General features: G+C 38.2%; 21 protein-coding genes and 1 non-coding gene across 22 annotated transcripts; 10 read left to right on the top strand and 12 right to left on the bottom strand.

The window, feature by feature from the left end:
* Positions 1 to 1,971: 1,971 nt before the first annotated feature.
* On the bottom strand, positions 1,972 to 6,027 carry LOC101294574 (FACT complex subunit SPT16-like). Its single transcript, XM_004302293.1, has 2 exons — positions 5,855 to 6,027; positions 1,972 to 5,434 (listed from the first exon to the last, which is right to left on the bottom strand). Exon 2 carries the CDS (start codon positions 5,420 to 5,422, stop codon positions 2,225 to 2,227), a length of 3,198 nt encoding a protein of 1,065 aa, XP_004302341.1. The 5' UTR covers positions 5,423 to 5,434; positions 5,855 to 6,027; the 3' UTR covers positions 1,972 to 2,224.
* Positions 6,028 to 7,001: 974 nt separating this feature from the next.
* Positions 7,002 to 9,048, bottom strand: LOC101294863. Its single transcript, XM_004302294.1, has 4 exons — positions 8,292 to 9,048; positions 7,706 to 7,891; positions 7,349 to 7,612; positions 7,002 to 7,077 (listed from the first exon to the last, which is right to left on the bottom strand). The coding sequence occupies exons 1-3, from the start codon at positions 9,039 to 9,041 to the stop codon at positions 7,355 to 7,357; spliced, it is 1,194 nt and encodes a 397-aa protein (XP_004302342.1). The 5' UTR covers positions 9,042 to 9,048; the 3' UTR covers positions 7,002 to 7,077; positions 7,349 to 7,354.
* Positions 9,049 to 11,528: 2,480 nt separating this feature from the next.
* On the top strand, positions 11,529 to 12,609 carry LOC101299604 (peroxidase 5-like). The gene is made up of 2 exons (XM_004304884.1): positions 11,529 to 11,738; positions 11,845 to 12,609. The coding sequence occupies exons 1-2, from the start codon at positions 11,529 to 11,531 to the stop codon at positions 12,607 to 12,609; spliced, it is 975 nt and encodes a 324-aa protein (XP_004304932.1).
* Positions 12,610 to 17,738: 5,129 nt separating this feature from the next.
* On the top strand, positions 17,739 to 19,456 carry LOC101294277. The gene is made up of 5 exons (XM_004302292.1): positions 17,739 to 17,804; positions 18,186 to 18,562; positions 18,656 to 18,727; positions 18,823 to 18,939; positions 19,311 to 19,456. Exons 2-5 carry the CDS (start codon positions 18,218 to 18,220, stop codon positions 19,386 to 19,388), a joined length of 612 nt encoding a protein of 203 aa, XP_004302340.1. The 5' UTR covers positions 17,739 to 17,804; positions 18,186 to 18,217; the 3' UTR covers positions 19,389 to 19,456.
* A 3,261-nt stretch (positions 19,457 to 22,717) lies between these two features.
* Positions 22,718 to 27,159, top strand: LOC101293988. The gene is made up of 8 exons (XM_004302291.1): positions 22,718 to 22,934; positions 23,393 to 23,577; positions 23,997 to 24,299; positions 24,665 to 24,873; positions 24,956 to 25,004; positions 25,102 to 25,191; positions 25,326 to 25,388; positions 25,576 to 27,159. Exons 2-8 carry the CDS (start codon positions 23,410 to 23,412, stop codon positions 27,130 to 27,132), a joined length of 2,439 nt encoding a protein of 812 aa, XP_004302339.1. The 5' UTR covers positions 22,718 to 22,934; positions 23,393 to 23,409; the 3' UTR covers positions 27,133 to 27,159.
* Positions 27,160 to 27,742: 583 nt separating this feature from the next.
* On the top strand, positions 27,743 to 27,815 carry TRNAF-GAA. The gene has a single exon. It is a non-coding gene; the product is annotated as a tRNA-Phe (tRNA).
* Positions 27,816 to 32,272: 4,457 nt separating this feature from the next.
* Positions 32,273 to 34,065, top strand: LOC101293695 (S-adenosylmethionine synthase 1-like). Its single transcript, XM_004302290.1, has 2 exons — positions 32,273 to 32,362; positions 32,608 to 34,065. The coding sequence occupies exons 1-2, from the start codon at positions 32,303 to 32,305 to the stop codon at positions 33,775 to 33,777; spliced, it is 1,230 nt and encodes a 409-aa protein (XP_004302338.1). The 5' UTR covers positions 32,273 to 32,302; the 3' UTR covers positions 33,778 to 34,065.
* A 3,264-nt stretch (positions 34,066 to 37,329) lies between these two features.
* LOC101293405 (pleiotropic drug resistance protein 3-like) lies at positions 37,330 to 44,512 on the bottom strand. The gene is made up of 24 exons (XM_004302289.1): positions 44,137 to 44,512; positions 43,714 to 43,844; positions 43,453 to 43,538; positions 43,240 to 43,324; positions 42,978 to 43,137; positions 42,809 to 42,885; positions 42,629 to 42,682; positions 42,449 to 42,539; positions 42,036 to 42,337; positions 41,683 to 41,961; positions 41,256 to 41,569; positions 40,924 to 41,084; positions 40,734 to 40,837; positions 40,492 to 40,645; positions 40,250 to 40,372; positions 40,078 to 40,148; positions 39,644 to 39,976; positions 39,256 to 39,546; positions 39,054 to 39,137; positions 38,805 to 38,938; positions 38,475 to 38,702; positions 38,168 to 38,339; positions 37,825 to 38,079; positions 37,330 to 37,724 (listed from the first exon to the last, which is right to left on the bottom strand). The coding sequence occupies exons 1-24, from the start codon at positions 44,510 to 44,512 to the stop codon at positions 37,458 to 37,460; spliced, it is 4,332 nt and encodes a 1,443-aa protein (XP_004302337.1). The 3' UTR covers positions 37,330 to 37,457.
* Positions 44,513 to 46,251: 1,739 nt separating this feature from the next.
* Positions 46,252 to 50,973, bottom strand: LOC101293105 (probable receptor-like protein kinase At5g18500-like). The gene is made up of 9 exons (XM_004302288.1): positions 50,661 to 50,973; positions 50,433 to 50,539; positions 49,360 to 50,044; positions 49,166 to 49,270; positions 48,824 to 48,946; positions 48,585 to 48,755; positions 48,298 to 48,427; positions 47,199 to 47,411; positions 46,252 to 46,655 (listed from the first exon to the last, which is right to left on the bottom strand). Exons 3-9 carry the CDS (start codon positions 50,022 to 50,024, stop codon positions 46,530 to 46,532), a joined length of 1,533 nt encoding a protein of 510 aa, XP_004302336.1. The 5' UTR covers positions 50,025 to 50,044; positions 50,433 to 50,539; positions 50,661 to 50,973; the 3' UTR covers positions 46,252 to 46,529.
* Positions 50,974 to 61,624: 10,651 nt separating this feature from the next.
* Positions 61,625 to 65,498, top strand: LOC101298731 (serine/threonine-protein kinase haspin-like). The gene is made up of 15 exons (XM_004304883.1): positions 61,625 to 61,640; positions 61,713 to 61,800; positions 61,891 to 61,983; positions 62,257 to 62,347; positions 62,520 to 63,100; positions 63,249 to 63,372; positions 63,453 to 63,562; positions 63,680 to 63,791; positions 63,969 to 64,061; positions 64,142 to 64,203; positions 64,298 to 64,428; positions 64,525 to 64,595; positions 64,710 to 64,762; positions 64,979 to 65,045; positions 65,354 to 65,498. The coding sequence occupies exons 1-15, from the start codon at positions 61,625 to 61,627 to the stop codon at positions 65,468 to 65,470; spliced, it is 1,809 nt and encodes a 602-aa protein (XP_004304931.1). The 3' UTR covers positions 65,471 to 65,498.
* Positions 65,499 to 67,181: 1,683 nt separating this feature from the next.
* Positions 67,182 to 70,277, top strand: LOC101292515. Its single transcript, XM_004302286.1, has 4 exons — positions 67,182 to 67,474; positions 67,657 to 69,111; positions 69,473 to 69,686; positions 69,773 to 70,277. The coding sequence occupies exons 1-4, from the start codon at positions 67,408 to 67,410 to the stop codon at positions 69,960 to 69,962; spliced, it is 1,926 nt and encodes a 641-aa protein (XP_004302334.1). The 5' UTR covers positions 67,182 to 67,407; the 3' UTR covers positions 69,963 to 70,277.
* A 70-nt stretch (positions 70,278 to 70,347) lies between these two features.
* On the bottom strand, positions 70,348 to 74,528 carry LOC101292808. The gene is made up of 6 exons (XM_004302287.1): positions 74,428 to 74,528; positions 73,360 to 73,685; positions 73,139 to 73,246; positions 71,281 to 71,742; positions 71,063 to 71,164; positions 70,348 to 70,816 (listed from the first exon to the last, which is right to left on the bottom strand). The coding sequence occupies exons 2-6, from the start codon at positions 73,573 to 73,575 to the stop codon at positions 70,649 to 70,651; spliced, it is 1,056 nt and encodes a 351-aa protein (XP_004302335.1). The 5' UTR covers positions 73,576 to 73,685; positions 74,428 to 74,528; the 3' UTR covers positions 70,348 to 70,648.
* Positions 74,529 to 78,895: 4,367 nt separating this feature from the next.
* On the top strand, positions 78,896 to 80,573 carry LOC101298446 (pentatricopeptide repeat-containing protein At5g64320, mitochondrial-like). The gene is made up of 2 exons (XM_004304882.1): positions 78,896 to 80,473; positions 80,559 to 80,573. The coding sequence occupies exons 1-2, from the start codon at positions 78,896 to 78,898 to the stop codon at positions 80,571 to 80,573; spliced, it is 1,593 nt and encodes a 530-aa protein (XP_004304930.1).
* A 2,121-nt stretch (positions 80,574 to 82,694) lies between these two features.
* On the bottom strand, positions 82,695 to 83,342 carry LOC101298152. The gene has a single exon (XM_004304881.1). It carries the CDS (start codon positions 83,340 to 83,342, stop codon positions 82,695 to 82,697), a length of 648 nt encoding a protein of 215 aa, XP_004304929.1.
* Positions 83,343 to 83,877: 535 nt separating this feature from the next.
* LOC101292032 lies at positions 83,878 to 87,394 on the bottom strand. Its single transcript, XM_004302285.1, has 3 exons — positions 87,051 to 87,394; positions 84,992 to 86,957; positions 83,878 to 84,472 (listed from the first exon to the last, which is right to left on the bottom strand). Exons 1-2 carry the CDS (start codon positions 87,392 to 87,394, stop codon positions 84,995 to 84,997), a joined length of 2,307 nt encoding a protein of 768 aa, XP_004302333.1. The 3' UTR covers positions 83,878 to 84,472; positions 84,992 to 84,994.
* Positions 87,395 to 90,099: 2,705 nt separating this feature from the next.
* On the bottom strand, positions 90,100 to 91,539 carry LOC101297861 (isopenicillin N epimerase-like). The gene has a single exon (XM_004304880.1). The coding sequence runs from the start codon at positions 91,537 to 91,539 to the stop codon at positions 90,100 to 90,102; it is 1,440 nt and encodes a 479-aa protein (XP_004304928.1).
* A 4,266-nt stretch (positions 91,540 to 95,805) lies between these two features.
* Positions 95,806 to 99,441, bottom strand: LOC101297568 (isopenicillin N epimerase-like). Its single transcript, XM_004304879.1, has 2 exons — positions 98,109 to 99,441; positions 95,806 to 96,375 (listed from the first exon to the last, which is right to left on the bottom strand). Exon 1 carries the CDS (start codon positions 99,439 to 99,441, stop codon positions 98,113 to 98,115), a length of 1,329 nt encoding a protein of 442 aa, XP_004304927.1. The 3' UTR covers positions 95,806 to 96,375; positions 98,109 to 98,112.
* A 3,667-nt stretch (positions 99,442 to 103,108) lies between these two features.
* Positions 103,109 to 103,945, top strand: LOC101297277 (agamous-like MADS-box protein AGL80-like). Its single transcript, XM_004304878.1, has one exon. It carries the CDS (start codon positions 103,109 to 103,111, stop codon positions 103,943 to 103,945), a length of 837 nt encoding a protein of 278 aa, XP_004304926.1.
* An 11,885-nt stretch (positions 103,946 to 115,830) lies between these two features.
* On the bottom strand, positions 115,831 to 117,250 carry LOC101291443. Its single transcript, XM_004302284.1, has 3 exons — positions 117,215 to 117,250; positions 116,355 to 116,526; positions 115,831 to 116,129 (listed from the first exon to the last, which is right to left on the bottom strand). Exons 2-3 carry the CDS (start codon positions 116,500 to 116,502, stop codon positions 115,987 to 115,989), a joined length of 291 nt encoding a protein of 96 aa, XP_004302332.1. The 5' UTR covers positions 116,503 to 116,526; positions 117,215 to 117,250; the 3' UTR covers positions 115,831 to 115,986.
* Positions 117,251 to 118,488: 1,238 nt separating this feature from the next.
* Positions 118,489 to 121,571, top strand: LOC101291158 (aspartic proteinase-like). The gene is made up of 13 exons (XM_004302283.1): positions 118,489 to 118,640; positions 118,845 to 119,216; positions 119,309 to 119,369; positions 119,454 to 119,548; positions 119,629 to 119,741; positions 119,873 to 120,041; positions 120,128 to 120,167; positions 120,266 to 120,330; positions 120,413 to 120,526; positions 120,635 to 120,856; positions 120,940 to 121,059; positions 121,149 to 121,237; positions 121,320 to 121,571. The coding sequence occupies exons 2-13, from the start codon at positions 118,857 to 118,859 to the stop codon at positions 121,402 to 121,404; spliced, it is 1,533 nt and encodes a 510-aa protein (XP_004302331.1). The 5' UTR covers positions 118,489 to 118,640; positions 118,845 to 118,856; the 3' UTR covers positions 121,405 to 121,571.
* Positions 121,572 to 121,756: 185 nt separating this feature from the next.
* On the bottom strand, positions 121,757 to 124,917 carry LOC101290875 (G patch domain-containing protein 8-like). Its single transcript, XM_004302282.1, has 8 exons — positions 124,878 to 124,917; positions 123,913 to 123,991; positions 123,536 to 123,731; positions 122,971 to 123,125; positions 122,587 to 122,730; positions 122,397 to 122,500; positions 122,134 to 122,293; positions 121,757 to 121,931 (listed from the first exon to the last, which is right to left on the bottom strand). Exons 2-8 carry the CDS (start codon positions 123,982 to 123,984, stop codon positions 121,845 to 121,847), a joined length of 918 nt encoding a protein of 305 aa, XP_004302330.1. The 5' UTR covers positions 123,985 to 123,991; positions 124,878 to 124,917; the 3' UTR covers positions 121,757 to 121,844.
* A 1,148-nt stretch (positions 124,918 to 126,065) lies between these two features.
* LOC101296989 (putative FBD-associated F-box protein At5g56440-like) lies at positions 126,066 to 127,815 on the bottom strand. Its single transcript, XM_004304877.1, has 3 exons — positions 126,841 to 127,815; positions 126,560 to 126,706; positions 126,066 to 126,443 (listed from the first exon to the last, which is right to left on the bottom strand). Exons 1-3 carry the CDS (start codon positions 127,813 to 127,815, stop codon positions 126,066 to 126,068), a joined length of 1,500 nt encoding a protein of 499 aa, XP_004304925.1.
* Between the last annotated feature and the right edge of the window lie 7,522 nt (positions 127,816 to 135,337).

Genomic DNA, 135,337 nt, shown 5'->3' with positions numbered 1-135,337 from the left:
GGTTTGACCAAATCTGGGTTCGGTTGCACAGTTTCGATTTGTGGAAGGACTGCCTTGGAGGTTGCGTTGCCTTTTTATGGCGAGAAGCGAAGGTTGGAAGGTTGCCGGCGATAGCTCGACCAAGGCGGCGGAGCAAGACTGCTAGTGCTCTGATGAGGTGGGCCAACGAAGGTTTGGGCTGGAATTATCTAGTGGGCTTTGATCTCTTTGTTCTTAGGGTTGCTAATTGGGTTTGGGTCCTTTTGGGCCTAACCTGGTTTGTTTTTCTGTTTTTGTTTGTTGTTTTTCCTGGTTAGGGTTTTCTGGTTTTTGGTTTTGGCTAGGTTTAATAAGTCTCTCCTCTTTTGAGCGAGGGTTAAGGTGTTTTGGTTTGGTTGGTGTGCTACTTTGGTGGAGTCATACCTGGGGATTATGGTTTATCTCGGTGCTGGCTGGTTGTCAACATGTGGGTGGATTACCTTTGCACGTGGTCTGGTGGTCTTTAGACACGGTGTTGAAGAAGGATAATTGGCTTGGTTTATTGTTGGTGACAAGGTTGTATCGTGACTTTCAGGCTTTGGTAGCTCATGTTGAGCGTCAAATTTGGTTAGGGGTTGGGCCCTTTCGGCTCATGGATGTTGCTTTTAGTGACGGACCCGTAACTATGGATCTTGTTAGGAATATGTGTTGTGGTGTAGGCATCATAACCGATCGTTCCATTGTGCTGTAATTTTCTTTATTCTTAATGAAATTTCTTCTAAAAAAAAAACAATCAAAGAAAGAACAAACTACTCATCGAACTAGTTTATAACAATCAAAGAAAGATAGGGTCACATCATTCACATGTACCAAGGGTAGGAATATATAAGATGACCGGAAAAACATTTTTTCATGGAAATGACTTGTTGTGAGTCGTGACATGTTAACGCATATCACGAGTTTTCTCGTGGCACCTCCAAATTAAGGTTTTAAATCTACTTCTTGAAACATTTTCCATGTAATAATATCACGTCTCATCATTGATATTGCACAAGTTTTAGAATGTGCTCTCCGCTTTAAGAACAAGAATTGACAAAAGAAACAAGTCATGACCGATCTTTTTTGTCACAACACATTAGTTCACTTGAGTGTTGCTGATGATCACCGGAAGGGAATGCACCACCGGGGAGCTTAATTGGAAGTTCATAGGGCTATCCGTTGGCACAGTCGACTGTCCTGGATTTGGAGCTTCACAAGCATAGCTACCACATCACCAACAAGCCTTCTTTGCAGGAGTTACCACAACATGTGCAAGAAGAGGCCTTTTGTGTCAACACAAGAAACTGCTTTTATGTGAAAGCCCTAATACTATTTCCAGAGATGCATATTTGTGTTGGTCATAAGTCATAACTCGATCATAACAAACATGTAAATATGTAGTGAGTGGTGGTTCTCGATCACTGCCTGCCTGTTTCAGGCTTGACATTACCTTTAGAATCTGCAGCTTCACTATTAGTTTTGACACTCAACATGGTACCTTTGCTTTCTACAGACATACACGTACATTACGAAATGAACTTGCAACTCGATCTATTCCTGCTATGTACTTTTGACACTCAACTTGGAAATTTTGAATATCACATGTTCGAGCTCTAGATGCAGAAGTCAAACACAAGAATTGGATTCATGATACTAAAACCATACTTTCGGCCCTTAAATCTTCAAATTCTGAATAAACAGGCAAAACGCAGTTGGATAAAATAACGAGTTTTACTAGGTTTGGCTAAGAATCGAGTAGAGCATGTGTTTGTGAATTGGTTGGTACCTGAAACTCATTCCGAACTAAAAAAAGTCAAAGCGAATCTGCGGGAATTTCATACGAATGAGAGGTTTAAAAAGGACTGATCTGTGAAAGAGACGATCGAAAGATGAAAAATAGTAGTCAGCAACTAGAAAAAATGACGCTACTCAGACCTGAACCTTCACTCGTTATCTGGATCTGGGCATAGTTTTGTTTCGAAATGATAAATTGTACTCAACAGTAGAAGCAAAAACCATGGGAAAGAGAACAATAGATCGTTTACTTCCAGCGAGGATGCTACCAATTTACAAGCAAAATAAAGATCTTCAACATAAGCTAGTAGAATGAAAACCAAATTCCTTGCCGACTACTAGAGATTAATATAGAAGTTCCAGGCTAGGTCATCATCAGACAACCATTAAAGCAAAACATAAGAACTGACGTGGACAAGAAACAACCACATATCTATCTCCTCAACTTGGACCGCTTCGGGATGCCACCAGCAGGAGGGGCTCGACCCTTGCCAAAAGCTTTCATCTTCCTTCTCTTCCTCTCCTCCTCGCTGTCAGACTCATTACCTTTCTCCTTGTCTGCATTGCTTGCTTCCCTCTCCAACTCTTCCCATGTCTTTCCCTCCTCACCCTCAGAGACTTCTTCTGAATCTTCCTCATCATCGTCCTCAGACTCCACAAGCGATTCACTATCAGAAGAATCATCCTCTGATTCTGATTCGGATTCCATATCAGATGGTTCATAACCCTGGTCTGACTCCTGAGATTGCTCAGAGTCTGAATCTGTTCCCTCCAAATTCAAAAACTCCCAACCTCCATTATCAAGGAAGCTCTGCGGATCCTCAGTAATTGTCTTCAGTATAGGTTTCCATGACAGATTCATCCTGCTCTCATAGTACTTGATCTCTGTGTCGTCAAGCCATTCCTTGATACCTTCAAGTGATGTTGATGGAATAGAATCGATCCGAAGAACATCTTTTTTAAAATCCTTAAATACAATTGCCATGTCAAAATTCTTCTGTCCAAGCCCAACCCTTTCCAGATTCACAATTTCAATCTCAGCAAGAGTGACAACAAGAAAAGGATTTTCAATCAGTTCAACCAAGCAATTTGTAGTGGGGACGATATATGCTGAGGATTTGTAAGGCACACCATGGAAACCAAGGTCCCTGAAAGGCTGATCAAACTCAAGTTCAAGGCCTTCAAACTGGGGCTGCTGCCAAAGATCCTGTACCCTACTCACAAACGTCCGAAATTCAGTGTTGACTTTGTTCTTCCTAGCTCTCTCTCTTTGCTCTTCTTCAATCTCATCTGGGTCATAGGCAGATCTCTTTCCACTTAAGGTCTGAACTACATCCATAACCTCCACATAGAATTGCACATCTTTGGTTTTCTTGTTGCCCACCATAATGTGATTGTGAAGATGAAAATGAAGGAGAGTGATCATCTCATTCTCTGCTGGCTGGAAAAAAGCATGCTTAATATTTCCATACATTACATCCACACGCTCATCTTGCCTGCTGGTAGAGTAACGAAACCCATTTGCATGAGCTTCAAGAGTACCAGGAATCTTTCTGCCTCGTCCACCAAAAACAGGTCGAATCCAGAGGTCATTCAATCTCAGAGGCTTAAATTTGTTACCAGCTAGTTGGAGTTTCTCCTGAGTAACAAGTGTTGCCCTTTCAGCTCTCTCATTCTCCCTGGACACAACTCGCTTCCGGAGGTTTTTTATCACCTGTGTGACTTCATTAATGTGCCTTGTGTCCTTGGAGCGAAACGAGACTTCCTTTAAATATATAGAACCCAAGTTTTTCAGTGAGTTTGTATCATGAGGACTAAAAGGAGTCCCAGGAACATTAAAGATGATTCTGATATAAGAAGCCTGGTTGGTGCTGGCTGACTCTGCTTGGACACTAACTGTCCTTATGGTGGCAACATGAAAAGGGACCATGCTCCCATAAATAGGCAAAAGAACCGCTTCATTGTTCTGGTCAACTTGAATCATCAGATCTCTTTTAGGAGCGAGATCGTTTACATTCTTGTAGGCAACTAAATCGGCTGAAGACTTTGCAGTGGAACGATTATTACCTGATCCAGGTGCATCACCAGCAAGTCTGCGGGCAGTTTCTTCATTTTTCTGGCGGGCTAGTTCTGCCTGGTGGTGCCTGCGCTGCTCCTCCTTTGATTTCTCACTATTATCCGACCTCAGGTTGGTTTTAGATATCAACGCCTCTGTTCCATTAGCCGGACCTTTTCCTTTCACTGGCTTTTCTTCAACTTCATTGAAGGAGTATGCCACATCTTTAACAGCTTTAGAAACTTTTGCTGTCAGCACCTCTGGTTTGTCATCGTTGACAACAACCGTGTCAGCTAGCAACAAGGAGAAGTTCTGCTGCTTTGAATTACTGATACCACTCTGCAAGTTATGAAAACCGAGTGACACATTAAAGACCATGCCTGCTTTCAGCACCCTGTCATTTTTTCCATTAAGATTCAACCCAGATTCGCGGAACTCAATACCAATGCCTGTCCCCGTAGATTTTGTCAGATTAGGTAATAGTTCAGGAGCATCCTTCTCTACAACAGAAAGTGCAGCTAGATATGCTGCACTGGCTTTACTTTCAGGCTTCAACTCACTAATGGCTGCAGCATGGGCCTTGAGAAGAACATCATATGCCTTGCTCTGAATGGAATTGGCATCAATCAAAAAAGTCCTGGCAGCATTCGAGCAGTAATTGTGATAACGGGATCCAATAGCACATATGATCACACTGGCACGATCATAATAAAGACACTCGTCATTGCTGGCAGCACCAGGTCTGAGATCAAACTTTCCTCCACTCTGAAAGATTGGAGGGTAACAGATATCAACATTCTGAGGATTGAGCTTCAGCCCAACTTTAGAGGGTTCCAATATAAGTTTCTCTGTCTCATCCATCAAAGAAGAGTGAGTGACTTTCTTCTCATCATCAATTACATTCTCAAGCTTCGTCACCATTTTCTGCATGACAACACTACTTAAGTAAGCAGCCTTCTTGATATCACCAAGTTCCTCTTTCTCCTTGACAGCAAACAAGTCAGACAACCCATTTGTTACATCACCAAGCTGAACAGTTGCACTCTTCAGCTTCTCAAACCACAATTTCAAAAGATTCCCCTCTGGTTCCTCCCTTGCTATCCTACCTACAACAACAGTATCATGGCCATCAGCCCTTGGTTGAGCACGAATGACACCCAAAACAGCATCCATCAGAGCACCGCCATCATCACTCTTTGCCTTCACATGCGTCACAAGATCAACACCCACAGCCTCTTTGGCAGCCTTCTTCACACCTTGGAAAAAAGACACCTTCTTCTGGCTACCCAAGAAATGAATATGCTTCTTCATGAAAACCATTATCGTATCTGGAACATCATAACCAACCATCCACATCTGTAATGCCGAAGATTTAAGGTACCGGATTTCATCTGACTGCGGCGGTGTTGCAATTGCAATAACCTCACAAGAATCCCACAACTCAGGGTGCTCATTCCAGTGCGAATACAGAGCCTTCAACCTCTGACTGAAAACATTCAAGTCAATGGCATAAGGATTATTTCCGGCTCCAGCACCCTTCGTAGGTTTACCATTTCCATTCCGATTATCAGCCATTACGAACTGACTCTGCATAACACAGATATTCCATTAATGGACTCCAAATGAGCAAATTTGCAACATCAATAACAAATCCATCTCCAATATAAATCCAACATGTAGCTAATAATCGTTATGCAGAGAAAAAAAAAAAAAAAAAAAACCAAATCTTTCATCCCAATCATGCAGTAAAATGACCAAAAAAATTGATACACAGTAACAATTAGGGTTTCGCCGAAGTTCGCAACTCGGCCCCAAATCCCCAGATTCAAAAGCTACAGTCGAATCCCACCAAACCCATACCCCAATATCACAACCCCTTATCAATTTTTCAAAAACCCCCAACTCGAAACCCTAATTAGGTTTTCCTCCGCCGCAAACAACCCAAAATTACAGCACAAAACTACTCGATTAATCCACCATAACACAACACGCGAGTCAAAAACGTACCTTTCGTGCCTGCGGCGGTTGATTCCGGTGAAAATTCGCGGCGGCAGCAACGCGAATTAGGGTTAGGGTTTCGCTTTCGTTCCCTGGCGGCGTGCCCAAATCCCCCGATTCTAGCCAAAAAAGAAAACCCAATAGAAAGAGAAGCGAAGAGAGAGAGAGAGAGAGAGAGAGAGAGAGAGAAAGATGGGTGCTTTCGAAGAGAAGAGAGAAGTGGAGGTGGGTATTTATTAGGGTTTCGCTCCGGATTTTCGAAGAGCGATTAGAAATTACAGAGAGAATTTGAGAGAGAGAGAGGGAGTGAGAATATGAGGCATTTTGGTTTCGAGGGCTCTAGAAGAGGAGGTTGATGTTTTGGCGTGACGAAAATAGACATGAGCTTTTCGGGTTATGACTTCTTCTTTTCGTGTGGTGTAATGGTCATTGGAAGTTATGATAAGGGTATATTGGGTATTTTAATAAGCTCTGTCAGTGCGAGGGGATATGTGCCAAACGACGTCGTGGTGTTGAGAGGGAAATAGAAGTTGGGGATTTGGGCTTGGGCCCTAGGAATTTGGCCGGTGGCGGGAAAAAATTATTCTCTGTTGAAAATATGGCGGGAAAAGGTTATGGGTCAGTACTCTCAGATTTTACCATGAAATGCAAGGTTGTTCATGGTTGCAGTAAATAAATTTGTACCACGGCCTTATGGAGGTGGTATTACCGGTTCACAAACAACATAAAATTTACGATTTTTCCACTTAAATGGATGTATACTTTGGTGTTACAAGAGAAATCGAACAATCTGCAATCGATGTTTAACGAAATCAAGAGTGATATAACTACTTCATGAACCATTAAAGAGTTCTGTGACGAATAATGAAAATCAACATCAGTTGCATAAAAATATGGAGTTTTATGGAGTATCTCTAAGCACTAAGCAGAATAAACATCCAGTAAGATGTTACCTATGTCAAGACCTATTTAGACCGGAAATCAGAAAACACCTTGTAGTTGTAGGTAAAGAACCCTGGCATGGAGATCTAAACCAACTAAAGGCAAAAAGTACAGCAAAAACTCCAACTGTAGGAGAACCCTTGCAGGTAAATCTACTACGATTGGAAACAAGCCTCAATACATATCTTCCTTAATCCTCACCGTCTTCAAAACCTTCAGAAATCCTGCGAGTTCCAAGGATGGCTTCTTCTTTTCTGCATTCTGGACTTGCAATCAACTAGTGGAGCAGCCTACATGTAACCAGCAGTACACCAGATTATTGATGTATATTTATGCGCATGCCATTATACAGTGTTACTATGTTGCTGAACTGAAAAGGGTATTGATGATAAGCACAACAATACTGCGCGCTCTACATAACTAATATCATTCAAAACTCAGATATAATATCCATATTTTCCATTTCAATAAAATGGCATACTGCATCCATCAACATCAAATTAAGGTTATGATATGATGAAATGTGATATAAATTTTTCTGGAAGTAAAATAAAATTATACCTCCTTTCAGTTTCTTTTGACTAGTTCCATAAAAAAAACATTGGCGGTGGAAGAGCAGACACTTTTATTTTGAAGCCACCTTATAGCACTATGTTGGCCAGAATGATAAATGACCATTTTCTTTAAATTTGTTGCATTTTCGAGCAAATAAGCTGCAAACTCCACTTCATTATTCCCATTCAAAATTGAAAGTGTTGCATTCTGAAGACGATCAACAAAAGCCAGGTTCAGGGATTTCCAATAGCTGATATTGAACCCAGATGACTGAATACACAACAAAACAAAACGACCAGTTTACCTTTTCTGAAATTAGAAAATGATATACCAAAACAAAAGAAGGAGAACTACTTTACTTACACTAGTTCGGGAGTTTACAGAGATTACTGCACTACTTAATTGCAAATCAATCAGATTAGGCATGGTTTTAAGAAGAGTGGCCATAGGTGGGACAAGGTCGTCACTCAAAGAGCTAAACACAGACAGCACAGAAAAGCAACAAACATTATCCAAGGGTGGTGTCCTGCAGCCATCCCTGAACACAACCTGCAGTAACTTTTAAGAAATATGTTAAGTAGAAAACGAATGAGATACCTGAGAAAACAGTTACGTGATCTACTATGTCTTCATAATACACATGCATAGCAATTGACTGTTCTACAGCTAAATCACTATCATGGGTGTCAATGTAGATCCATTGCAAAATCTGTGACTATCAGCATTGTTAAGTTGTAACTTGTAACTTACAGTTTATCGAGTTTTCAACTAAATGTCTTTTTAGTATAATATATACAAATTAAACTTGCAGCACTAATAGAGACTTCTATGATAGCAAGTCCACCATTACTGCAAAAGCAAATTGCTTAATATAAGAAACATGGATAAATTACTGTCAACATGCTGTGGCCACATAGAGAAATGCATCTAAGGAGTGGTGTATTATTACCTTAATGATGTCTCCCATCAGATTGAGAACTTTAGCTCTGCTTACACTGCAAAGAACCTCAAGCGCCTTGTTAGAATCATATATGCCTACTGGACTAATTATTGACTTTTCTAAGCACATTAAGGTCCCTAACGAAATGTAATTTCTGAAAATCCCGATCAATGTCAAATCTTTAACGTTAGGGGAAAAAATCTGAAGATAATCTATGCCACCAGGTGCTTGCCACACTATAGATATCTTTGCCAATTTTTCACCTGAGATGTTAAGGACAGAGAGCTTAAGGAGATCTTTAGAACACACAAGATAATTACACGCAATACTGAATGATTCCAGAGATAGGCTTTCGATGCTGATCCTTTCTGTCTTGAATACCTGTTCAAGTGATAATTCCTTTATGCTTTTGCAACACTCCGAGATCCATTTACCAAACTCTTCCTGAATAGTAACATTTTTCAGTTTTAAGGATTGGAGATTACTATAACAAGCCAAGGAAGGCATCTTAAGAACCTTCCCTCCTCTGTTTAATACATCCACAATTAGATGCCTCAGAGACTTGCAATGAAAGATGCAAGACGGCAATTCTAATGTCATCTCCCCAAACATACTGAGCTCAATAATAAGACTTCCAACATTGCACTTCACTGCATAACTGATCCATGACATTATTCGAAAATACTCATCATTGTTTTCTCTGTCAAAGATCCAATGAATACGAAACTTGTTTATGTCCTTCTCCCCACGTTGAAGCATGAACCTATCCAAACAATTCAACAACCTAAACCTATCCCACGCGTAATTTGCATGGGCCGAATCAAAATCCAAGTTCCGAACGCCTAGATACAACTCTTTACACCTTCTGGACAGGCATCCCACACGAGCACTGTCTCTAAAACTGACAAAAGATAGAATATGACATGCAACATCATTAGGAAGGTTCGTGAACCTATCTATCACTCTTTCTCGAGAACTTGCAAGGAATTCCATGATACTTTTGCCTTCGTAATACACTTTACACACCTATATGGGAAAAAATGATCAAGAACATGAAACAAGATTATTACAACATATGACAATTTTTTGGTGAAATGAACCCTAAATTAAAAACCATAATCTTCAAATCTATAAAGAACCATGTCAATGGTACTCAACTGAACCAAAATTTTCAATAAAACTAGGAAATGAATAACTAACCAAAATAACTACAGAAGAGCTAAATGGGTTCATCCAAGAACATAAAGTAAAGTGATTGATGGGCTTACTCAAGAACTAGCACCTCAGCAGCTTTGTAAACCCAGCAGAGTAGAGACACTAGAGCTTGAATTGCAGCACCAGAATCCTAACAACACAAAATCCCTCTACATCAGACTGTGAAAGTCATTGCTTGTAATTTGTAGATGTAAAATGTAGTTGAAATAAAGCACCTAGCTCCTAGAACGGCTCCATTGCTCCCTCCTCACAGAGAGCCACAGATGGCTTCAATAATTGAGATTCGATCGGGAATATGGAAGAAACTAGAGAGTATGCTGTCCCCGCCTTGTATTGCTTGTTCCTTTCTCCTGTTTTTCCGCAGAAAAAAGAAGGAGAAATTTCCACGCATTGTGACGTGTCACTGTTTCCTCTGCTCACACCCCACAAAGGGTCGTATGATATTTGGACACCTCGATCGAAAGGAGAAAACATAGTCACTCTCGTACGTACGAGTGGGGCACTTTCAGTAAGGTGGTAACTTTCACGTGGATCAAAATTTGATCGCTTGCTTTTATTAAAGAAGACGTCCCAGATAGTAGATCGAATCCGTCGTCAGATGGAGCTGGGCTGCTAGAGAAACGAATCATAGCGCTAGCGACCAGGACAGTGGGTCTTAGCAGCCACCACAGTCCTAGACTCCCTTGCCCTCCGGCGATGGACATCTTGACGGTGTAGTTTTTCAGTTTTCTTTTTCCAGATTTGGGATGATGATGTTCGCGTCTAGCTCTCTGTCGATTTAGGGGACGTTATTTCTTTTCCCTTTCGGGTGTTGTTTCTTTGGGCCTTGGCCCTTAATGAAAGTTTCATTGTCCAAAAATGGTAGTTTTTTTTTTTGTAGGAAAAATGTGTTAAAGTTTGAATATTGGGTATCGGATTAGAAATTTAGAATATCACAATCCCATTCAAGACTTTTTCCTTCCCATGATCATAATCTCATTCTAGTTAGGTTTTCATGATCTCTATCTCGAAGCAGCTGGATTGTATTTTGGGACTGTTGTCTATGGCTGATGATATGTGCGGCCTTATATTAACTAGTAAGCCCAAGACTTGTTTAAGTTTTTTTTCTTGTTCTCTTTGCAATCAGTCTCCTGATTAAGTGTGTAGATTGAGAAAGAAACAGTAATCCAGGACATGCCAAATGGATAGATAGCAGTGATAAAATCGTTCTATAGGATTAAGTCCAACTTTCCTCAGAAACAAAGAAGAGCTGCCAATAATGCCATGGCTTTGTGATATGCAATATATAGAGGCTTAGTTGTTTACAAATTTCATTACCAAGTCAACAACCAAATACATTTTTATCTTACACCTTAATCAAGCCTCTTATTAAACCAATGAGGAAGCCTGCAGTGCCATTACTAAGTCAAGCTTTCTGTATTGGTGTTTCACTATTTTGCATGAAGCCTATCAACTATTTTGTTGCATTTTGCTGAAATTTGAAATGGTGCATGGTCAAACACCAGAACAATTTTGTTACTCGTTTGGTTTTCTTGGTTTTCAACCCACATGAAGTTGATTAATTTTGTTCATTTCCGCTTAACTTATCTCGATCTGTTTCAGTGTAAACTAGAAGCTTAAGCCATCACTAGCTACCCAACTAATACATTACAAAATCTTAGTGAACGATTTGCAGACATCATAAAAAATAAAAACGTTAGAAACAATGCTAGGTATAGGTTGAAACTTTTGTCATGAAGTGGACACCATTACCGAAATGGACCATGAGCACTCCTCACCATCCTCTTCATTGCCAGTTGACATCTTTCAAAATACAAGTGAAGTTTTGCTATATTTGAACTGTTCAAACTTAGACAGCTGGTTTTGCAGTTTGTGCTTTGCAGCTATAGATACGCGTTTCACCAAAACCATACTTCTTCTTATAACTATAAATATAAATGTAACTTCAGCAATTTTCTCAATCTTCACCTTTTCAGTTCTCAGTTATTCAGTTTTTCATATCACCACCGGCTGCGCTAGCTATACTTTGAAATGAGTAACTTACGGTTGTGTTTGATCTTCCTAACCATGTCTATGATGGTCTTCATGTCATCAGCCATAACCCCCAGAGTGGGTTTCTACAGAACAACTTGTCCTTCTGCGGAAGCAATTGTGAGAAAAGCTGTGAACAAGGCCGTGATGAAGAATCCTGGCATTGCTGCAGGCCTTATCAGAATGCATTTCCACGATTGCTTTGTTAGGGTATGCATACAGGCATGCTTCATTTTCATTCATGAAAAAGTTGGTTTTAGTACTTTTAAATTATGAAGTTATAACGACTAATCAAATGTATGTAATAATATTATAGGGTTGTGATGCGTCTGTCCTGCTTGATTCAACTCCGGGAAAGTTATCTGAAAAAGAACATCCGGCAAACAAACCAAGCTTAAGGGGATTTGAAGTGATCGATGAGGCAAAGAGGGAACTTGAAACTCTATGCCCGAGAACTGTGTCATGTGCAGACATTCTAGCATTCGCAGCTCGTGACGGTGCCCTAGCAGTTGGTGGCATAAGCTACCAAGTGCCTTCAGGGCGGCGTGACGGGAGAGTTTCACTGTTTGACGAGCCTTCCAATAATCTTCCTTCTCCTTCTTTGAATGCCAAGGAGCTAGCGGCCAGTTTCGCGCGCAAAGGCTTTAGCTTGGATGAAATGGTCACATTATCTGGGGCACATTCCATTGGTGTGTCACATTGTTCTTCCTTCTCGAACCGGTTGTATGCCTTCAATGAAACTCACACACAAGACCCTTCCTTGGATCCCAAGTTTGCTAGGGACTTGAAAGCCAAGTGTCCTCCATCCTCATCACCAAATAATGTGGTACAACTTGATGGTGTTACACCAAACAGGCTAGACAATAAGTACTACACAAACTTGATGAACCATCGTGGCCTATTTGCGTCAGATCAAACTCTTCTTAGCAGCCGTTCGACGGCAGGGATGGTGAGGAATAATGCTAGACTTGGTCCAGCTTGGGCTAAGAAGTTTGCATCCGCTATGGTGAAAATGGGTTCCATTGATGTCCTCACAGGAAGACAAGGTGAGATCAGAAAGAAGTGCGGGGTTGTGAACTAATTAACTAGAAGAAAACTAAGGGTTTGTCGGTTCGATCATATTGAAATTGTTTATCTCTTGTCACCATTCTTTTGTCAAATTGTCTGATCACCTTGTATTTACAGCCAATTTTCATAGAAAAAAAAAAAAGAGTTTAAATTCAGACTTCTAAAAGTGAATGTATAATGCAAAATAAGCTACTATAGACTCTATAGTTCATTTTTATTTGAAAAATGAAAAAGAGTGAGTAATTTCTTTCTTTTTACCTCATCGTTGTTTTAATTTTGGTACCCTCCTATATTATTTGACGTTCATTTAATCTCAATGTGGATTGAAGATGAATGAGCAAAACCAAGCAAGTCTAGCTAAAACTTGAGCCTGCTCACAACTCAGAAACTTGAGAGAGAACAATTATATTCACTCTCTCCGAAGACAAAAGAATGAAATTGTAGGCTAAAATTAACATGAAAAATTATGTTTTTTCTAACATGAGAGTCGGAATGACTATCACAGTACGTAACATGAGTGTGATTGGGTGACAAGCTATATGTTTCAATTCGAAGCTAACAAGTCATACGATCATCGATTAGGTGAATAACCAAAATAGTACCATCACACATGACCATATTAGACGACACGATTATAAATAAGAATTTGGAGCAAATGGATAGCTACGTCGTAACTTAGTAATAAGAACATGCAAGCATTAGAAATCAAACTCAAATCCTCTTAACTAGATGCATTTTCAAGAAAACTGGCCACTCAAAAGTACGTCCCGATCGATCAGCTGTTTCAACTTTTCAAGTTTCAAAACACACTAAATTGATAATGAGACTGAATCAATTAAGCTGGAACCATAATTAACTACTCATGTATATTCCATCAGGTCATTTCGATTCACTAAAACCAAACAAAATCGACTCTAATCAAGAGGAAGTAGTGAGGTAATTTTATTTAATTTTCTGTTCTTTGCATGCAAAACCTCATCACCAACATCCAAACCTTAAATTATATTTGGTGTTCATCTCGATCCTTTCTTTTGCTTGCAGAAATTTGCAGACTTATTCTCACTGCAGCACTCACAGCGGCCGGGGAGTCGATGATGCAATATGAAATCCAATTGCCAATCACCAATTTCACAAAGAGAGCTAGCAACGCGCGTCTGATGCTATCATCTCCCACCTGCACAGCCTCCACTGACGTGTCTACCGTAGCTCTCCATTTGGTCTTCTGGCTGAAGTGGTTCTGAACTTCTCCGGCGCCAGTTTCAGATCGATCATGAACCCTAAAAACCATTCAAATACTAATCGGCGTGTCATAACTTTGACATGCGCAGTACTACCGTGTTGTCGTAACTTTGGCATGTTTGTCTAATCAAACGTGTTAAATGGTATTGGAAAAGGAAAAGGAAAAGGAAAAGGAAAAGGAAGCACTAGCTTTGCAGTTTGATGAGCTGCGGACTGTTTCCAAACAGGAATGAATGTAGGGGCTCTTTTGCGTTGTCGATGTTCTGGTGAGTGTGGCCCCGGCCCGTACGTGACTGTTGAGTGTTGAGTCTCATCACTTATGTCTTTCATGACATGGGCTCCATTCTACTGTATGCAGATGACAAATGTTATACTGTTGATTGGCTGAAAGGTTTTTGTGTTCCATGATATGTAGATCGAACTACTAGACAACTAGTCCTAGATTACTAGCAAGTAGAGCTTCAAGATTAATTTGATATTAACTAGCCGGTTCAATAATTAAATTGTATTTTCTCTTTTTTCAAATCATATCATTGACATGGACTACTAGATAGTGAGCTTCAATATTTGAATGTCGAAAAGATGGAGAACAAAAACAAACGTCTTTCAAAAGAAAATTTTCAAATTTAAATCGGACAATGATGCTAAATGATGAGAAATTACGTATTGAAATGTGCGGAACGGATTCAGTGCACGTTGGTGAACTTGAACCAAACAGAGATTAAGCAAACGATGGTTAGAGACAGAAAAAAAAATCAAACCGCAGTAAAATGTCATAAACCCAGAACACTGAAAAAGGCAAGAGGACGATGTGATAGAGAACCCCGCCTAACTTCATCATCTCTCCCACACCCTTCCCCTCCGATCTCCCCTTCCCTCTCCATTTCATCTCAATCTCTTTCAATCCCCACTCACCCCCACCCCCACCCCCAATTTCCTTCAAACCCAATTTCAATTTCCCACTGGATCCAACTCCTGATCACGTCTCCATCGTCGAGAACGGCTAATTATGATGTTGATTGTCGTTAGTTGATTATGATTATGGGGAATTTGAAATTTCTGAGCTCCAAGGGTTTTGGGCATAGCTAGAGTTTGACTCTTGATTCGGTAGAATGGTTTATTGCTGCTGCCGCCGACGACTCTGCAAGTAGATTGAATGGCGACGTCAACTCGGACAAAAGCGACGTCGTTTCGACGAGGTCCTATCCGAGCTCAAATCCCCCTCCTCTGAAACTTTCAGACCCATAAACGGGGTTCGAAACTCGAAACTATGGTGCCGGTAGTGGTATGCCGGCGGTGGACTGGTTCGGAGCTTGTTCTGTTCCTCAAACCCTAAACCAAAAAGAAAAGGAAAATTTCTTTTGATATTTACCCTAATTTGATTTGGTAAACTGAATATTCACCTTAATGTATTTTACTATAGTTACTAGATATTTTTTTGTTTCAGTTCTTTTAATGGTGTTAGTGTCAATGTTAGTGTTATTTAAAAATTTGATTAAATGAACGGCTGAGATTGTGTTATGGCTTTTGATTCACTTGTATCTTGATGCATACAAAAATTTTCGTGAAATGTGGGATGAGATTTCTACCATTTCAACTAGTCATGTGTGAACCTGTAATTTCCTTAAAATCATATTGTTCTTCCTTCTCGAACCGATTGTATGCCTTCAATGAAACTCACACACATGCAAGACCCTTCCTTGGATCCCAAGTTTGCTAGGGACTTGAAACTTTAAAGCCAAGTGTCCTCCATATCCTCACCAAACAATGTGGTACAGCTTGATGGTCTTACACCATGCAGGCTAGACAATAAGTACTTACTAACTTTTTGTTTTTTCGTAATGAAGTACTTAATTACTAACTTGATGAACCATCGTGGCCTATTTGCGTCGGACCAAACTCTTCTTGGCAGCCGTCCAACGGCAATAATGGTGAGGAATAATGCCAGACTTGGTCCAGCTTGGGCTAAGAAGCTTGCGTCCGCTATGGTGAAAATGGGTTCCATCGATGTCCTCACAGGAAGACAGGGTGTGATCATAAAGAAGTGTGGGGTTGTGAACTAGCTAGAAGAAATCTGAGGGTCACTCGATAGTCGGTACGATCATATTGAAATTGTTCATCTCTTGTCACCATTTTTCATTAAGTTAAATTCCTTTGTCAAATTGTTTGATCACCTTGTTTACAGACAGAAAGTGTGTAAATTCAGACTTCAAGAGATAAATGTATGATACAAAATAAGCTGCTAGTATAGTTCAATAACCTTGAGCATGTCACAACTCAGAAGCATGGTGAACTTGAGAGATCATAATGTTTTCAAATTAAATATTTTGGACCCGAGAAATTACAATAGTACATAGTCTCATCTCTATAAAGGCCTGTTGCCTCTCTCTACGGAGAACTACGCTATAAGCAACAAGCCTTAGGGTTGGGTTTAGGGTTTAGTGATCCCAATTTAGAGAGAAGCCATAGTCTCATCTTTATAAAGGCCTTTTTCATACAATCAAGAAGTTTGTAATAAAGCGAGCATGCAGAACTACGCTATATGCCTAAGGGACATTACACGTCCACGATCTTATTAATTTCATATCCCGCAAATGCGATTTCAATGTTATCGTATATTCAAAAGAAGGAAATCATGTAACGCAGATGCACTAGCAAACATCGGTTTAACTTCTTTAGGCTAGGGTTTGTTTATTAGGATTCAATCCTCCAATTCCTTAGTAATCTTTGTCTTCGACATCAACTCGGTTTACCTCATTTTCTCTTTCTTCACTGAGTTTCTTTCGCTATTGCGTTATCTTGTTATCTTGTAGTTTATGTTACTTTGCTTTTTGTTTCAGTGGCGGATCTAACGCAAAGCTCGCCTAGACTTAATCCCATGTGAGAATTTCAGGTAAAAAGAAAAAAAACTTTACATCCAAAAAATGGATATACATCTTTATCTTTTGCATCTAAATTGAATGACATGACCTAGTTATTATATTCATCTCTAATCAGTGAGTATATATATAAGTGATTTATGCAAGCTTTTAGTTGTATTCTATAGCTAGGGTTTATCAAAGGTTAAGATTTGATATTAGGATATGAAAGTTCAAGAAGGTTACAGAATATTTGAATATTTATTGAGATATTGAATCACAGAAAAAATCTAATATCGGAATATGTCTATGTGAATTACCACTATCTAGTATATTACTATTAATTAAGTTGACATCGTTTTGGTTAGACATTAACGACTCTTGAATCTCAATTTCCAAATTCACAAAAACGCATATCGAAGTTGCACACCTTCTCACAGCGCGCAGGAAGTGGATGATGCGATGTGAAATCCAATTGCCAATCACAAAGAGCAACGCCACTGGACTAACGCGTTTGCCATGGCATGGCTCTCGATTTGATCTTCTGGCTCAAGTGGTGCTGAACTTGTCCGACTAATCAACAAAGACCGCCAGTTAAGAACAGGTACTCAGATGGATCATAATCAACCCTAAAAACCATGCAAATATAAGTCCACTCTAGCTGACCTAATCGTAAATTCGTAATCAAGGTACTCAGATGAATACTAGCTACTTATTGGTGTGTCATAACTTTCACATGCGCATGCGGTACTGTGTGTTGTCGTAGCGCTTTGGCATGTATTGTCTAATCAAAAGGAAACAGTAACTTTGCAGACTTCTAGCTGTTCAATACGTCTGCTTTGCTTTCCAACAGAAAATTGTAGGGCTAGCTATCTTTTCGATGATGCGTTGTCGATCTTGCATCAATTCGTACGAAATCGGCCTCTTTTCGACGTTCTCACTTCCAGAAAACTCTCATCAACTCTCTTGGGTGTAGTGCGCGCTGAACAGTACGTTCGTACGAAACCCTGCGTGGTGGTGGTGGCTTCTTAAGTAAACCACACTCACCCTAGCTAGCTCACTCCCCCTCGTTGGCGATCGAAGAAGAGAGCTCTCTGCCCCTATTGGTTCAGTAAGTTGTTCATTACTGTCATTTGTTTCTCTTTTAGATTCATCTACGATTCTTATTTTCCCTTTGAGCGTGCATGGTTTATATGTCTGATTAGTTGTGAAATATATATGTAAGCACTTGAAACTTTACAAACTAAAAGCAGCTAGTAGTGCTGATATGTTCAGATCAAGAGGAGCCTACCTCTACGTACGGCTCTAATAATCCATATTTCACTTAAACTAATGTAGTGAGTTTATGAGAACTGTTGTTTGAAGATGGATCTCATTTTGGAGACATTATATATGTTTATGTGGAAGATCAAATAAGTAGATTACAGCTGGTAACTTGAACATCCTGTATGACTTACGTATACTATTGATCCGTTCTTTCATGTAAACTCAGATAGATCAACTTCCCCATAAATTTGTGAAAAGATGGAAAAATGTGCTGCGATTCGTGAACGAACAACTGAACCCCCAGCAGGGTTAAATCAACTAACCCCGGAGCTGATCAAACTTGTGGAAGAAGCTCAGGTTCCATTTTATCCGGGTTGCAGATACACGGTACACAATTTAATCAATGAACTGATGGATGATATGCAGTCGTCTGAATCAAATGCAACAGGCACATGCCTCAGAGAGACCGTTGGGCTTTTCATACCTTCGATGCCAAAAGGTGGGGAACAATGGCAAATCGCTGAGATTGATAAGCTGATATATGCTTATACCCTAATCCGCTCTCTGAAGTCCCATGGTGGTAATGCAGAGCCATCTTCCAAGGTATCATACAAGAGTTCATTATATGCATGATTTATATTTCATTCACTTGATGTGTGTTGATGCATATGTTAACTTTTATATAAACTGTCTCAGGCTGCAACTAATGGAAACAAGGTGCAGTGGAATTTTCAACCAACAATGATATCTGCCCAACAATCTGAACTGGTATGTCATCTTATTCTACTTTTTACAAAGACTAATTCACCATACCAACACCTCATGCAATCAAGTAAGTACTTATTTACATTGATGAATTACAGGTCCCAAATGCAACTGGTGGAACTTTTTTTGTGAGGGATTCCATCCAAGATGGCTATCCACAGTTGCAGAAGAATTCTCGACCAACTTTGTCGTTGTTTCCACAACGCTCTGAACAGGTACATCTTATGTTCATGCATGCATACAGTCGAAATTCCTTTTTATGAGTAATAATTTTCAAATTGCTTATCCTCCCTTCGTCTCACATGTGAACTGTTTCTACTCATAATCAGCAGCATATGTCATAAGAAAAAAATGAGGTTAAATTTTTTATCTGTTTGTGAATTAAGAACCGATCGATTGGTACATGGATGCAGAGAAAATCATTGATGGTACGTAAAACATGTTGAATAAGTGGAATATGAATCTAGTTCCTAAGGGAGAGTCAAAATCAAAACTGAGAAGCTTCTGATCTTCCCCATGTTTAATTTTATGCAACTTTCTTAATCACTCTTTGTGAAACTAACATTCTGGAATACGATTACTGTAGATGTGCGCAGGCAGCGCAGCTCAGACTGGTAGGGCAAAGGGAAAGATATCACTGGGGGACAGCTCTACGCCAAAATGAACATGCATTCGCGGATGCATGAAAACCTTGGTTTGTCTGTGTTTGGTCTAGAAATGAATAATTAAGTACTTTTGTTGTACTTGATGGTTGATTATGGATTTGGATCTTGATGGTTTCATGGATTTGTTATGAACATATATTAGTATCTGGAAATATGTACGTATGTATGAATCGATGGAGATAAAATGAATTCAAGATTCGATCGATTCAGCAAAAACTAGGTGCATGCTTCAGTTCTTACTTCTTAGCTAGTCACTTAAGTAATTAACATCCTTCTTTGTACGCCTGTTTGTGATCCACTTGTTTTCAAAACCGTTCTGGAATCTGTTTGGGGTAAAATTACTGATAGGTAACTGATGATTGTCAAAGCCTAATTATGTTTTCAAGGCCAACAAAAACGCACACAGTGGTAAGTTGTCAAACTGTAATTGTAGGTAGCAAAAATGTACCAAAGCCCCCGGCCAACTTCTTTTCTAATTCACACTCCTTATCTTATATACTTGATTGCATGTTGAAATCTTATTAGAATCGAACTGGCATGCAGGAGGCTAAGTCACAGCTATCTGTTTTCCTTTCTCTTTAAAATTGAAATCAGTACCAGTATAATGGTGATGAATTTAATTTCTGCAACAAACCAGCTAAACTCTGCTGGTCAAATCCTTGTATATATAGAAATGTATCAGTAGCCAGTAATATGACTTAGCACGGACCGGACGGTAATGGAAAATAATAAAGTGAAGGGTAAAGGTCAGTGTCCTGGGATTTAAGGGCCATTGCTTTAGCAGTTTAGCCCTTCCAATTTTTGTTAGGTATAACCCTCATAAATTCTACACCAGTTCCCCAACTCCCTTTTTACTACAGGGATGGTGACTTTGGCAATTTCAACTGTCAAAGTAAAAAAGACATTACTATTCCCAAATCTACCATAGTAACAGAAGTTTAATACGATGAATTGGCGAATTGATGACGGCCGGTCTTTAGATGTAAATGCTGTTAGTTGGCCCAACACCTTACCCTTTTTACTACATCCTGGTTAGCAACTTAGCATCATTATGTTATAGTTAATCTTTGTTATTCTTGCATGCGTTCTCAACTTTAGATAGTGAAAACTCAGGTATAGACAAGTTGATATTACAAATTTACATCCTGTAAATTGCAAGTACAGGGTCATATATGTAAATTGTAGTACTGTAATTCTAATGTCAGTTGATAAGCTTGGTTTTGTGTTTGAATGCGCTTCAATTTATTAGTTGGTTCCATATATAGCAAGGAATTGAAACCCTCCCTCTATGCTAAGCCAAACGCTCAAGTCTTAGTAAGTAGTAACTAGTAAGTCTTTCCTGAAACGGAAACCCTTTGCACTATAAGAAGGGGCACTTGGGCAACATGGGTAGGCATCTCTTCCTTGTATTAACAAAGAGTTCTGTGAGAGCTAGCTTTGTCATTGGTAAAAGAGATCTGAGTGTTTGAAGATGAAGAGAGTGAGTAAGGTCCTGCTGATGATCCTGACCATTGTTGCGGTGGCTCTGGCTTTGAGTGTTGAAGCAAGAGTGATGAAGACCAAGGAGCAAGTTGAGCACCCCCAAAACTTCTATGGAGGAGCTGGAGGTGCTTTCTTCCCAGGCTCAGGTCCAGGCATGGTCTCTGGAATTGGGTTCAGCCCATCAGGCGTCTGCACAATCCCTGGTGGATGTATCCCTACTGCCGGTGGTCTTCCCACTATTCCTGGTGGAGGTATTGGTTCTGGTGGCCCTATAATTGGTACTGGTTCAGTTCCAATGATACCACATAACTGATTGCTTGCTGGATATGGAGGAGGATCTTGGGTTTGGTACTGGTGTAGTAGTGTTACTTGGAGTGTTTAGTTATGGTTCTGTGTTTGGTTTAGTTGTGAGGGTTTCTAGCTATATAGTTGGTACGTGCTCGATCTCAGTTGGTGTCTGTTTCATCAGTCCGTGTTTAGGGTTTTATGTCTCGTTGGATCTAGAAAAGTACTAATTGCTCTTCTTCTACAAGTGCAGCTAGCTACTAGCCAGTACTTGAGCGATGTTATGTTTCATTTATTAATAAAAATGATATTTGGTGATCTCTCTCTCTCTCGCTCTCACATTTTGTTTTGAAAATTAAGCATCATGATCTTGTTGAAAATTCTAAAAGACTAGCATGCGCAGTTGCAGAGAAAAGTTTGCATTGAGCTGCTTAACCTCTCGATCAGTATGATAATCGACCATTAATTGTCCATTATGTTATGAGAGATCTTCTATCTGATGATGTTCAAAGAACTCAACTTTAATAAGCTAAAACCAGTACATCATACATCTAACTTGTTAACTAGAGGTTGATGAAGACAAATCCAAAATTAGCTTCATCAAGATACCCTAGCCTCATGGAGAGTGCAGCTTTCCAATATCCCAGTTAACAAATCAAATCCCTTACAGCAAGAGAGCAGTGACTCCCAATGAGTCAATCAGTAACAAGTAACATATGAGTCTAGATGTTTGGATGGTCACTTGGTCATTATTAACTAATTAATGAAGATCTAAAGTATAATTATGTTAGCCTAATACTAGGCTAGTGAACACCAATTTATGTCTACCTTCATAACACTAATGAGTTTGGTCACCAACCAGCTTCAGAGACTGTAAATGAAGCAATCAAGTGGCTTTTAAGGAGTTCAAAGCTTGTGTACTATGGTTCATTGAAGGTGCTTCCTCAGGATTTCACATGGCCAACGTTCTCAAGTCTCAATCACACGTACAATATATGATGAGCAATGTCTCAAGCCTTGAGAGCATGTATAGTATGACACAATGCTCCTGTTTTAATCGTTTAAGGCTTAGGATACTCGCGATTGTGAGCCTGTGGCAACAACAAAAATTCGGTCCTAAACGATACACCACATGCCTCGAGCCCTAGCCTTGACGACCTAGTAATGGCAAATGACCTTTCTGAAGACTTCCTCTAATATAAGCTTTTGAGATCTCAAGATGAGAGATAGGATATCATCATTTCTATTAATAAGTATCGATTTCACAAAAAGTTATATATACAACAGTTAACGAAAACAAAATAAAACGTTGTAGAGATATACATTTTTTTTTTTAATCTTGACAACCCTTATAAAGTCATGAAATGATCATAGATCACAATGTAAAAGTTTTTGAAAAAAAAAATTATAATATGAAAGGAAAAAATCCGTTTTTAGAGGGAAAAACAAATTGATAAGGCGCATAAAAGGAGTTTAAATACCAAACGTCACACGCCCCAACGACGCCGTTTCACCCCAAACGAAAACCCTATACGACGTCATTTTAGACCAGTGGCCCTTTGATTCCAAACCCAAATTAATTTGTATCGGAGGGAGAGAGAGAGTCCAAGAGAGAAAATCACATGGATCTGTTTGTTTACTGAGAAAACTTCGCTCCAATTTCACTGGGATTCAAATTCTTCTGTGATTTTTTGCTTCGGTAAAGTGAACAGTGATCCCAATTTACCTCTCACAAATCGTGGGTCTGTTCTCAAAGAGTCAACAGAGGGGGTCCTGAGGTGGGTTTTTCTGCATCAATCTCTGTGAATTACTTGGAAAGTTTGGATTTTTATGTTGTTTGTGATCTGGGTATGTTTGAAAGAGTTGGAATTTTTCTGGGTTTTGCTTGGAATTGGAAATGTGGTTTTGGGTGTTTTGTGAATACTTTATTAGGGGTTTTGGGATTAGTGGGATTTTGATTTGTTATGTTTGTATAGAAATGCATTACTGTTTTTATGCATGGGAGATAATCAATTTGTGATACAGGTGTCCAACAATGTGGTTTTAATGAGATTGGGTTTTAGCTCATTTACAATCAAATGCATAGGCTTAGGAGGATATGGATAATTGTGAAGGATTGGAAGTGTTTCGGTTGAGATTTAGACCGTAGTTTAAATGGTATAGGTTGCCGCTTTTTGGTGTTTACTGTCTGGTTATTGTTACGACATTATTGAAACTGATACATGTTATTTGGCAGAGAAGAGAAGAAAAACAATGGATGATAGCTGTGCTGTCTGTGCTGAGACACTTCAATGGGTCGCCTATGGTCCATGTGGCCATCGGGAGGTCTGCTCCACCTGCATTGTTCGCCTCCGTTTCATCTGTGGAGATTCCCATTGCTGTATCTGCAAGAGTGAATCTAAGACCATCTTTGTGACCAAGGTCAGGCATCATAACTGCGTACATAGTAAACTGCGCATTATGGTTTTTGGTTTGGTAGCAATGTAGGTTTACAATGCCAAACAAGTATAATGTACTTTCCAGGTTTATAACATACTATCTTGTTGGATCCAATCAATTCAATTTCATAAATGGTTCCTGTAGTTTAAGTATAATTGTATTCCATGATTAATCCCGGTCTCCATGTTTTGGTAGTGGAGGATACTTAAGCAGATGAGTACTATTCTAGTATTTATATAGTGTGCATATAAGAAATAAAGAATAGATGTTTATTAATGATGTGAAGTTATTGCTAGATCGACAGTTGAGTACTGTTCTTTTATTTTGCATGTAATGTACATATGTGGGATGTGTCTAGTTGCTCTTACATGGTTTCTTCTCTTCCTGTTTTATGTATCCAGGCGTTAGGCGACTATACAAGGATGATCAGTGACTTTTCTGCTTTGCCAGCGCCTCTAATGGAGGGTCAACTTGGACCATACTGGTACCATGAAGGAACACAAGCCTATTTTGATGATATTGATCATTACAAGATGATAAAGGCCATGTGCAGGCTATCATGTAGTTTTTGTAATAAGATTAATGAACAAAGGAGTGAAAGGTCGAAGAAAAAAGGGGAATTTAAAAATGTTGAGCAGCTGAAAAATCATTTGTTTCATCGGCATAGGCTGTTCATGTGCAGTCTGTGCCTGGAGGGAAGGAAGGTGAGACTTATTAAATGAAACTTTGTATGATACATATTTTTTCATCACATTATGTGGTACCTCATAATAGATCTTTTCAGAATTACTCTGGCTCTCTGGATAAGCAATTCTGCTTCTGATCATTATCATTTAACATGTATATTGCTTTAGGCATGATATATCATCTATATTGTCAGATATCTATCTTGTTTTGGAGGGTTATACTCAGGTTGATATTGCTTTAAGACATGAGATATCATCATAATGTTGTGATATGTCTATCTTGTTATGAAGAGTTTATACTTAGTTTGATATCTTGCCAATATTCTTCTTTTATTCTTTTAAATTTTGCACCCTGATGTCTCTAACGTTAAGTTGTAATACAGATATTTATCTGTGAGCAAAAGTTATATACTAAAGCACAATTGGATCGGCATACAGAGACAGGTGATTCAGAGGTAGATGGCAGTGAGAGTGAAAGAGGTGGGTTTAATGGACACCCTATGTGTGAGTTTTGCAAAAATCCATTTTACGGAGATAATGAGCACTACATGCATATGTCCACCGAGCATTTTACTTGTCATATATGCCAAAGGTAAGCTGCTTTGTTTATGAGAAGGAAAGTGTCTATTTTTATACCATTATCAAACTGACACTTTCTATGTTCTTTGATGCAGGCAGTGTCCAGGACAGTATAAATACTACAGTAACTATGACAACTTGGAGGTCAGTATTCATAACTCTGACCACTAAAATAACATGTTGCAAGTACATTTCTATACTCTAGTTTTGCTCAGTAGTTGACATAAAGTCTACTTTACAGATTCATTTTCAACAAGTGCACTTCTTATGCAAGGATGATGCCTGCCTAACAAAAAAGTTTGTTGTTTTTGCAACTGAATCTGAAATGAAGGTGACACTTTAGAACTTGGTCTTTGCTTGCCTTCTTTTCTGCTGTTAAAATTTGAACTTTTAAAACATGACGTAAACACAATTGTGTTTTACTTGTTATGTTGAGGGTGCTCTGACTTCAGTTTATATCTGCAGAGGCATAATGCCAAAGAACATGGAGGGAACATGTCTCGCTCCCGGCGTAGTGCTGCTCTTCAGGTTTGTATGATATAACTTATTTCAGTCTTAGCTGATAGATTCTTTTTCACTTTTACCTGTATTCTCTTGTCTGCTACAGCTTAGGTATTTTGTAGCCATGTTCTGCATCAACTGCATCCTCAAAGTTTCACAGTTTCACTCATATAAGGTGTGCCAATGCAATCATTTTTTTTTTTGTCTAAACCAGATACCAGTAAGCTTCCAGTGTAGGAGAAGTAATGAGGAGAATCATCATGGACTGCATGCTGGACGACATGGTTCTGATGTTGATGCTGAAGATAATCAACTTTCCCTGACTGTTCAAGCTAGTGCTGATACAGCCAATGCAGAAAGGTTACGTAATACATCCTCTACTGTCCAAGCAGTTTTTGATCGTCGAGGAGCAAGTGACTCTGGGATTATTGCTAGCCGTTTTGAGTCATTAGCTGCTACAGAAACTGAGTCATCTGTAAGATGCTCTAATGCTTTACGAGAAAATTCACGTAATGTACTGGCAGAAGAATCAGCCTTCCCTCCACTTCCTCTGGCTCAAAGTAGCAGGCAACAGAAATTTAGAAATGGTTCTGAACATATGGATGGTAGCACAATGGCTTCTCGCGTTCGTCGCCTTAATACCGTAAATGTCCTCAATTCTTCTTCAGCTTGGCCAACAGCAAGACGTCAACCTAAATCATCTGCCAGTAGTTCTCACCAGTTATCATCATCTACTTCTCCTGTATTTTCCCAGAGTAATACTTCAACGATTAATAGGACTATGCCTTCCGGATATGCAAGTCCTGGTCCAGAGAGACAAGCTGCAGCTAACGGTTTTGTATCATCGAATTTTCTTAGCACAGGGAAGTCACCTAGAACTAGTAGGGTGGGCCACTCTACTTCAGCTCCAAACCTTGTTGAGAGAGGATCTGTAGACTCTGATTGTCCTTCTGTATCAGCTACTCAAACTAGTAGAGAACCTGCAAGTAGTAGGACAATATTACCCAAGGTTGGAGATGTTCAGACTGCCAACAAGTCCCTTGTAGAAAAAATCCGTGATGCTTTAGAGTTTGATGAGAACAAATTCACCACATTCAAAAAATTATCTGGAAAGTACCGCAAGGATTTAATCAACACGGGGGAATATCTGGCCTGTGTGGACCAGTTTGGCCTGTCACACTTGGTTCTTGAGCTAGCTCAACTGTGTCCTGATGCTGAGAAGCAAAGAGAGCTTGTTGAGACTTACAATTTCAACATGAAGAGCAGCGGTTCTCATGGCAAGTCAAAGAGCAGTTCCAAGAAAGGCAAGGAAAAATGTGTAGATAATGGAACCACTAGTTCGAAAGATGCTTTGAAGTTGAATTGTAAACCTCCTGTTGAAGATGCAGCAGTCGTATTGAAGAATGATCGTCACTCTAGCAAAGGAAAGTTGAAGATAGCACTTGAGGATGAACAGATCAACCTGGATTCTGGAAATCATATGCCGATAGGTCAGAATGGATCTCCGTCGGCTGGTGGCAGCTCAAAGAAATCAGCTAATAAGCAACAAAAGAAGGTTCCCAAGTTTCTTAGAAATCGCCTCGGTGATAATGCTGTAGCACTAGCAGAACTTGGTGATGCTGAAATCGGTCCTGACCTGATTGAAGAAAAAACAGATAGAGACAAGGATCCCCCTGAAGGGTTGCCAGTTCGCGGTGTTTGGCAAAACGGAGGTGGCCGTAGACTCGTGAACATGACCATGAGAAACCGTCTGAAACGTGGAGTTGTCTGATCTTAGTGCACAACTGCTAGTTAGTACTAAGAGGGTTGGCACCAGATGGACCATTTCTTTTGTATGATTGTTATTATGTCCGTGTGATCCATGTTTTGTATGTTTTCTGCAGCAGTAAGAAAAAAACTTGCAGTAGCTAGTCAATTGAACGAGTATCTTTAGACTATCTTTCTCCCATAAGGGCGGGATTTGATTGGTTTCTGATGTTTTCTTACCCAAGCTTATCATCCAGCAGTAACTAGAAAGTCTATGAAAAACGTTTTTGCAAACATGTTTCATTCTATAAACAAGTTTCATATCACTAGTTTATGGACTATACTAGTGATTGATTAGTATTTTGGGAGCATTTGGGAGTGCTTCCTTGGAAAAATGGATTGTCATATGGGATATTTCTTAGGCAGAAGTCCTCGACCATCCTAAATGGAAGAAAGGTGTGGTAGAAGTGGAGGCTCGTAGCCAACCGATATTTCGGGATAGATGTAGACAGGGGGAGATAACCATGCCGATCTCTGAGCTAGCTCCGGTAAGGCTGGTCCTGGGGGCGTTGGTGGGCCGATTTGCATGGTTTTTTGCTAATTTAGTAAGATATTTGTGTTTAATATACAAACATGCGGGGATAGCTCAGTTGGGAGAGCGTCAGACTGAAGATCTGAAGGTCAGGTGTTCGATCCACCTTCACCGCATATGTGTTTTTTTTCTTTTTAATTTTTTGTTTTATTTGTTTTTTTTGCTCTTTCCCTGGCAAAAGTGAGAACCAGAATCTCGACAAACCCTCTTCCCATAATTTAGAGGCTAAACGTCATGAAACATATGGTCAAATTCATGTATAAGTTAAAAAGAAGACAAAATATTACAAACAGTCATTGATTTTTGACTCATTAATCAGTTTACTCACTCACATTTTAAAAATGTCATTTAACTCACTCACTTTTAATCATCTCTCTCACTTACTCATTGTCGTTAAACCAACCGGTTAGTAGCTGTTAACATCGAGGGTATATTTGTTTAACCACCAAAAAATAATTTCCAATTAGTTTTTTTATTTTTAGGAAAAAATAAACAATGTTGTTTCCTCATTAGATTTTAATTCTAAAACATTTTTTTGTATAGAAATTTCAGAATTTTCTTTCAAAAAGAAAAAGAAATTCCAGTATTTTTTTTTTTTTTTTTTAAGTTGAAAATAATTTAAGAGAAAATTCCCACTAGTCCTAAATATTATGATTTTTTTCCCACTAACAAAATAAGATTCTAAAATTCCCATCAAACCTAATGCTCTTAGAGATATATTCCCACTAACAAATTTTTAACTTTTTGTGTTTTTTCCTTACCAAACTACCCCTATCTCTATCTCTCGTCTGTTTCTCCCATTTTCAGATCTTCTCGAGAGAGGGAGAGAGAGCCCGTGCTTGTGCTTCGCCAGTGCCTCCTTCCGGAAGCGAATTCACCACCGCACCTCCCTCACCGGCTCTCCCTCCATATCTCCTCCACCGCCACCACCTCTCAACGACTCCTCTCTCCACTCCCCAACCCTCGCCGTCAACCCCGCCTCAACGGCTCCTCCCTCCACTCCCCAACCTTCGCCATAAATCACATCGACTTTACCACTCTTGGATCTGCGTCGAGATCGTCCTCAGTGCCCTAACACCGGTATGAATCTGACAACGGTGGTGGATCTAATCGTCAGCTTTTCAGCGGTGGTGGATCTGCCTCAAAGTCCTCTGCATTGAGATCGTCTCCAAGTCTGCCGTTGAGATCGTCAGCTTTTCGGCGGTCAGTTGAGATTTTTTTTTCTTTGGTTTTGAGGAATTGTAAATAAAGATTAGGTCCCCATGAGCAAGGTCACTCCTCTTCCTCTTCTTGCTTCATCTTCAATCTCGGCACCGATCGCCGGATTTAAGTTCAAGCGTGAAGAATTCTGTTCAGAAAATAGTTGAAGCAGTGTTTGGTGAGGTCGAGGTCTTGTGGAGTTGTGATTATGACCAAATTAAATACTAATTCATTCATGGTTATTAGAGAAGTGACGTCGCTTTCTATGGTGGTAGTAGACTAATACCTCAATTAAATTATTGTTAATGTCTTATCTTTGTTCAAGTTGTTGATGTTGTTGGGTGTGATAGACCAGATGCTTTATGTTCAGTTTGCAATTTTCGTGAACTTTAGGGAGCTTGCTATTCATATTTCGTAGTTTGAAGCTTTAGGATATGAGTTTGGTGCCAAGTCCACAGTGGTGAGCATTTGAATGTTTGTAGTGTTCTAGTTCAGGGTTGAATGATATGTGCTTTGCAAGTATATGTATTGGTAGAATAGATGGATGTACCTTGCAAACAATCCTCTGCTAATTGTGCATTGGGTTCTATGTTCGGTGATGCTATTTTTTATGTCCATCAGCCAGTTGACCCTCCTGACCCTTCTATTGCATTTAGTAAACCCCTACTGCCCTTCAGTAGACCCTCATGATCCCCTACTGTCCCTAATAGACCCTTCTACTGTCCCATGTAGACATCATTTTGTCAGTAGACCCTCCTACTACCCCCAGTAGACATCATATTGTCGGACTCCAGTCAACGGTCGTCGGAATCATGTAAACGGTTGTCGGAGTCCGATCAACGGTTGTCGGAGTTTGGTCAACAGTCGCCCGCCTTGGGAATCCGGTCATAAAAATCTTTATTTCATACTAGACTTTTATAATGTTCTGTTATAGTTTATTAATTCATTAAGGGCATACTTGTCTTTTTGTTGTGTAAGTTAACTCGTCGGAATTTAAAAATCTGATTTTGTTAGTGGGAAGAAAAATCTTAAATTTAAGGCTAGTAGGCATTGTCCCATAATTTAATAACTTTCAAATAATTAAGGTAAATATGCATTAATTTTTAAGTTAATTTCTTTTTTATGATGAAAAGAACTACAAATAATTTGTACCAGAAAAAAAAGAACTACAAATAATATATTTTTTCAAAATAATTTCAGATTTTTTAAAGTTACTCTTTTTCATAGAAATTTCAAGAAAAAATTGGAAAATGATCTAATAACTTTAGAAATAAATTTAAAAATAAGTTAGAAATATTTTACGTGATTAGACAAATATACCTTCGATGTTAACAGTTCCTAACGGTAAGTTTAACGGCAGTGAGTTAAGTGAGAGATATAATCAAAAGTGAGTGAGTTAAGTGACATTTTTGAAATGTGAGTGAGTAAACTGATTAATGGATCAAAAGTCAGTGATCATTTATGATTTTTTTTCTTTCTAAAAAGAATGTTAAACTTTCCTATAAAATGATTAAAGGTAAAGTTTCTAAACTTTCTATAATGCTATGTGACATATATGGGACTGCTCTGTGACATCATACGGCAGGATTTAAGAAGTTATACATATATATATATATGTTCTCTAAATCAACTCAAATTAGACCAACCATAATCCAACAACTTAACATTATATCCCTTATACCTATCTTTTTCCTTGCTTAATTACTGTGTAAATTCAAAAGACGTTAGGTGGAGGCCATTTGCATGATGTGCAAACAACGTGGAATCCAATACTTTGATGAATTATGAGTTCTAACGAGGCCTACCCATCACCAGGATCTTAATAATATATGATTCAGATTCACCCTTTTCTGATTATATTTGTTTTAGTGATAATCAAAAATCTAAGGACGTCGGTCAGACCAAGTAATAATTACAATGTGTTTCAGCGCAGTTTGCATGTGTTGAACTTTATATATATAAAATCCCTTACCACCTGAAAGAGATAGAAAGCAAAGTATGATTATATATCATGGTGATGGTAATCTTTCATCTAATGAACAAAATTAAGGCAAGTTTTTGGCTAGTATGAGGACATTAGAGTTTAAAATATCAATTTACAGATATGCATGATGCATGAAGTGCCAAGCCAAATAGAGATCTAGTTAATGTGAACTTTAATTATTGATCATCATGTCATGATCGTGTGTGACTACATCATGGAGTTGGTCGACTTGGAAATATAAACTTCACCAACTCCCAACACCCAAGTTTGTGCAGATTCAAGAGATATGTAGGGAGAAACAACCATATTTCACGACGAGTAAACTTTAGATTCCTTCCAGGCTTGCAGCGGGTTCTTGAGAAAAAACACTATGAACAATTGTAGATGTTTTCTCGAAATCAAATATTCGAGATGTATCTCTAAATGAAGAACTGTGCCTGTTTCTGGTCGATCCTAAAACATAGGTAGTGGTTGAAAAAGCAAAAGTAGGCGTAATGGAATCTCATAGTTTTTTGATCGACATAATGGAATCTCAAAGTTATTTGATCGACATAATGGAATCTCAAGTAGGTACGTAGACAAAAAAGTGACTGCAAATATATACAAACCTCCATGGACAAAACCTCAAAATTAACCAAATCGGAGGGTCAGTCGCTTTAGTCCACCGACTCCGTTCAATCTAAGTCGTCTGTTCATTTCATCCAATGGCCAAGAAACTTCATGAAACACATGCACCAATAACCTTCATGAAGTTCCCTCTATAAATACAAAGCCCTGAGCTAGAGTTTCTGTGTGAGAGAGCCTAAGATTCCAGCTTTGGCACCCAGAATATAGGCAGCTCAGGATTCTTGCTTATCAAGTAAGCAGTGAGTACGAAGCATATATTATATTTCATGCTAAGGCCTTTTGCTTTCTTTTTTCTCTTACTTTTAAGATGATTGCTGCAATTCACTTGGTTTTGTACTCAACTTCGAGATTTTTTCTTTGCTTCTGGGCTCGTGTCTGATTCTTTGGGTTTTTGTATGACTGAACTATCATTAGGGGGTCTTCATATGGAGTTCAATTAGTCTTTTGATTGTAAACATGTAATTTCCTGGCTTTCTTGAGTTGTTTGTTGGTTGTAATTGCCTCACAATTAGTTTTGATCAATTGACTGTTTTGTTTCCTGAGTACTGTTACAGAAATGAGTCAAAAGTTCATGTCTTTGGCACCCAACTCTGGGCTTGTCTGACTTCTAGCTTTTGTTTCTTTGCCTTAAAGTCATATGGAATAGTGTTTTATTGGATTTCTTAATTGGGCACCAAAATGTTGTACTTGCTTGCAGTGATGTTCCTCTGATTGCTTGATCTTGAAGAGTTTTACTTTCATATATGTTCTCAAAAGTTAAGTCAGGAGTTTAGGACTTTAGGCCATTTCTACATGATGTTTAACAGGGCTGATTCTCCTTCTGTTAGATTTTATCGGATTTGTTCTTTAATGGTGGGTGGTAGAAGGTTGCCTGTTTCCCTTTCCTTTAGTATAGTTACTTTTGGAAGGTATAAATTTGTGAAAGTTATGCTAAGATACCATGTTCAGATGCTCCAAGTAAAGCAATCTTAGATATGGACTTGATGTCTTATTCCAACACTTGTAATATTGCTTGTTAATAACTTAATATGTTGCTTAGCTACTGGTTAATTAAAAGCTGAGGTTCTTATTCATTCCAAATATTGGTCCTATTGCAGCTTCTAAAAATGGACACCTTCCTCTTTACCTCCGAGTCTGTGAATGAGGGACACCCTGATAAGCTCTGTGATCAGATTTCCGATGCAGTGCTTGATGCCTGCCTTGAACAAGATCCTGACAGCAAAGTTGCCTGTGAGACTTGCACCAAGACCAACATGGTCATGGTTTTCGGAGAGATCACAACCAAAGCCAAAGTGGACTATGAGAAGATAGTGCGCGACACCTGCCGCAGCATTGGATTTGTTTCGGATGCTGTAGGCCTTGATGCTGACAACTGCAAGGTCCTGGTGAACATTGAGCAACAAAGCCCTGATATAGCTCAGGGTGTGCATGGCCACCTCACCAAGCGGCCCGAGGAAATTGGTGCAGGAGACCAGGGTCACATGTTTGGTTATGCCACTGATGAGACTCCTGAGCTTATGCCTCTCAGCCATGTTCTTGCTACACAGCTTGGTGCACGTCTCACTGATGTTCGAAAAAATGGCACCTGCCCTTGGCTGAGACCTGATGGCAAGACTCAAGTCACTGTGGAGTACTACAATGACCATGGTGCTATGGTTCCACTCCGTGTCCACACGGTTCTCATTTCTACTCAGCATGATGAGACTGTTACCAATGATGAAATTGCAGCTGACCTCAAGAAACATGTCATTAAGCCAGTTGTTCCTGAGAAGTACCTAGATGAGAAGACTATTTTCCATCTCAACCCTTCAGGTCGATTTGTGATTGGTGGACCGCACGGTGATGCAGGTCTAACTGGCCGAAAGATCATCATCGACACCTATGGTGGTTGGGGAGCTCATGGTGGTGGTGCCTTCTCCGGCAAGGACCCTACCAAGGTAGACAGGAGCGGTGCATACATTGTTAGGCAGGCTGCTAAGAGCATTGTAGCCAATGGCCTTGCTAGAAGGTGCATAGTGCAGGTCTCATATGCAATTGGTGTACCTGAGCCACTATCAGTGTTTGTTGACACTTATAAGACTGGAAAGATTCCAGACAAGGAGATTCTGAAGTTAGTGAAGGAGGCCTTTGATTTTAGGCCTGGAATGATTGCCATTAACTTGGACCTCAAGAGGGGAAGGTATTTGAAGACAGCTGCTTATGGACACTTTGGTAGAGATGATCCTGACTTTACATGGGAAGTGGTGAAGACCTTGAAGTGGGAATAGCCTTAAAGAGTACAGGATGTGATTCTGATCTCTCTACTTAATAGCAGCTGATTATTGATTTGCTTCTTCCAAATCAAGAAGAGGCTTGCTATTGCTTGCTTTTGATTGTGTGCATGTGTGCTTTTTCTTTATTCTATCAAGCGGCTTCATTTGGCATGTTGAATTCTATTGAAGAAAATAGTGGAGTTTTGAGTTTGGTGAATCAAACATGTAAAGAATCGCTCTCTTGATTACTGTAATTGATTTCTGTGCACAAGCTAGAAAGGATCAGCTGCAAGGCCACATCAAAATCAATATCAATGTACTAATACAGTTGTTTGGGGAACTCTTGAAGTATATGATAACAAAGCTGTTTTAAAACAAACACCAACCCCCATATGGAAGTAGAAACTGATGCGAAAATGGTCCTTTTCGGCATCTAAATTAAAGCCTGTTTCATCTCTATCTACAAAAATGAGCATTGACACACCCTCATTTATAAGAACATCCGATCCCTTCTGTTTTCTTATAAAACTGCAGTTCATTCTTACAGAGTAGTATAACTTCATTCTAAACTATAAGAATATGAGTATGAAGGTTTGTGTATAGATCTCTAAAATAGATACAGCACTCTTACATATATACAATGAGAATGAAACTATTCTAGGAAAGTATCAAGTCTAATTATCTAAATAGAATTTTGATCCAACAATCACTCTAATAGCTGAAATCATTCCATTGATACAAATAATCATTTGAACCTGATTTTCTTCCTTTAATACTCCCCCTCGAGTTGGAGTGTGGATATCAAGAACGCCCAACTTGTCAAGATGTGTGTGAAAAGCAGGTGCTCGCAATGGCTTCGTAAACATATCGGCTATTTGATTTCCAGTTGACACATAAGCTGTTTTGACTTCCCCCTTCTGAATTCTTTCACGCACAGTGTGACAATCTAACTCAATATGTTTAGTTCTCTCATGATAAACTGGATTCGCTGCTATGTGTAAAGCAGCTTGATTGTCGCAAAAGAGTAATGCTGGTTCAGGATGAAGCACCCGTAAATCTGTCAACAAGTATCTAAGCCAAGAGAGCTCACAAGAGGATGCTGCCATCGAACGATATTCAGCTTCAGCTGAGGATCTAGACACTGTTGCTTGTTTCTTACTTTTCCATGAGCCAAGTGATTGTCCAAGGAAAATACAATATCCTGTCACTGAGCGACGTGTCAATGGACATCTAGCTCAATCCGCATCACAATAACCAATCAACCGAAGATGATTTTGTGATGAGAAGAATAATCCTTGGCCAGGGACCGATTTTAGATAATGGAGAAGGCGAAGAGCTGCCTTAAAGTGATGTAGCTTTGGTTCTTGCATGAATTGGCTGAGAGTATTGACGGCAAATGTGATGTCTGGCCTGGTGATTGTTAAATAGATCAATTTCCCAATCAGACGTCGAAACCTGGTTGGGTTTTTCAGAGCATCACTTCCCTTTGTTGTTAACACCAAATCAGGTTCCATAGGTACTGTTGCAGGTTTCACTCCCAATAATCCAGCTTCTTCCAAAATATCCAACGTGTACTTTCGTTGGCAAATTGTAATCCCAGCCTCTGAGCGCGCAACTTCGATGCCCAGAAAATATTTCAAAGGTCCAAGGTCTTTAATTTTGAAACGGCTATTAAGGAATTGCTTGAGACTAAGAATGGCCTCCTCATTATTCCCTGTTATGATCATGTCATCCACATAAAGCAACACCACTGTAATAGAATTGTCACGAACCTGAGTAAACAAAGAATAATCGGCACGAGACTGTTGGAAACCGATTTCTTGAATGGATGATGAGAACCGTTGAAACCAACTACGGGAAGCTTGTTTGAGGCCGTATAAGGACTTGTGGAGCTGACAAACTGAATTCTCCCCATGTCGGCGATAACCGGGTGGCGGCAACATATACACCTCTTCAAGTAGTTTGCCATGTAAGAAGGCGTTTTGGACGTCCATCTGGTGTAATGGCCAGTTGCGGACAGCAGCAATAGCCAACAAGCAACGTACAGTGATCAACTTGGCCACCGGAGCAAAGGTGTCCTTGTAATCAATCCCTTCTCTCTGATTAAATCCCTTGGCGACAAGTCGAGCCTTGTACCGTTCAATTGTACCATCAGAATGATACTTGATCTTGAAGACCCATTTACAACCGATAGGGCGTTGACCTAGAGGCAAAGGGACCATGGACCATGTCCCGTTATCTTCCAGAGCTTGAATTTCAGTGTTCATGGCCGCAACCCATTGCGGATCACGGCTTGCCTGTTCATAATTCGCTGGTTCGACTAATTGAGATATGTTGTTCACAAATGAGCGATAATTAGATGACAAACCAGAGTAGGAAATGTACCTTTGCAGCGGATACCGAGTGCCAGACGTGGAGGGGAGAGCGACGGCTTGGCCAAGCAGAACGGCATGGTTGGTTTTGTAATCGGCGAGGTATGAAGGTGGTTTTCGGGGTCGATCTGACCGGCGTGGGACCTCAGATGGTGGAGCGGCCGGAGCAGTTGTGGTAGGAGGAGGTGATGATGTTGTGTCTGGTAGGGCGGACTGAGTCATGGAGGTTAGTGGATTCGGGTCAGGTGAGAACGATGTTGGAGGGCCGGAGGACGGGGGCAGTGAGGGAGCATCAGGAATGGAGGCCAGGTTGTCTAGTGGTGGTGGTCGACGGGGGTGTGGAGGGTGGAGCGGCGGTGTTGTTGAGTGGCCGCTGGTGGAAGATATTGGGAGCGACGACGACACAGGTAAGGATGGGGTGATGCCGGTGGCGGGTGAGATGGGAGCGGTGGTTGGGAACACCATCAAGAACACCATCAAGATTCAAATCTGTTGACAACTTAATTGTTCCAATGCTCTCAATGGTGGCTTTCCCACCATTAGGTAGACCAACAAAATCATGAGATGTTGTAATTTTGTTGTGAGTAGGTGATAGATAAGAAACATGGTCCGTTGCTCCACTGTCCACGATCCAATATAATGTCGAATGAGGATCAGTATGTGTAATATTGCAAGTAGGTGTGACTATGCGTCGAGATGGTGTAGGATAAGTAGGTATGTCATGTTTGTTTGTGGGCTTTGGACAATGTGTCCTTCTGTGTAGGCCATAACGTCGATTTGGTAGTGTTTTGTTTGATAGTGTTTGATGTATTTGCGGAAGATGGATGAGTCTCTAGAGTCACCAAGATCCGTGCTCTGATACCATATAAGAATATGAGTATGAAGGTTTGTGTATAGATCTCTAAAATAGATACAGCACTCTTACATATATACAATGAGAATGAAACTATTCTAGGAAAGTATCAAGTCTAATTATCTAAATATAATTTTGATCCAACAATCACTCTAATAGCTGAAATCATTCCATTGATACAAATAATCATTTGAACCTGATTTTCTTCCTTTAATATAAACCAGGTTGTATATGTACTCCAATGTTTTCGTTAGTAGTATGCACATGTCAAGTCTAGCTATATAGGTGGACAAGCGGATAAGCTCCCAGAAAGACCACACTTTGAAACATCACAAGCTACATGGTGCTGATTACCTTCAATTATTGATTAATTCATTAAAACATAAAGTTACAACCATATGCGGTACAGAAACTACAAGGAACTGATTTCCTGGCTATATATACTGATCTATGTGAACAGGAGATCCCAATCACCTTTTCTGGAAGTTCAACCGCCCAATGCAGTAGGCGAAAATTGATGCAAAAGTTATGGGAAATGCAATGAGAACTACTGCTACCAGAGCCAACTGATCATGGTGAAACCCAAAGTAGTCTTTCAAGAAGGCAGACACTGTTTTGGGTTCCCCAAATATGATAATCTCCGTGTTTATGTCTCCATATTGTGAAGTGAGCAAACCGTTTAGTGACCAAGATGAGGGAGTCAGATAGTACAACCAAATCCACCATTTTGGAATTTGCTGCAAGAATAACATATCGAATTCATTTTCTTTTAGATTTTACTATAGCTATCTACTTGGATTTATACATGTTAATGAGAATGGGTAGGCTTAGGCTTACCGGCTTAGGAATCAGAAAACCAGCAAACAGGTTATACAATGTGTAGAACACTGAGGATAGAATTGCAGCTACCATGAAGTTTGGTGTCAACGAGACAAGCATCATTCCCATGTAATTGTAGTATAGCAGTGAACAAAATATGGCATAGAAATACCAGAAAACCTTATATGCTGAAGCGTAGTATCCAATCATTGGATATGTGATGATCATAAATATGACTGCCTGGATCAATATATAGGGAACTTCTACCGCCACCTACAAATATCAAGAACTTTAGCACAACAACAAATTTAAGCTTCTGGCAAGTAGCAAGAACTTGTAAGTACATTTAAGAAAAGTGTACCTGTGCCAATGAAAAGGCCAATGGTGAATACATCCCCACAAATTTTTCACGATACATGACAGTTCTCTCCGTTTCAACATATCGCAGAACGGTTGCGCAGTTATTTATGCCCAAGAAGATGACACCGGTATACATAGAACCAAGTATATTGAATAAGTTCTGCTGGTCGGTTCTAACAGAATATTGAACCACATTGAAATGGAAAAAGGGGTGGTTAGGTATAAGTTGAGTAATACTGTAACTTAAGAATAGAATAGAACACTTCTGTCTATCATTTTCCATTATGCATGCACAGATAAGGGCTTACATTTTCCTCCCCTGGTTCCAATACAATGCTCCAAAAATTAGAGCTGCTACCACCGTATGCATGATGCGCATCAAGTTGTATGACGGACTCCTCCAATAAGACAAGTGCTGCTTCCATAAGCAAGATTTGAACTGCATCCAGCCATTTTGCGAAAATCGGGTAGCAAAATGCAGATCTCTGGAACCATGAGGTGGAGTACTCAACTGTCTTGCAAGCTCTATATTATTCCTGCAAAGTTATTATAGGAAAGCTGTCATGCATATCAGGCAAACATTTTTAACGTCAGTCAATACCACTCAACTAGATAATTAATGATGTAACTGTACTCACTCATATAAACTAGATTCTCTGTATATTTGGGCAAAATTAACACCAAGTTCAGCTTCAGCTGATGTGGAAGTGATGTCTAACATCCATGTTGCTGGATTGTAGTTACTTTTGATCTTTTGAACCCCAGGAATACTCTGCCATAAAGTTTAATTTATAAAGAAAGAAAGTTCAGCAGATCGATGGTTTGTTAAAACTTATTTTGCTTAAAGCAACTAGTATGTTCAGTCCTGATACCAGAAGCGGTCTAACCTGAAAATACTCGATAACTCTACTCGAGTGCTGACCCACCTGTCCTGAGTAGATCATATGCCCTCCAGTTTTCAAAAGAATTAGCTTCAGTTGTAAAATAAGAAATTTCTCATCAAGATTTGATAAAGTTGCTGCAATACACTTCACTGTTTCAACCTTGTCTAAGCATAATGCAGCTAGAAGCCAAGCCTTTTGGTTTTACCTCATCAAATGCTTCAAATATATCAATATTCGGTTGGTGGATGGTGCAAACAATTGTTCTTCCCGTATCAGATACATTCTTCACTGCTCGCATGACTATTGCAGCAGCTCTTGCATCCAAACCAGTTGTAGGCTCATCCATGAAGATTATGGAGGGATTTGAAACAAGCTCAACAGCAATTGTAAGCCGCTTACGCTGCTCATTTGATAGACCACTAACACCAGGTATTCCAACCAAGGAATCTTTTATTCCATCAAGCTCAATGGTCTCAAGGACTTCATTGACAAACTCCTGTTACATATGACAGTATTTTTAGACTATTATCTCAAAAATGTATCTGAACCAAACATCTGATACAATATTCTACAAATATCAGTCTTACACTTACAGTTTTTGTTTTTGAGTCGATCTGAGAAGCCAGGCGCAGCCAAGCAGAAAACATCAAAGACTCCTCTACAGTGATTTGTGGAGAATGAACATCGGTTTGCTCACAGTAACCCAACACCCTAGCAAATGTTTCTTGAACCTTGGGATATCCACCAATTTTTATGTCCCCTTCAATGTAGCCAGTAGTCTTTCTTCCTGCAAGAACATCAAGAAGAGTAGTTTTCCCAGCGCCGCTGACGCCCATCAATGCTGTAAGAACACCAGGTCTAAATGCCCCAGTAATGTCACTTAGAAGTTGAAGTTTCTTCTGACTAAATCCCGGCTCCCTGGTTTCCTGGAACACGACAATAAGCAAGAAATAAACAATGTCATGTGATGTGAAAAGCTATTAACTCTACAAACACATCAACTTTACACTAATACTAAATAGGGTACCATAGGAATAACATAGTATTGCACATCTTGGAACACCACTGTCAATGGAGTAAAGGGTAAGACCATCTTTCCTGTTAATTGAAAAAGGCACTGTCAAAATTTGATCTGTAGAATCATATGTAGGAGACAAATAAAGGAACAAAAAGCTTATGGTCAAATTTGTAAGCATTACCAGTGGTCTTAGAAGGATGAATTCTAGACTTTTCTTTCACTTGGGCATCATCAAGGGAATTGTCAGTTCTTTGAATTTGGGCAAGTTTTTCATGTGAAATTATACCATGAGATGATCCTGGAGCTGAATGTATAATGGGAGGAACCAATGTGTTTCAAGTTCCAGTTCTCAAGTTAAAATACAATAACAGAGAGAAAAAAAAAAAAAAAAAAAAGAAAGAGGAAAGGAAGTTAACTACTTACACTTCAAGAAACTCAAGGACAAGATGAATCCTATGTTGAAAATCAATGTGAATCCAAATAAGGCACCAAGTGATACCCAGTAGAAATATCCATCAAAGTTTAGTCCACGGCTTTTAAGTGTTTCACGCCCGACAGTAACATTTGTTGATAGCATCTAAGGAAATATAATTAGTAAGTCAGAGAATGCACTTTCAATTGTGTCAAATAAGAGTAATGAACAGAAATGATAGTATTTTGCTCACTGTTTGCCATCTTGGAGAAAGAAACTCGTTCACAGAGAGGCCTATCTCCCCATATGTCACAGGGGAAAGCCAAAATCCCCACCCTAACCAACCAGGCATGGAAGCTGCAAGCACCAACATATCTGATTTGAATTTATATTCTTTCATTGATTTTTAAAAATGAAAGGGGGAAAAGATAAAACAGCATTACGTTTTTTGATAATGAATCCGCTGAACAGTAACAGAAACAATATTGCGAAACTACCAGCTGTCATTGTGGCAACCATGGTCTGAAAGAATGATGCAAGGAAGCGAAACATGGATATAGATGTTAAATGGACGGCAAAAAGTAGAATGAACTGGAGGATGAACCTGAAAGAAAATTATATCATAACAAAAGTTCAGCCACAATTAGCATAGTGTGATATATTCTTGTGCACCTAACTTCTATAGATATTAAGATGGGATGTCAATTAGATAACAATAATTCAAAGAAAAATCAAAAGTAGAAATAATATGAGCTTATTGTTCACTTGAATTCACCTTTGGAACTCAGGACTGTATCCAATGACATAGTAAGTAAGAGAAGTCCAAGCAAGGGCTTCTACAAATGAAACAGGTACTTTCAGTAGTGTTGCTGGAATGGCATAAGCCCAAGCTGGATAAAAGCACAGGTCTTTCTGCTTATAGAAAACTTCTAGTCTTTGAAGTGTCATAGACATCTCAGGAATTCCATCCACGAGAAGTATGGTAAGAGCAAAGAATAGGGAACCCATGTAGGAGTTTGCATGAAGTACATCAATATCCATACGACTCCTCAGAAATACAGTCATGGTGATAAGTGCAATGATAATAAGCTGCAGGGAAAAAAATGTTAGCATCTCAGAATCCCCAAGTGCTTCACATATAATAGAACTTTCAACCCCCAAATGAGTGTAAAGGTATAATATGCAACAGCACAAACTTTGACCTGAACTGTCTTGAATACGTAGATAAAAGAATTCCTCTTCATGAGAAGGAGTTCTCTTGATGAACAAGCTCTAAAAAGTTCCCATTTCGAAAGAGAATACACACTAAAGGAAAGAGCATTGTTGTTGTCTTGAAGCTTGTCAAATGGCTCTATGAGATCCTCATCTAGCTTCTTCCCAAAAGAAGATGCCTTGAATTTTTTTGAGAACATATCAACTGAGACATAATTATGAGGTTCTGTGCGGTACCAATAGTGTGCTTGATCTTTCTTAGAGATTACCTGCAGAACTAAGATGTTAATTGCTGCTTCAATATGCAGAAATGCAAAAACATCATATGCTGCAATTCACTTGCCTCTTGGATGAAATCAGCAACCCCTTTCCTCTCGGGACACTTAAACCCACAATCCTCAAAAAATTCCAAGACATGATCCCGTTGACCCTGATAAACAATCTTCCCTTCTGACATTAGAATAAGGTCATCAAAAAGCTCAAACGCCTCGGGTGCTGGCTGAAGAAGAGAAACTAATAGAGTAGAATCTGTTATATGCACCAGCTGCTGAAGACAAGCAACAATTTGGAATGCAGTGGAACTGTCTAGGCCATTTGTTATTTCATCCATGAACAAAGCTTTTGTGGGGCCAATGATCATCTCCGCTGAAAAATTACCATTCACATCCATAAGGTAGGGTCAAAGTAGATGTTGCTAATCAGTCAGCTCAGTAGAACAAGCAAATATTTATTATGACCAATCTCTATTTGCATTACCTGTTGTCAACCTCTTCTTTTGACCACCAGAGATACCTCTAAGCATTGCATCTCCAACTAGAGTGTCAGCACATACATCAAGTCCAAGGATCTGCAAAACGATGACCATGACGAAAAAATATTATGCAGAGCTGCAGACACACATTATTGGAAAAGAGAGTCAAAATTGAAGAGAATGACCTTCAAAATGTAGTCCGTCTGGAGGGTTCTTTTTAGTCCTTGGAGAGAAATAGCCTGTTAGGAATTAATCTAATTGTTATAATCATCAAAGGCAGCATAACCTTGATCCATAACAGGAGGTGCAAGATACAAATGAACTTGTAAACAAGGAAAGGATGATAGCAAAAAAGCATGAAGTACCTTCATGTAGGTATCTGTATCTGGATCTGGAATAATTCCTGCCTCCTTCTCTCTTTTACTGACTTCCAGCATAATGTCTTTGTAGGCAGAAAAGAAATAAACACTATTATCCTGCATCAATAGGTTACATACAACTAATACCAATCATGTAGAACTCAGAAAAACATACCGGCTCGGCTTCCAACACCCTGACAGCGGGCTGAAAAATCAAGTATTTCCCTGACAGTCATCTGAGGAATATGCAGGTCAAACTGGCTTATGTAAGCTGACGTTTTCTGGGGAACGAACTCTGCTAGCTTCAGTCCATTGTAAGTAACTTCACCAGAGAACTGAAATAGTCATTGAACAAAACAAACAACTATGAAGTAAGAAAACAAACTTCTCATATCAACTCATTACAAAGACATTCAAGTATAAAGATACTACAAAACCTTGAGTGATTTTTCTAGATTCCCTGATAGAGCCTTTAAAAAGGAGGTCTTCCCACATCCTGGGGGACCAAGCAGTAAAGTTAACCTGCAATAGAATGATTAAGCACCCAAAGGTCCACTAAGGCAATTGTTCTTTTGCATCAAATATCCAAAGATCAAGAGAAAGTTCAATTAGTTAAGTTGAACTTAGTAAAAAGATTGATGCTAGCCTACCTTCCAGGCTTTATTGAACCGCAAAAGTCTTTGATAATACTTATCTTGGCCTCATGTGTCTTCGAACCTGGAAACTTGGTGAAGAGCTGTGCAGAAAATTCAAAACCATGTTTAGATGTCATGAAGCTGAGTTGAACATATATAGTGCTTGTAAGCTACTATACTCTGGAAGCACAAAAAGATGAGCATCCTAAATCCTAATTATATTGTTTGACACAATCTGTTGCATATATAGTCTAGAATAAACTTTTTTCTACTTACAGAAAGTGTGCTTCTGACAGAGTTCCAAAGAGTTGGGAGGGGCTTTCCATGAACTACCTCACACACTGCTTCCACACTCAGATTCTTATACCTCACCTCCACAGTGGGCAATTTTACTCCAACCCTACCAAAAAAGTTCAGGATGAATCCCAATTTACCACATGAATGAATAGAAACAGAAGGAGTACAACCATTCAATGTACTATCAGCACACCAGAAATATCAACAACACCTTGTCTGACTTGACTATAAAAATTTCTCTATCACTGCAATGCAGTATCCACTGGTATGAACTATGAAGACTAAAAGTATACCGTTCAAACATACATCTTGAAGTGCAGTATTAACTCCATTTAAATTGAAAGTTTGAAACATACATAACAAGCAGGCATGCCAAAAAGGAGGAAGGGCTTACTTGTCGATCCCTTTTTCTAATTTTTCGCAAGAGACGAAGGTTGTCATTCTCAATGTGCTTGATGAGCTTTTCTATGAAGACATGCTTTTCCATAGCTCCAAGCTTGGTAACATCAACCACCCGCTTTCCTTCACCATCAAGTTCACTTCCATCATCACCCTTGTCAAACAAAGATGACTTGAGCCGTTCAAAAGTTGGCAGTCTCTCAATGGCTTCCCACTGCACAGCATATTGAGCATCAGTGTCATCTTTGGCAGAACTCAATGTTGAATTGGCTCGAAAGCTGGAGTTCTGACTCTGAATTGATGACCTGAAGCTTCTTCCTATCTCTTCCAACTCAATTCTCAGCGACTCTATGTCATCTCTGCCAACCATCTGTGCCATAGTTGTTAACTTTGGGACAATTTGTAGAATAACTGACTGGAGGAGTATATAAATATGCAGGATTCTTTGCTGGCATTTCTTCTTATCCTTGCTGTCCAAGCAAGTTGAAAACGTAAGTTGAAAACTGATGCTTGTTAGAATATACATACCTGAAGGAAGAAATTCAAAACAGAAAAATAAATAAATACAAAACCAGATATGTGAGTTAGTATGTAACACATAGCTTGTTACTGGGAGAATTGTGGACCTTTTCAGGATTGATCTTAAATAATCTATTTAGATTAATCAACTAATGGTTTAAGTTACAATCAGGATCTGGGATCAACACGCCTTTGTAATCCCCGGCTTCAATATGTGAATGTATCTGACATTTCTGCATTCTGATGGATTCAGCACAATTTCAGTCAAACTACACACTTTTGTGTTTTGAGCAAGTAAATTTCGAATTAATATCGATTATATAACTGCAGTCTGGCCAAGTAACCATTGCAACGATACCGCTGCCAAGGATCAAACTTACCATATCTCAAAAATCAAAATTAGTAGTTCCTTGGTTGACTGACCAAAGTTCAAAGTCAGTGTGATCTAATATTGAGCTGACTAATTCAATGGAGTCTTAACAGAGAAGATACTTGGGAAATAATTAAGCATGACATGAGCTTCTGCATAACTCTATCCTTTCTTACGCACCACATGTTAGAAATTATTAAACAGAAAGGTGACGAAATATTTGTACTTAATTATCATTAGCAATTTGACTAAACAAAGAGAAGTCGAATTAACAAAACAAATAATTGCCTTGCTTGGTAAGATATACAAGATAACCATGCATCGTTCCATGAGTTATGCATTATGAGCCTATCTGTCAGTATATTTGAATCTTTGTTGCCACACCCCTCCTTTTCATACATTATAACTCACCATGTTCTTATGTAGAGAGGAAAGTGCAGTAAAATATTGTTACCTTAAAGTCATAGGACTTGGAACACAACTGAATTGATGCTCAGCAGATTCTGCAAACAACAGCCTACCCTGCAATCAAACAGGCAGAGGCATTATACCGGTGAAAGTTGCTGATGCTCAGAAATATATTTTAACATATGAAGCAGTGTCGGCCAAAAAAAAAATCACCTCAGTAGGACAGAACATTGCTAGGTTTTTTGCTGAGGCTAGTTCTCAGCATTCATCTCGGATATGAACAAATTGGATGCCTGACTTAAGACCAAGACCTGAAGGCAACAATGACAGGGAAAAATATATCTCTATCTGTATATATATAAGCGAACAGTGTCGCGACGATGTTGCCCCTCAAATTGTGCCAATATAAGGAGAGTATCCAGAGAAGAGAAGACGACATCGGGCTCAAAGAGCGGTTTTGCGTGGCGTTGCACCGCTCTGCTGAAACATATATTGCTGTTGCTCACAGTTATTTTCTCCCGAAACCACGACATAGTAAAATGTTGAAACCTTTGTTTCACAGACGAATGAAATTCCAAGGCGTCATAACAACCTCATAGTTACTGATTCTTGAAAGCAACAAGTATTCAACTTCCCACTCTTTTTTATCTCAAAGGTTTCTCTCTGCCTGAAGTTTGAACAGAGGTAGATGCTTCATTTTAGTTTATTATCTATCTTTTCCATATTGATCATTTACAGTCACATGCAGTAGCTTTCAGAAAGATCCAATGTTAACTCCATTGGTTGGTCAAATTTAGGCAAGCAGACTAAAGAGGAGCATTGCATCCAACAAATTTGATGATCAACAACTCTGTACACACAAACACCACCACTTCCATACACAAACAATATATATCTCTTAATCTACAAGGAAAAAAATGGGGGAAGGGAAGATAGAAACAAAGAATATGAGGACCACCTCCTCTCCCACATGAACCCCTTCCCCATGTCCTAGATAGTACGAGCTCGTCAAACCCAAGAATTTTAAGAGTAGAAAAAATAAATATCGTGAATTACCCTCGATATACTTCTCAGATCCTGAAATCAACTACTGGTTTTATTATCGCTGTTGGTAGTCTTTACTTTCTGATCTTGAAACAGGATAATCACTCCGATCAGTATCTGAATTTTCCTTTTGGGAGTCGATCTCCATGCTACCGGCTTGAGTTCTTCGGTTCCTTCGATCCTGATCAGCAAGAAGAAGACTTGTACTCAGAAAATAGCTGAAAAATCTGTGCTGAGATTAATTTTTAAAACTCAGATATCTAGTCATTAGCTAGCCTTTCTCAATCAATACTGTGGGGATCATTACAAGGTAAAAAGCCTCGAAATCCCATAAGCTTTGAAAAGAGAACGGTTTAGAACATCGGAAAACAAAATGAAGAGATGAAGATTGAGAGAGAAACTCAGCAAAAAAGCATGAAAAAGTGCAATGGAGAATCAGTTATGTTTGGCAGGGAAAGCATTTGGTCATTAGGTTAACATTTGATTTAGTTGATGAAAGAAAGAGATTTCTTCTGTCTTGTTAATGAAAGGAAATACCAAGGCAGGTGATATGTTTGAGAAGATGTCACAATTGCCAAATAAACAAATCTAGCAAGAGCATGGAATTAGATTTTTATTCAAGGTAGCTGAACCAAATTGGAAATGTGGGTTCTTTCTCTCTACCAATACATGAATAAAACTTGCAATCCATGATAACATGTGTTACGAAGTTCAAGAAACTGACCTCTCTTGGTATAGGATACTCCTCGGACTCAAGCATACGGACAACTTGACTCATCTTGGGTCGTTTTTCAGAATCTGGATCAACACACCTCAAAGCAGTCAAGAGAGCTCGTTTCAAGGCTCTTGTTGATGGTCTGACTTCGATGTTTGGGTCCACCACTTCTTCTGATCTTCTGCTTCCAACCATCATTTTAAGCCAATCAACAAGGTTTACCTGTGAGAGTTTAAGAGACAGCATTAAATAAAACTTCCACACAGTTATCCAGCAAAAAATAGATATTCAGAAGATTACATGAAATGAGAAAAAAGCAAAATAACCATTATTTCTTTAATTGACACAGAAGCAACTCATGAGTACAATTATGACTTTCTGCATAGAGTTATAGATAAGCTTTGCCTCACAGTCATGTTGCTGGGTCTATCTAGTCTAACTATGTCAAAAACTACTGGTGCATAACCCTTCTAGGGCATAAAACATTAGCTTCTGTGGCCGACATTGAAGTATTGGACTATTGGTACTGTGGAAGCATTGGACTGATAAACTGGGCTACGATGGTAGAATACACTTGTTACAGTAGAACCTGGAGTTACTAAAAACAGGCAAGGATATCCGAAGCAGTTGGACAGTCATGCTGACCATTTTCTGTCTAGAGTATAGACATCTGGGAATTTGTCAAGGTCAAGGTCATAGTTGAGTTGTCTAGGTAACCATTCAGTAGGAATGGTTGTTTCTAACTTTCTATGCACAACCGGCTCTTAAATGCATATATAGATTCTATAGTACATGTCTGCCTCTCAAATATTGTTTGGAAATCAAAGTAAATGCTACCCATCACTCCTCAGGTGGGATCAGCCAACTATACTCAACAGAAATTGTCAGTTTAACAGAGGACCAATATTGGCTCAGAAAATCTGCATTCCAAACTAAATTAAGGGGTTTAATTTTCCAATTGTAACTGTTCACCATTCATTATTTAATATTTTTACTAAATGTAAATCTAACTTACCTCATGTGCCTTCAATTCTGTGCTGACACAAATGTGGTTAATAGGATGATTAAATTAACTTCGAATATAGCATATGTTAAAGCTTTTGAATACCTCAGCAGCAGGGCGACCATAGTCCACAGGATCTCTTCCAGTGATGGCTTCTAAGAGCAAAACACCAAAGCTATAGACGTCACTCTTTTCATTCAAAAGTCCAGAATTAGCATATTCAGGGGCCACGTATCTGAAAAAACAAAATTGTGGTAAAACTTGGATTAAGAGTCAGAAATGAGGAATGACTAATCTCTGATCAGTCTATCAATATATATTGTGAACATCCAATATTGAACACAAATCATTTATCAGGGGAAAAGCGGCCATGCTCTAGAAAGAATACTAACCCAAAGGTTCCCATAACACGAGTTGTCACGTGACTTGTTCCTGCACCCAGCAGCTTGGCCAGGCCAAAATCAGATACCTTGGAATTGAATTCGTCATCAATCAATATATTGCTTGATTTAATGTCTCGATGTATCACTTTTGGTTCAATGGCCTCGTGTAGATAAGCAAGACTGCAAAAAGTATATTTTGTTAAATAAGAACAGCTTGGTATCAAAAGAACATAAATAATTTGACTTACGCTTTTGCTGTTCCAAGGAGAACCTTTATACGGGCTTCCCAAGTGAGATATCCATGGTGACGCATAGCTCCATGAAGCCACTGCTCCAAGTTTCCATTGTTGACATACTCATAGACCAACATCCTGAAATTTAAAAGAAAAATCAGGGTAAAATAATATTTTGCATGACTAACATACTGTTGCTATTGTATAACATCTTAGAAGAGTATGCCACAAATGATTCTTCCCCCTCCTCCTCCATTCAAGTTCCAGTGAACTACATGTACTTCAATAACCCATTTAGATCCAAATCATGGAATCAATAAATTACATAAACTTGTTTGCTTCAAAACAAAGTGGTACCTGTGAGTCCCTTCAACGCAGTATCCCAAAAGACGAACCAAATTCTTGTGGCGGACATGGCCAATTGCTTCAACTTCCACTCTAAATTCCTTCTCTGCTTGGCCACTAAAGAAATAACAGTTCAGGTCAATACAAATACATGGCAACATGAGTGGACAAAACACAATTAAATCAGGAGATAACTGTCAACTCACAGGTTGTTTAGGATCTTTTTAACTGCAACAGGAGTTCCATTAATGAGATTTCCCCGGTAAACAACTCCATATCCACCCTCGCCAAGAACATTTTCCTTTGAAAACCTGCTTGTTGCTAGCTCAAGGTCCCTTAATGTAAACCAGTGGCCCCAACCCAAGTGCGAGAATTCAGGCAGACCAACTAGAGGAGATGGAGCAGTTATGGGATATGATGAAGAAGGCTTGTACCCTGTACCCGTGGTAGAACTCCCTTCTTCTCCAGATTGAGACTCTCCCCCATCTTTTTCTAAATGATTAAATGAACCTGACCGACTACTATTCTCTCCATTCTTTGACTTTCCCATACCCAGATGGACCATAACCTTATCTGATTCTCTATCGCTGGATTTGTCATGAATGGTAAGAAGAATTCCATCACGGGGAACAAATTCACTGGCAGTTATTTGCTCCACTCGAACTTCCTTAATTTCTTTTGAGACAGTTGGAATTTGACTGTGGGGAATCCTGGCCCCGGCTTTTCTCGATTTCTTACGCGAAGTAAGGCATAGTGATAGCACAGTGAGGATTATTATGATAAACAATGCAACAGCTATTCCAATCACTTCCCAGACCTTCAGACCCAAAAAAGCTTCCTTGGATAACTCTGCTTTGAGATCAGAGGCCATTCTATTAGATGCTGAGATGCCTACACATAGCAAAATCTCACATCAACATTGCTTCTGTTTCATAATTCATAGCATCAAATCAAAATCTGTTCTTTCAAATCCATTATTCTCTAGCACGGATAAAGTTACAATCTTTTTGCACCAATTTCACCAAATAACAATAAAGGAGAGAACTTGCAAAAACAACATAGACCAAATAACAAAGCAAGCCCAGAAATCAAAGTACAAGAGCAGAACAAAACAGTTGAACACGCATATGAACAGATCATATTATAAACAATATACCAGATAACAACTCAAATGTCAACTAGACGAGGTTAGATTTCACATATTCCACTTCACCATCACAGCAATATGAACTATATCATTCTGTCTCAATAATTCAAAGGACAAAGTCATCTTCTTTACCTCTCTATAAAGTGTCTCAAAACAGCAACCTCGAAATGCCAGATCTTTGAAACCAGTTCGACATTCCTTATCCAAAACCAAGGTATCAAACCCACAATTCCAGATCTCTGACCACAAAAAAGAACCCAGAAACCTATGTCAGGTAAGCCTCAATAAACAAAAGCCAAATGAGCCCACTTGACGAAAAATAATAATAACATATATAGCCAACAGAACTAGAAAACCTACATGGGTTTCCTCTGTGTGGGTCAAATGTGCTTCTGAAATCTGAATCTAAGCGGAGATGGAGCTTTCAGGCACCACCAGCCTTGGACCTTCTCAAAAACCCAAATCCAAAAACAGCAAGTGAGATCGTTCAGTTGTGCAAACATGGAAAGAGAAGTTGTGTTAAGTGAATGGTGGGGATATATAAAAAGAAGAAGAAGGAATGGAGTTATCAGTGGTAGGTGGTGATTTCAGAACTGAGATAGATAGATGATGATGATGTTGCCTTTGTACAAGTATCACATAAGAACATACAGTAAAACAGAAGCATGGAATTCTGTGATGTACTTATTGGGTTTTCCTTGATCTGTTATGAACATGACTGATTATCAGTCCTTTCACTTTAATATTTTCCTCTCTCACTTTTTTTTTGGGAGTATTATTAAAATTGTTATTACTCTATTGGAATTGATTGGTATACCTGTTGGCTAGTATAGTGTTTACGTGGGGCGCTACATATTGTTGATGTCACTGTAGGCACAGCTCTGCTTCTTTTGGAAGGTGATTCTCTCTAAGTAAGTAGGTTACTTGGTCAAATGGTCAAGCCAAACATCTCTATTGAGGTATTACAACTGTTCAAAGCTAAGGCATTAAGTGAGATATGGAGTTGAAATGCAATCTGTTAGCAGTTGTCTTGATGAATATGTTGGAATTGCTATTAGAATTTCTATACCAACCTTGTTTTTGTGTTTTTTTAAGGTCAATGGGAAAACAAATGAGAAATCGAAACGAGATTCTTGCATAAATTATTGATACATGTATGAATTGTTCTGAAACTATTGATTTACATATCATTACGAGATTCCCTCCCGTTTACAACTATGGCTTTGCCAAGAATGATGGATAGACACATAAATATCGGACGGTAGCTTATGAATGACTAATGTTTGAATTCTAATGAGTTGTTGACACAATTAATGATATCAAAATTGAACGTGTGAACGATAAGCACTTGACCAGTTTACCCATCGAAATTATAAGAAAGAAATGCCTAAATGTCCTGATTGTAAGGTGGAAATAGCCATTTGCTTGCTAATTTCTCTTCATATTCTTCTCTTGAAATGGGAACATGTACCCTTTTAGCACTGAATGTTAGGGCTCGTCCAATCTAATCAAAACTAACTATAATTTCATATAGAGTCAAATTTTATCTGTCTTTGGTGAGAAATAAACAGTTAACAATTGCTGGATATATAGGTCATGCTACTGAAGCAAACTCCTAGTGAATTGAAGAATATAGTCGGTACTGTGTGGCCCTGGCGTCTACTTCATAGCTGACTCATGTAGATAGTAACATCTAAAGCTTTTGTTTCCTCTTATGGGAGTCATCAATCATGAAGAATGCCAATGTTGTTCCATTTCCATCAATGATCACAAAGAAATTTATAGATAAAATTTAAAATGCATTTTTTTCTATTAATAGGTTCCCATAAATTTTCAGTATCGATCAATTAGTAAATCTGTAAATCACATTGTATCTAACTAACAAAATTATAACCTTTGTATATTGATGAGATTATCGACCAATCACCGTGTAATTATTTAACTATCAAATAATAAGCGTGTAATTTTTTGCTATAAATTATAAGTTAATCGACCTTATTTAGTTAACGGACTAACTAATGATCGATAAGCATACAAGTATATAATCGTCCATTCATTATACGTATTGTTAGTGTACGTATTTTTCTTGATTTATTAACATTCACTACGAGAAGATTGTAACATCTCATGAAAGAGCATGGTGTACAATCTCTCATGTCTCAACCAACAAAGAAAGAGTGGGTCACGAGACAATAAGGCATGTGGCGCCACAACTAGGAAATTTGGTTCACCATAAATATGCTGAATACACAATTCACAACAATTATGAAACAGAAATGCATGTCATGCACAAAAACTCCATACTAGCTAGAACAGTGAAATGATGCAACAGTAGCATCTTTTCAAGAAAAAATTACATGATCATCATGTATTTTTCACTTTTCATTAAGATACCTTCCTGAAACCCGAAGATAAATAGTATTGCTTTATCTCCTGGCCTCATAGATTTCCTATACGTGACCAACTTAATTTTAGGAAGAAAAAGAGTGAAAACATATATAAGAAAAATAAAGTATGGAAGATACTAATAGCTTATACTAGTACGTACTGGCATGGCCAAAAAATATATAATTAAGAGGGAAATGACTGCTGGCAAATTTATCTTTATTTCTGGTCGAAGACTGCTAACAAAACTTGGTGTGTATGTATCTGGTTCAAGTTGTCAGCAACAGCAAGCTGCAAATTTTTCATGGCAGTACCTGGTAAACAGTCTTAACTCTATCTGATGGAAGATATGCCAGAAAATTTAATTTAAGCGATCTCTAGCTAGAGAAATGTTAATTATTTTTGACCAGAAATGACTGCTGGAAAATTTATTTATATTTCGGGTCTGAGACGTACTTCTGGCAAAATATTGGTATCTGGTATAAGCTGTCAGCAAGAGCTGCAGATTTTTCATGGCAGTACCTGCAGGTAAACAATCTTAACTGTTTATGATACAAAATAGGGACCTGTATATAGGACTAACTTGTTTATTTTCTTTATAATTTTGGGTCTTTCTACTATATATATGGATAATATTCATGATGGTCTAGATTATTGAGGTTCTCGATCGATATGGATAGGTAAGCATTACACATGAACCAGAATTGAACATTAATGCATGAGTTAATATCAATCAATGTGTACGCGGAAGATTAATTTTATATTTGGTAACAGAAAAAATTGAATAGGTTCCCATTGAGGCATTGATATATCTCATCCTTCTGCAAAGGGTCCATGCACTTGTGCAGAACTGCAGATCGACATTAACTTCTATGCATGAATGTTCAATGTCGACGGATCAATCAAATTTTAGTAACAGTAATTTTAGTATACTTCAATACTTGGAATGCGACTACTCACTACTCGTGTATATATATTGTTTGTGTGCTGCTGGTAGTTCAAATATGTTAATTTTCGGAAAAATTTACTGTATTATTTAGGTTAACATATCTTGTCTTTTCGTATAATTAAAAAAAAAAAAAAAAACAAATTCCAACCCCAGCAATAATATATAGTAAATACTGAATATTAGTGATGGCAATTGCTTTCTTGCTGGCGTTGGAACTTGGAACTGTTGGAGATTCAACTCCATGAATAAATATCGAAGAGAGTTAGGCCTGAGCTACCAAAGCAATAAGCAATTCTCACCGATCATATGCATGCCCATTAACAACCATATATACTGATATAGCTATAGCTTTATACATTGTCATCACAGAACAGTACCAGGCATGTTGTTCCTAATTCGGAAAAAGATGAAGCCAGCCAGCCCTCGATCTGATCAATCAACGCCGGCCGGCCTGAATAAGCAATCAAGTTCGGTCATAATCAATTCTACAGTTGTGTGTGTTGGGTGCATGCGTGAATGCTAATGTTAATGCAAGAACGGTGGAAGGTTCATATGTTTTGGAATTATTTAGCTTCCTTTTTGTGCAGGCATGGACCTAACTAAAGCTGAATATATATAATTAGGTTTAATTGAGAAAAACCTACCCTTATCCAGATGATCAATTATCATGATTCATGAATATCGATCATTATTGATTAGCTAGCACACAGCAATGGCCTAATGCAGCCATGTACATTGATCGAGCATATCTACTACGCACTGTCGAAATTGAATTCCTGTGGGTGCGTGATTCAGTGTGGTCCTCTCGATTGGTTAATATTGGATACTGTTCTTGATGAACGACAAGAAACAGGAAACGTAAGCTGTAGGTAAACTTATAATTGCATGAATCCTATGTTTTTCGATGAAGTCTCTTTTAACTTGGAAACTTACCGAACTCCGGAAGTAGTTAAGGGTCGTAGTTAAAACTTGAAGTACGTACAACAACGACGAAGTTGTTATGGAGATCCTTAGATTCATGGTTTCATATATTGTTAAGTTCTTGTTTCATCTGTACAGAAGCTTAAAGTTCCTGATTTCATGGTGAAGTACGTAGTTGTGGAGATTTTTCATGGTTTCATTGTGAAGAAGTAGAGATCGTATATATTCTACTCCGTCGGCCATCGCTGGTGGCGATCGAGCCTATATATGCGTAGTAGGGCCTGGTTTGCATTGGCAGTGTGCATCTATTATATATTTGGTTCTACGTACCCGACGGTCGGACTAGCTTTGTGTTACGGTGAGATTTTGGCTGCATGTTATTGATTCACGGCGAGACACTAGATCGGTTCTCGGCGGGTCACATATATACGAGACGTGTGTGTAACATGGAAACAAGTTGGGACTACATACGGATCATCATATCCATCAAACATGACAAATAAATGGAGAAAACTAAGATAGAGCACATTAAGAACAAGTTGGGAAAGAGAGAGCTATGATGATTCACAATTAATTAAGTGTTAATTTACAAACAAACAGCTAGCACTAAATACAGGTCGGTTAGTCTGCAGACTCCATATACTTTGATAGAGAAACCTTAACAAAACTGATTTGAAAGATATCGTCTGCATCCCATGAAGTCGAAGGTTAATAATTAATCAATTGTCAATGTATTATTGTATAATAACTTGCAAATTAGGATCAATTTCGAATATTAAAACTTTATTGTTACCTGGTACACCACATGTGAACATGTTACGGGAACTTGGATTCCTCAAGACTGTAATGTAAAGTAACATTATTTTAGCATATCATCCATATATGAACTTGGATTCTTCAAGACTATGAATATATATGATATGGACACTTATAATTAGGGACGGAACTAGGATTTGGTAATTCTACATTTTACTAACTTTTGTTTCCCCAAAAATTGAGGTGGGCTGGTTGTGTTATGTCTAATTGTCAATTTCTAAGGATCCCTTTGATTAGGGTGAGATTTGATATATTATAGGAGCTTATTTGAGATGGGACGTACTAAAAAGAGTGAAATTATTGATCGATCTTGGCTTTTACAAGTTGGATGCATTGTAGATATTGTTAGTGACTGAACGTATTGTTATTGAGTGGTTAATTCAGTCCTTCATCTAATCAGCAAATGATTGAGGGTGGTTATCAATTATCAATATTGATGATGTTGTTCTATACAAATTCAGACGCAAATAGATACACCCCACCGTACTCGGACGGGTGTTCTTGCTATCTTTGAAAGTAATTTTACATGAATGATCATTTAGTGGCCTATTCAAACCTAATCAAACATTAGGAAAAGTATTACATTTTTTTATGAGTAATTTTACATGAATGATCATTTAGTGGCCTATTCAAACCTAATCAAACATTAGGAAAAGTATTACATTTTTTGATGAGTTAAATCTCATATATGGTAGTCAGGGAGAAAAAACATTTTGACATTATCCCCCAACACAAATTAGTTTATGAGCTTAGAAAATCTTTGAAAAAACCATGTGATCTCGATAAAAATAAGAAGCTCCAATTAGTAATTTATACTAGTTCATAAATATATGGTTAGTTTACAAGAGATTAAATGACAACCTCCTGTCCTCCTCCTATCTCAATCAAACTTGAGAAATTTAGAAAACGACTAACCATTGTTTAAGAGTGAAAATGATTAAGAAAAAGAGGTTTTCATAATTAATTTCACACCAAAAATTTGGATAATTATTTTCTAAATTTATCATCAAACTTAACTTCGATGGTTGCGTGCCTAATTCTAAACAAGTGCTCTAAGGGCTAGACTCTAAGTTGTTGTACATCTTACATGACCATAGGTCTCTTATTGTTGAAGGTGATTCTAAGAGATGTACACTCTACGATGGCATTAGAAAAAAAAACATATACCCCTTAGAGAATCAAGAATATTGTCTCTGACATTTGACTTTTAGACTTCACAATTGGATTATGTTAAATTTTGACATATTTGGCGTGCATGAAGCATAGTTTCTTACTAATGTATTTCCTATCTTGGTCATTCAACTATAGTTGATAGTTGGTATGTCCCGTTAGCTTTTAATTTTGACTTTCATGATTTAAGTTTCGGTCTAATTCTTCATATTTGGTGTATCATACCAAATAAAATGAATAGATTTTGGTCTTGGTAGATAGCTTATGACTTTTGAGTGTTGCTCTATTTCTTACTCCTTGTCAAGTAGGGGGCTAGGTTTTTAGGAGAACAATGATATGTGTGGTGGGGGGTTATCTATAGGCGACGATGTGGCATGTTCTTTTGTAATACTTTAGGCCGAAATCAACGAGGTATTCTCGTTTGTACTGAAAAGAAGAAGCGTTGTTTAGTTTATGTATTATGACATCGTTCTCATTTCAGTCATTGTGTTTCTAATTTAACCAAATTAAAAGGTCTTTGAAGCTAGGAAGCACGGAAGCATCGGGCCACACGCGTTTCCGCTTCCGAAGCGAAGTGGAAGCGCGTTGGAAGCGCTCGGAAGCGCGATTCAGAAAAAAAAAGGTGTTTTGGAAGTGTTACGGAAGCGCACTTGCTTCCAAAGTTTGGAAGCGCCACTAAGGGTTTAGGAAGCGCGGGTAAATTAGTCATTTTGATTAAAACCTAAATCCACTTTGCCTCTAACTTCAAAGTCTCATTCTGCACAACCAACATCTCGTTCTGCATATCCTCTTAGGCCAAAATCTCCCATAGTCGGGATTAGTCGCATTTTCACCTTCCTTCCTTCAATCCGCCTCTTCATCTAGACCTCTCCACCAAGTCAACTCCATTTATAGGTTTGTGTTTCTCTCTTTAATTCTTCTTCGATTTCATGTATTGTAGATTTGTGTAAGGTAATTTAATCGAACAAATAGATAGATAAAACAAAGGGTTTGTGTTTCATGTATTGCAGATTTGCAGTAGTAAGAATGGCTGGGTTATGGGCATGCTAGAACTCTAGAAGGCTAGCTAAATAGGCAAAAGAGTAACTAAAAGCAAAGTGAAGGTACGGACCTTGCCCATGCTTTGATATCACATTAATACATTGGAGGGGTGAATTTGTAAGTTCGAAGTGTCTAGCTCCTCTGAAACATGCTCTACTCTAGGTTGTTGTTTACATTATGAATTTTCAGGGTATAACTACTTCGATAAGATTGTGAATGTCTAGAAGACTAGAATAGACTATGCTTGCTCTGTGTGTCTTGGTAAACATGATTGAGTTTTCCTACTTATGATGTTGATTACATAAGTTGTTGGAATGATGATAAACCTACTTATTGATATGATGACGGAGGATCCTAATTAGATACCTGCAATCTCCCAATTTAGATTAACTTTCATGAATAGACTCTCTAGTGGTGAGGGAACGTCTGCTCATGAAGGGTTTGAATGTAAGACCTATAGCTAAATCCATAACTCAAGCCTCTAGGAACACTGTTAACTTGAAAGTAGAAACTTCTTAAGACTTTCATTTAAAAGACATAGCTTCAGCCGGATGTTATGAACTTCCGAAGTGTTTCTGTGTCTCACTTTTTGTAATTATACATTGCTAGCTTAAGCTCAAGGTCTGTTGATCAAATTATTGATGTTAATTTTTTTTTCTTTAGGAATATGAGTCAGACACCAAGTAGTATTGGTTCTGGTTCTGCTGCAAGTGTTAATGCCAGGTCACTTCCGGTTGAACCCGGTGATGTGGATGACAAAGCTCCTTTGTGGATTTTTACAAATAAGATTGAAAAGATGCCTGAGGGAGGATCTTGGAGGTTTGAATGTAAATTTTGCAACACCAAATATGTTGGAGCTCATAATAGAGTTGTTTCACATTTGTTGAAAGATGGTGGAAAAGGTGTCAAAGCTTGCCCGAAGGTCACTCCTCAACAACTAGCTAATATGAGCAAGTTACTGAATGATTGCATAGAAAGAGTTAAAACTGCAGCCCCAAAATCAGTTCCATTGCCTTCATCATCGAGGAATGCAACAACTTCTTCACTTGATTATGATATGAGTTTTACTTGTAGTAATCCAACATCAAGTGAAGTGACCCAAAGAAGAGGAAGGGAATGGGTACGGCTTTGGAAAAAGCATTTCAAAATAATTCTAGGGAGCAATGTGATGGTGAGATAGCTAGAATGTTTTACACAGGTGGCTTGTCTTTCAACCTTGCAAGAAATCCTCATTACCGTAGGTCGTATGTGTGTGCTTCCAACATTCCAGGATATGTTCCACTCGGTTACAATGCATTGAGGACTACACTTCTTCAAAAGGAAAGGAAGAACATTGAACTTTATTTACAACCGATCAAGGACTCATGGAAAGCTAAAGGGCGAGTATATGTAGTGACGGTTGGTCTGATCCGCAAAGGAGACCCATCATTAACTTGATTGCTGCAAATACGAATGGTCTGATGATGTTGAGAGTAGTAAATAGTCAAGTGAAGTGAAAAGTGGTGAGATGATTGCTGAGTTAATTATAGAATGCATAAAGGAGGTTGGTCATGAAAATGTGGTTCAAATAATCACCGACAATGATTCTAATTGTGTGAAGGCCGGTGCACTTATTTCAGCCAAGTATCCTACTATCTTCCGGACACCATGTGTAGTATCATACCTTGAACCTTGCTGTGAAGAATATATGTGCACTTTCGCTGCATATAAGAAATAATGATGATGTGTATGATGCTTGTAAATGGATAGGGCCTCTTGCGGATGATATTTCATTCATCAAGAATTTCATAATGAACCATGGGATGAGGTTGGTGATGTTTACTGAGCACTGCGACCTTAAGCTCCTTACAGTTGCTTTAACCAGGTTTGCCTCCACACTTGTGATGTTCAAGAGATTTAAGAAAATAAAATCTGGTTTGCAACAAATGGTAATCAGTAATAAATGAGATGATTACAAAGAAGATGATATGAGAAAGACTGCTGCAGTGAAATAGAAGATATTGGATGAGATGTTTTGGGATGAGGTTGATTATGTTTTATCTTTCATTGAGTCTATATATAGTATGATTAGACGTTCAGACACCGATAAGCCGTCTCTTCATTTAGCGTATGAATGGTGGAAAGATATGATTCAGAATGTGAAGAAAGCTATATATAGGAAAGAAAGGAAACAACTACATAAGGATTCAAGCTTTTGGAATGCCGTGCATAAGGTATTGATGTCTCGTTGGAGCAAGAGTAGCACACCCCTACATTGTATGGCACATTCATTAAATCCCAAGTAAGTTTTCCTATGGAATTGATTATAGTTTTCCCATGTGAATGTTATAAGCTAATTTTACTAGACATGTGAATGTGTTGAATATTGAGTTGATATGTGGATTGAAATCATTAATAATATAAAGTTACTGCATTAGTAATATGGAATGTCTAGTGATATGTGAATGTTCATCAATTTCATATTACATATATTGTTGCTGGACATGCAAATTCATTAGTAATATATATGGAGTTGATAACTTATATTTGAGCATTGAAAGCAAATGAATATTTACAGCAAACTTATATTTTCGTTACTTTTCAATATGATATATGGATTATCAATGATTTTGTCATGTTATTTATTTAGGTATTACAGTCCGGAATGACTTGCAGAAGATAGTACCCGAAAAGCTCCTCATCAAGATATTGATATTACTAGAGAAAGAAAAAATTGCATTTTGAAGTATTATGATGATGCAGATCAGCGGAGAGACGTTAATGTGGAGTAGTCCAATTTTTTCTTATGTATGGATGATTTTTGTAATGTTGATGCAATGCATGATAGGTCCATCCTACACCCTTTGAAATGGTGGGCAGTTCATGGAGCTTTAGCACCAAGGCTTCAAGCCTTAGCATTCAAGTTGCTTGGGCAACCATCTTCATCCTCATGTTGCGAAAGGAATTAGAGTACTTATAAGTTTATACATTCCGCAATAAGAAACAAGATTACTCCACAAAGAGCGGAAGATTTGGTATTTGTACATACCAATCTTCGCCTTTTATCTAGAAGTAGCGACTCTTACAAACAAGGTCCGACTCAAATGTGGGATGTTAGAGGTGATCAATTTGATTCATTAGATGAAACTAATCTTAGGAGGCTCGAGTTTGAGGATCTTTCTCTTGATGAACCATCGTTGGAGGCTGTTTTGTTTGATCATGTTCATGAGAATAAGGATAATGTCTTTGTTGATTAAGTAGACTAGTGATTATTTTTGTTTGAGTTATTTGATTGTAAAACAATAACTTTGAATTGCTACGAATTTGACAATGACTTTGAATTTGCTATTTATTTATTTTTGTATATTCATATATATATATATATTATTTTATTCCGACGCTTCTAACAAAATTTAAAAAAAAAACGCTACCGCGCTTCCACGTTTCCTCTTCCGATTCCATGCAACGTAGCTTTGAAGTCACACTTATAGTCCTGGAAGGTCCATATGTCCATATCCTCCCTTGCCTGATGATGTTGCATTTAAAGACTTGTCAGCTCAGTGTCATAGTCACTAAAAATTTTTGTGCATTGACCAAACTACAAGCTAAGTTGAGCCGGTGAGTCTTTAACTGCCACATCATGAGACTATCAGAGGAAACAAATCGACATTTTGGGACAAAATGTGACTTCTGGGACCTTTTAAATTACATTAGAAGGACATGGGCTGAAACGAGAACGAAGCCATAGCTACTAAACAAAATTTAACCGAAAAAGAACCGGCGAATTAGCCGGGTCGATCCGTTTACATTGTTGGACCTGACCGACCCGACGCGACCCGATCTGACGCGAACATTATACTCGTGTTCGCATTACCATCTCATCCCACACATACGTTGAACTGGTTTTGACAGCACAGAATTTCCCGCGCACTCTTGCGCTGCTATAAAAACGAAACCCCAAAATTGGGTTTAGGGTTTCGGTATTCGACTGATCGTAACAAACAAGCTTTCACTCTTCCCGATACATAATTCGAACCCATTTCTCACTAATTCACCATCTACAATGTACTCCAACTCAGGTACTGCTCACACTAGCCCCTCAATTTTCTTCCCCTAATTTTGCCCAATTTTAATTTCTAATTACATTTCAGGCGGTGAAATCACAGATCAAGAACACCCAGTTGAGGAGGTTTACCGGAGAAGAAAACCCAGAAAGCCCACTTCACTTGAACAGCCCTTGTATGTTCAAAGTTTCAATCTTTTTTAGTTGGTGTTTTTGGGTTTTTGAAAAATGTTGATGGGTTTTTTTTTTATGTTTGTTGATTTCAGAAGGGAATCGAATTCGAGTAGAAGAGAGAAGTTCAGGGTGAGTTTGGCTGCTCCGGTTAAGCGAATCAGTTGGAACCGTTTTCTTTCCACAAGGTTAGCTTTTGGGATTAGTAATGAAATTGGAATTGGGTTTTATGATAGTGTTCTTTGTTCTTACTGTGATTTCTTTGGTTTTTCCTTTCTGGGTGTTGTGATATGAGTTTGATTAGTGCTGTGGAATTTGGTTAATGTTTGATTAGTCTTGCAGATATTGTGGTTCTTTGGGTTTATGGTTTAAGCTTGATTAGTTAGTTGGTTTCGCAAGTATTGCTTAAATGTTATATATACATTGTGACCCGAGTTTCGATTAACTTTGGTGCTTAATAGAGGGAGGACAAGTATTGCTGTTGGTGCTTGCTTCGAGTATCAGCCTCCACAGAAGAAGGCTAAAAGGAAAGGAAGACCTCCTCGTCCCCAAGTGAGACACTATTACTCTAGAAAGAAACTTGCATTTTCCTTTTTGCATGTTCTTATTAACTTATTGCCTCAAATGCATGTTCCCTTAAAGTTTGAAGTGTCGTCTGTGTATTGTTTTTGTATCTGAAAGCATTGTACTTTGGCTTGTTTTCCGCTGTTGTTAAAATTTCCAGAGTAAGTACAACTTTGAAAAGGAACGAGCTTACTTTGAGAAGGTTGATGAAGAAGAATTGATAGAGGAGAGCCCCTCTCCCATACCCCGCACATGGGTCGCTGGTATCCCAAAAGAAAATGTTGAAATACCCAAGTTGTGCACAGCATTAGAGAAATGGTTGTTATCCAAGAAGTTGAATTTTGGTTTAGGGTCTTCCAACACATTGGCGAGGATCCTACGAACTCCAGGCATGCGGCCCTCACCCAGTAGTGGTATCAATTTTGAATCTTCAAGTGTGAAAACCCCAGAAAGATCATCTAAAGTAAATTCTCGCTTGTCTTCTGGCCTAATTAAATTCGACTTAAGTTTGCTCGATAGAAGTGTGCATGAAATGAACACCACTAAATCACTTCCAGAGGTGGGCAATGAAGGTTTGGATATAGACGCTGCTGTAAAAGAACATTATGAAGATATAGATGCTGCTGTAAAAGAACTCTCTTTGTTATCAACTTCTGAGGAGTTGGATCGATTTAATGCTCTATTAGAAGTTTGTGAGCAGTCATCTCCCTCAAAATTACAGGATGTATTCTCCAAATATTGGTCTGTTCCTTATATATTTGTTCTCTACATCACTAATGTTTCTGTCTCAGTTTTTTTTTACAACTTGGATTTCCTTTTTGTTGCAATACCATCCAAAGATAGATCTTGTTTCCATAAGCTTATCAAGGATGAATATTTCTTGAAACAGTGACCTGGAAGATATTGAAAAAGTTGGAGAAGGGACATATGGAGAAGCTTTCAAGGCTGGCAACTTTGTTTGCAAAATAGTTCCTATCGATGGCAAATTACTAGTGAATCAGGAAAAGCAAAAGGTACTTACTAGAACCCCTTGTCTTTTAGTATTGGGGCTTACTGATTTTTGGATGATGTGATATGGTCTATTGTGTGTCAGACATCTGAAGAATTGCTAGAGGAGGTGGTGCTTTCCCGCACTCTTAATTACTTGAGAGGAAACAATGATAATGTTCAGAATGTATGCACAACATTTATAGAAACAAAAGAGTATGTAATTACTTTAAAGTCTATAATTACTTTAAAGTCTAGCATCCTCATTATATAGTTTGTAATCAGTTGCAAGATTTTCATCTGTCTTCTTCCTGTGATATGTTTCTGCTGTAGCTTGAGGGTGTGTCAAGGCTGTTATGACGCTGCCTTGATCAAAGCATGGGAAGATTGGGATGAAAATCATGTTTCAGAAAATACTCACCCTAGGGAATTTCCAGAGAACCAGGTTTCGTTCTATTTTGTTCAATCTAATTAAAACTCATAATAACTCATTCTGGTTGGTATATGAACTTCGTGTTGTTTGTAAGCTTCTGTAACGTTTGGTGATTTTATCAAGCATGGATGAGTTATTTCGTACAGTAGGTATAATGTCAGTTAACATAATTGTCAATTTTGCATACAGTTCTATGTCATATTTGTTTTAGAGCATGGTGGCCAAGATCTCGAAAACTTTGTACTTCTGAACTGTGATGAGGCAAGGAGTTTATTAGTACAGGTTAGTCATGTTTTGAAACAGCATTCTTGAGGTGATTCCTGCAGCCTTATTTGTAATAAATGAGTGTACTGTCATTCTAGGTTACTACTGCACTTGCTGTAGCTGAAGCGGCATATGAATTTGAGCACCGTGATCTCCACTGGTATTATTATTATTATTATATATATATTTTTTCCTGTTTGTAGTAGTAACATGTGAATCGATGATTGTCAGTTGGTGATATGCTTTTGTTACAGGGGAAACATACTTTTGAGTAGGAGTGATTCAGTTACAATGCAGTTCACTCTTGATGGAAGGCAGATGCTTATACGCACATTTGGGCTAGCAATATCAATCATTGATTTCACTCTGTCGAGAATCAATACCGGTGAGTACTTTTTCAAGTTTCTTTTGTAATGTGTTCGCTATGGTAATGGTTACATTTATTGTTGGCGTAGCATGCTTAACAATCTTGATAACACAGGCGAAGCCATACTCTTTCTAGACCTATCTTCAGATCCGGCGCTTTTTAACGGTCAGAAAGGAGATATACAAGTACGGAACTTTTTTGTTTTTTTGTTTGGATTCAATGGAACTAAAACTGAACTTTTACTACCAAACTTTTATATCTTTGTTATATGACATAACTGATAGTAAAAAAAATTATAGGCAGAAACTTACCGGAAAATGAAGAAGGTGACACAAGACCAGTGGAAGGAAAGGTATAATTCATTTTCTCAAATATAATAATTAGTTGCACGGGGTCGTGTTAATTAAAATCAAACTTCAGAGTGTACTTTGGCTTCCCCTTTGGGTATATCTTCTTATAAAGATTGAAACCTTTCAAAAATTCCCTATAAATTAAAGTCCAGCAAACTTTTGTGCTGAAGCTTTATTCGTATTTGGTTCCATCATCGTTGTCATTTCATATTTTACAGCTTCCCTAGAACAAATGTGTTGTGGCTGGTGTACTTGGTGGACATATTACTCCTAAACAAATCATTTGTAAGTATCGCTTTTAACCAAACTACTTATTAAGCATGTTGGAAGTTTACAAATGCTACAATGCAAGCTAAGCTGCAGTCATGGTTCCTTCAATGGATATCTATCACCGTGTTTACTAGTAGATTATTCATTGAGCTGTTTGTGCTAGGCTCATAATTTCTCTCACTTTACTGTTGTCTTTATTACATATTACCACCATCACGATCTGGGTCAGAATGAGAATTGGTTTCTGAATATGTCTTTTATGTATTTGAAGATTGACAGTAAGATGACAATGACTGACGTTTAACTTATCAATTCTGTACTAGGATCGTACTTCAAAGGATGAAAGAGATTTGCGCTCGTTGAAGAAACGGCTTAATCAATATCAGTCAGCAAGAGAAGCACTCTTTGATCCTTCTTTCAGCGATCTGTTTGTTGATTGATACCTGACTTCTAATAGAGGGAGAACATTGTATTGTACAAGTTTCAAAATCAGAACTTTTGCGTATTGATCATATCTAGGACTTGGTAGGATAATCTAAGCTTAGATTCTAGTTAACCGGATGTCACTGACTCTTGTAGTTGTGTATATATAATCTTTGGAAACAGCTCTTAAACGTTACCATATATAAATTTTGGGGTTTCTTGGCACACCCCAATGCTCAGATTGATTTCCAATGTCTAACCTATCTTCTGTCCCGCATGAGATGTTGTAAAAATTGTGGACAGACCACATTGAAATCAACCCAAATAGATTTTTTTTTGTGAGAATCAAATGGACCTTTACTGAAACCTCCCGATACTGAAATCCAAAATGACAATTTACTGTTCAGAGTATAAAAAATGCATAGATAAGATAAGTAGATGACCGATCTCTTTTGTATATATTGAAATCTGCTCATCTCTTAGCTATGTCACTCTCCTTTCCCCCTTAAATTCATGCGAAGTCACTTTTCCAAATTCGTATTATATCCCATCAAGCTTATCACTGGTGTGGCTGTGTTACTTTGCTTTCGGCTAAAGACTTGGTCAGACAAGCTGCTTTTGATTCACTACTTTGCAATTTGAATGCAATGCTAAGAAGCACAATAGATTAATCCACATGGGTTGTCCCTAGCTCTTGTATATTCTATCTTCAATCCCATAAAGAAGATGGCTCCAATGGTATTTATTGGTTCAAGTGGTAATAAGCAGATGCAGGAACATCATACACTTAGTGTGGTTGTACTTGTGGTTACTTTTAAACACTGTTGCTACTGAAAATGCATTGGCATTTGGCAGCACATGAACTAGAACATCAATATAGTCGAAAAGTATAACCGGTTGACGGTTGATTTCACAGGAGGGAGGAGAGTACTGATGCTCAAGACCAGCATAGACATCAATCCACTGCATTCTTGTGTCATTATCAAGCATTTGGTACCCTGCATATTCTTGATGACTTTTACTTATCAATAAAGAAAACAAAGAGGTTCGTAATGAATGAAGAGCATCACAAGCAGAGTGGCCGCTAATAACATACTCTATACTAGATCCATGGTCCAGTGTAGAATAAAACTATGCTCCATTTCCATTTCCATTTCCATTTCCACTACTAGGATTACTGAGCAACAATCTGATCACATGGCCAAACCCTTATCCAAGAAGGAAGTGACAAACCCTGAAAGTGAAAATCTGCCTAATCTCAGGAATACTTCTTTCCACTACCTTTTCTTCACCTTTTAGTTTAGTTGTAGTGATTTGTTCATTAAATTTTGGTTATATATGAGATTAGCTGATCTAAGCAAAATAGCTAGACTTTCTTGTGCGTCCTTTAGCATGGTCCAACCAAATTCCATTCTTTTTAGCAGTCCTTTATTCAGAGGCTAGCTGTTTTTGATGCTGATGACTCATCTTGTATATGCATTTGTTATTGCCTGGGGATTCCAATCTTAAGATGATCTTGTTCAGCCACAAAAAGAAATGCAGAAATTTTTTGAATTACTTGTAGTGGGCATGTCTGTTTTACATTCATGTGCATCTGTTTAGCCACTATTTAAGGGCACTTTATATCCTGAGCTTATATCTCTTTGGGAAAGAAAAAGAAGCATAAAAGCATTGTTGATTCTTTCTTCTAGTTTTACAGACAGATGGTCTCCATTCTCCAAATCCTTCATGACAAAGTAAACTTATTTTCTTTATCATTGCAACTAGTCACCTTTCTTTTTAACACTTTTGCCTACCCTTTTCTTCCATTACCTTTAACACTTTGATCCTCAGCATCTCTAGGAGTTTATATTCACTCCAACTCGATGTGCAAGGTTTTCAAATCACAACCATTATATGAATAAACATCCCAACTGGGTCTCTACATAGAATCACAGCAGCCCCTCACACAACAATGGCCAAATCAGCTTCTAAATGCCTCTTCTTATTCTTTTTGTCTTTCCTCTGTAATAGTTCATCAGGTAAGTAACAAATATTTCTTAGTTCTACATTATGTTTACTTTTTCTGAAACCATGATCATTATATTACTATCACACCAAATCACTACAATTGGGTTAGAACTAGTCACTGCTAAAACTACCAGTTTAAGAGTTTGAAGTTTCTGCATTTTTTTTGTTCCTTTTTTCTTTGCACTCCTTACAGGAACTCTGGTAGGTTTCTCCTACCATGCTAATGGAAACACTACAACTTCATCACCAAGTAGAACAATATCATTTCTGAAGCGAAACAAGATTGCCCCGTCCCAGATTCGAGTCTTTGTTGAAGATCATAGGATTTTAAGAACTATATCTAACACTGGTGTAGCTATTGATCTCTACTTGAATGAGGGCCATCTTCAAAATATCATAAATTCCAGATCCACTTCAATCTCAGGGCTGAAATCCTATATAATGCCCTTTCTCTCACAAGTAAAGATCAAAAGCATCGTAGCAACTAGTGGTGACTATACAAGAAAGTATGCTCTCTCTATGCTTTTAACCACCCTGAAATCTATACACTCAGTCCTCTCTAGTTTCCCTGCTGACCGTGGAATTAAGGTCTCGGTGGCATTTCCGTTGTCATATTTAGAAAATGTGAGCACCTCACATAGAAGAGACCTGCATAGGATTTGTGACTACATCAAACAAGTGAAATCTGCTGTCATTGTAGAAGCCAAAATTGATGGAGAACTGAGTATGGGTGAAAGGTATGTCCATGCGATGATCAAAAGAGCCAGCCTTGCAAGCTCTCTTTTTCCTTGCAATGATGTCCCCATTGTCTTGACAGTCAAGAGTCCAGCAGTTCCAAGTGCAACTGAAGTAGCTGCATTCGCCGATGAGGTTTCCAAAGCTTTAGAAAATACCACTCACATTTTAAGTAGCATAGTTGGGCTGTATGCACAAGTATCTCCAATGGAAGATTTTGCAGAGAAAGAAATGAAAAGAGCAGAAGAACAGCTCTTTCCTTCTTCTCGCCGAGAACTCTTGAGGAATTTCCACCTCAAAACAACTTTACATGAAGCAGATGACTCACCAACAATCTTCCCTACAACTCCCATTTCCACAACACCACCAGTATCCACCACTCCATACATTCCCACACCAACTATTGTCACTGTCCCCTCTACAAACCCTGTAACAATAGCCCCACTTAATCCTATGCCCTCCACCACACCTATTACAGTGCCCTCCACAAACCCTGTATATTCACCAATACCAGAAGCCAATCCAACCACAGCACCCCCCATCACAGTCCCAGGGACTCCAGTAATAACCAACCCTGTCACAACTTACCCGGCACCAACTGGAGTCGTTCCTGTCACGACACCTGTCACAAATCCAGTGGCACCTCCTGCAACAAGTACTAATGCTCCTGCAGTTCCAGGCCAGAGTTGGTGTGTGGCCAAGACTGGAGCTTCACAAACAGCAGTTCAAGCTGGTTTAGACTATGCTTGTGGAAAGGTAGACTGTTCACAGCTCCAACAAGGTGGGAGTTGTTTCAATCCAAATACTCTCCAAAACCATGCATCTTATGCATTCAACAGCTATTATCAGAAGAATCCGGTTGCAACTAGCTGTGATTTTGGAGGGGTGGCCACAATAGTTGCTACTAATCCAAGTATGACATTTATTTCGTTAATCAGTTTTTATTATTATAATTTCATATGTGCTAGTTTAAACACACACTTAACAATAGGGAAACGTTCTCTTGCTAGACACTTCTGCAGGAAATTTACAAAAATAGGCCAAATTCCGACCCTTTTAAGGACTTTTAATCAACTTTGTGAACTTGCTTGAGTGATTATAGTTCTATAATTTTGAATTAATTGGTTAAATGTGTTCAAGAGGTTCAATTTTGGGCAATCATTGACTATTTACCCTGCAATTTTTATTCCGAATGTAACATGCTACATATGTGTCTAAACCTTGCTACTATGAAAACCATATGCATCTGAGACCCTCGTGAATCCTTTGAACAGGCTCTGGTTCATGTACTTACCTATCATCTTCGTCGTCATCAACAACAACCCCAACCCCAACACCAACAACTCCATCTCCTCCAGTATCAACAACTCCATTTCCTCCAGTATCAACAACTCCAACTCCAGAACCAACAACTCCACTACCAGCATCAACAACACCTCCAGCACCAACATTTACATCATTTCCACCACCAGGGGAAGGTGTATCGGGGTAAGTATTTTATCTCACAAGTTTTAGAGCTCTAAAATATATTGACCAGTCCATATATCACTTCTTATTTTCATCTCTACTTGCAGCTCTGCTACTCCACCTTCAGTTTTAAATTCAAGCAACCCAGCATCTTCAGGAACCATGCCACAGTTTGGGATGGACAGCCCTCCTGGTTTTAACAGCTCAACATCCTCTGCAGCTTGCTTGCGGCCCTTTGTTAGTTACATCTTTTTGGTAACAGCCTTGGTTACTAAAAAAATCCTTCTTAACATGTAGAAGTATAATCTCATCTCCGTGTGAGGTTACTTCTAGCTGTGTAAATAACTACGTATGCAAGCAAGAGAAGAAAGTGGAGGAAGCATGTTCTAGATGAAGGTAAACTCTTCTACATCTAAGTAGGGCTGCTATGGAAGTATGAAACTACAATGTTACTCGTGGGGGTTGAGAGGTGTTATAGAGTTTTGTCAGTTTGTACATCTTTTGGTTCAGAGTATTGTAGTTCTATCTATGAGGTCAGGGTAGTAGATCTGAAGTTTATATTGCTTCAGAAATGTATTAACAGCGCATTAATAGTGATGACCATTCAATTTCTATGAATTGCCAAGAACAGAGCAAATCTAAGTATGACATGTTGAAGCAATATGCATTTACTAAACAATTTAGTGACTCTGATGCGGCCCTAATCATCCATTAACATGAAACTTACTACTGTGATGCAGAGTAGAACATACTGGCCACAATTCCCATACACAGATTCAACATCCACACTAACAATGTGGTTTGAAGGGTAAAAAAAAAAAAAACAAATGTCTCTGCTACTGATACACAAGGAGGAGCTCTACAATGTGCATATGCATGTCTACAAGCAAAATGCCCTCTGCAGCTATTACTAATTCCTCGACTAAAAGTCTAAAAGCTAAGGATTCATACTTTTTATACAGAGTAGTTTCACAGCAACTACTTCATCGCTTTGAGAAGACAACTAAGATGAACATGGACATGGAAACCACAATTTTGAAACCAGAGGTTTCCCAAAAGTTTGGTCTTTCCGCAGGTGAAGCACCAGCCCCACCCTGTTGTTGTAACTGGTCTTTGAGCTCTTTCAGAGCTTTGTCTCTTCGCTCACCCATCTGGCACAGTGAATAATAGTTCTAGATTTAATATATATTATATATAGAAGCAACTATGTATCTGGGAGAACAGCAGAACTAGAAGTTCATACTCATGCTAGTTCCATATTAAGGCATAAAGCTTGACCATTTTCATGCACAAGATTTTAGTTTAATTGCAAACCCAATAAAAGCAGGCAAGTGAAGATCTTATTTGTACTTGAAAAGAAAAAATCACTCGATCAAAATAAAAAAAAATATACTTACCCTTTGAAGCTTTCTTGTTTGAGCACGAGCTTCCTGAAGGCAGAACTCCAATTTCAATACCCTCTTTTTGAGTTCCTGATCAGCTCGCCGTTGTCTCTCCAACTGTTCCAAAAAAAAACAAAGTTGAAGCTCATCGTTAAACTTTTAATAAAGACATTATGGGGAAACAAAAGTAAACAAAGTATTGGAATAAGTGATAATGAAACAGATGCAGTTACCTGTGATTCTAACTCTTTTGTCTTGAGCGTCCAGTGAGCAGACATTATCCTGATTTCATCTTTCAGCTTTCCTATTTCTTCATCCTTTATAACTAAAAGATTATTAAGCTTCTCGATATTCTTTGGAGAAACCTCATCTAATATTTTCCTCAGCTCACAATCCTTATTAACCCCTGCTTGTGCAACAGCTTGCATAATGTCCTGCTCAATTCTCAGAACGTCATCTTTCAGTTGCTTTTGCGAAGACTCTCTTGCCTGAAGATCCTTCTGTAGTTTGTCTAATTGTTCTCCTAGCCTAATTATACGTTCATCTTGCTCTTTCAAGGAACAATTCTTTTGATCTAATTCCTTTACAAGTGCCAGACATTGAAGCTTTGCCGATTGAGCTGATGCAGCACAAGTATCTGCAGTTTCTTGAGTTGCTGCAAGTTGTGACCTCAGACCATCCAACTCTGTGAGGCACTGCATTCAATTGTAAAAGATTACAATCAGGAAATTTGTAAACCAATAAGGTTCACATCCCTAACTAACAAAAAAATCAGAACTATGATTTGTAATCAATTTACTTGCAACTAATTGAATTGTTTAGATACAATAGACAAAGGATATCATCCAAATACAATCACATCCCTCAGGTAATGGTTGCAGATTCATCAGTGTAAACAAATTAATCTAATACGCCTCAAAATGCCAAAATTGCTGACATGCAAATTCAGAAAAATCTAAACCCATAGACACAAAGTAAGCTTCTAACTACAGTTGCTATTTTTCACTTTGTTTGACAACTGTGCTTTCAACTCCAATTTACTCAAGTTCTTTACCTTCTGCACATATCAGAATGGTGCTCTTTATTACACATGTTTGGCTAAAACCCTATAAGAGTTTTGCAAGGGTCATGAATTTGAATGAGAGATTTTTACAAGGAAACAAAATCATTACTGATATAAATAAGAAAGGGTAAAATTAAAGGGCAAGGTGGGCTCTAGACTTCATCATATCCGAACTTTGAACCCCTAAGAACAGAGATTACCAACAACTTATAATTTTCCAATAAGAGAACAGCAGAAAAGGAATAGACAACAGTTATATGCTTATGTCGGTGAGTTTAATATTAGTTCTTAATATTAATACAACTACATGCCAATAAGCAAATACTTGAAAAAGAATATAGATTTTCTCCTCATTTTTAAAGATGTTTTCTATCCCTTTATGCATGCTACTTTCTATAATGAGGTGTAATATGCAAACTGAGACTGAGCTTGGCTTCTCTTAATACAAAACTCATTAACATCCAGTGCATTTAAAACGAATACGGATAGAGGGAAGTACATTGTTTATCTGATTTGGGATTTATCACACCACAGTATCACTAGTAAGAGGAAGTGCTCAGTTTTATTGTATGGACAGTTAGGAAACCTAAAAATTGACAGCTCCTTAACACCTAATAAGTTTAGTTTGGTACTATTCCCAAAAGTTCCAAACTTTCATGAGTTGGGCCATATCCAACTATCCTCCAATACCTTGGCAAAACTAACAAAATTATTTGAATTGTCAGCTACAAGAAAAGTAACCAATTATTGAAAACCATCAAAAACTTGGACACCCTTCCTCCTATGGGCTCCGCCAAGAACAATGTAGAAAGGGTCAAAAGGATCCTCAATGATGTGTACGAAATGTGCGGCTCATTTGATCATTTCAAAACATCAAGATAGCAGTAGAAAACAAACAATAAACTAGACCAACTCAAACAACAAAAGCTAGCAACCATAATGACTGAATCATGTCTAAGTTTAAAGGATCTAAACCCTAATTAAAAAGCTAATGAAAAACTATAAACAACTGGGATATGAGTGGGGACCTTCTCAGTTTTAGATGTTGAAGCCTCAAGCTGCAGATTTCTCTGTTCCAATCTCTTCTGCAATTTACCAATCTCCTCTTCCATATTTTTAGCTTTTGTCTCTACTACCTGTACAAAAGTCCCAAATCACTTTAAAAACTTTAAAAACAAACCCTACAAACAAAAAAAACCCAATTTGAATCATGATTGATTTCAAGATTCAAAATCCCCAAAACACATGCCTGCCTTGTGAGAGTTTCCTTCACATATGATTGCTCTTGAGAAGCTAACCGGCTCCGAACCTGCTTCAACTCCGACGCCAACGACACCACGTTCCGACGAAAGCTCTGCTTCTTCTCATTCAAATCTTTCAGCAGTGGATCAAACTCATTGGCCGAAACTGACGATGAAGAAGAAGCAGATGAGCTCGGCCTAGATTTCTCCGGAATTGACATCATAAATTACAGCAATATCACTGACACTGGGCCAATTCCTTGCTGCTTCAATGCAGTAAATGAATCAGAGAAGGGCCAAACTTCAGTGGTTTAAGCCATTATCTCCATTGCTGCTACAAGTGGAAGCGGTAGATGTGCATTAAATTTAGTATGGTCTCCAAGAAAATGAAGTCTAAAAGAATTATGATTATTAATAAAGAACGGTAACTTTCAAAGTACTATAAATAGTTGACGGATTTAGCTTCAGAATATCAAAAATTGAAGCATACCAATATCACAAATTTAATTTTTCACGCAAATAATACATCTCCCTCTTCTCCACGTCAAACCTACTATTATGAAGAGAGAGAGAGAGAGAGAGAATCATGCCAAACTTGTGTCGACCTCAACTAATAAATTATAGTGGGGACTGAAGAGGAGAGAGAGGCCTCAAAATGGGGTGTATGAATTTAACGAAATCTGAACTGAAAAGTCCCAAAGACTCAAACTTTGAAGCTGGGATGATAAAGATGGCATCTTTAATTCAAAATAAACAAACAAAATTTAAAAACTAATCCAAAAAACCACCATTTCTCAGCTAATTTGAGCTTTAATTGGACCCAAAATATTATATTTCCAGAATCTTGCATGAACTATTAGTCTTTAAAACCTTGAAAAAGTCCGAAACTTTTAATCTATTCAATAAAAAACTAAGCATTTGCTAACCACCACATGCAACTAGACCTTCCCAGAAGTTCAAAAGAAACCCAAAACCAGATCCAAGTTGCAATCTTTCACAAAACTCCATGAACAATCTGGGATCAAAGAACAGAGCCAGAGAGATAGAGACCTAGAGAGTTAGAGAGAGAAGATTACCAGGTTTGGAGTGAGACCCAGTTTGAGGAGAGAGCTTGTGAGCCAAACCCAACTTCGGGAATCTCTTTGTCTTGTCCTCACCAAAATGACTTACAGACCAGACACACACACCTCTGAAATGAACCACTCTGTTTTAGCCAGACAGCACTAATAGTCTTGGACCAACGGTGGAGATTGACTCATCAGACGGCTGAGAGTGGACTGCGATTTTAGAGCCAATGGGGCCGAGAAATTAGGGTTATTGATGAGGGATTTGGATTGCTTAATTATATGATTGTTTTGTCTTATCTAGGCCGTGACAGAGGCGGGTTAGTAGCCGAGGCTGTGGTTCGGGGAGAGTCCGAGGCTGCGGTTGGTCCTCGTGGGTTTGAGTTTGACCCAACGCGCGGCAAATCCAAATTTTGGGTTCAAAACCAATGGGTGCTTGCCACCGAGGTACTATTTAGGACCGGGTTCGAATCTTTCCTATTTTGAAAATGATTCCTCAGCGATGAGTCATGCTTCAATGTTTTCTATTTGGAGTTTGGACCGGTTGTTAGAAAAATAATTGGGGCTTCGTTCAGAATTACGGTACGCATACATATGCTAGTGAACCAAATATCTATGTTATTTCAGTCTTTTATTTGATCTTGTTATATATGAACGTTGTTAAAAAATTTGAAACCTGAAAAAGAAGTTTAAGTGTTTCAAAAACATGAGTTGAAGATGCGAAATCGAAGAAGTTACGAGCGCTTAATCTGATAGTAACCAAAATGAACAAGTCAGAAGAAAGAATTGAGAGGTTCCACTCTTCATTTTATCTACACTTTTCCGGCTCATATCTCAACTCATACCTTAGATCATATTTGGTTCCTGGAATCAAACTATTGAGAAAGGAAAGTTAATAATTTTCATTGTTTAGAAACCAAAGAAAAATAGTGAGAAATGAAAGTGGTTCCCAAATAAAAATAAATAAATTATGTGGAAAATGGCTCCCTCCCCCACCCCAAAGATTCACTTTCCTTTTCAAATTCCATAATAAATTACAGATGTATTCCTGGCTTTTTCAAACACAGAAAAAGAAAATTGTTGGGTGTTGTAATTTTCCATCTCCAAAGAAATTTCAAATAATTATTTTTCTCTTATTTTTATTACGTAAACCAAACGAGGCCTAAATATTTCTCATACCATTGACTTCACTTATTTGTTGTTAACTTGCAAACGTTCTGTCGTACATGCACTTAGTTTCTCTTATTTTCACTACTTAGTATACTAGAGAACCAAAATGTCGATTTTCAAAACTATTTGACACAATCTCGCCAAAAAAAAAAAAAACTATTTGACACAGCAGGCTTACTTTATGTGACTGGGTCACTGGGGCTTACTTTCATTAGTACCGATGTACCATCGAACCAAGTTTTCGAAAGCCGTTTCTTGCAAATTGCGGTTTCAATTATACGAATGGCCTGCTAACTAATGTGTCTAAGAATCACACAATATGAAGTTGTTTGTTACATAAGAAAATGGTTGAAATCGATATGTAACATTTGTATTGTCTTGTCAATCACAAATATTAAGCCTAATTAAAATGGAAATGATGGAATGATACTCTGGTTGCATTGGGTCATGTAGTATTTGCTCTTTGTGTGTATAAACTCCTAATCGATTATTTAGTTCAAAGTACTTGTTTTTGTTAGTGAAAACAGATCTCAACCTTATTTCATACAAAACTATTGAGATTTTATTTTATTTTATTTTTTATAAATAGACGTTAACCATTAATATATTGATAACTGAAAGTCAGATTACAACATGAACATGAAATACCCTCGCGGGCAAACGTTAGATATTGAATCATGCAAAACTACCTAGCTAAGAACCGAAGTACCCTGGATAATTTATATACTGCAACACATAAACGTGGTCGACACCAAGATAACCAAGTAACCAAAAAAGACAAAAACAACCAAAAAGTCCTAGAAAAACCTAATTTATTCTTGACTATCTTATTCTAAAGACACTAACCCAAATTAAAGCTGCCGAGAAATCTCCAAGTGAGCTGCCTTCTGACCCTAGTGACACCTCCTCATCCACTGTCTCCACCAACGTCTCTACAACAGTTGAGAAGGAAGCACCAGAGCCCGACGCCACCTTTGATTTTCCAGGAACCACATCACTAATTCCCGACTCAAACTCTCCGGCCTCCACCTGCATCACCAAAGCTTTTCTAGCACCAAAGAACCTTTTGCGAGCTCTTTCCGGACCAGATTTACCTGAAGCATCCCCAGGATTACAAAACAATTGAGATATTTGAGGAAATTAAAAAGAAATAGTAATGTTATTTGAAGTAGATTTTTCAGCATAGTATTAGTAACCGATCAATACCGTACCTAAGAATATCGAGACACATGATATCTACATGCATGACTCATGCTTAGAAGTCTATTTTTGTTAACATTAGTTTCATGACATTAGCATGCTAACAGTAACTTGCGGTCCATTTTTTTAATTTCATTCATTAGGCTTATCGTCTCCAAAGGTTAGATTTATCCATGTATGAATTACTTGTGTATATTTTACCTGTTATTGTGGGAACATTACTATTGGTTTGCATGTAAGTTTGTTATTATTATTATTTTTTGTGAAATATGTGTGTATATAAGTGGGGGTGTTAAAAGAACCCGATTTCAGTGATAAGGGTTGGTCATCTTAAGATGACCACAACCAATGAATATGAGACACATGTCCATTTTAAAACCTTTAACAACCAATAAACATGGGACACATGTCAATTGTAAAAAGCTTGGCTGCAATTTAAGGATATAACATGAGAGTCTTGGGTATTTGAAATATTTGTTTATAATTATTGTTGATTTGTCAATCTCTCATTGGTGTTTGTCATCCATAAATGACCATAGTTGGTCACCCAAGTTATTTCCGTGTTACAAACCTTTTTTTGTTAACATGTAACACATATTATAAGAAAAAACACAAAATCCGCAGCATTGCACGGGCAAAGTACAAGCATATTGTAAAAAGAACAAAATCCACAAACAATTTTGGAAGAATGTTTTTGTTGTATGTTGCTTGCTTCAACTATGTTTTCCAAATCGATCATAGCAACGCTGTAAATCCAACAAATTCAGCTGAGAAAGACACTGAGGATCATCATCATAGGTGAAGAGACTTCCGGGCAAGGCAAGGTGGATCTGTCAAGGACAAGGACAAGGACAAGGACAACCACTCAAGGGTCTGGAACATTGTAGGTGTCCATGACATATGCTTCTTAATGTAAACGCTCACAAGTGTACGTATCATTCTCAAATTTTGATTGTTTGCCACTATCCCCAAACACGTATTCAATCCCCTTCATGGAATCACATTCTAGCTAGTTGTTCTAGACTTCTAGATTTGGCAGTCTTTGTAACAAGCTTGATGGTAATCCACCATCTAGTTGTAACAACGTATCACATTCAATAATTTCAGAATGACGAGAGACCCATCCGGTAATTCAGCCAACTAATAACTCTTCCAAGTTCTCCAGCACAGGGAATTCTGGAACCGATCCATGTTGGGTTCAACGATCGTCTCGTACTCATACACGTACAGAGAGATCGATGCTTCAGTGCATGTAATCTACGATCGATCTACCCGGCCTCACATTCCACAAAAATGTATGTTAACTTTTTGCATCCTTCCCACTGTAGCCTCTCTGCTATGTTCATCACCGAATTGATAATAATCCAGTCCGGCCGACAAGTCACTGATGCATGTTCTCAAGCTTCAACAATATCTATCTGTCGAGCTGTATAAATATATATGTATATATAAAAGGAAAATGGCAACCATGTAGTCGAGTTGGTAAAAAGCTAGGTGTGAAACTTCGTATCCATGTTCGATTCTCAGCTGACGTTAATTAAAGTTAATTCCCAATTTATTCTTAATGGCCAGAGAGAGAAAACGTTCTGATATGATCCCTAAACATGGATTAGTGTCTGAGTTTGAATAACCTTTAAAAATACCGTCGTTGATATTCTTAAAAAAATAAAATGGCGGTGAGTGGTGGAATGGTGGTGATGGGTTGGAACTTGGAATAGAAGCCACGGCTGTGAAGCTGAGAGATGAGTACATCAGCATGTACCCGGTGTTTTGTAGGTTAAAAATATGTTATCGGAAACGCCAAAAACGTGTCAGAACCGGCCGCAAACATGTCAGAAACGTCCGGAAACGTATCCGTAAATAAATTACATCGTAGGGGTAATAGTGACTTTTCATCTTGAAAGAGAGAAAAAACAACTAACGCAGTCAGGCTTAAGCTTAACTAGGAAGAACATGAAGGTTCAAACTTGACAATCTCTGGTTTAATTGGGAGCTCCAAGATCGATCACCGTCGCCTCTGTTCAGGTCAGTGATCATCCCTCGTTGCATTTAAGCCAATACAACACTTTACATGATTTAGAGAAGCAAAGTGTGTTGATGAATTCTTGCAATGGCTATAAAGCTCCGGCCTTTATCTTTTTCCAAGGGATTCCCCATCTGGGTTTCTTCAACTGCTTACCTTTCTTCAATCTCATGCGCTAAAACCATTGAACTCCACCCAGAAAACAATCCAGACCCACCGAATTTATCTGAATTTGAGCAAAATATTCAGTCTTTGAAGACCAAGCTTGTTCCTGATAACTTGGCCCGGGTTTTGGATAACACTGATGATTTGAGCTCGGCAGTGAAGCTCTTCAAATGGGCTTCACTCCAGAAACGGTTTACCCACACCGCCGAAACGTATTTTAAGATAGTTCTGAAGCTGGGTTTGGCTGGAAATGTTAAGGAAATGGAAGGGTTTTGTCATCATATGGTCAAAGATAGATGTCCTGGTGTTGGAGAAGCTCTTTTGGAATTGATTGATGTGTTTGTTAGGCATGGCAGGGTGAGTGAGGCAGTTAGGGTGCTTGTGAATATGACAGCAGGTGGATATAGGGTGTCAGTTGAGACATTTAATGTAATATTGGGTGCTCTTGTGAAGGAGAAGAGGGATTTTCGAGACATGGTGCTTGTTTATAAGGAGATGGTGAAGGCAGGGGTGTTACCGACTGTTGAGACCTTGAATTATTTGATACAGGGTTTGTTGGAGAGTGATCGGTTTGAGTCGGCTTTGGATCAGTATAGGAGGATGAGAAAGAAGGGGTGTAGTCCTAATAGTAGAACATTTGAGATAATCATACAGGCCCTTTTTGCAAAGGATCGCATGGATGAAGCTGTTATTGTTTTAAGTGAAATGTTTGTACTTGATTATCAGCTTGATTTGAGTTTTTATACTTGCATAATACCTTTGTTATGTAGAGAAAATAAACCAGCAGAGGGAATCAGATTGTTCAAGATGATGCGAGCTTCAGATGTTATGCCGGATTCACGGATTTATGGGGTTCTATTACAGTGTTTATGCAAAAACCTATACTTAGATGATTCGATAAAGGTTCTAGAAGACATGATAGAAACTGGATTGACACCACCCAGTCATGTGTTTGTGGATGTAATGAATGTCTTCTGTACATTGGGAAAGATAGATGATGCTCTGAAGTTCTTGGAAGATAAGCATATCCTTGAAACTTCTGCCTATAATGTGTTGCTTGAAGGTTGCTGCAATACTGGTAAAATTACCATAGCAAAAGATCTACTTGTGAAAATGTCGGAAAGAAACCTAGCTGATTGTAATTCTTGGAATATTCTCATCAGATGGCTCTGTGAGAACGCAAGGATTAGGGAAGTGTTTGAACTTCTTGGTAGAATGGTGGTGTCATTTTCTATTCCTGATTGTGCTACATACTCGGCTCTTGTTGTTGGCAACTGCAGAATCAGTAATTACAGAAAAGCTCTTGATATATTTCAACATGTTCGTGCCAAATACTGGCTTTTGGATCCTACATCTTACTCTGAGCTTGTCAAAGGCCTTTGCCTGGAGGAAATGGCTCGCGAGGCGGCTGATGTGTTCTATTACATGTCTAGTAATGGATGCTCTCTCCAGTCTTCCTCCTTCAATATGTTGATCAAGGGTATTTGTGAGACAGGAAAGGTTAGTGAAGCAATACGGCTACAGAAACTGGCGTACTATTCTGGTACTTTTTATACAAGTTCAACTTATTCCACCATTTTGATAGGATTATCAAGATTAGACAAGACAAAAGAACAGATGATTATCCTATCAAAAATGCTGGTGGAGGGTTGTAATTTTGATTTGGACGCCTACTGCATCCTCATACAAAGCATGAGTGAGCAGAATCGAGTAAAAGAATGTGTATTGCTTTTCAGCATGATGGTCAGTAAGGGTCTTGAACCTGATTCAGAGAGACTAGTTAGTCTACTGTCTTGTATAGACAAGCATTCTCAGTTGCACAGAATTTTAGGATCAATTCATAATCTTATTCGCAATAGTGAAGTTCTAAATTCAACAGCCTACAACATCCTAATTCATGGCCTCTGGAAAGAGGGTTATAAACATGACGCCAGCAGATTTTTGGATACGATCTTGGAGAAGGGTTGGGTGCCAGATGCAAAGACTCATGCGTTGTTGATCGGGTCTGCTGTAAGTGACGAAGTAGATAGGAAATCACTGGACTATGATACTTTCAGTGGCCAAGATACTGTTAGCAACATCCTTGCAGAGGGCTTAGATGCAACATGATAGAAACTTTTTTCTCCATTAGTCGCGTGAGAAGTTGTCATTCTGAACTCCTCCTGTCAGCCCTTTTCAGCCAAATTACTTGGCTAGAATGCCAAGGGTTCCTCCGTAGAATTCAGGGCTCATGTAATAAGTCCAGATTCTGGTTAGCTGATCCAATTTAAGGTTCTGGGAGCGCCTCAGAGTGCACTTCTTCATCAGTCCACAATCTACTATCGGACTTGTGGTCATTTCTCCAAGCATCCTCATCTTGGGGGAGATGACTCTGAAGAAAGATCGACTGGTATGAATAAAATCAGGTCTGTCGGTTGTACTGTACTTGCTCAAATTCGCACTTCAGAAACCATACTTTGTACATCAGTACATGTAATGTATGCATGGCTTGATTTTGTCAGGTAGCTTGCATATGTGTTTGACAATATTATGGCTTATATCTCTGCCAGCGGTTTTCATTTTTTCTTGATGATATGATAGCACAAAACTTCAGATAGAACTGTGCTGAAAATACCTGTCTAACTTATTATTGACATAACTATGTGATCGAGTCAGTTGGCTATTCCTTGGCTTTATGTTGGCATAATTAAGTGCCTCTGTGATAATCAAGTGATACACTGTCTATCTGCATCTGAATTTACTTTTTGGTGTTTATGCTTTGTAGGGTAAGGAATTACCAAGAGGTTAAGAAGGCTACCATTCTTTACAGCTTTTAGAACCATGATTTTTGCAGACAATTGCGATTTTCTAAACAAGGAGGATACTCGAATATTTGAGGCTGAAAGACTATGGAGGCTATCCTGTTCAATGAAACAAAGGTGGAATGTTGTCCCATTTCTGATTCACAACAATCCAAGTGTCAAGGGTGAAAGATTGATAAGACTCAGAAACTGATGGTGAAAGATGAATGATCTTCATATGTTAAGTAAAGACTCCACATTCCTAGAAGAGGGGAAAGTTGATATAGTCTCTTTGGACAAAGCAAAAGTGCAAAGCAGGTTTTAAGCAGTCGAGATCCAGCTGATTTTCTCTTCCTTATGTCAGAGAGAAGGCTGCTGCTGAGGAACTGAGTAGGTTGATGTCGTTTAGAAGCTCGCCTGTTTTGCTGTCATATACTACGCCGGCTGGTTCCTCTCTGCTTTTTGGTCGATTGGTTCCTTTGTGTTGCTGCAATGCTGCTCACTCTCAGCTCGTATGCTGTGTGCATATATGGGAATAAGACTGCCACATTGAACTTACAGTATTTTGAAATAGTTTGCTTATTGTTAGTTAAATCTCCCTCTTGAGAACTGTTGGTTAGGTTTTTACAACTGGTTAACCGTTGTTGGTTATTACTAATTACCATGAGAGAAATTTACAATTGTGAAGTTATTAACAGTCTCTGAGAGGTTTTGCAGAAGCTGCTCTCCTCCAATTTTTTTATCAGAATTTTTCGAAAATTAGAGACAATGTACAACTGGTAATGCAGCTAGTATCATCTAATCAGAGCTAGGAATCTGCAGAAAAAATGATCATTCAAGCATAGAGACTAAGAAAAGATCAATAATTTGAGAGGAACCAAAGGTCCCTATACACATTAATCAGACTCTACAATGCTGCAAACTAAAATACAGTAAATTTGTCACTCTTTCCCTTTCAACCCATTCGGTTTCTCATTGTTCTTGGAGGCTTGTTTTCCGCCGTTGGAGGACCCCGAGACGTCGGCGCGGACGGCCTTGGCGGAGGAGGAGAGTATGACGAAGCGGTCCAAGGCCTCACGAGCGCGCTTCCTGGCGTTGGCGGCCTCCCTCACGCGCCGCTCGGCCTCGGCGCGTGCGACGGCGACGGCCTTGGACATGGAGGAGGCGGCGATGGTGGCGGCGCAGAGGAGCACGGCGGCGAGGCGCTTGTCGAGGGAGCGGTGGCGGTCGTCTAATTGGAAGAAGGAGAAGGTGTTGGGGTTGGCGGAGGAGCAGGGCGGGCAGAGGAAGGGGGAGGGGGAGAAGGCGGCGTAGGGAGGGAGGCAGTCAGGGTGGGAGAGGGAGGGGCACTTGGAGCAGGAGACGAGGGCGTTTTGGGAATTTAGGTCAGGGTGGGAGAGGAAGCACAAGGGGCAGAAGCTGGAGGGGTGGAGGCGGAGGACGCAGGAGGTGCAGAGGCGGCGGAGGTTGGCGCGGTAGCGGACGTTGTGTAGGACCCACGCTTTCTTGGTGCCGCAGTTGCTGCACTCCTCGTCTTGTACTCTTCCGGCCGGGACTGCTCCGTTGGGGGTGGAATTAGGGTTCTCCATTGTTTTTTTTTTTGGAGGGAGAGGACGATTGAAGATTGAAGAAGAAGAAGAAGAGGGAGGTGAAGAGTAGTCAAAGTCTTTGTATGAGATTCTTTTGTAAGGATGTGTGGGCCCGGAAAAGTAAAAAGAATTTACATATGTGTGTAAATTTATTTACACCTTAAACCAGTTGCATCTTTACGTTTGTAAATTTCATCTTCGATTTTAATGAATCACCAGCTTTTTTGGTTGGACGAGATTGAAATTTGTATGTGTACATAGACACTTGTGATGAAATTTTAAGGGCGCAACCGATTTGATATGTAAATGTTGACGATTGATTTGAAAGCTTTTATCGTAGACGAGAGGCACCCAAGTCCGTTTTAGTAATACTATGGATCAAAGCACTTTTATTTACTAATTCACAAATCTATCAGTGATTGGAGGTAATCACTGATCAAGTTTACTTGAGAATGTAAAACAAGCTGTTCAGCAAGTTTGCCACTAAGTCTTAGATCAGCTGCTGCTTGGAGAGCGAAATCCCTCACACAAATGTATTCAAAGTTTCGAACATATGATCACCACCATCAGTATACTGATACAGTGAAAGGAGGTCATATTGGTTCATATTCATAACTTCATATAACGCATAAAGAAGATATGATACATTGACTCCTAAGTGCTTCATCAGCTACACCGGAGTAGACGCCATGCTGGTGCCTGGTGGTACAAGTCTACCAAGTCTACCATCCTTGTTACATCAAAAATTTGGATGATGCATTACTGTTGCAAGTCGAAACTCGTGCTACTGAGAACTCAGTATTGATTGCAAGCTCAACTTGAGATAAATCAGCTGCTTTAAAGATTCACAATACTAAAACTACATGTACCAGATGTTTTGGATCCACAATTTTCCACTTTCATGACCTTAAACTAACCTAAAACATGCTACATCCTATTATCATTTCAAGGTCATTTAGACTTACTTTTCAACTTTGTTGGAACCCAAGTTACCAAAACTACAGAAAGAGAACCAATAATTACAAAAGAAATGCTAGTATTACATACATCAGGTTCCTTGACTTGCTTATTAAAATTGAGTAAACAGAAGTTCCACTGGACACTGGTACCCCTTGTCCTCTGATGCAATCCTATTAACAGAATCAAGAAAAAGGAAGCACATCAATTATTGATATATATCCCAGTAAAAATGGACATATACCACCTAACACCATCACATTACACTTGACGAAATAAAAAGACACAGGATAGATGCTGAAATGTAGATGCCGAGTCACAGATCAACATCACGGAACATTAATTTAAGGTATCAACACAAAGGCTTCTCTACAAATGCCTATCAACATGTCATTATGATCATCGTCCATTACTACAAAAGGGCCAGCATCAGGCTCTAACACCTGCTTGTATCATATATATGTAATAAACTTTCTATGTACCACATTTACAAAATTACACACAGAAGCCATGCCTACAAAATGAGCTTGTATTGCTAAAGACACGAATCAACAAACCAGTAAAATCACATAGGCAGTGAAACAACATTATTGTTACTAGCTTATTGGCTTATTGCTACAACAACGATCAAAACCGTGATCAAATGCATATGAAGGAAGCTTAAACGTTTTCAAATAAAAAATAATACTTACAGGCTAATACTCTAGTAATATCTCCTTGCATGTGGACTTGTTGTGCCCCAGACCCTTGCATCTGCTACACTGGAGTTGACGCTTATTCATTTCTTGCGGTCCATATTTTTTGGTAGTTGGCCGGCCAGGTGGGCGTCGTGTTGGAGGAGGGCTAACGGTTACTGCTACCTGAGAAGTAGTCTTCGTCACAGGAATGTCTACTTGTGGAATAGGATGTATTGACTCTGAGTATGTCAATCTGTAGCTGTCAGTCGTAAAGAATCTTGAACAATAATCATATGGGTTCCGACCCATACAACCAATGACTGCAATTGCATGACAGCATGGTAAACCAGTTAACTGCCACCCTTTACAACTACAGTTCCAGCAATCTACATCCACAACTTCAATGGAGTCACCACGAACCTCAAATGTGCTACCAGCCGATAGCAGCACTTGAAGGCTTTGGACTTTAAGGGTTTCCTTTTCTAGCTTTTCCTCCATGGATGGAGTTAGCCTTGTCAACCATTGATCGGAATCTGCTCTTCTTTTGTAGATCAAGTCCATAATCTTACCCCTGATCACATCGACCATCTGAGTTATTGGTAACTCGTGTGCATCTGATGCCCAACTGTAAAACAGCTCCCCAAAGTTAGATGTCATATGGTTATATCTGGCACCCTTAAAATATGCATTCGCCCAGTTGTAGGGCTCACTTTGTACGATCCAATTGTAAGCTTCTAATGAGATACTTTTAATGCTCTCAAGACACCTTTGGAAGTTATCAGGAGTAGGTGCATAAGCAGCTGCATAGAAATCCTCAACCATGAGTCTCTTCACCTCGTGAGAAAACTGCCCTTTCAAGTCTCTGATGAGTTGCTCAGTCAAGTATCGCAGGCAATAGCCATGGTATGAGTCTTTGAATATTTCAGCAATTGATTCCCTTAACCCCTTCTGTCTGTCGGCCACAAATGTTATCGGACAAGAAGTTGAAAATGAGGACTTCAGCTGTAGTAAAAACCAATGCCAGTTATCATCACTTTCTGCATCCACAACAGTGAAAGCAACAGGGAAAACCCCATCATCCCCATCTGCAGCAGTTGCAGCCAACAATGTGCCTTGATATTTTGACTTTAGAGGAATGCTATCAAGAAAAAGGAGAGGCCTGCAACCTTGCTGGAACCCAGATAATGAGGCATGGAATGAGACAAAGAGCCGGTGGAAACTCGAATCTTCCTTGGTAGTAAATAAAGCAAAACTACCAGGGTTTGTCTCCATTATCTTCTCACAGAAAAGGGGTAACTGATTATATGCGTCTTTGTATGAACCCTGAAGCTGCTCCTTCGCTATTTCTTTCCCACGCCAGGCTTGAAAGTAGTTCAGCTGAATTCCATATTCTTGCTTGATGTCATTGACGATATCCTTGGGCTTATAATTAGGCAAGTATTTTAACTTCTCCTTAATAATACTAGCCACCCAACTCCTTGTTGCCTGATGCCCTGTTGTAGCAACAGCCCCTTCACATGTATGTGCTGGATTCATCTTCTTGATACATATTAACTGAGTTGTAGACAACCTTGATGCATGAATTCTCCAAGGGCAGCCTTCAGCCTTGCACTTAACAGTCACACGATGACTATCATTCTTCTTATACCTAAAGGCAAACTGATGCGCAATGGCATATTTACGCAATGATTCACGAAATTCATGAACGCTATTGAATCTCTGACCCACACCCGTAATGGAATTCTGCCACTGCTGTGCACCCTTAGCAAGTTTCTCGTCAATGAGGCCAACAAAAGGGAAAAGGGGTGACATCTCAGTGGGTAGATCAATATGTGTATCGATAGGGCTGGTATCATCTAGAACATCAAGAGAGGCATCTAGTGGGATATCTGGCTGGGGGGTATCACCAACAAACTCCGAAACATCCAGAGCCACATCATCAACTGGAAGCACAGTTTCAGACAAAGTCGTTCTGCTTGACCTACAAAAGGAATCCAAGACATTCTGAAATTTCACAATAAAGAATACTTGCGGAGAAGGTATTAAGTACTAGCTTACATATCAGGAGGACTACCTACTGGCAGGCATGTTTGAGACTTCGGGTGCGATTGTTTCTTCCATGACATAAATATCGACTGTTGCAAAATCATCATGGAATTTGATCATGCGCATGAGATCCTTGTCATTTGAAACAGTAATCAGGGTCTTCTTGTTCCCAGGGAGGAAGTACTTGATGGACATGTTATTGGTGTTACAACCAAACATCTCTGACACCTCCATTTTGAACTCATTAAACTTCACCCCTTCATCAATGTCAATAGCATGAGCGTCACCGCCTCTATATGACAATGTACCATCCTTCTCAGTAAAGAATTCACCCCCTGACTGACAAATCGTTATGATTCTCTTCCCCTCCATGATCTGCATCAGTCAAACATAATAATAAAATTTTGTTCAAACCCTAGTCTCAAAACTAATCAAGCTATAGATACTATGTTACTATCTATCACAACAGTGCTGAAAAGTGACTAGCTCATTCTTAAGAAATCTAATCGAGCTAAACAAATACATCCTAGACAAGAACTGCTGGACTCTAACTTCTACTTTAGTCCTTTAACCTGAAATAGAATGATAGGGTTCTTTCTGCTTACTGACAAATACACATATCGAAAAACAGACTTAAATTTCAGTCTTTCAATTAATTGCTTCAAATTCACTCATCAACAAAACCAAAAAGTTCAAAAAACCGAACACAAATGCAAGAAAAGGAACACTTTTTGTTCATATCTGAGATCCTAACCAGTTAAAGTTTCAGACTTTATCAAAGATCAAACTGATTAAGCCACCCAATTGTTGAGTTCCTCAAAAATTACCAATTGGGTACCTAAATTTCAAGCCAAAACACATTGGAATCTTCAATTAGAGCATCCATGAACACGAAATTTCAAAACTTTAACAAAATAATACAAGTAACATAATCTGGGGAACCCTAATTTGAGTATTGATGTGAAGAATTGAGATGGTTTACCTTGTAGAATTGAGATTGAGGGTAGTCCTCAGTGCCCAATTCGAATTGGGGCTTTGGTATTTGGGAATTGGGCTCTCAGCTGTGAATTTTGGGATTGGCTGACACATGCGTCGGAGGCCTCGATTGCGAGGGAGAGAAAGGGGAGAGAGCGGTGGTTAATTTGGTTTATATAGTTTATAGAGATGGAAGATGAAACATGTCTTCGTGTTACGTTCGGATAGTGTTTGGATTCACTCTCCTTTGCACCATATCTCATTTTCTATGATTATACGAATTTTCTTCAATAAACCCTTTATATTTTTGTTTAGGATGATTCAAATGATGTCCATGTCTTATACCTGTGCATGTGAAGTGCTCCAAATATATATTGTAACATAGTGTCGGAGCAGTTTCACAGCTTCAAAATCTCCACAACCTAACTAGGCAAGTATCACAAGACCACATGCATTGGTTGAAACCGTGTATATTTTATAAATCGATGAATCTTTTATTGACTTAAGTGTGTTACCTCCTATAATTTTATAAAAAGCAAATAAGGTAGTGGGTTGGTAACGTAGTTTCGTTGGTATTTTGTGATTATGCACTTTCAATTCTCATTAACACCAAAATGGTCGGTCTTTATGACAAAAGAGAAATTAGAGAGTTAGTCATTAAACACGTTCGAGTCTCAACCTGAATTTAGGCTTATGTAAATGTGTACTTAAAATCCGAGTCAAGTGTTATGAGTGGTAGCTATTCAAATCTATTTATCGTGAAAACAATGAGGCAGCTCATTGCTTGGCAAACAAGGCACTTCGTCATAAAACCCAATCTAGATTTACTTATCTTTTTTCTTTTGTAAAAGTTGTTTTGACGAATAATTGTATTTAAATACGATTAAAAGTTCTACGCTACTTCGAGAAAAAAATTTGTAACACAAGGGAAACTAAGGGATTAATTTGCATGAAAGAAATTCACATTCTTTCCTCTAGGGAGTACACCAACATCAAAGGTTGCTCTAGGATTTCAAGATTTGAACTTCATACCCACAATAAAATATAAAATAACACTATAGTACTAGTTGTCACATTTAGCCATTTAGGGCTGACACAATTTTGAGGAAAATAATACCAAGATTATGACTATAGACAAGTTTCAAAAGATAAAACTTGAAATTTAACAACCTAAGCTATCTGGTGGAAGCATTCAAATTCTGAAATTAACAACCTTGAAACTTGTTGATCATCAATGACAAAAGATGAAGGTGGACAAAATGGAAATTTTTTGAAAGATTTAGTTGTCTGTATATCTGTATACTGACTATCCTCTAGTGCCTTGAAGACGAAGGATGTGCTTACCAAAACCAAACAGTGAACTTAATTTAAGCCTCTTTAAGCGACCTTAAAAAGCGAAGTCGTCCATACATCATCTGGATTGAGCCATATCATATTCAACTTTAAAAAAATGACATACTTGCTGAAGTAGAATGTACATATAATATGACCTTTATGTTCTGTTTCGTCCAAGTATATGCATTTCATCTAATCAATACGACAGTAGAGATCTAAGCTCCATTCATCATCGTTTTTAGCAAACCTGCAATTCCTCTTATGTTTATTAGCAGGGTAGCTACGGAAGAGTGGATGTGAATGTGGATTTTATTATTATTTGGATTCCTAGTAGAGTTGTGATCTTGTTATGTTGTCCATAAATTGGCGGTGAACATGAAGATATCATGTTCTAATTCATAGTAACAAGAACAAGCAGCAGACTGAAATCGAAAAAAAAAAAAGAGCAGCAGACATGTCAAAACAGCTCAATTGAAGCAAACTCCTGTAGTTAAACTAAGCTGAGAAAAGTACTTTATGCAGCTTCTCCATCTTTGTTTCTATGGTCACTCTTAAAGGTAACAAAACCAACGCGACTAGCAACATGCATGGACAGAGTGGTAAATTGGTAATGGCTCCTGTTATTCATGATATGGACTTCTTCAGGCTTCACTGAACTAAATATTCACATGAAAACTCATTTCAATGCAAGTACTAATTCAAACAGATTCATTGCATCCCTTCATTCCTTCTACAGCATGAAGAGTCGTAATTAGGATAAAGGCAGTTCATAAAGATCGAGCACAGGTGAACCCATCACAAACAAGTTGATTGATTGCATCTCTGAACTTATAATAGTCATCAACTTTGTTGTAGACTTGATGAGAAACTCGAGCATACGCAGTTGTTGCTGTTGCAACCTCTTCATGCTTCGGCATTCGGTAATATATTGGGACTTCAACACCAAATTTCTCCCTCAGATGTGTCCTTAATTTCAAGGCATCATCATCACTTGAAACCCCCAAACAAGCCGGCATTCCCACCATGATCATGCTTGGACACATATCCGGTGGAGACCCAAGATTGGTTCCCCAAGCCTTTGCCAACATCTGTCCCATCTCAACAACAGCATCATGATTCCTCCTTTTGATTCCATCGATACCGCCTTCAAACCTGTTTGTGAACTCCACAGCTGAAGGAACCACTAAAGAAGGACTATAATCCCTAGTCCCTATCCAGCAGCTTTCAATAGCCAACCCTTTACCATAATCATGAGACACCATAGGATGATGCAGTTCTGAATGTGTGACTGACTTCCTACAATACAGAAATGCAACCGAAGCAGGGCAGAAGAACCACTTGTGCAAATTACTAGTGTAAAAATCTGCCCCTATTTCTTGCATATCAACATCTACACACCCAACACCATGAGCCCCATCTATGAAAACTTGATCAACACCTTCTTCCCTGCACACTTCAACCAATTTCTTAACTGGAAGTAAAACAGATGGCATGGATGTAACATGATCAATCAGAGCTAATCTAACTCTTCTACCACTAGCCTTTTCCTTCACCAAAGCCATCCGAAATTCATTTACTATTTCTTCACTGGAATTCACTGGAAATTGAAATGGAACTTCAATAACATACCCGCCAGCTCGCTCAAAATAGGCCTTGATGGAGTTCTTCACCGCGCCATAAGCATACTGCAGTGTGATGACAGCATCCCCTTTCTTGAATCTGCCTTCAGAGAAGGCCCACTGCATCTGATGCAAGACTATGGCAACTGCTGTGGTGGCATTATCTACAATGGAAATTTCATCAACATCCTCTGCATTGATGAGGTCTTTAACTGTGTTCCTTGACTTGAGTATCCCCTTGTGGAGCTCATTGAAGTAGAAACGGTCCGGCTGGCGCAGCCAATTGAGTTGCCATTGTTGCAATGCAGAGGTAACAGAAGCAGGGGAGCAACCAAAGCTGCCATTGTTTATTCGGGCAACACCTGGATCATGGTGAGAGAATTCAGTTTGGATTTCAGAGTCTGTAATGAAGGAAGAGAGTTTTGGCTTGATGGGGAAATTGGTTTGGGTAACAGTAGGGTAATAGTGGTATGAAGATGCCTTTGAAAGATGAAATGAAAGCTTGGGATTCAAGATTTGGATATTCTGATGACGAAGAAACAGATGAGGAACATAATACCTGTAAAACATGATTATCCTGCAAGCCATGACCAACCTCACTCCAACTGAACAAAGAACAAACACTTTCAGATCATTGCCACAAGTATAGCTAATTTAATTCAAACTAGAATACTAGAATGTGACCGAAAGTCGATGATTACAACATTTTCTGTGCTTAGGGTCACAATCAGGGTGGTGAGAGAGGACTATTTTTTCTTATATCCCGTCTGTTTTGTCATTGCTTCTATCAGTAAGTTAAAACACGTTTGGTTTTTAGCTTTTGGCCAAGGAATAATACTGGAGAAATAGTACGAAAAAGTAAACCAACTAATCATTACGAAGGTTTAGGAATAAGAGATTCTCATGACACATATGTAGCACCTCCAAAATCAAAGTATGCTAGACATGAGTCACAGGACTACACATGCAGCAGAGACACTGAGGCAGTCTTATATTTCAATACAACCTAATTATAAGCATGACTTGATAGAATTACTCAACTAGGAGTGGGTATTCAGCAATCTTCTCCCATGATTTAAGACTTCTATTTTTGTAGTCAATTTTGTACAATGCAAGTTGAGTTATAGGGAAGCTCAAGCTGCTGAGGCCTTCATCCAGAATATCAGCTTTTTCTTTAGCTTTCTTCCTCTCTTCTTCTGTCAGGTAACCATAAAGGAGGTTCAAATGTGGCCTAACATCTGCAGAGGACATACATTAGTTTCGGTTAATCAGTAAATCATAATGTGAAATGAAGATAAAGTTGCATAACTTAAAATCTAAGATCTATTGTCTAAATGCACAGAAAACCTGGCCATTTCAAGAATTCGCTTCTACGATATCTTATGTTACCTAGAAGGAGGCCTTTGAATGATTCATACTTCTGCGCAGATGATTAGAATTTCGCTAATTTAACAGCATTTAGATATGCTTCAAAAAATAGAAAGTATCAAGACATCTGTCTTTCAAAGAGGCCATCGTCAACAGCAGAAAGATCCTGATGTTATTCTAAAGGATAATTTAACAAGCTTGACATGTAGAAAGCAATAGTTAGTTTGAGTTAATGTCTCATACTCTCACTCTCACAGGACAACATTATATATTATACCCAAGCTTACAAAGTATTGCTTTTCCAAATAGCTTATGGCCAAAAATTAGTGGTTTCTGTTTCTAATGAATCAGCCGTGATCTCTCTCCAAGAATCAGTACCAAGAGTGTAGACAGCTGCTTTGGGGGGACTATAAATGTTAAATATATGAGATAATTCTTCTTGGGGAGCAGAGTATCCAATGTTAATAACTTTGTATTCGTTAAAGTTGGGATCATATCCAAATCCCAAACCATCTCTCTGAACTGGAATAAGTGGCCAAATTTCCAATCAGAATCAGGAAGGTATGGACATGCGGGCCAAGATTGGAGGCATTGGAATCAGCAAGTATTGCTCAAATGTTATTTACACTCCTCAAGGTATTCGTAAGGTACTGAAGGTTCATGCATCAACATAGTAAAGATTAACTGGTTTCATCAAACCACAGTAGCCAGCGTCTATATCTAGATCGAGTACCATCCGATCGAGCTGCAGTAGTAGAATTCAAATTAAAGAGTGATATACATACATACAGAAAAAATGAAAACCCCAGGAATGTGTCTCATTTTCTTCTTGCTCTCTGCTGTTCTTTTTATCAAGGACTCCAAAGCCGAATCGTACGAATACCTTCAGTACCTTATCAATGCCTCCAATCAGAATCAGCAAGTATTGCTTAAATTTTATTTACACTCATCAAGCAAAGTAGTTCTTGCTTTTCATATTCGTATTGCCAAGACGCGATATCATCTTTAGTTGTCGTGACGCCAAGATTGGAGGAGATCAGCTTTGAGCGAAGGAGTTATCTGAAAGGCAAAACAAGAACTTGGTTACATAATTCAGCTAAAGTTAAACCTCAAGTAAACAGCAGAAGCAGGATGTTCAGTAAAAATAACACATACCAGGTTTTTGTCGAACGGGTATTGTTTCACTGCCTGTATACATTTGATGTACGTCGCGGATATATTCGTGGGCCAAATCCCATGCATAGCGAACTTCGCCGGCAAGCTCGCCGTCGGCTTGCATGTCTTATCGTTAACACAGGTACCTCGCGGGTACTGCAGCACAAACTGAAGGTATTCGTAAGATTCCGCTTTGGAATCCTTGATGAATAGAACATCAGAGAGCAAGAAGAAAACGAGACACATTCCTGGGGTTTTCATTTTTTCTGTATGTATGTATATCACTCTTTTGAATTCTACTATTGCAGCTCGATCGGATGGTACTCTATATATAGACGTTGGCTACTGTAGTATTTGATGAAACCAGTTAATCTCTACTATGTTGATGCATGAACTGAAACTCGTTCGATCTTTCTCTGATCACACGTCATTCCCAGAATGCATGAATTACATTTTAGGGTTACTTCATGCTATTGTCAATACTATTTTGAAGCTAAATTGATACGTATTGCACTTGATCATCCAACTCTATCTAGCGAGCTCCTAACATGCAAATAACAAGCAACATGATCGTTGGTTCTATTGGTATCCTCGTCATCATGAGTATTGTAACTCGATCACTGACATTATTTTGCACATAGTACTATTTCAAGGGATAACTTCTCGCGATCGATCGGTAGGTGTGACCATTTTCAAATGGTGATCGAATGCAAGCCGTCTCAGTTTCAATTACGCACATATATTTAGTAATTTAGATGAAACTAATCTGTATCAAGTGGCAAAATTGATACAGATTTGAACTAGTCTGAACTGCAGCTAGTGTACGTACGTGGTTTCAACTTTCAATTGATTCCATATACTCTATTGAACTGAGTCCGACTAGCTTTCTATTCTCTGTCTTATTTTTTTTCTTTTCTGTTCACAAGTCATTTCCATATAGATGCATGAGTTACGTTTTAGGGTTTCTTCTCGCTGATGGGAATACTATTTTGAAGCTTAATAGATACGTATCCTTCTCTACTCTCTTAATTGATGTGCAAATGACAAGCAAAGTGATAATATATCTTCTATTGGTAGCTGCATTGTCCTCAAGTGTATTATTGCGCACCATTAATGTTTCAAAAACTACTTCAAATAGGATTAATTGAGAAAATAGAAGAGAACGGGTCAAGTTATTATAAGATAAGCTATATATAGCTTATTGTGATAATTTCTTTTGACAATTTCAGCAGATTAATATTTGGGTTGAGATTTTTACTATTTGAATCGTCAGAGAATTGTCATCGTGAAGAAGCATACACTAGCAGATTGATTAACCGTGAAAATGAAATGGTCGGGTCAGAATTTATGACCATTTCTTTCTATAGAATTTAGGGTTTGAAGCAGATTTTTGGTTGAGATTTTAACTTTAGTCACCATAAAATTGTCCTTATGAAGTGTGAGAATGAACATTCACATATAAGTAAGATTATCTTGGAAACCCCTAGCTAATTTGTGTATTGATGTGAAGAATTGAGATGGTTTACCTTGTAGAACTGAAATTGAGGGTTGAGTCCTGAGGGTTGAATCTTCTCTTGATATATGTATTAACACTAAAATGATCAGTTTTGGTGACACAAATAAAACTATAGAGAGTTAGTGATTATCCACGTACGTTCGATTCTCATTAACACCAAAGTGTCTGTGTTCATGACACAAGTGAAGAAACTAGGTATAATTTGCATTACAGCAGTTCATATTCTTTCCTCCATGGAGTACACCAACATACCAACATCAGCCGTCCGTCACGGTTAAGACGAGACAATTTTGACAAGTTTCAAAAGATTAACTCAACAAGTTTAAACCCCCAGCAAGGCAGCAACCTAAGGTATTTAGTAGAAACATTTAAATTCGTGAAATAACAACCTTTATATGTTGATTATCAGACCTTGAAACTTGTGGATTATCATCGACAGTGTGGGACAAGATGAAAGTGGACAAAATGGATTTTTGGTGCAATATCACCATTACAAGATCTGTCTGTAGACTCCAATGCCAGCTTGAACCAAGAATTGCACAGCAAGTGAACTCAATTAAGGCTCTTTAAGCCACTTTCAGAAGCAGATGTCTATACATCGTCCGGACTGTGCCATATCATTATCTACCTTTTTTTTTTTTTGAAAATAATATCATTAATTCATTATCACCTTGTGAAACCTTGTTTTGCTAGACCTCAAGTCAGTGGCTATAATTGCTTGACATGCTAGCTAGATCCCCATTTCTTCATTATGCACATATAATATGACCTTGATGTTCTTTTCGGTCCAAGTATATATATGCATTTCATCGAATCAATATGACTGTAGATCGCTCTATCAGTGACTGCGTTTTCCTGTTACTTACTGTGCAATATAGAGTTCCATATACCTGCTATACAGATCAAGCTCCATTCCTCTTCAAAAATCTTATGTTTATTATGTTTATATAGTAGCTATGAAGGAATAAATATGAATGTGGATAAGTACTAACTGGATTCCTGATAGGGTGATAATCATTTTTTTCGTCCATTAATTGGGGGCGAAAATGAAGATATCATGTTCCAATTCATAGTAACAAGAATAAGCAGCAGACATGTTAAAGCAGCTCAACGGAATCAATCTCGATCCTGTAATCAAATTAAGCTGACAAAAGTATTTCTTCTATGCACTCCAGCTTTGTTTCTGTGGTCACTCTAGGATATTCATGGTAAGGAAACCGGTGCGACTAGCAACATGCAGGAGACAGTGGTAACGGTTCGTGCCATTCATGATATGGACTTCTTCAGGCTTCACTGAACTAAAGATTCATATGAAAACTCATTTCAATACAAGTAATGATTCAAACAGATGTATTCACCCCTGACCTTCTTTTCTCCGAATTCTTCTGCATGCAAATGACATAAAAAAAATGATCAACACAGTAGAAAACTAAAAACACAAAGAATAACCATGGTCCCAAAAATGGTCCTATAGGTAGGGAAGAGAAATGTCCTAAAATTTCAAGTTGGATTGGGGCCTTTTGGGGGGATAAAACAGAACAAATAGCAAGGCAGAGAGTAATTTCTGAACTTTAACAATTAACAGCCGATTTCAATCCAAAAGATTAAAATATAGACTTGACAGCAGACTTGAGATCAGAATATAGAACTATGAAAAGTCATTCAAAAGTTCTACTCTCTTTTCTCTAGCTGTTCAATATTGATACTTTGTAACAAAATTCACTGGAAGCGCAAGCAAAGAAAATAACAGACACAAGGACTCATCTATGTGGTCTGCTCAGTTCCACAAGCAGAAGTCGAGCCTTCTTTAAGGTGCAGATAACATTCCCTTCAGATTTGTACCCGAAGGGTGGACAAAATGAACAATAGCCACTAAGAACAAGGGGAAAGAATCATCAGCCACCATATGGGGGAAAAAGTGCCACTTCAAAGCATTTCAGCAGACAAAAAGAACAATAGCCACTAAGAACAAGGGAAAATAATCATCAGCCACCATATGGGGGAGCAAGCGCCATTTCAAAGCATTCCAGTTCGATCCTTCTAAAACTTCAAACTTGTAATATACTTTACTGCTAAAAGCATAAATGCTAATCTATAATAAAAGATTGGCATTGATAAAATCCTTGGTTGATGATGCATAACTAGGAAAATGGAGCCAAAGTGGATCACAACTAAAGATTGAATGTGCAGCCTGAAGTAGGTAACTCATATTTCAATGTGAGTTTTTAAAGTTAAATAACCATACAAATGACAGTCATTAAACATTTACAACAACAACTCCAACTGCGTACAACAGACAAGTTAACATCTCCAGGAAGTCTAAACACTAAAACCCATGAAGAAAATTGGTTCTGCTTTGATACATGCACTTAGCAGTACTCTTTGTAACATATGGTAACGAAACCATTGCCCCTACTGAGGCATGCAGGGGAGGCAGATAACCATGGACGTTATTCATCAGAAGAACTTCTTCAGTTTGCTTCATCCGACTACAGGCATACAGATAGTTGCATGTCAAAACAACTTGCATACAATTAATACAAAATCACAACATACTGAATAAATGTCACTAGCTAAATTCCAAATCACTTGTCAACTCAACATGCCTCACCAAGTCAAGCCTATTAGAGGTCATGTAATAACTGAAATAAGGCATTCTCCAATGATTAACCGCAAGCATATATTGCAATATTGGACCTATCTAGGGAAGGAACTTCTCCATCAGAGAATTGTTATAAAATCAATCTCGTTCCAGGACCGATTAGAAATTTAGAATTATTCTATATTGATTTTGTCCTGAAACAGAGTGGTTGGCAATGCCCGGCTACCATAGCCAGTTAGCCACAAGTCCTAACAACTATATTAACTACTGAAGCAAGTAATTAGCTATGCTACAACTTGCAGAGACAGTAACAGAGAAACTTAGGCTCATCATTATATTAGACTAGCATTTGAATCTCCATATGTGAAGATAGGCAGAACTCAACTAATCATTGAAAAAACATACAACAAAACAAAACAGATCTTTCATGTGAAAAAGCCACTGATAGTCAAAGAAATTGCAATTCTTAGTATTTCTAACTAACAGATCAATAAAATAGATGAAAGCCAATCATACCTCATCAATTAGTAAGTAGATCACAAGTAAACCCATCAGAAACAAGTTGATTAATTGCGTCTCTGAACTTGTAATAATCATCCACTTTGTTGTATACTTGATGCGATATCCGACAATACCCAGTCACCACCTCAACCTCCCCATTCTTGGGTGGTCGGAAATATATAGGGACTTCAACACCAAACTTCTCCCTCAAATGCGTCCTCAACTTCAGAGTATCCTTCTCACTAGAAATCCCCAAACATGCCGGTAAACCAATCATGACCATGCTAGCACACATTTCCGGAGGGCATCCTAGATGTGTCCCCCACGCCTTGGCCAACATCTTCCCCATCTCAACAACCGTGTCATGATTCCTCTTCTTGATCCCCTCGATGCCGCCTTCAAACCTCTTCACAAAGTCCAAAACTGCAGGGACAACCAGCTGCGGGCTGTAATCCCTAGTCCCAATCCACGCACTCTCAATAGCCAATCCATTCCCGTACTCGTGCGAAACCACCGGGTGGTGCAGCTCCACATTCTTGGGAGACTTCCTGCAATACAAAAACGCAATGGACGGCGGGCAAAAGAACCACTTGTGCAAGTTACTAGTGTAGTAATCAGCCCCAATCTCCTTCATATCAACCTCAGTACACCCAATGCTATGCGCCGCGTCGACGAAAACCTGATCAACACCCTCCTCCCTACAAATCCTAACCAACTCCTTAACAGGTACAACAACACACGGCATCGAAGTAATGTGATCAATCACAGCTAGCCTAACTCTCCTCCCATTGGCCTTCCCTAACTCTAGAGCCTTCTTAAACTCGGAAACAATCTCCTCATTGGAATTCAAAGGAAACGGCAACGGTACCTCGATGACGTGTCCCCCGGCGCGGGTGACGTAAGCCTCGATGGACTTCTTGACGGCGCCGTAGGCGTAGTGGAGCATGACGACGGCGTCGCCTCGCTCGAATTTGGACTCGGAGAAGCCCCAGGCGGCCTGCTGGAGGACGATGGCGGCGGCGGTGGTGGCGTTGTCGACGATGGAGACCTCGTCGACGTGGTCGGCGTTGATGAGGTCCTTGATGAGGGTGCGGGAGTGGAGGATGCCGCTTTGGAGGTGGTTGAAGTAGAAGCTATCGGGCTGGGCCAAGTACCGGAGCTGCCAGCGGCGCTGGGCCTGGATGACGGAGTCGGGGCAAGACCCGAAGCTGCCGTTGTTGATTCGGGCCACGGCGGAGTCGTGGTGAGCGAATTCGGCGGCGATTTCGGCCGGGGTGATGAAGGCGAGCTTGGGCTTTTTGGAGGCTGGGGAGGCGGAATCGCCGTTGAGGTGGTGGGTTTGGTCCATTAGGTTAGGGTTAGGGTTTGAAATGGGGGGTGGTGATGAGGTTGAAGAAGAAGAAGAGGGCATGAAATGGAGAGGGGAGAGAGAGTGTGTGGGAGTGTGATTGGATTTGGGGGTTTTCAGAGCCAGATTAATTAGATTGGGATTAATTAACGGGGTTAATTGAGATTAATGGGGAAATGAGTAATGAGATAGAACAAGTGGGAGGTGGGAATTAAATGAATTAATTAGTCAAGTGGCGCCAAAAAATAAACCCTCTCTTCTTCTTTTTTAAAGTAACAAACCCTCTCATTGCTCGTTTACTATTTGTTTGCTTCTTATCCCGTGACACCCCACATAGTAATATTTTTTTACTGGCTACAGTAATACTTTTCTTAATCTAAAATGGTTAAAAACACTTAAAAACTGTTGATTTGCTTGAACCGCAATTCGGGTTTATGGGCTGGGGATTGATGGTATGCAAACTACCTGCAATGTTTACTTATTGAAGTAAAGTTCAGTCTCTCTCTAAAACATGTTGCAAAATTTTGCTCGTATTATTTGCGTGTATATCATATTTTTCATGTTGCTAGTAATGTAGATATCACTCGATCAAAGTATAAATCATAAATCTTAAGCCTCGTAAGTTGCTAAAATCACGGTTAATCAAGAAATTTGTTTGAATTAACAAATATCTATATTCATTTTAGCTACCTCCAATATCATATTACATGTGTAGAAAAATTCAGTACAGATCAGTGTGGAGTTGATATTTAGTAGCTTAACAAACAAACCTAGCAGCATATAGGAATAAGTAGGAGAGGGTCATACTGTCATAGAATAAGCATAATGAAAAATTGAAAATGATACAAAGGAAGAAGCATTTGCATGAGCTAATGAGCAAGTTCAGCGGAAAGTAGTCATGGAATTGTTGCCTCTGCTAGTAAATATAAACTTACTCATCTTTGTGGAAATATTTTTCTCGATAAAGTGGCTAGAAATTTTGAATCACTTTTGAACTCTATTTGTTGGATCTCATTTTCAAATTTCTATGGGTTTTTTTTTTAATTATTTTTTATTTTTACAACATACAATCGTTAATCACCTTAGTTATCTAGCTATTGCTATGAAGTCTCTCAAACTATCTCAAAAGATTTTGGCATCAATTAAAAGAATGAAGTTTGTGATAGACGAACAGTAACATCGATCAAAAACGATGTTAATCTAAAACTGAACTTGCTTTTGTACTACAAACGCAATAGGGGGTTTCAATTTAATTTCTTTCCTTTAAGAAAGTAAAGATGTGGTGGATTCAACCCAAAAATTGAATATATCGTAGTGGATTAGTGGAATTTGGTATGTGATCGGTTACTTTCAACTGTCTCATTGTCTAAGACACTTTTCAAGCTCCAACTCTTGTACAAAGGAAAGGACGTACATTAACAATAATTCAACAGAAAATTTGATATGCTTAAGTACGTACCCCCTAATGCTCACTAAAATTGTCCTCATTTGGTGTGTAGAACTATAGATTATAATTACTTTTGTTGAAATTGAGTAATTATTCACTTTTTTTAGTCCTCAGTGAATGGTATGGAACTTCGGATCATTCACAGACCGCAATACGAGATCTGGGCTGGGGGGTTTGAATGTTTGATTTTGGTATCATCCATCGTCTTGTATGTTTAGTTTTGCCTGACATTCCTATGCCAATTTCAATTTGCCAGAACCAGCATGAAGTGTAACAAGCTTGTACAATAACATCACCGCATGTATGTAGAACTTGAAGTCACTAAACAACATGATGACTTGCATTAACGGCATGCATGAGTTTGATCAATTGTTTGAAGTCCAAAGTCTGAATATATAGTCTAAGATCTAATAGCTAGTACTGGTAAGATAACACTTGGTAATATATCGATCTCCAAACAGTTAAGAGTGGAAATATTAGATGATCGAGTAAGATACTGGTGTGGATGCTTATACTGGTCAAGTGGTGGTTCAGGACAGTGACACATATTCTTCTCATTTGCAATCTATATATACATATGTTCCATTTGAAATCACTCCTATGAAACGAAACAGATAACTTAATTAGAACACGGCTGAATGAACATCTGTGAAGTTAGGGCTAGCTAGCTACTTTCTCTGCATGAGAAAAGCATTATTGTTGGTTGAAACGACGTAGAAGAAAAAACAAACTATCCGGTAATCAGAATAGCTTGAAAACTAGCTGGAGTGAAAAAAGCTGCATGAGAGATTGATGCCTTGAAGTCACTAAACCATGACATACATCAAAATATTCAGAAGTATGCAAGGGAACGAGTATATATGGATGTTGTATCAACATGCAGAGTCTTCTGATGTTGCTTATATGTAGTACGTGTTTGTTCTTCTGATCGACTTGCAGAGTCTAGGAGGACAATGCAACTGTACGTGTAGGTAGCAAACCATATAAGGGAACGAGTATATATGGCGGATGCTGTATCAACATGATTTTGACTAGCTAGCTCCATCTATATACAGTTATATATAAGGCACACACGACCCAGATAATAACAAGAGGGTGACTCCATTCACATTGTCTCCAACATAGTCACAAACATGTACGTACTACATACAAGCAAGTTATCAATCTTTCCCAGTAATGATTCCCTTCACCTCTGAAAACCCTAATTGTAAACTTAAGATTGTACCACCTCATTCTTGGCCACTGCAACTGCAACTGTGAATTGTAAGCTGTATAAGCTTGGATGTTGCTGCTCTATTTACTATTTAGTAGTCTAGTTGTGAAGGTTTAGCGGGTTACCGGGTTCGGGTGGGTTTGAAACATGAGTTCAAGACGATGCAAAACTAAAATACCTATGTACGTATCTTGTGCATGTGCGTGTGAATACGTACTATAGAATTGACATATACGTTTTCTTTCTATCACCATATTATTTGCATATGTTACAAGTCGCCAGACAATATCTCAACAAAATATACATACGTAATAGGTAGTAGAACTAACTGAATCATATTAACTATAGGAAGATTTGAATTCATATATATTAGCTTATAAGTGATCATAAAAACATAGGAACATTACTCTCCTCTAATGATTGAATGAGATATATTAGATATATGTTTTATTTTATGAACAAACGGAAATCAACAAACAACTTTCTATATAAAACCTGCAGTATCAAAAGTACAGTCACCTTGGCTTGTATATCTACAACCTGTCACCGTTCTCTTATATGGTAAGAATCTGAGCCCAGTATCGATTTTGCACCAACTCGCTTTCACTACCATTCATATTGAAATTCTCATTTCTCATACACATTATGACAACAAATCCATATTTGTTACTATTTTCAGACCCCTATCTTTATTTCATCGCTGACCAAACACATTGTAAGAGATTGACATGGAGCCATGGACATGCTCGATTCTAAGACACCATATATCAGAATGGATTTGGCTGGTCTCTCATTCATGCATCTTAGTTGTTTATCTTTGAATTTGCATCCAACAAAAAAAGGCAATAAATCTGTAGCATTTCAATCAACATTGATTAGGTATCCCCTCCGCTTGCTTTATATAGCTAGAGCTAGCAGAGTCTCTTCAGGGCAAGAACAAACCAGAAAGGCCATTCCTTCATTCCCTTCTTCCTAGTTTGTAACAATTTCATCTCTTGTTTCTAGCCATGACTAGAAAGAAGGTGAAACTTGCCTTCATCACTAATGACAGTGCTCGAAAAGCTACATATAAGAAAAGGAAGAAGGGTCTTATGAAGAAGGTGACTGAACTCACCACCCTTTGTGACATTGATGCTTGTGCTATTATCTACAGCCCTTATGACTCCCAGCCTGAAGTCTGGCCTTCCCCGTTGGGAGTCCATCGCGTGCTTGCGTATTTCAAGACCATGCCGGAAATGGAGCAAAGCAAGAAGATGATGAATCAGGAGAGTTTCCTGAGGCAAAGAATCAACAAGGCTCATGAACAGCTCAAGAAGCAAAAGAAAGACAACCGAGAAATGGAGATGGCGCGCATCATGTTCCAAAGCCTAACTGGTAATAACTCTCTCCAAGGCTTGACCCTCTCAGACCTGACTGATCTCAACTGGGTCATTGACCAACACCAGAAAGAGTTACAACTAAGGATGAAGAACATCAAGGAGGAGGTTGTGAAGAGCAAGCACCAGGTGCAAGGGGTGAAGAATAATGGAGAGGGCAGCAGTAACAGCATGGCGATGAAGAGTGACGAAGAGGGCAGCAACATGCATGCTGCCATGGGCAGGGAAGCTTTTGATCACATGCATAACATGGAGGCAATGCAGTTCCAGATGATGCAGGTGCCGGCTCAGAAGGAACCCTTGTTCATGGACCTGATGAATGCGCTACCTCCACCACCACAGCCACATCCAGATCACCATCAACATATGGGATTTACAGGGGAGGATATGATGCTTCCCTTCGCAGAGCAAAGCCACAGTATCATGTGGCCAAATCCTCCTCCTGCTAATGGCTTTAATTTTCCTTGAAGTATGATGTGTCTGGTTTATGCAATTTCTTACTTAGTGTTTCGGTTTTTCCCCTAGTTTTCGTGCATGACTTTTACTGAACCACAGATTGTGTATCTTTTCTTTCACCATCTTATTTATGCATTACATTGTTATATATTTCTTTCTTTATGTATTGTTCATGATAATGTTTTTGAATAATATGTACTCGTTTATGTGTCATTGAATAAATCAATAATATTTGCTTAATTACTCTTTCAATATTAGGACAACTCTGGTGAATGTGTGAACAATTAACATACAAATTAAAGAAATAAATATTATGTTGATATATATTGAAAGAAAAATAGTCCACTAATCAAGTTTGATGTTATCTACTGTTGGAGTAATTATTCTCTGTACCCGGAACACTATGTAGCACTGTCAGGCGTTGTACTCGGCCAATTATATAACTCAGATTTATGTGGAGACCAACACGGGGTGGAAAAAAAAAGAAAAGTAATTAAATACACTAATCAGAAATAAAGATAAAACACGTGGACCAATAAGATTAAATAGGAATATAAAACAGGTGGTGTTCCGGGTACAAATAATAATTTCTCCTACTGTTGAATCAAACTTCATACATATCGGGGCGATCTACTCTTGAACATTGTTTATTAAGGCTACTTTAAACCGAAAGAGTTGGTACTTCTGCTCTTGAAATCCAACATCTTCTTTAATTTTTTATTTCAAAGGGATGATCGTTACTGTTATAGCTAGCATTTATACGCAAGAATTAATATATATTGTTTCAAAACCAAATATGCTTAGCTGCCCTAAATTGCCCTCGGTTCAGTGCTTGATCGTGTAGCTAGCCTGGTTCTTTCTTAAAGTGAAAAAAATAGTAATGTTGACTACAAGTATGCGATTGTGCGTATACTTAATTTCACCAATGGACAGACTCGGTTCGGATAATTGCTCGGAGCTCAACGTGGAGATCTTCTCTTCTAAGACTGGCAAATGGACATAATCGGTTGTTTCACGCCCACTACACTTAAGTTTTGATGCATTGGAGTCCAACTAATCCAGGTGTTGCTTACAAGGGAAAGTCCAGATATTACCACAATTTTATGATCGCATTGGATCCCTTCTCGAACAATAACTATATATTTTGATGTCGTTGATCTTCCTGGTAAGGAGCGGGGAGCAAGAAGTGCGAGCCAAGAGGGCCGTCTTCAGTTGTACAGGATTTTGTTGTTTGGAGATGGAGATAATAGATGTTGGAAATTATATAATAATATCTAATATGAATGAAAATAAAATTACTTATAACCTTTTCATTTGAAATGGTGTGTCTTTTTCAATAGGTGTCTTTAGGAATAAGTGTGTTTCTTCAAGGAGATAAGTGAACAGACATGTTGGTTCACTTGGGGTTTTATATAAACTCATACTCATATCTCCTTAAAGATAAGATTAAGATTCATAATTTCTTCTACAAGTATTCTTCGAGTCAAAAGAGTACAAGATACAATTTATGATTAGCTAGAGTCCAAAATTACGGTGCTTCAATCTTGGATCATCGATTGTTGTATTCTACAAGGCGGACGCCCATTGAACTACAAGCACAAGGGTAGGGACGAAATCTGTCTTTAGTCAAGTGCATTTTTACATGCCTCAATCGGAAAATCAAGTCAGTTCTTTTTTTTCCTTATACTTCTTTTATAGAATTCTTACACTATTTCACTCCTATATTAGGATTGATTTACAACTTACAATCCTATATGTATATAGTTATGTTTCTTATATTCTTTATTGAAATTTCTATCATATTTAAAGATCATATATATGATTGTTCCCAACAATAGAGATTTATTTTTAGCATTTGAGGAAAGGTCTGAGTATTTGGGAGTTGAAAGACGATGATGACAAGGTTGGCGGTAGAGTTGGGAAGTGGTGTAAGACACCCTTCCTCTAGAGAAAATGGTTTCGGAAAATCCATTGATCACCGAATGAAGCCGCTCAAGGGAGGTTGCTTCCGAAATAGCTTTCGACCCCAATAATGATGACATTTTGTATTTAGAATCCGATGTCGACGACGATATATACATTGAAGGAGGTTACGACCATTATGGTAAGTTGGAGTCTGTTTTCCGGTTCATGGTGCCATGGTGGCCGACTCCTGCTCCTAAAATTAAGTACAACAAAGAGGATACGCATGCAGCCCATCTCAACACGTCTCCAAATTTACCCAACACCAAATTTTGACGGAGATAAGCTTCATTTCAAACTTATGCACACGGCATATCCTTAATTTGTAATTTTGGTGAGAAACTCTTGATTAACTTGTACACCTTAGAGCTTTTTTAACAATGTTAGTTATTTTTGAGTTAAATTTTAATCAAATTAACTAAAACATCATTTTGGCTAGCCATTTTAGAAATACGGCTGCATCAATGCTCTATATTTTAGCTAACATTACATCAACATTATTCTTCAAATAAAAATTAAATAGTTTAAATATATATATCACGTAAAAATATCTTACAACGAATGTATTAAATTATAACTAGCCTCATCTGAGTCATCTCGCTCTCTATATTTAGCTAGCGAAATAACTAAAAATCATAATAGCTAAACTTTGGAGCTCCGAAAATATAAAAAAAACTAAACACGCTATCTAAAATAGCTAAAAGTTAAAATAGAGAGTCTGCTAAAGTTGCTCTTAAGAATTGTCCGCTGGAGCTACCGAAAAAAAAAAAACTAAACACGCTATCTAAAATAACTAAAAGTTAAAATAGAAAGTATGCTAAAGTGGCTCTTAATGATTGAATGTTATAGATTCGTTAGTCTAGTACATATCATTTAGAACCTGTTGTTTAGCCATCTGATATCAAGGAAGGATTAGAGTTGCCATTGTTTCTTATTCGTCTTAAACAAACGAGTCAATCACCTGCGCTTTGCTGCGGGCTAGTAAGGTATTCACAATCGTTAGATATATGATACAATTATAAATCAAAACCTGCATAGTTCAACAAATTCTCTTCCTCTCACTCTATTACAGTAAACACGCACAAAGAATATGTCTTGATTTCTAGCCAGAATCTGATTTAAAATGAATCAATGGGAGATGGGGACAACTGTATCGAGTGCTTGTCTCTCTTGCTCTCCTCCAAAACCTCACCTCTCCTCCAATGGCTAAATGCAAAACAAAACGATACACCAAAAAGAATAGAGGGCACAACAGTCTTTTTCTCAGACAAATGGCAGTCAGGTAATTATAACCATATCAGGGGCAACACTGTCATTTTGTCATTGAAACGAACAGTACCAGTAGTGTTCACATGGTCACCTAGTGACTAAAGAAATCATGGTCAAACCTCGTTGGATGTAAATCCAAGGGTACGTAGGAAGTATTATTTTAAAGTTAAGTTGTTTTATTTTCTACTTTTGGATTTACATCTAACAGTGATTGACCATAATTTCCTTGGTCATTAAGTGACCATGTGAACACTACTGTGAACCGTACTATTAGCTTAACAATATTATATATATACTAGCTTTTTACCCGTGCATCTGCACTTGAGTTTACAAAATGAGAAAAGTTTAACTTGAACTACTCCAATTAAAGTGGAATGAATCTGATTATCTTATTTCCTATATAACTACTCCTCCAAAAGTGGGAAAAAACCACGTCATTTTTTTCTCCTTAAAACTTCAGTGATATTTTACGGTTATGCCCATATTAACTTATTTTTATTTCTTTGAGAATTTTCTATTACGTACCTTGGTTTTTTTAGTAATTAAAAAAAAGGTTTAATCAAAGACACCAAAGGTGCGCCTCGCTTTTTAATAGTAGAGATAGATAGATATGTCCCCTGCAGTTTCTGTAGACAAACTATCATACTCACAAACTCTTTTTGTTTGGTGTCTCATGTTGTATCTTCGTTAATGCATTCTTCTTCCCATCAGTTCCAGACTAGCTTCCAGTTGTACAGGCTTCCATTAATAAGCTCATAGATGTGTGACTACACGCTTAAAGTGCTTTTTGGCACTTACCTAATAGATTATTGGTGCTTGCGCGTGGGTTCATCACTCCCCATTTTCTTTGGTTCTGGTCCTTAGTTCTTGCTCTTGTTCTTGGTCCTCTTTCGTCAATCATAGCTACTTCATTGCTTGGATATTGATTGTGGTTTGTATGGTGTTAATTTGGTGGAGCTCTTCTTATGGGCGTAGGTTTTCGTATGATTTGTGTATTGGGATTTGATTGGCAGTAGTTGCTCGGGCATCATTGCTCTGATTTAGTACTCCTCACTACTTCACGACAGCTGGCGGCCAGGGCCAGTCCTGAAGAATTCAAGGCCCAGTGCGGGAAAAAAAATTTAACCCTTTATAAATTTTTTTTATATCCAAAGACAGATCTAAAATAATCAAAAATGAAGACTTTTTTTTTCTTTGAGTAGCCGGAGAAGCAATTGAGAAGAAATATAAAGAAATATAATCATTTGTCCCCTTTAATTCTGTTATTAACATCTTTTTCTTATTATATATGTATAAACTTATAAACATATACATTTACATAATCTTTACACGTTTCCTGATTCAATTCAAAACCATAAGAATTACATAAATGCGAGTGTTTTGTTCAAAATTTTCAAAATTAATCATTAATTGTCCAAGGGCGAAACCAAAAGAAAGAAAAAAGAACCCTAGGCCCACGCCGAAATAGACATAAATGCTAGGGACCTCATGTCAGTTGAGGGCCAGAGACTGAGGTAGCAGTACTAGCACATTTTTAAATTATATCTCACACACACATATATATATATATATATATATATGACAAATCAAAGAGGGATTAGAAAGCAGCATTTGTGCCCCTATTTGCTCCTGAGCCTGGTGCGGTCGCACAACCAACACTGGGCTCTGGCCGGCCATGCTGGCGGCGACGGCGACGACAATATCAGCAAACATGGGTGGTGGGTGTGGTAGATTGATTGGTAGTGTTGCATTTATGCTTTCGGTTGTAGAATCTCTTGTCCATAGTATAGTGAGGTATTGGTTTCCTTTCACTCTTTCTAGTTTGGTTGAGTTGGAGACCCATACTCTTTGTTATTTATGTTATTTATAGTTTTTTGGCCTCGTGTTTGTAGATTTCGTAATTAAGATTATCTTTTGATTAATGAATTATTCATTTCTCTTCAGAAAAAAAAAAGAAAAAAAAAAGAAAATGTACGGGGTGACTCATGTTCCGCTCCAAATTTACTGGTGTGGTGTGTGGATGCTCATATTAGTGCGGTAGCTCAGTTGGAATGGTTCCAAGTAAGGTCACTGATATGCTTATTGAGTTGAAGAAGTAATCATGGACACGGTCTCATTCGGGTTAGTGCTGATTATGAGACCTGACGCTTGCTTACATGCGATCAGGGGTTTGAGTACTTTCTTATTAATTTTCATTTGCCTTTTGTTTTTTTATTAACCTATGATGACCTTGATCAAAATAACAAAATAATAATAATAATAATAATAATAATAATAATTCGAGCCTCACCTAGTGGTTTAAATACTTCTAACCCAATATTTGATCATGGATACGTCCTTAGTTTTTTGTATTTCTTTTTATTGCGATAGTGTATCTCTATTAATTAAGCAAATTTGTCTTATGGAACTGCTCTTTGATTAAATTTATCATAATCCCTTTAACTACCCATCCCTTGATATAAGTTTACAAAAAATTGACATAATAAACAAAAGGTAAAACAATAACCTAAGAGACTAAGATAGTTTGAGTTTCATTCAAAAACTGATTAGCAATCGTACAAAAGTGGCTTCATTTACGTTCAGGAGCAGTTTTACTTTCTACTGCTCATACCATATTCGTACAAAAACCAGATCGGTAGATGTTGATTAAAGCATCCAAAAGTGGAGAAAACTAAAGCACAAAAACAGGTATGGTGTATGCAAGTTGAACCGAATTGTATTATCATGATTGCTGTGGTTTTGATGTTTGATCATGTGACTCATGTCCGCTTTGAAGTTTCAAACATTTGAGTTACAATTCTTGGGTTTATAATTGGGACACTACTGTCATTCTCTCAATTGAAAGCAATTTCAATTAGGTAAACCAATTTCATATTTTTGAGCTATGATTATCCGCTCTGTATATGCTTTCAACTGACAAATGGATTTACTTTCAATCATTCTTAGGTTTGGCCGTTTGAGATATACATAATGAGTGATACTAGACTGATTATGTGATTATTTGGTGTAGTGAGCAGTTTATGGTTGGTTCTTTTATAAATTATGATGGCGAACGATTATGTTCTTGGTTCTTTTGTGTCTTGATTTAAGAGGTAGTGGATCGAACAGAACAATTATTGTCAATTTTCTTCATTTAAATAGTTTGTCTTCCTAAATCACTTGAGAAATTGTTTCACGTTCCTTCATAGAATGAGCAATGAATTTCAGTTTATTTCTTTATGCATGAACCAAATCCATCATCATCAAAGTGTTTATTCAATATATGATTTATTCATGTGTATCTTCTATCAATTTTGCGCTCGGTGAGTATTACTTTGCAACAATTGCAAAGATAAAGACATAATATTTTAAAACACACGCGTGAGCGCGGCCCTTTCGCACGAGCATCACGCGTGCAGAAAGACTAGTTTGTTTTAATGGTGTGTTTCAATGTGGGTGAATTCCCGGGAATTTAATCAAAAATAAAGAATTCCCAATTTCTTATGACTGTTTTCCCCGTTTGGATTCTTATCCCGTGGAATTAGCAATTTTCACGGGAAAATTATCGTGGAATTTGGAAGCTTAAATTTCAGACTTGAATTCCTCACAAAATAGGTGTCATTTGTCAATTCCCTTGACTGAGGTTAGTCTATATACAAATTCTTATCATTTCAAAACCCTACATCATGAAATACAAACAATGGAATTCTCAATTAATGGAATTTAAATTCACGGAATTGTAATTCCTATAATTTTAAAATTTCTATTTTCTACAGAAATTAAAATTACTTTATCTACACACAACGTAAGGAAAAAGGAAAAATCTCTCATCTCCAATCATACTTTCCTTTCTCATTTTCTAAGGCCATCTCTAGTAGGAGAGGGCTAAATTGGGGCCTGGGCTATAATTTAGCCCTTGAAAATAATATTTTTTATTCATAGACTACTAAATCATCTCCAGTAAGAGAGAGCCAAATTTTAGCTCCTTCAATATTTTATGATTTCACATTATACTTTTCAATATTTTTCACTGTGACTACAAATATGTAATCATAATTGTAAATGTGGATATCATGTGCGGGTAGATACTGTAGAATTTCTCACTTATAGATTTAATTTATTATAACAATATTTGAATTTGGACCAAAATTAATTTTTGAATTAACTTTTTAGACAAATAAATATTTTGCTTATGTTGTAATTATATTAACAAAATAAGATATGAATCATTTATTGGGTTAATCACTTATATAACATTGATTTTGAGTCCGTTGTAATGAGATAAGAATGAAATTATCTAATAAAAAGTGGATAATTGTCATAATTTAAGTTTTCATCAATCAACCCACATGCCTACTTTTAATTTTTTAATCTGATATGGGACCACAATTTGGTTTGGCATGAGCCAGCAAAAAGGCTACGTTTGGCCATTTTGATGACCCTTTCTTGGCTTTTTAGCCCTCTTCTGGTTTGGTGTTGGAAACCAAAATAAAGCCAGGAGATGGCTAAGTCTCCAACACAGGCCCGCTTGTCTTTTACGGTACAGAAAGAGATAGGTCACTCGTGATCTTTGGATTTAAACGAAACTGATGTGAGGGATGATCTTTGGATTTAAATGAAACTGATGTGAGGGCCGGAAGAAGCTTAATCCAAATTCGTGAATGACACCTGATAACTCACCCTTGTTCATTCCTTCCTCTCCTTTGAGAAACCCAGGCGAGGATCAAAACCCGTGAATCAAAATCCGTCCTTTCGACCACTCCGAAGGAGCACTCTCACACCCATTTCCTCTTCTCAATCGATTTTGAAGGCTCCCCAACTCCTATATTTTACTCCCTCTTCATCACCCAAAAACCATTCTTGATCCAATCATGTCTCACTTGATGGCTCTCTCTCTCAGGTAAAAGCCTCCATTTCAGATTTGGGTTTTGATTGGTTGTGCTTTTTTATCATAAAGACTGAAGCTTTGAATCATTTTGTGCATACCCAGTTGGTGAATTGATAGAGAGAAGGCTATTATAATCAAAGCAACGATTCCGATTGAACTAAGGTAGTGAGTGAGCTGCCGGGTTCCGATGAGTTCGAAGCTACCCTCGGCGTCGTTGCTCTTCGTCGGAGATGTGGTGGTGGTTGTGTTGCAGTGCACCTCACCTGGGTTTAGAGATTAGAGAGAAAGAGAAAGAGAAGGGAGAGGAAGGATGAATAAGGGTGAGTTATCAGGTGTGATTCACGAATTTGGGTTAAGCTTCTTCCAGCCCTCAGTTTCATTTAAATCCAAATATCATGAGTGACCTATCCCTTTCTGTCCCGTAAAAGGACTCCCGCAGGTGAGCGGGCCTGGTCTCCAACATGATAAACGAAAACCCTTTTGCCCATAGAACCTACTCTCATATTCTCTGATGAAAAAGGGTTTTTTGCCACCTCTGTGCTTCCGGATTAATGATTGTTGGTAATCTTCCAATTCATTCTGATTATAACTTTATGGCATGAACTTCTTTGCTTTTGGGTTCATTCTTTTTGGGGATTTTGGTGGGTTCTTGGAAATGTGCCTTTTTCTGCTCTTGGGTTTGTGATTTTAAATAGGCTTGTTTGCAGTAATTTGGATTGTTCATGGTTTTGTGAGTTAATTTTCTTGTTTGCTGTAATTTGGCTTGTTTTCTGGTTGTGGTTCATGTTTGCTTGCTTTAATTTCTTCTTTGAGGTTTTGGTTGATTTGGATTGTGATGGGTTTATGGTTATTGTGCTTTCTTGGATAATTGATGTTTGATTTCTTTTTGATTTGGTGCTTTCTGGTTCTGGTGGTTTTGCTGTTTTTTTAGGGATTTGTGGGTTTCTTCTGGGTCAAGTTTTGGTTTTCTGGGTTTGTTGTTTTTGCATTCAGTTTTGCTTTCACCTGTTTTACTGAGCGGTACTTTTCAGGAGTAGAACACATTTGAGCTAGTGTTTCCCACTGATAATTGCCAAAAAAGCATAGTAAAAAAGAAGCATTTCCTCCTCTTTAGGATCCCATGGCGCATCCTCGATGAGATCCTCCCACCTCTGTCTGCAGTCACTTTGCCATCTTCCGACCTCCTTAGCGACCTCACCCCAGTCCTTGATGTGTCCTCCCTTGGAAGCACCAATACTACTGACAGCCTTAAGTAGTTTTTCATCCTGGTCTAGTGTCCACCAATCTGCAAAATGAAAATTTCAGAAACCAGAATAAAAAAAACCAATCCTCAAAGCAACCCACCTAGAAACTACAAAGCAAAGATTAACATCACCCCCAAAATAAACATGTGCAAAAACAACAAACCCAAACCCACAAAACCAAAGAGGTAGCTGATGTTGGTTTGGGTTTGTTGTTTTCGCACAAATTTATTTTGGGGGTGATGTTCATCTTTGTTTTGTACTTTCTAGGTGGGTTGCTTTGAGGAGAGGTTTTTTTTATTCTGGTTTCTGAAATTTTCATTTTGCAGATTGGTGGACACCGGACCAGGATGAAAAACTACTTAAGGTTGTCAGTAGTGTTGGTGCTTCCAAGGGAGGACACATCAAGGACTGGGGTGAGGTTGCTAAAGAGGTCGGAAGATGACAAAGTGACTGCAGACAGAGGTGGGAGGATCTCATCGAGGATGCGCCATGGGATCCTAAAGAGGAGGAAAGGCTCCTTTTTTACTATGCCTCTTTTGGCAATTATTAGTGGGAAACACTAGCTCAAATGTGTTATACTCCTGAGAAAAGTACCGCTCAGTAAAACAGATTAAAGCAAAACTGAATGCATTACTGGATAACAACACCTCTCCAAATGCTGCAGGAAAGCTTCGGGAGAGGAGGACCTCCTCTCAGGTATGCTCTTGCTAAAACCATGGTTATTTGAATAAAGTTTGCATCTATTGACACTCATTTGATTCTATTCAATCTATAGGGAAGGCCTGAAATATATGGTTATCTAAATAAAGATTGCTTCTAATGACTCTCATTTGATTCTATACAATTTATAGGGAAAGCCTGAAAAGGAGAAGAAGATACAAGAGGCGGGCCTTACAAGGAAGAGAAGAGAAAGGAGGGAAAGCTTGAAGTAGAGGCAGTGATAAGAAAGAAAGCCCGGAAGTTGGATCATGTACTATTTCTGACTACTATGACTTCTTTGGAAGAATTAGATGCAATTTTATTGATAGATCCTCATATATTGATAATACAAGTTGTTCCCAGAAATCGAATATGATTATAAGAACTACCCTCAATCTGTTGCTCCTTTGCAGTTTGATTTTAAAAGTTGGATCACAGCTACATAGTGTTCATATTTTATTTTGTGGACTACTACAATTCTAGCTTTCCATTTTTTTGCCATAGCTGTTAAAACTTATCCAGCTAATACGTGTACTTCCTTTGTGAAGTTCCTTGCTCACTCATTCATTTTTAAATGCATATAGCAGTTAATATTGTGAATAATTTCTATGATTTTGCTTTATTAAGAAATGCCATTTTATTTGTGATAACATGGAGAAAACTGAAGGAGCGGCTAAGAAAGCTTCAGCTGAGAGCAATGCTGGCAAACCTGAATCTTCTGGAAAGAAAAAGTTCAGAAGGTTAAGATCGAAGAACCAACCAAAGAGGTAGCTGATGAAGACCAGTCCGCTTTTGTGGTATCCGTTTGAACCTGTAGTTGCCTTTATAATCTGCTTGTAGAATCTATCCTTTCTGTTAATAAAAAAAACTATACTTCAATCTTTACTTTTTGCTGGTTTAGAATTTCACTGCTAGTTTATAGAGGTCGTAAAGGTTGTGATACTGTTTTGCTTTTTCTGTAGGTTGAAGCTGACAGTGAAGGACTGCTTGAGATTATGAAGAATCTGACTGAATCTGCCCATGCTGAACTGGCTAAAGGTACAAACAATATGAACTGAACTTGACCACGTGTGATATAATTGTTTTCTATTGTAACAAATCATGTAAATGAAAGTGGATTTTATTGCAGCTACTTGAATATACTACAAATCAAATAGAATTGAAAAAATAAACTGGTGCTACATTTACAATCCAGCAGGAGTAGAAGGACAGACAATAGAGACAATCTCCTTCCAATAGAAGGACAGACAGGAGTAGAAAAACAAATTTTCAAATATATGCTAATGAAGAAGGAGAGAGCAAGATATCATTGTTCGAGAACATGAGGCAAATTAACTGAATCTGTTTCATGGTATTGTGTAGAATACCAATGCAGTTCACCTGTATATTTTGAATATGCTTTGATCAAACTTCTTTCTCATTGTTCGTTCCAATACCGTTTATGGTTATTCTTCTAATTGTTCCAATATGGTTATCAATTCTAACTTGAACCAAAAGGCATTGGCTAACTTGCAAATTGGTGCAGTTCTCATGTGCACTTGGGAAACATGTTTCATGTGCACCTGTTTATGATAAATAACTCACAGTTCTGTGAAAATGGCCAGAGGATTTTGATTTACAGATTGGAAACACGTCTTCCTATTCCATCTTTTCCCGAATCTCCTTTAACGGAAGAAATAGAAGCTCGAGAAGGAATAGCAAAACCTAGTTCACTCGCTGAGTATCTTTGCATCCATGGCATTTATAATATTCTGACTAAGCAGACCAACTGTTTGTTTGTTAATCAATCTGCACCCCTGTCAAACAGTTATAACGAGAACAAACAATAACCATAAAAAGATCGAAGAAAAGCATCTCTTTAATCACAGTTCATTTCATATAAATGCCTAAATGGTACATCCATTTCGGAGCAAAATATCTAGCTTTAAGTAGAGTTCCATCTATAACTCGCAGTCCTACATATCAATCCATCAGAACATACTCAAGACAGCAGTACACTTCATGATTAGGTGCTACTTTCCCTTGTCGTAAGTTTCTATGTTTTGGGGCTCGCATTCTGGACTAAGCAAGCGAACTAACAAAGCAGTGGACGAGCTCACAGATAAAGCTCCACAAGCTCCCCACCGAAGAGCTCTAGGGACTGTAATTCTGGGACCTGTAGAGGCATAGAGCCACAATTGTTATCAATTTTGTTTACAGGAAAACATTACTGCTATTTATTACGAGTTATCTAACGGGAAGAACAAGTGCACATGTACATGTTTATGCTAATACTTGGCATTATAACACAAGAGGGATCCAAAATGATATATGGGGACTCAACATCATTAACATGCTTGGATACAACACTCACGAGTCATAACTACTACAAGTAACTTACCATAATGCAATCTACAAAGAATCCAGAATCCAAATGCCCCTCCAACTGTGAAAATCCCGGCAGTCTGTCTCATCAATCTGGAACACGGTTTGCAATCTGACCTCATCAGCTCACCATCTGAAAACCCCAAGTAGCGCCTCAATGCCATCTTTAATAACTTTTTGCTATAACTCTGCACTTTCTTCACACACCCAGGAGAAGTTAATGGACTTATCCCACTGAAAATATCGTAATAGCCTATTCAGTAACCAAATTAAACTGGCAATTCTGAGAGTGGAAGAACACAGACTACTGACACAAACCCAAATACAAGTATCCTAATGCGTCAGTTTAAATGCAACCAAAGAGTATATACCATCTTGTTCCAAGCTAATACTAAGTCTACAACTTTATGCTTACAGACTAACCACCACCAGCACAAATTTTCATCTTGGTGTATAATTCCAATGAATGATAATCATTTGAACTATCAAGTTATCTGCAACTGAGCAGTAAATACCATCATATCCAGCTGATTAGTCTTCAACTTTATACATTACTCACAAGCACAAAGCTTTTGTATCACACATTCACACTTCACAATTTCAGTTAGTTCTAATAGAAAAGCTATTCAATCTCATTGCTTCAAATTACCAAATACCATTATGTTCAAAACATGTCGATGAAAGAACCCATTTCGACAAAGAGAATACAAATACATAAGAGAAAAGATCAAAACTTTGTCTGGGTACTGAGAGTTTGAGATGAAATTCACATATAGAATCACTCAAATCGGAGCCATTAGCAATTATAAGGAATTAGAAATGAAACTACTAGAGCAGAAAGAACTGGGTTGAAACTGAAACCCAGATAAAGTTTACCTTCTGTGCCAAACAAGCCCTTTGGGCGACTCTGAGAATGAGTTAGAAAGCGAACTGAAAATGGAGTAGGAATCATGAAGAACAGGGTATAAACTTAACGGGTCGGGTTTTTCCAGCGGGCCGAGTCGGGCGAGCTGAAGTGGGCCCGTAAGGTTTAGGGTTTTAGAGTTTAGAATGACAGATTGAGATAGTTTTTATGGAAAGATTGTTACAGATGTAATACACTTCCATGTACATGGATCCGAGGATACCACGTAAGCTATGTGAGACATGGTTAATTTGCTTTGGCATGTCAATTTCATTGTCAACTTCTGTCATTTTAGAATATTTACCACTCGATTGCTATAGAAAGAAATGTTTCGTTGAGAGTAAGAGAATATGATGGGATGGATGTTACTCTTGCCTTTGCAACAAACTAATTGTAATGTGTAATTGTTATGATGGCTTTCATATGTATGTTGTTTAGGCAATCATTTGTTCATATTTTCATCATCATTTGCAAATTTAAGAGAATGATGAGATAAATGTTATTCTTGTTTTTGTAACTACCTGTCACTCTGTTAGTGCTTGTTGTCAACTAGACTTTTTGGTCATGAGTAGATTGAGGTAAACGTCTTCTGGCCGTGGACAAGTTAATGAAATTGTCTATTTTCTTTAATAAAAAAAAAACTAGTTGTTATGATGGCTTTCATATATATGTTCGATTTAGGCAATCATTTGTTCATGTTTTCATCTTCATTTGCAAATTTAGTAATTCTTGAAAATATTAACATTTCATCTTTAAAAATGAGAGATTCGAACTCAAAACTTCATTCAACATTATAAAAAGAACCATAACGTTTACGTCTACTATTTGTTTGGAGTTTCCTTGGTGAACTTGAAAAGTGAAGAACAGTCCATTGGTCTCTACTCTTTGAAGAATTTCCTCCATAATAACAACTTGTTGGATACTGTTTTCTCTTGTGCTGTAAACATGAACAGTTGTGAAGTTCTGATGAGCCTCTGAATTATTGGGAACCACACGTACTGGAGAATCATTTCACCTCTCATACCGGTTCTGATTCAGATAGGACGGCAAGTACTTTTGAACTCGATTCCAAATCCGCTCCTTCATGTCCATGTCTTGTTATATTGGAAACTTCAAGGTAGCTTCCATCTGCATCATTGGAGATTATAGCAATTTTTGAGTTTTGGAAGGAAGCTCATTAGGCCTGTGATGTTGATGTAGATATATTTTTATTGGTTAAGTAACTAATGCATTTGTATGGACCACTATATATACAAGTAGTAGTTTCCTACTTTTGTGGATTACTTGTTCTTCTGGACACTTCAGGCTAGCTCATCATCATCAATTAATTATATCACCAAACTCATCTTCTGCAGGAACACCATCCCCAACTTTCCCCAACCAAGCTGGCTGAGAAAGGTTTGAGTTACTAATTTATCATGATCATCAAGAACAACTAGCAAGCTAGCAATAGTATATTTTCGGACATGGGTTTTTCTTTTTGTTTGTGTATAATCTTTAACTTACATAAGTGATCATTTTTGTGTGTTCTTGCTTCCAATTCAACTCTCAGCTTACTGTTTATAGTTTTTTTTTTAATTTTTTTTATTTATTTTTTTATAGATATATCTGAACATGTGGAGTAAATATATCTTGGTGGCTTTGTACGTATGGACCTTGATCTGTGCACTGCTTCCTGCTTCCTCTAATGGCCTAGTGAGGATCGGTCTGAAGAAGCGAACCTTGGATGTTCAGACCATCAAAGCTGCCAGAGCAGCAAGACTGGCAAAGTTCAGAGGGACTAGTTTAAAGAGCATGTTTGATCATAATAATTTGGGTAGTTCAGATGATGAAGATATAGTACCCCTGGAGAATTATATGGACGCTCAATACTATGGTGAGATTGGTATTGGCTCACCACCTCAGAACTTTACTGTCATATTCGACACAGGAAGTTCCAATCTTTGGGTGCCATCAGCAAAGTGTTACTTGTCTGTATGTAAACTATGCTTAACTAATTTTTGCTTGTGAAGTTGTTATCATATTCTATAAATTCTTATATATTGTATCATTATTACATGCCCCAGATTGCATGCTATTTCCATACTCGGTACAAGTCAAGCAAGTCGAGTACTTATACTGCAAATGGTAATCACCAAATGGATTTTGACTTTTAAGGGGTTTCTAGTGATTTTGTGGAGTTCAGTTTTAAATAGATGCCTTGTGGTACAGGAAAATCTGCTCAAATAACATATGGAAGTGGATCCATTTCTGGTTTCTTCAGTGAGGATAATGTTCTAGTCGGCAATGTAGTTGTCAAAAATCAGGTAGGGTTTTACTTGATTTTTAGTTTGGCTGCATCACTGGTAATGCTTCTGAACCTTCATTGTTCACTTTTTGCATTCAGGACTTCATCGAGGCCACACGAGAAGGAAGTCTCACATTTGTCTTGGCAAAGTTTGATGGACTTCTAGGGCTTGGATTTCAGGAAATCTCTGTTGGAAATGCTACCCCAGTGTGGTATCTTACTATTTTCATGTCAAATTCTTGTGTCAAGTGACTTAAGTCTATTTTGCCTGTCCTCAAAACTAATTATTCTAGACTTTGGTGTCTTATAAACTGCAATGATGTGCCTCATTTTAAATTTCCAGGTCTACAATGGCAGAGCAAGGTCTGTTAAATGATGAGGTCTTCTCATTCTGGATTAATCGAGATGCAGATGCAGAAGTTGGAGGTGAACTTGTTTTTGGTGGTGTTGACAAAAAACACTATAATGGAAAGCACACCTATGTTCCAGTTACTAAAAAGGGCTACTGGCAGGTAGGTAGTTTCTGAAGATTTTATGTCTGCAACTCTTACATTCCTTGGAAATTATCTATAAGTTGACATCTCTTTACTTCTTTCAGTTCAGTTTGGGAGATCTCAAAATCGGAAACCAGTCAACAGGTGACTCAGTAATCACTTCCTCATTCTAGTATCAAACCGTGAAGAAAACTCAAATTGTAACTGTCTAAGCAATGACTGAACTTTATGATTGTATTCAGGTGTTTGTGAGGGGGGTTGTGCTGCTATTGTGGATTCAGGAACGTCCTTACTCGCTGGCCCGACAGTATGTGCTTCCACCTTGTCTAGAGTTGTATTATATTCAAAAAGACTCCAAGCTTCATTTCACATTATGTCTCTTCTTTCAGTCTATTGTGACTGAAGTTAACCATGCTATTGGAGCTGAAGGAGTAGTGAGTACAGAATGTAAACAAATTGTTTCTCAATATGGAGACTTGATATGGAATCTTCTGATATCAGGGGTAGGTGTTTTTCTCTGTCTTTAACATAATCTGAACCTTCTTTTCTCCTCAACCTTAACATATCCTAATATCTGATCTATGGATTATCCATGATCTGCATATCTGCAGGTACAACCTGACCAAGTATGCAAGCAGCTTGGTTTGTGTGTTTTGAATGGGGGTCAGTATGTGAGTGCTGGAATTGAAACAGTGATCGAAAGAGAAGATAGGGAGGAATCATCTGTTGGTGACACTGCCTTGTGCACAGCTTGTGAGATGGCTGTTGTTTGGGCCCAGAATCAGCTTAAACAAAAAGGAACAAAAGAAAGAGTACTTCAGTACATTGATCAGGTGAGAATCTCTGAACTTTTCTAGAACCATTTCATGTTTTGTAAGGAAAAATTACAAGTTGGTGCTGGTATTGAACTTAACAGCTGTGTGAGAGCCTGCCAAGTCCAATGGGAGAGTCGATAATTGACTGCAATAGCATTTCAAGCATGCCGAACATTACCTTCACCATTGGAGATAAGCCTTTTGTTCTCACTCCACAACAGGTTAGATTTGAGATTTATCAGTGATTATGGTTCTAATTGGTTATACTTTCTCCTATATTGACTCTGCAACTATTTGTCATACTTCACAGTATGTTCTGAAAACTGGCCAAGGCATAGCTGGTATCTGCATCAGTGGTTTTACAGCTTTCGATATACCCCCTCCAACGGGTCCCCTTTGGTATGTTATGAAAAATTTATCCTCTAGTTTATAGATATCTGCTTAGGTCCATCTTTATCCAGGCTTGTCAATGTTCATGCAGGATCCTTGGAGATGTATTTATGGGGGCTTATCACACAGTTTTCGACTTTGGCAACCTTGAGATTGGATTTGCTGAAGCCGCTTAACGACCACATTTTCTGCTTTTCTGTAACTGGTGGTTTTCAGAAACTTAAGACGGAGATGTCATAGGTTGTGATCAAAGAGTGTACCATTTTCAAATCTCTCCTTTAAACTGTATAATAAAAATGTACATATGGTTCTTAACTTCTTATCTATATCTTTGCACTGATGCATAAAAAAAATTAAAAAAAAAAAGAAAAAAGAACACGACGAAGAAGCTTGATTATTCATGAGGGGATCACAAGCATTATTCATCCTCATGAGCAAATAGTCTGCACTTAAATAGACATTCTTTATAAAATCTTAAGTGTTTTTGACTTTAATCAGTAAACCTATAAAATGTTTTTTCTCTTTCATCGCAACTGCATATGCTGGGAACATAAACGCACACGACACACACAAACTTTAAGGTACAGAACCGACTGGCAATTACAAGCTATGTCACCTATTCTTCATCGCTATCATTGCCAAATACTGAGGCCACGGGTACTTTTGCTACTTTTGGCTTCTTTGAAGCACTACCAAATGATGTCTGCAAAATGGGAGAGAAATGCCAAATGTTAGGGGGCATATTTTTTCATCACTAGAATTGATTGCATTAATAACAAAAGCTAGCATTGAATTCCTACGAGTCAGATGTAGATTAGTCACCATGCCTAGATGGTGATCTGCAGTTCAGACTCATATCTTCAAATAAACAGTCACAATATATTACACACTTCAGTTTAGTTTACCTTAGAGGTGCCACCTTTAGAAGAAAACCCAAATTTCAAAGCCTTCCTTTGATCTTGATCTGCAAGTGCAGTTGCACTTCTCAGTTCAGCAGAACCTGGGGCAGATGCAGATTCTTCTTGCTGTTGTTGTAGCTGCTGCTGCTTACGGGCATCGGCACTCCTTAAATTAAAGAAAAGAAAAAGGAAGGATAAGTCAATGAGGCTATACAGAAAAAAATATATAAATAATGTATGAACTATTAAGCAGAGAGGCGAAAGATTACATCTGAGCAAACTTTGCCATTTCCTTCTCCTGGCGCTGCTGCTCCCGTTTTTGGCGATCATCCCGACCACTTGAACCATGCATTTCTTTCATTTCTTTAAAACGCTGCAAGCCTCATTTGAGGGGTATTCCCATTCAGACCAAATTTGAGACAATAAAGTCAAAGAAAAAAGATTGTTTAAACCATTTACCTTCCTGTGATTGTGATCATAGGAGCTCAAGTGAGTTTCAAATTCCACAGCCAATTTGTACTGTTTGTTGCACAGGTCACAGAAGAACACTTTGCGTATTTCTTTCACCTCAGTTTGAATTTTCTGCTCACGTTCTGCTAAAACCTGGATTTTAATGTGCACGAAGCAGGCAGTAGAAGCCACCAGGTAATAAAAACTGCACGAAATTCTCAAGACCTTCCAAAGTTGATGGTCCCTTATGATATACCATTCCCGTCAAAAGACAGGCATATATGCTATATGCTGCCTTCTGCTTTTATATATGGGTTTCAGAAAAAGTAGCTTATCAACTTCACTATTATCTAATAACTCAAGTACTTATAGCAACTAAGATTGACGGCATACCTCCCGCTTCTTTGCATGTTCCTCGGTCTCTTCCATCTCAACATCAAGTTTTCTTCTTTGAATATTTTCTTCCGCAGTAAAATAATCGTCTTCTTCTTGTTTTCCTACTCCTAGTCTTGGGTCTCTAATTCCAGATTTTATTGGCTCAACAATTCCTGCAGAACCGGATTAGATGTTTTGAATGTAGAACACCAGGGCTACTATAAGCTATACCAATACTTCATATGACCCCTACCCTATTAGAAGCAATTAAACAGTGAGATCATGAATGACAGCAAATAAAAGGGATTAAGGACCAATCTATCATCTGATACTATAAGCAATACCAATACTTTATACCTAGCCTACTAGAATAGAATCAACTAAGCAGTGAAACCAATAACGACCGCAATCCGAGGGATTAAGAAAAACTTATATACTAAAGAACCAGCAACATGGTGTAGCCTTTAGGCACGCAAATAAGTTGACATACAAGTTATTCACCAAATAAGTTGGTCACTTACTTTAAGGATATCAATCAATAAACTCAATACAGAATCAAATAAATTTCATATATATAACAAACCTTGTTCATCTTTACCGAGCCCCTTCCCCTTCCACCCCATTTTCTGGAGAAGCCGAAAACCAATGTTAGATGACGGTAACTGTCTATCTAACGACGCTTGTTCCACGTGTTCCAGATCAACATTTTCTGTTGGCCTTTGATTGATAGGAAGTCTAAATTCCTCTGCTAGATCATCAAGAAGTGACTCCTGATATGCCTGCACCATAAAATCATTGTAATGCATATTGTTAAATTGGGAACTTCTTGTTGGCAAGTAACCAATTCCTAAATATAAAATTAGCCAACTATATTTGATTAATGTAGCCATAGAACTTGGAGGTCACTGAAAATAACCACTTGTTGGAGAAGCCAATCATACAACTAGACCCACTAGTTACCTGCTCCTTCTCATGTTGCTGTTTGTCTCGGGCGTTTGTCTCCTGTCTACTGTTATACCATCGGTTGGACATGTCTTGCCTGAAACATCATAAACCAACAATAAATAAAAACTCCAATTCCATGGTGATGGATGAATTCATCTAAATCTCAGAACAGTAAGCCAGAAAACTATGGAAGTATCAAAAATTCATAACAGGTACCAATCACCACTTTCTTGCAAAACTACAATAGATATGTGAAGTAGAACAACAAGAATATTAATTAAAAGAATATATAGAAAAAAAAAAAAAAAACTAAATGCAGTACTAGCCTGCTCTTTATTACCGAGAATACGGAAGCTAAAAAGTGCCAATCTTCTGGATTTCTATTGTCTAGCTCTTAACTAACTCCCGTGGTATTAGCCGAAAAGTTGAGTTGCACCAATAAGAGCAGTAATCAAACCCCTCTCGCTAAGTCCAATCAATAAAAAGACGCTGGCCAAGGAAGCCACAAGTAAACCTATAAGTTTATAACATGAGAAAACCCACATCTATCACAACTATCATCAATTCATACCAACTGGCTCCTTCCAATTGCGCGACAAAATCTCTAATTTCTTTGGTCTAACTCAAAACTAACTCTCCTCCTATTATCCAAACTGCACCAATTGTCATTCCATGCAAGTAAAAGCTTTTCCTCAACAGAATATCTTCAATATTGAGACATGCCAATCATTACAAGTAAACTCAAAGCTCAAATAAGTAAATGGGTATTTACAGAACACTCAAACTAAGCCTAAACCAATTAAATTTACAACAAAGCTTCAAACTTTGCTCCAAAAACCAATCCAACAACCTCGAAAGACGAATACTTTAAACAATTAGATTAGAAAAAAAAGCTCAAACTCGTGATTCAGGGAACAAATTCGAAAGATAAGAATCAAGAGATTGGGATTAATGTTGTGTTGAATTTGGTCAGAAAATACCTGGTGGAGTTGAATTTGTGAGCTGCTTTTTTCCGATCTCGTAACTGCGGTTGGTCTAAGAAACGGGTTATTAATACTGAAATTAGCCGGACTTGGATCCTCGCCCGACTGTAATTGGGTTGCCCCGATACATAGTGGGCTCAAGTCAGAAGGACTCGACACGACTTTCCAAAGTACATTACGACCCGAGATTATTACGATTTATCACGTTGTACCAATTGTGAGATTATAACTCGGAAAAATTTCCATTAAAAATGAGTACCGTCCAATACTATTTGATTCAGCAGAATAGTCTCTCCTGTTGTGAGTTTGACTCGTAAAATTGTAATATTTGAGGTTTTACTCGAGGTCATTTGTAAACTTATTTTATCTTGATACAATATGTGTGTTGAACCTTATAAAATCTTTTATGAATCTAAAATAAGTCATTTGAATAGTAAGAAGTCTATGTCTGATAATCCGAAAAGACTAAAACGATCACCTTCAGTAATCAAAACTTTCATCTTTAATAGTATTTCTCATCTCTTAATAAAAATATAATTCTTTACCTTTTGATGATAATCTTCATCCCCCAATGTTGACTTTGCCACAATGGATACAACAAATCCTTTGTAAAATGCAATCTAGACTACTTTCCTAAGCATATAGCCAATTAGCCATATACTGCCTAACTTCGTATCACTTCGTTGCAGGGCTCATTGTTTTATATGTTTGCTCAGAATCAAAAAACATGAACTCAAGAATATCAGGTCCACATTGATTATTAAAAACAGTTTGGTACTGTGCAAAATCGGGCATGATTCTTTGATCATGAAGGATTAAAGTTGTGAGATTCTTCAATAATCAAGGTTATTTAGCATTTTGTATATATCCTAATACTAGATCGCTTGCATGGAATGCTAGATGAGGAGGATTTGCTAATCGTTCCATTGGATAAGTGAAAATTTTGACATACAAAAAGTTAAGTACGGATAATATAGAAGCAACTCCTTTTCATTTCTTTTCCTTACTGATCTTTAAAAGAAAGCCATGAATAGTGAAGAAACGAGAACGCAAAGCATGGTTATCATCAGAAAGGAATTTCAATACAGTAACTCATAAGTGAGTTTCAGAAGTGAAACTGATTTCAAATGGTTATCCTACAAGCAAAAGTAAAATTTAGTTTCATTTCGCAGAGAAATGATGCATTCACAACTTTGGAAGGATCCATTCAATCTCACAAGTCTTTGAACCCCTAGGAAGCCTTGAAAATGTCTGCCACAACTCCATTACTGATTCTTCACAGAAATTTGAAGTATGAATAGTCACCTTGTTCAAAACCTTGCCGTGCTTCAACAAGTACCCTGCGACTTCTATCTCATCACTCCGTCCTCTAAATCCTCGTAGGTAAATAGTCTTTAGGCAAGACAGCAAACAAATAGGAACAACCCTGGGAGGAGACCATTCATGTACCAAGTCATCTTCATCATAATTATCAGAAATGTGAGAATCATAATCATCAGAATCGTCTACATCACCATCATCAGCATCGTCTATATCAGCACCATGAGCACGGCAATTGATGTTCTAAAATGCATTTAATATAAACAAGTTAAACAATAACCTTGAAAATTATATATTAGTACCATTTAGTATGTAAATTCAAGGCAACATTTGGCATGTGGAAAATCTCATGCACTTACATTCTCCAAAACAAGATATTCCAGATTGGGTGACGCATTGAGAAAAATCGGCAGTGATTGCCAAGAGCAGCAAGTTTGAAGACGTAGCTCCAACTGGTTCAAATTATTGAACGTAGGCATAGGATATTGATATGCAATGTCAGGATCCTTCACAAGTGACAAATGAATGAAGATCAAAGTTACAGATTTGCTCAGCATAATATAAAATTTCCATGGATAAACTAAAGAGTTAAAAAAAAAATGCCATATATAACCATGTGAACAAGCTAGAGCATACTTACCCCCACAATTGAAGCTAAAACTGACAAACATTTGACATTCACAATTTCTGCAAAGAGCTTATGTATACGATCAGCAAAATAGAGGTTTTCTCCAGCATGCAGACCTTTGAGTTTAAGCTCAACTTTGCTTAGCGATTTTACACTATTCAAAGTATAGCTTGCCAGAAGGTACTTGACATTGAACTCTTCAAGGTTTGGAGCATTAGCATTGACAAAAATTTTGTACTCATATCCTCCATCCGTGGCATAAGGATCATCCTCTGGAACAGCACAGAATCTTATCTGTAGTCTTTTGAGTCTAGGAGCAGAGATATTTAAGTTCAAAACTTCATCACCTCTAAGTCTTCCGATATTTCCATGTATAATCAATTCTTCAAGTGCAGAATAACGACACGAAAACAGTTTTGCCAATGATTTAGCAGCAACTGGATGACATAACTGAACATCAAGGTACTTGAGACTTGGAAAACAACTTGAGTCAGGAGGGATAGCAATAACATGATCTGTTAGTACCAGCTTCAAAACTACCAGTGTCTTGCAAATGAAAATGCTTCTAGGCAACTTAAGCAACCCTGTGTAGGAATTTGAGGGCGTTGTCCAAAGATCAAGTTCAAGTTCTACAACATTTCGCCTAATGGCAGTGCAAATCCAAGCATCAATTCGATAAAAATAATCTTCGATTCCAAGGCAGGCAAGATGGAACTTATGAATGTTTGACAAGTTCCGGAACAGAAGTACTCGATCAACAAGCCCGGATTCACGCACATGTTGATCTACACCACATTTCAGTGAATTTACGTGTACCTCTAGATTCGGAACATAAGTCCACACATTGTTCCATCTATGAGATAATAGGCAGGTCTGTACAGCATATCTTGTTTCAAGGAATGAAAGAATGTGAACAACAATTGCATCTGGCAATCCACTGATCCTATCTTCAATCCATGCTTTAAAAAGCTTTGAATTTGAATCCATTCAGGATGTGATACCTATTCAGGAAACTAACAAGGTGTTACAGTTCAAAACCCTAACAACCATAAAGCCTTAGTGACTTAGAAACAAGCCTCTACGTAGAACCTATGCCTCTATGACACTCATGAATCTGGATTCTGAAAACAGAATGTTTCTTCTTTTTATATAAAATCTAAACCAAATTACTTGTTGGGTCAGTCCTTGTTGAAATAAAAGTTTATATTAAAGCTCCTAGCATTTGGGGTTCCATTGAACAGCAGGTAATATATGTTTTCCATCGTCTTTTCATTTCGTTTTGCTAGGTTTTCTTAGCACCAAACAGAGGAGATAGACAGGTAAAAGTGAAAACAGAGAACCTACGAAAGATTAAAACTTTAACAGATTTCAGAGCAAAGTTCAAAGATTTAACAAATCCCAGAAGAGCAAAGAAGTTACCTGTACTGCTCTTGATTAGTGGGCCACTCGAGTTAGCCTTTTTCCGTTGACGGTGAGAGTTACTGTGGGAGGCTGAGTACAAAACCATTGACAATGAATCAACCTTAACAATTTTGGACCTAATATCAAGTTACCCCTCTAATTATAGACAATTTATCACTTCACCCCTCAATAATAAAAAGTCTTAAATTTGTTCTTCATGTATTGAACTGGACTTTACTATACTGCCTTTGCCAAAGTAGACATATTTTGTGAAGATGGAAGTGCTGGTATAGTGGTACTGTTTATTGAAACATTGATAAATCTTCTAACATTGAAGTGAGTATTGGTGATCTTACTTCAACAAATCGTATCCCGTATTCCATGACTTGGAACTCGAAGGGTAAAAGGACTTTTTGTAACTGGGAGGATCTGTAAAAAAATTTAACAACATTGTGCAATGAAGAGTATAAAGCATGGAAAAAACCCTCTACAGCTACAAAGACCAATTGATTATTTAATTTTAGAAACCCTCTATAGCTACATTCCAATCTAAAGTGACTTCCAGCTTTAAGCGTATCCTGCCTAAATTGAGTAATTCTATGGTATCACTCATTAGCCAGATTAATTATTTAATTTCTTTGCTTAATCAAGCTAGAGTTAACAAACGTTACGTGTGGATGAACCGATATTACTATAGAATTTGCAGGTTCACATTGATCATGAAACGATTTGCTGGTACTTTGAAAATCAAGCATGATTCTCAGATCAATAAAGTTTAATTAATCAAAGTGATTACAGCAAGAAACCATTACTTTACTTACTTAATATGGGAATATAAGTTCCGTGCTTAATTCTAACATACCAAACTCTGGCTATATAGGCTAGCATTTTCCGCTACCTTAAAGCTAGACAGCAACTACACCGGCCCTGCTATATTAGGAAGCTAGGCTTCTCTGCAGTTATAAATGTTAAAAGTATTGGAGAGGAATAGATCTCACATCAGAAAAGTGATAAATAAAGTATAATTTATAAGTAAATAAATCTTATTTAATTGTACCGAGGTCTTTTGTGATTAAAACTCAACACCTTAAAGGTAGTTAAGTTGTGACAATATCGTGATTCACGCGTCATACTCGTTATTGTTTAACAGTAGACCATTTGAAATCTTATAAGAACTGTAAAGGGGAACTATGCTTCTGCCTTTCGAACTGTAACTTACCTACCAAATGCCTGAACATCTTTAGTTTAAACGAAAATGGAACTTTGAGCATATATACCATCTGCATTCTTTAGCTTATTTAGTATTAGTAGCTACGCTACTCCTTTTTTTCATATATAATTTCTTGTAGGTCTTATCTACTAACGATCTTTAATGGAGAAAGCGACATTGATAATCTTTTTCCACAGGAGAAAGCTCATACAGTATCATACAAATTTGACTGTATCATGGATTTAAGCAAGTTTAGATTGTGAAGCCAACTTTGTTTTAGTGTCAAAATCATGCATAGCATCTGTAATTTAATATTTCGTGAAATCTACGCTAGCGCAAAGCTAAAATTATACAACTTAACTACTGTTATACTATCAATTTCACAGCATCACAGTTTATATTTTTTGGTTGATCATCACAATGTGGAAGGTGAAAATGGTAAAATTGAATTTTGGTGCAATACAACTGTTCCAAGACCTATATCTAGTAGACAAAACAAAAGTACAAATAATATCTTGAAGGTGAAGAAAGGGCAAGGAAAGAGCCATACAATGAACTTTGATTAAGGCTGTTTAGGCCAATTTTAAAAGCAGAGGACCATAGGAAATATGCTTCTTCCTTTTCTATGGTCTCCAATGTATTTTTTTAAACAATGATACTGTTCTGTTCATCCCACTATACCACATATGATCACAGCCACCCATTACTTCCTGTTACTTCCTTAGAAGTTTGAATCCTCCAGCCTCCCACTATAAATACATAACACATCCTCATTGCCACTATAAACGAACGAGAGAGTATACAACATTCTTCAATAGCTCTTCATTCTTAATCTTTTGATCATTGTGTTGAAGAGTTATGGGAGGAAACAAGAGACAGAAGAAATCTTCTTTCTCATTCTTCAGCCTCTTCAAGTCTCGGAGGCCTCGCAGAGGTGATGACATAGAGGATTCATATTTGAGTGCAAGAAGGGTGTGGCCTAGCGAGGAGGATAGAGATCGATGGGTAGCTGAGCCTGGAATTGACAACAAAGCTGCTGCTTTCATTGACAGAATCCACAAGAACATAGTCTCAGAAGCGGATTGCCAAACCTTAACTGTAAACCCAGCAGCAGGAAAGGCCTAGAAGAAAATAGTCTACATTTGTTATCTGTTGTATTATTCAAAATGTCGTACCTAGTTCTTGAAGCACTATAAATAAATTAGCTGTTTCTGTTCAGATCAAGCTTTTGTCATTCTCTCGTGTACAGATCATTGACTATCAATATATATACTTCAGCTTCTGTTCAAATAGTTGTTGAGTTTCATGAAGAAGTAAATTTTCAGCTATACTTTAAGATACTTTTTCATGGCATCATCAGCTCTAGTATACTATAGTTGTTATTATAAACACCAAGAAGTAGCTAAAGTAACTAGTAATCGTTGCTCTAATAAGATTTTAGTCGAGTATAAGTGAAATGAAACAGAATAGCAGAAGCCTCAAGATATTAAGGAGTAAGCATAATGACGGCAATGAGAAGATTGATGTACAATTTGGCAACTCTAGGTACACGTACAGTTAGGTTACTTCATCTAAACTATCCCATTTCTGCAACTAAGATCATATATAGTATAATGAAGTCTGGTTTTTTCATTTAATTGATTCTGAATCTGCAACAAACACATGACACAATGACAATGTGGCTTCAAATTATTAGAATACAACGCGGCTGGTTTTTGAGCTTATCAGATGTCCAGTTGCAAATATAGACAAGCTTATTAAAGAAGCAAACAGTACCATAGTCTCAGGGAGCTTCGATGGATCAACATGTTCTTTACTTAGCTTCGAACAGAATAATATAGCAGGTAATTCCTTGAGCTTCCTAGTTCAGTTAGCATTATTGTTAAGTTATTCAGTTCTTTTCTAGCTAGATACTGATTGAAATGAAAGCCAAAGTAAAGTGCTTATACTTTCGGAATCTGACACAGTCCCACGAATAGGGGTTGTGGTTAGTTCTGCCCAAATCATTGTCCATGGTACATGCTTTTGTTCTCAATCTTTTCCTTTTAGGGGTCTAAGGCACCAACCTATACATGATAACATGTAAATGTTGGATAAGTACAGCTAGCTAGCTACCAGACATAAAATTAAAATCAATGTTGGCGAACAAAATGAGAGCAACCCTCCAAAGTAATAGGAGACCTATAGATAAATTTCAACCAGAAACAATGCATGTGATGCCATTCCGTAGTCTCTAAACCAGAATCAACAATTAACGACTTGAACAACTTGCATGTTTTAGTCTAAGGACTGACCTCTAGAAGTGATTACACTGTTGGAATCTCATTAAGCGCTGAATTAAGACTTCTACTCCTTGTGTCTCTTCTGTAAAGGTTCAGGAGCTGAAGGCGAATCATTCTGTTTGTGAAAATATTCTTCACTAATTGTTAAAGGCATGCTAGCTAGTATGAAAGATGCTTGCTAATCAAAACCTCATTTACTGTTATAATTTCTTCAATCACCAAATTACATGCTAAGTTAGATCTCATATCAAATATCATAAACATTGTACCGATGATCGTTCATTCGTTGTTAGTACGAAATGTACTTCTGTTTGCAGAATTTGGGGATTATTCTTGTCTTCCACTTTGTCATTTTTCTTTTTTCTTTTTCCATCAGAGCTTCTCCTCCCTTAATGTTGATATTTGAGACATAAAAAGGATAAATGAAACAAGTGATGACCAGTGATACCAGCCTGAATTTGATGGTAAAGTCAGTTCTGTATGCCTTTCTTTTTATAGCTGTATTGAACTGTGGCCTTCTAAATCAGTAAAAGAGTTCCACTTTTCTAAAATCTCTTATGAGTACTTATGGTTGATATGGTTCGGGCTTTGGACAATCGATTGCTTAAAGTTAATCCTACTAGATATTTTTCAGCAATGCCTTCATCTTTACACTTACAAAGTGAATTCTATAGAATAATTAGTCACAGATTCTTACTGTTGAAATTGCTCTAATATCTTCAAGTGGAAACGAAATCTCACTTTAGTTTCTTGTAGCACTAACACAATCTGTGGTCATTAGACACTACAGTAAGTAGCGATACTTGGGGAATCTTTTCTTTTCTATTCCCATAGAGTCTATATATGTTTTTACTGCCTATTTCTGCACCAGTTTTGGTTTTGCGTTCTCAACTCTCCAGTGATATTTTGAGTCTGAAAGTTAATGGAATCTTCAAAACCTATCTATTTGACTTGGACTAAACATCCGAGTTAGACTTTTGAATTTGTACTGTCAATAACTCAATATTTCATTACTTGATTCCTAGGTAAGACCAATTTTAAACCTCCCTTTACATTATGTGACAGATTAATGTTTGGTCCAAAGTACTGTACGTAACTGAGTTTGATCGATAAGGTTAAGAGGAATTGGAAAATAATGTAACTTTCTTAAAGGAGAATAATGTTGAATGCATAATATGGAGTTGGAAAATTCTTCCCTTGAATTTTGACTTCACTCAGAACAGCTTTGATAATTAAAGTAGTCTGGTTGAATGCATAAATTCTTCCCTTGAATTTTGACTTCACTCAGAAAAACTTTGATAAAGTAGTCTGGGGTTTTGATAAAGTAGTCTAGGGTTCACATCCAAAACCAATTGACAATGGATAGAGTGACCCAAACCCTTATAAACTCACAGACAATGTCTCATTTCCCCGATATGGGATTAATATCTCAACACGTCCCAGCACGTGTGACGAATTTTCAAACCTAACATGTGGACAACATTTTGGGGTGACGTGAAGTTCGTGTGGCCATAATATCTCAACACGTCCCCGCACGTGTGGCGAATTTTCAAACCTAACATGTGGACAATATTTTAGGGTGACGTGGAGTTGTGTGACCATTGGGCTTCACATGTGAACATGGGTAACTCGCTCTGATACCATGATAAAGTAGTTTGGGATTCACATCCAAAACCAATTGGCAATGAATGGAGTGACCCAAACCCTTATAAACCCACAGACAATGTCTCATTTCCCCGATGTGGGATTAATATCTCAACAAGCTTATCCTTCGGTTTATTAAGGTAAATTCGTGATCCAACAGTGACCAACACAATGAACCAAAACACATGCATTGAAAACTATTGAACTGACAATCCTCTTTGTCTTAAGCTCCAGAAACTTCAACTTGCACTCATCTGCACAGCGATATCGGATGCTGCATATGCAAACATGAATCATAACTGCCCATGAGTACTGCAGCAATTTGCAAGTTAGCCAATGCCTTTTGGTTAAAGTTAAGAACTGATATGAGTTCAGTACTGTAGCATCATGGCTAATAGACACGACACATTGATTTTGTGCAAATAGAACCTTCAAATTTTGTGCAAATAGAACAAAAGTATATGCATTGAGTCCATCGGTGACCTTACTTCAGAGTTCAGGTGGCTAGGATTCAGGGAGGCTTTTTGCTTCGCGGGGAACTCTCGAGACTCAGAGTCAAGGGTTTCAAACAGTAAAGTGTCAGGGAGAACATCAATATTAATAGTGAAATTTGGGTGACGTGTTTGTGCGGAGCCGGACTAGAAATGAGGGGTGTCATCATTAATAAAGGGGTGTAATCATTAACAAATTTCTCTAATTCAGCTAGATTTCTAATGCCAAATACATGTAAAGTCAAAATTTTGAGAGGTTTCATGGCACCCTTTGGTCCATATGTTCCTCCGCCTCGATGCTTTTGATCTTTTTAAATACCGAAACTCATGAGAGTCAGACTTGAATGGTACCAATCCAAGAGATTCATCACACATTGCCGCCCAGTTTCTTTTGGAAGCACTATCATTAGGTCTCATATAAGCTGGCAGCCAAATGGGGTTATCTGGTACTTGGATGTATAACATACACTCATTTATTGTCGGTGAGCCGTGGCTTGGTTGGTTAAGGTGTTTAACTGACAACTTTGAGGTCACGGATTCAAACCTCACGGACATATGTAGGGTGTGTAAGTTATTAATAAAACGTTTTTTTTTTAAAAAAAAACATACACTCATTTACCATTAATTGAACAAAAATTAGAAGTTAATTGAGTAAAATTTACAACATTGACAATAAAATTACTACATTTCTTTGGGAAAATGCCCAAAAACAACTAAAACAATGCCCAATCCAATGAAAAAAAAAATTCATTGCCCATATCAATGATTCTTAACAAAAAGACATTTTCACCCTTTTTAATAATAACACCACCTCATTTTTTTACTATATCAAAATTCAACTTTCTCTCTTCTCTTTCTCTCTCTCCTCTCTCCTCTCTCTCTCTCCTCTCTCAGATGTGAATCTGAATCCACTTGCCGACGAAGCACCGGCGACCTGAAGCACTTGTCACATCCCGACCCTTATATTTTTACCTTATTTACTAGCATGATGATAATAAGAATTTTACCGTCTTGATCATGAGTAAATAGTTTAATTGGTCCCTAGAGGGGTTTCGGGGACGATTATGTTCGGAGGATTATTCGTATTAAGGAAATACGACGACGGTAAAAAATAGTAAATTTTAGCTAGTAAAAGGTAATTTTTATTCGGGGTGTTTTTATTTTGGAAGTTTGGGTTAAAAAGGGGTGTTGGGTCGGCTGGGCCGAGCCCAACCCATTTCTTTCTTCCTTCTCTTCTCCCTCTCTCCCGATTCTCTCTCCTCCCACCCGATTTTCTTCTCTCTACACCCCAGAAGAATTCCGGCCGTCCTCCCGCCGCCGTCCGACCTCCGTTCGCCGCCGGACCGGTCCCGTTCGGTCGGTCTCCCTCCCCAGCAACATTTCTAGACCGGTGAGAGGAGCCCTAGCGCCGCCGTGAGTGAGCGGTGCCGCCCGAAAGGCTAGGCTGCCCCGAGCTTCCCTTCGCCGGAACTTCCTCCTCC

Source organism: Fragaria vesca, linkage group LG6 (genome assembly GCF_000184155.1).
Source record: "Fragaria vesca subsp. vesca linkage group LG6, FraVesHawaii_1.0, whole genome shotgun sequence".
Lineage (NCBI taxonomy): Eukaryota > Viridiplantae > Streptophyta > Magnoliopsida > Rosales > Rosaceae > Fragaria > Fragaria vesca.
The sequence above is the reverse complement of the archived record's forward strand: the minus strand, read 5'-3'. Positions and strand labels throughout refer to the sequence as shown.

Bases quoted from the DNA above. Each gene is read 5' to 3' on its own strand.
- LOC101294574 (XM_004302293.1), bottom strand. From the start codon at position 5,422: ATGGCTGATAATCGGAATGGAAATGGTAAACCTACGAAGGGTGCTGGA.
- LOC101294863 (XM_004302294.1), bottom strand. From the start codon at position 9,041: ATGCTTCAACGTGGGGAGAAGGACATAAACAAGTTTCGTATTCATTGG. The intron at 7,892-8,291 runs GTAATAATACAC...AAGTTACTGCAG, and splicing joins TGATGGGAGACATCATTAAG to GTTGTGTTCAGGGATGGCTG. The intron at 7,613-7,705 runs GTAAGTAAAGTA...TTGTGTATTCAG, and splicing joins CTGTAAACTCCCGAACTAGT to TCATCTGGGTTCAATATCAG.
- LOC101299604 (XM_004304884.1), top strand. From the start codon at position 11,529: ATGAGTAACTTACGGTTGTGTTTGATCTTCCTAACCATGTCTATGATG. The intron at 11,739-11,844 runs GTATGCATACAG...ATAATATTATAG, and splicing joins TCCACGATTGCTTTGTTAGG to GGTTGTGATGCGTCTGTCCT.
- LOC101294277 (XM_004302292.1), top strand. From the start codon at position 18,218: ATGGAAAAATGTGCTGCGATTCGTGAACGAACAACTGAACCCCCAGCA. The intron at 18,563-18,655 runs GTATCATACAAG...AAACTGTCTCAG, and splicing joins ATGCAGAGCCATCTTCCAAG to GCTGCAACTAATGGAAACAA. The intron at 18,728-18,822 runs GTATGTCATCTT...GATGAATTACAG, and splicing joins CTGCCCAACAATCTGAACTG to GTCCCAAATGCAACTGGTGG.
- LOC101293988 (XM_004302291.1), top strand. From the start codon at position 23,410: ATGGATGATAGCTGTGCTGTCTGTGCTGAGACACTTCAATGGGTCGCC. The intron at 25,192-25,325 runs GTGACACTTTAG...TTATATCTGCAG, and splicing joins CAACTGAATCTGAAATGAAG to AGGCATAATGCCAAAGAACA. The intron at 25,389-25,575 runs GTTTGTATGATA...TGTCTAAACCAG, and splicing joins GGCGTAGTGCTGCTCTTCAG to ATACCAGTAAGCTTCCAGTG.
- LOC101293695 (XM_004302290.1), top strand. From the start codon at position 32,303: ATGATGTTTAACAGGGCTGATTCTCCTTCTGTTAGATTTTATCGGATT. The intron at 32,363-32,607 runs GTGGGTGGTAGA...GTCCTATTGCAG, and splicing joins ATCGGATTTGTTCTTTAATG to CTTCTAAAAATGGACACCTT.
- LOC101293405 (XM_004302289.1), bottom strand. From the start codon at position 44,512: ATGGCACAGATGGTTGGCAGAGATGACATAGAGTCGCTGAGAATTGAG. The intron at 41,085-41,255 runs GTGAATTCAAGT...ATTTTCTTTCAG, and splicing joins TACAGTCCTGAGTTCCAAAG to GTTCATCCTCCAGTTCATTC. The intron at 38,939-39,053 runs GTTAGACCGCTT...ACTTTATGGCAG, and splicing joins GAGTTATCGAGTATTTTCAG to AGTATTCCTGGGGTTCAAAA.
- LOC101293105 (XM_004302288.1), bottom strand. From the start codon at position 50,024: ATGGCCTCTGATCTCAAAGCAGAGTTATCCAAGGAAGCTTTTTTGGGT. The intron at 48,756-48,823 runs GTAAGTCAAATT...TACTTTTTGCAG, and splicing joins CTCCTTGGAACAGCAAAAGC to TCTTGCTTATCTACACGAGG. The intron at 46,656-47,198 runs GTCAGTTTCTTG...CTTGCTGATCAG, and splicing joins AGTATCCTATACCAAGAGAG to GATCGAAGGAACCGAAGAAC.
- LOC101298731 (XM_004304883.1), top strand. The intron at 64,062-64,141 runs GTTAGTCATGTT...CTGTCATTCTAG, and splicing joins CAAGGAGTTTATTAGTACAG to GTTACTACTGCACTTGCTGT. The intron at 64,763-64,978 runs GTATAATTCATT...CATATTTTACAG, and splicing joins CAAGACCAGTGGAAGGAAAG to CTTCCCTAGAACAAATGTGT.
- LOC101292515 (XM_004302286.1), top strand. From the start codon at position 67,408: ATGGCCAAATCAGCTTCTAAATGCCTCTTCTTATTCTTTTTGTCTTTC. The intron at 67,475-67,656 runs GTAAGTAACAAA...CACTCCTTACAG, and splicing joins CCTCTGTAATAGTTCATCAG to GAACTCTGGTAGGTTTCTCC. The intron at 69,112-69,472 runs GTATGACATTTA...TCCTTTGAACAG, and splicing joins AATAGTTGCTACTAATCCAA to GCTCTGGTTCATGTACTTAC.
- LOC101292808 (XM_004302287.1), bottom strand. From the start codon at position 73,575: ATGATGTCAATTCCGGAGAAATCTAGGCCGAGCTCATCTGCTTCTTCT. The intron at 73,247-73,359 runs GCATGTGTTTTG...ACTTTTGTACAG, and splicing joins AGGAAACTCTCACAAGGCAG to GTAGTAGAGACAAAAGCTAA. The intron at 70,817-71,062 runs GTAAGTATATTT...TCACTGTGCCAG, and splicing joins AAACAAGAAAGCTTCAAAGG to ATGGGTGAGCGAAGAGACAA.
- LOC101298446 (XM_004304882.1), top strand. From the start codon at position 78,896: ATGGCTATAAAGCTCCGGCCTTTATCTTTTTCCAAGGGATTCCCCATC.
- LOC101298152 (XM_004304881.1), bottom strand. From the start codon at position 83,342: ATGGAGAACCCTAATTCCACCCCCAACGGAGCAGTCCCGGCCGGAAGA.
- LOC101292032 (XM_004302285.1), bottom strand. From the start codon at position 87,394: ATGGAGGGGAAGAGAATCATAACGATTTGTCAGTCAGGGGGTGAATTC. The intron at 86,958-87,050 runs GTAGTCCTCCTG...TTCCTTTTGTAG, and splicing joins TCAAACATGCCTGCCAGTAG to GTCAAGCAGAACGACTTTGT.
- LOC101297861 (XM_004304880.1), bottom strand. From the start codon at position 91,539: ATGGCTTGCAGGATAATCATGTTTTACAGGTATTATGTTCCTCATCTG.
- LOC101297568 (XM_004304879.1), bottom strand. From the start codon at position 99,441: ATGGACCAAACCCACCACCTCAACGGCGATTCCGCCTCCCCAGCCTCC.
- LOC101297277 (XM_004304878.1), top strand. From the start codon at position 103,109: ATGACTAGAAAGAAGGTGAAACTTGCCTTCATCACTAATGACAGTGCT.
- LOC101291443 (XM_004302284.1), bottom strand. From the start codon at position 116,502: ATGGCATTGAGGCGCTACTTGGGGTTTTCAGATGGTGAGCTGATGAGG. The intron at 116,130-116,354 runs GTAAGTTACTTG...ATGCCTCTACAG, and splicing joins TCTTTGTAGATTGCATTATG to GTCCCAGAATTACAGTCCCT.
- LOC101291158 (XM_004302283.1), top strand. From the start codon at position 118,857: ATGTGGAGTAAATATATCTTGGTGGCTTTGTACGTATGGACCTTGATC. The intron at 119,370-119,453 runs GTAATCACCAAA...CTTGTGGTACAG, and splicing joins GAGTACTTATACTGCAAATG to GAAAATCTGCTCAAATAACA. The intron at 119,549-119,628 runs GTAGGGTTTTAC...TTTTGCATTCAG, and splicing joins ATGTAGTTGTCAAAAATCAG to GACTTCATCGAGGCCACACG.
- LOC101290875 (XM_004302282.1), bottom strand. From the start codon at position 123,984: ATGTCCAACCGATGGTATAACAGTAGACAGGAGACAAACGCCCGAGAC. The intron at 122,731-122,970 runs GTATGCCGTCAA...ATTAAAATCCAG, and splicing joins AACATGCAAAGAAGCGGGAG to GTTTTAGCAGAACGTGAGCA. The intron at 122,294-122,396 runs GTAATCTTTCGC...CTTTAATTTAAG, and splicing joins ATGGCAAAGTTTGCTCAGAT to GAGTGCCGATGCCCGTAAGC.
- LOC101296989 (XM_004304877.1), bottom strand. From the start codon at position 127,815: ATGGATTCAAATTCAAAGCTTTTTAAAGCATGGATTGAAGATAGGATC. The intron at 126,707-126,840 runs GTAAGTATGCTC...TCACTTGTGAAG, and splicing joins TTTTAGCTTCAATTGTGGGG to GATCCTGACATTGCATATCA. The intron at 126,444-126,559 runs GTAAGTGCATGA...AATGCATTTTAG, and splicing joins AATATCTTGTTTTGGAGAAT to AACATCAATTGCCGTGCTCA.